At 43.5% G+C, this 120000-nt stretch overlaps 6 protein-coding genes across 7 annotated transcripts in view; 3 read left to right on the forward strand and 3 right to left on the reverse strand.

Moving 5' to 3' along the window:
• Nucleotides 1-8570, reverse strand: part of foxo3b (forkhead box O3b) — a 44018-nt gene extending 35448 nt beyond the window's left edge. Inside the window, exons 1-2 of the mRNA XM_012832062.3 lie at nt 7892-8570; nt 7001-7748 (exon numbers count right to left, since the gene is read on the reverse strand). Coding sequence (XP_012687516.2) covers nt 7001-7558 — 558 coding nt within the window. The 5' untranslated portion in view covers nt 7559-7748; nt 7892-8570. The remainder of the gene's footprint in view (nt 1-7000; nt 7749-7891) is intronic.
• A 3698-nt stretch (nt 8571-12268) lies between these two features.
• On the reverse strand, nt 12269-52693 carry afg1lb (AFG1 like ATPase b). 2 transcript variants are annotated; one of them, XM_031581114.1, is made up of 13 exons: nt 52551-52693; nt 51838-52136; nt 47661-47712; nt 47128-47229; nt 46909-47036; nt 42965-43064; nt 39225-39283; nt 19421-19503; nt 19020-19090; nt 18299-18399; nt 13494-13634; nt 13090-13203; nt 12269-12982 (listed from the first exon to the last, which is right to left on the reverse strand). In XM_031581114.1, the coding sequence occupies exons 1-13, from the start codon at nt 52660-52662 to the stop codon at nt 12851-12853; spliced, it is 1494 nt and encodes a 497-aa protein (XP_031436974.1). In that variant the 5' UTR covers nt 52663-52693; the 3' UTR covers nt 12269-12850. The 2 variants fall into 2 exon arrangements, with proteins under 2 accessions (XP_031436974.1, XP_031436975.1); XM_031581115.1 differs by lacking the exons at nt 47661-47712; nt 52551-52693 and having other exon boundaries at nt 51838-51926.
• A 457-nt stretch (nt 52694-53150) lies between these two features.
• On the forward strand, nt 53151-66452 carry snx3 (sorting nexin 3). The gene is made up of 4 exons (XM_012832071.3): nt 53151-53419; nt 63027-63122; nt 63259-63383; nt 65019-66452. The coding sequence occupies exons 1-4, from the start codon at nt 53258-53260 to the stop codon at nt 65122-65124; spliced, it is 489 nt and encodes a 162-aa protein (XP_012687525.1). The 5' UTR covers nt 53151-53257; the 3' UTR covers nt 65125-66452.
• Nucleotides 66453-68756: 2304 nt separating this feature from the next.
• nr2e1 (nuclear receptor subfamily 2, group E, member 1) lies at nt 68757-77628 on the reverse strand. The gene is made up of 9 exons (XM_031582041.2): nt 76801-77628; nt 73180-73325; nt 72515-72602; nt 72090-72325; nt 71777-71923; nt 71488-71584; nt 70860-71009; nt 70451-70556; nt 68757-69954 (listed from the first exon to the last, which is right to left on the reverse strand). Exons 1-9 carry the CDS (start codon nt 76856-76858, stop codon nt 69792-69794), a joined length of 1191 nt encoding a protein of 396 aa, XP_031437901.1. The 5' UTR covers nt 76859-77628; the 3' UTR covers nt 68757-69791.
• A 15621-nt stretch (nt 77629-93249) lies between these two features.
• Nucleotides 93250-102002, forward strand: ostm1 (osteoclastogenesis associated transmembrane protein 1). Its single transcript, XM_012832055.3, has 6 exons — nt 93250-93752; nt 94353-94467; nt 94847-94941; nt 96878-96988; nt 98507-98672; nt 100800-102002. The coding sequence occupies exons 1-6, from the start codon at nt 93345-93347 to the stop codon at nt 100853-100855; spliced, it is 951 nt and encodes a 316-aa protein (XP_012687509.2). The 5' UTR covers nt 93250-93344; the 3' UTR covers nt 100856-102002.
• A 17513-nt stretch (nt 102003-119515) lies between these two features.
• Nucleotides 119516-120000, forward strand: part of ppp1r14c (protein phosphatase 1, regulatory (inhibitor) subunit 14C) — a 20968-nt gene continuing 20483 nt past the window's right edge. The window contains exon 1 of the mRNA XM_012832043.3: nt 119516-119862. Within this exon, the coding sequence (XP_012687497.1) occupies nt 119632-119862 (231 nt within the window). The 5' untranslated portion in view covers nt 119516-119631. The remainder of the gene's footprint in view (nt 119863-120000) is intronic.

Here is a 120000-nt window from a genome sequence, read left to right on the forward strand (position 1 = left end):
ATTCCTAAAGACCCTATCTGTGTCTCTGTGTGTGTGTGTGTGCGTGTGCGTGTGCGTGTGCGTGTGCGTGTGTGTGTGTGCGTGTGAGCATGTATGTGTGTGTGCGCTCACGTATGTGTGTGTGTGTGTGTGTGTGTGTGTGTGTGTGTGCGTGCACATATGTTTGTGTGTGTGTGTGCGAACGTGTGTGTGTGTGTGAACGTGTGTGTGTGTGTGTGTGCATGTGTGTGCGTATGTGTGTGTGTGTATGCACGCATTGTGCATGTATTTGTGTTCCACCACAATCTGTGACATTACCATTGATTGTTGTGTATCCTGAAAAACAGAATGTTTAGTATTGCTCTTATGCACAGGTACAACTAGAATACTCAGTACTTGTACAAAAACATATTAGTTGTTACATATTACCTGTTAGTTTTAGAATAGATTTCAAGGTTCTCCTACTAGTCTATAAATCACTCCATAGTCATGCACCTGAATATATAACAGACATGCTCTCAAGGTACACACCCAGTAGATCCCTGAGGTCCTCCGGCACTGAACTTCTAACAGTTCCAAAAGCCAGGACAAAGAGACATGGGGAAGCAGCTTTTAGTTTCTATGCCCCCAACCTTTGGAACACTCTGCCAGAATACCTAAGAATGGCCGAAACGGTTGAAACCTTTAAACATGCACTTAAGACATACCTCTTTGATCTCGCTTATCACTCACTGTAAAATGTATTTAACATTTATGGAACATTTATTTATTTACTTATTTCTGTCTCTTTTCAAGTATTTGTACCCCCCCCCCCCCCCCAGCAGCTGTCTCTTAGTTTGACGATAACTGTGCTGAGCAGTCCTTTATGGTGCCAGTGCGGTTAGTACGTAATTTCCTGTTCATTTATCTCTGGCAAAATCTGTGTCTTTTTATAAGTGTTTTGTAACTTGTAAAATGTATTTATTTAACATTAATGTAACATTTATTTATTTATTTACTTATCTGTGTCTCTTTACAAGTGTTTGTAACCCCCCCCCCCCCCCCCCCCCCAGCAGCTTAGTTTGACGATGACCGTGCTGAGTAGTCCTTTACGGTGGCAGTGCGGTTAGTACGTTTATTTTATTTTATTCATTTATCTCTTGAAAATCTGTGTGTTTTATACAAGTGTAACCCCCCCCCTTTTCTTTCCTACTGTGAGGCGCATTGTGTTACTTCCTTGTATGAAATGCGCCGTACAAATAAAGTTTGATTTGATTTGATTTGATATTACTGCATATCTACTACAGCACTTCATTCATGAAATAAAAACACACTTAGACGCAAAGTCTTGGAGGAAAGAATGTTCAGTGACCAGCAAGGACAGATAGAGAAACAGGGAGAAACGATAGATAAAGAGACACAGAGACCGAGCAGAAAGAGAGAGAGAGAGAGAGAGAGAGAGAAAGGTTGTGGAAAGGATGTAGACAGGAAAAAAAGGATGGATGCAGAGAGAAAAAAAGAAAGGATGGAGAACAAAGAAAAGAGAGAGAGAGTGGTGAAAAGTGGGAGAGAGTGGGAAGGAGTATTCAATCTCTCATTGTCTCCTGATACTTTGTGTGTGTGCGTGAGAGTGTGTGTCTGTGTGGGTGTGTGTGTGTGTGTGTGTGTCTGTCTGGGTGTGTGTGTGCGTGAGTGTGTGTGTCTGTGTGGGAGTGGGAGTACCTCGTTTCTGCAAACTTTGGCACTTTTCAGAGACAGCTAAAGGGGCATAATGAAAGAACTGCGAGTGTGAGAGAGAGTGTGTGTGTGTGTGGTTGTGTGTGTGTTCCGCCAAGAGCAGGCTTTAAAAAATTGAACACAAATCTGCATTAATCCTGCATGTGGTTAATAATTGAGAGTGCTGAGTTATATGGTGGAAGCGGAATAACACAGACAGACAGTGGAACTGTCTGAAGAAATAGACACACACACACACACACACACACGCACGCACGCACGCACGCACGCACACGCACACGCACACGCACACACACACGCACACGCACACATTCTATCCTTCCCCATCACAGTATAAATTAAAAGGGTATTTGTGCAAACAACAATATACACATTTACACACACACTTACACACAGCCTTCACACAAACCCTCTGATGATGTAAAAACACACACATGGACATAGACACACACACACAGATGCAGATACAAAGATGTCAAATGCATCAAATGGTATGGACTGAAAATGTCACTTCACTCCTTAAAGGCTTTAAGCTGTAAATGGCATATTATCAATAACAGATGGATACACACACACACACACACACACATGCACACACGCACAAACACACCACAGAGTAAAGGACAAAGGGAATCATTGATGACATCACTGAGGCTGTTCATGACATCATATAAACACCCCTCTCAGCCTCGGGAACAGAGGTAGGGCTGGTCTCCGTGGCAACTGGAGCCACGGTTCCTTCCTCCCAATAAACCCCCAGTAGCCGGACGTGTCTGTTTTATCACGAGGGGAAATTTGTCCTCTCCCCCTCCATCTTTCTGTCGGTCAAACCCCTGTTTCTCTCCCTTGCTCCCCTCACACTGTCTCTTTCAGTCAAACACAGTCCATCTCTCTCTTCTTCTCACTCGTTTTCTGTCCTTGCCCCTCTCTTTCTCTTTCTTTCTCTTTCTTCTCCCTCTGTCTCACACACTTTTTCTTTGTGATCCTGTAGCTCAAGGTGCCACCACTACCATGAAGGCCATGAGTTTGCTACCCAAGGTGCACCTGGGTACTGGGCACGTCTCCTGTTCTGTATTCTGTACGGCAAGTCCCTATTGCCCCCCCCCCCCCCCCCCCCCCCCCCCCAAGGTGAAGTGGTAGCGCGGCGGTCTGTTATGCTGTGAGGTGTGGAGGTACTCAGTGTGCCTTTCTAAATGGGGTGTTCAGCCTCTGGGCTCAGATCACTATCTTACACACTCCTTTTAAGGGTTGAACTTGTTAACCCACACACTCCTTTTCTTTCTTTCTATTTACCGCCATGATGCTGTTATGGTGTCGCGTGGGAATGGAAGCACCTCATTAACTGGAATGGTAAAGTCAAACCGTTAATCTATCCCCTGTCGACCTAGTTACATTACCAGTTATCTTCTATCACGCCTCCATTGTGAATGCAAAACACAAGATTCCTATCATGGAGAAAGGGGGGGGGGGGGGGGGGGTTAAAGCTTTCCTTTACTACTATAAGAGTAAGCTCTTTCCCAATTAATGTCCTTTTATTTCTCTTAGGATTGTTAATGTCAATGTGAAGACCTTGCATGTTTTACAACTCTCATGGAGGTTCGTGCCCCATAGTATTCAGTTAACAGTCAAGTGGGAATACACAACACCCGTTACTTTATCCTGTGTTGTTTTTACCTGATACATTAACGTGTTTCGTATGTGAAAGGGGCTAGAAAGGTCAGCAGTATGTGTGTGTGTGATTGCCATGGGAGTGTTCAGTGTTGACCTTATTTTGCCTGAGGTCGCTGGGAATACCCCTCCCCCACACCACCACCACCACCACCTGTACTGCCCTAATTATACTATCTCCTATTATTGAGGTCATCAGTGTGTGTGTGTGTGTGTGTGTGTGTGTGTGTGCGTTTGTGTGCACATGCAGCTTGTGTTAGTTAAGTGTGTATGTGTGTGTGAGTATTCACACATATAGCATGTAAACAAACGTGTGTGTGTGCGTGTTTGAAGGGGGGGGGGGGGGGGGGTTGTGTAGCAGACCTATCTTGATTTTAGCCTTTGCTGTGTATGTCATACACGGATTAACTGAAATGCAGTGAACCTCCATCTGCTGGTGGGGAGGGACTGCAGTCCCATCCATCTGGGTTGTAAAAACACACCCTCTCTCTGATAAATGTGTCGGTGACAAAGCCAGGGTCTGTCCTTTATCTGGCCACTGCTTCTGTCCTTCACAATTACAGCCAATAAAAGAGTAATGGTCTGCCTGTAACGCTGCTGCCATTAACCCACGTGTACACAGAAATACATTCACTTTTCACATGAAAAAAGCAATTAAAAAGATAATCTTGCTCACTATCTTTCTCTCTCTACCTTTATCTGTGTGTATGTGTGTGTGTTTCTGTTGTCCTGCTTGTGTGTGTGAGAGCATGTGTGGGTATGTGCAACTGCATGCATTTGCATTTGAATATTTGTGTGTGCGTGTGTGTGTGTTTCGAAGAAGGGAAGGACAGCTGGATTAAGACAAATACATGAAAAACGTGCCTGAAGGTAAGAATGTCTCTGGAGAGACAGTTAAGTCTGTAGATTGATCACCCTGTCTGTGTGTGTGTGTGTGTGTGTGTGTGTGTGTGTGTGTGTGTGTGTGTGTGTGTGTGTGTGTGTGTGTGTGTGTGTGCGTGTGTGTCTGTGTGTGTGTGTGTGTGTGTGTGTGTGTGTGTGTGTGTCTGTGTGTGTGTGTGTGTGTGTGTGTGTGTGTGTGTGTGTGTGTGTGTGTGTGTGTGTGTGTGTGTGTGCGTGCGTTGAACCTCCCTGTCCTTTCCTGAACAGGAATACAAGTTGTGCTGCATGATATAGAGGGGGGCTGAAAGAGTAACAAAGAGAGACACAGAGTGAGTGTGTGAGAGACAGAAATAGAGAGAGTAGATAAAGAGAGAGTAATCCAGACGGAGAGAAAGCATAAGTGTGTGTGTGGGGGGGGGGGGGGGGCACAGACAGAGAGCACGGGAGGCCAAGTGAGGTAAGTTAAGTAACACGGAGGACAAAGTTCACTGGATCTTGGCCAGACCAGCTTTACCTACGTGTCAACTGCCAACCTCTCTATTCTCAGCCCGGCTTTCTCTCACTCTCTCACTCTCGCCTTAACTTCTCTCTCTCTTCCCTCTACTTCGCACTTTTTCCCCTCTACCACTCTCTCTTTCCACCCCTCTCTCTCCTACCCCTCTTCTTTTCCTTCTTTCTTACTTCTTTCCGTTCTTTCTCTCCCCTCTAGCTCTCAACTCCTCGGTCAGGGTGAGCAGAGAACTAGCTTAAGTCCTGCTCCAGTCACTTCACAACCACCAGCAGAAAGGCATCCATCCATGTCCACCCAAGTACAGCAATGTGGAAATCCTTCAGACTGGAGCTATGGAGTCAGGACTTCAGACAGGGGTGAACAGGACCAGGTTTGCGGGGGCAGATGACCCTGAAGGTTTGCAACAGCAGTGGGGCCCCCAGGGGCCACAGCAAGTGGGGCCCTAAGCAAGCAACTATTGGTCAAAATAAGTATTAATTAGGTAAGCCTGAAACGAATCTATTTGGTGATAGCCTACTTTTTACATTTATGATATGGGGTCTACCGTTTCGCCTTTATGTTCGAATGGATAGCTAGCCTAATTATTAATACATCAGACATGCGCCAGACATGAACCGATCATACATATCCAAGCACCAATTATTTGATCCAGCCAGATTTGATACTTTTTAAAACAAGCGCTAAACAAATAAAATAAAATAAATGTTTAACTGATCAAATATTTAGGTTTAACTGATTTATGAAATGCAATTGATTGATGCAAATGTTTAGCTATTCAAATGTAGAAACAAGGTTAAGAAAAAGATATGCAACCGCTGATGGACATCTGTCTGTTTGTTTGTTTGTTTGATTCAAAACCGTAATAGGCTATATGAGCATCTCAATCCTTGCACTGTGGTGTTGGGAGGGGTGGGGGTGCAATGTTTTTGTCATTGTCAAAGAAGGTCTGCCATGAATAGTGTGGGAACCACTGGTATATAGAGACTGCTGGACAGTGAAGCCATAACAGACGACTGCTTAGTATGACTGGCACAGGGACATTCATATCCAACATTGGCAGCTGACCAAAGCCAACCCACAGTCCCGTTTGCATGTGTTTCTTAGAGAAACCAAAACACACACATAGACAACACACACACACACCAGTGCAGCAATCAGGGCCAATGACACGCGGTTAGGGGGAGGAGCTTCAAACTCCCCCTACTGTGAGAGAACTTCACCGCCTCCACTGGGCCAACTATGCCTCATGATAAATTATGACCGTTTCATTCTGTCCCCCTCTCTCCCTTATTCGTTCTGTCACACTCACTCACACACACACACACACACACGCACACACACACAGGCAAACCTGCTGTGCTGGCGTAACCTATGCTGCAGCCTCTTTCACTCCTTAACCTTCGCCCTTTCCTCGTGCCCCACCCCGCACGCGTGTCCACGAGCACAGAGCCCATATGTCTTCCGCGACCGCAGCTTCGCAGCCGTGACATTCCCTTTGAAGGCAGTCTGCGCGCCTGCTGCAAGACTGTTAACGAGAACCTCGCAGCATTCCAGGCCGAATTCGTTATGCAATTCCACCCCCTCAGACCTCCGTTCAAACCCGAGGATCAAACGCTAAGCTTGGTCGGGGAGAGGGAGGCAACCCCGGCCAGCTTTTACGTAACAGAAGTTTGGAGTGTCCGTGTGTCCGGCCCAAGTATTTGGATGTGGGCCGCGGCCAACTGCAGATGCTGGCACGTTGACTGGATGCTTCTCGAGCGACCACGACATTGATGACCATCTGACCACTGCCGTGATCAAACGGCCAAAAGACAAGGCACAGGTGTTTCTTTAGTTCACTGGCGGCCTTTTTTTAAATGCCTATGAGAAAAGACTGTCTGAAATATCGTCTATCCTTCCTATCTCCCACAGGAGCGTCAATAACGTGGCGCATTGACTATTCAGTTTCAATTTGGTTATGTCATTCCGAACAGACCGTCGTAAAAATGAGCTATCTGTAAGCGGGTTTTACTCACGTGTAACTCATGTGTGTGTTATTGGCATGCTGCTGCGTCTCGTGAGCGCGTTCCTGAGCTTTACATTATTTCACCCCGAGAGCGCTCGCCTTACCTCGCCACATGGGCTCTGTTATTGTTATTGTTTTGTTGGGATGACGAGGTAGCGGGGTACACAAACAAGGCAGCGTGCGCCCATTCCCACTCTCTTTTCACACACACACACACACACACTCTTTGTCACTCTTACCTTCCACCCAGCGGAGCTGTTGCTGTCTCCCTTGTCTTTGAAGTAGGGTACACTTCGCACCATCCAGTCGTAGATTTGAGACAAGGTGAGTCTCTTGTCTGGGACGCTCTCTATGGCTTTAGTGATGAGGTCCGCATATGACAGATTGCCCCACGCATTTCGGCGAGAAGACGACTTCCTCGGCGTCTGCTGTTGGCTGCCCGGAGCGCTCACTAATCCGGTGGATTTGCCACTGCCCTCTCCGCCTGATGAAAGCGACGGGAGTGGAGAACCTTCACTTTCCTGAGAGGCCGTTGTGTGCAGTCCGTCGGTCACCAGACCCGGGCTGCCCTGGTCCTCTCCGACCATACTAGAGCCATTGGTGTTGATGGTCATCGCGATGTCCTCTTCGTCATCCTCTTCCTCCGGAATAATGTCTGTGTCCGTCGCCTCCGGTTTGGTCGCGATGGACTCCGGCAGGGGCCAGGTACATGATCTTGGCCGCTTCTGGGGCTCGAAATCCGGGTCGATAACGACGTCCAGCGTCGGAATCGAGTCCGGAGCTGTCGTGTCCGCCATCGCCTTGACCTGTGTTTGTCCCACTCGTTGCCTTGTCTGTTTTGTGATTGAGTCAGGAAATAGCTGGAGCTGGACTGTTACAGTCGCATTCCATCAATACGCGCGTCTTCCACTGTACAACACTGCAGTGTCGCGCTCCTCAACGTTTGTAGCCTTCAGTCAACGCAAAACGTTGATTCAACACTCTCCCCTGCATTCAAAACATGAAAACGCACAGGTAAAAATGTTAGTTTAAAAAACATTACTTCTCAACTTGTGGATAAGAAACACAACGGCCACTAGAAGGACAATGAACATAAGTGTTTACGTTGCTTCTGTTAAATGTCTACACACCATTCAATCTCGACCACCTTGGTTTCACGGCTGTCCTCCGCGATCAATTGTGCCGCACTGATTCTAATAACCTGCAACTATAACCGACAGCTCCTGTGCTGTCGCGAAGAAAGTGATCTGGCGTCAGGCAAGAAATGCATCCCCGTAGCGCAATCAATATCCAGCTGTCAAAATCGCAGTCCCACGGAAAGGGGGTGGGGGGGTAGACCTGAAAGCCGTGTCTGATTCCGTAAACTGGCAGAAATCTTCAGTTCTCGCTCAAAAGTCGCTTGTCACTTCAACCGTACCTTCCTCCTCGACCCTCTCAAGCTATTTTATTCGCGATAGCCCATTGCACCCTACTGTCACTGTGTCGCTTTTAAAAAGATAGTATGCTAACGTGCGAAACGGGAGAGTTAAAGGTCTTACCCCTAATTCAAGTAGCTGTAAAATAGCGCATCCCAATCGTCGGTTGGAAAAAAAAGAAAATATCACCCAAGAAAAGTCTATCCAGACGCGTCCTACTACCTCGAATAGGAGCTTAAACCACTACTACACATTCCGTTCTCCTGTCAGCGTTCAACAAGCACAAACTTACTGCACTGATACAGAGACAGAAACGAGAGACGCAGCCTAACCCCGCTCGATAGACCTGCCCCCTGGATTCCGTGACAGGGATCGCCTTTTAAAGGGACATTACAACATAAACCAGACTGAGCTGCCCAGGCATGTCTAGACAAGCCGCTGGGACACACTGGACTTGGACGGGCATGTACTGCTTCTCATCTGTTTGCAGTGCTCATCATTCAGCAAACTGTGTTATGAATTTTTCATAGGTTAACTTGTATGTATTGTCATGTATTTGTATTATCATTAACACACTATTTTGAGAAAAGTTGAAACCATATAAACCATACCTACCCAAGTAAAATCTGTTCCAGTAGAACATATTCTGTTCAAGGCTGTTGAGCAAATGGCTGGGTAATGACTATTATTGACAAACTTACTTTCAGACAAAATATGAAACATATCAGATTAGCTAACTATCTGCAAAATGAGTAGGCATGGACAAAATACAGAGAGTATCTCTGGATTAATAGACATGCTTTCTCTTTCAATGGGTCCAGTCATTTTATAGAGGTTTTAGGTAGCCTGTCTGTCTGACTGCGATTAAGAGGCTGTGAAGGCATTCTCTTCTATGCAGAAAATTGCCACGCGCTGGCCCCTTAAAAGCGGTTGGAGGCTGTCACTTAATGTACACTAGCCACGCCCCTTCATGCAAATGAGACTTCCCTCAAACACATGACGTCATTCCGCTCACTCTCAGAAATCTTGGAGAAATCCTACGTCTTCTCGTCGTCTCCCTCTCTCTCTCTCTATACCCATCTCCCCGCTCTCCCTCTATCCTTTGTGGGATGCTGCTCCACCCCCACCCTGCTTCTCGCACTGTACCAAAACATCTTTAGGTCTTTGTTCGCTGGAAGATGATTCTTCAAGGTGCGGACACGATACCTTGAATGTGCCCTGTAATGTATTGCCTAATGCGATGTAAAGGAATGTGTTTACTCATGTGTGCATCTCTAGCATTAGAGAATTATCTGGATTGTGACTAAAATATGTCACCTGGCCTCTTCATTGACTTCATTCAGTACAGACCTTGTCAGTCATTAAAGATGAAAGAGTTGTCATGGAATAAATGCAAACAGCCCACCAGACGAGATTATCCTCTCGTGTTTAGTGTCCACATTATGATTTGTCTGAACAGTACCTCGCTATTTAAATTAACAATAGATTGTACTAATTGCATTTCAGATGAATGATATGTTCACAGGCCTACATATGCCAGAACAGTCATTGTAGGATTTCGACATTTCTTACAGCGTCGGTGTATATTATTCACCCCCCCCCCCCACATTCTTTTCATTCCCGTGGAGTCTGGGGACGGACAGCAAGAAGACAAGGCTCTAGTTGTGGAGCTCCGGCCATCCCTCTGCACCTGCGACGCTGTGCAACGGTCCATCCCCCTCGTCACTACCTCTTTGTTCTGTCCGCGATGAAGAATGGCAGACTCAGCATGTACAGAGTTATGGTCACGGGCGTCTTTCTCTCTCTCTCCCTCTCTGTGTGTGTGTGTATTTCAGTGCGGGGAAACGCAGCCTTATCCACGGTGTTTGCGCAATGCTAGTGTGTGAGTGTAACGTTCACTCTGACACTGTTCAGTGTGCTGTGTGTGTGTGTCTGCGTGGGTAGGTGCATGTCAGTGCAGGGGAACGCAGCCTGCTGTTCAGTGTGCTGTGTGTGTGTGTGTATACTATGTCCTGTTCTCACTGATAACCCGCTGTTCTGCAGAGGCGTCTTCAGCGCAGCATGTGTAGAATTCCTGCTCCATGCAGTGCCAAAGCAGAGCTTTAGGCCTATCTAATAATTCGCAACACACACAGCGTACTGTCTATTCTCTCCCACGGTCACACAGTATCTTTCTGTGTGTGACTGGTGTTTACCAAGCAAGGGCGAAAATTAAACTGAGGACTTAAAGACGTGATTGCTTCTGTCCCTCGGACGTCAGTAGCGTACTCAATTGTGGTCGCATTGCCATCATAGGGGCTGACAAGTCAAGAACTTGAGGAGACGATGCAGAGGAAGGAGAAGAAGAAAACGATGACTTGAGAGGGAAATAAACCATAGACGACTCAATAATACACCCTCCCCCCGAATAAACCTCCATTCCGCTTCTCTGCCGCGGTCTTACTGCTCTTTTGAGCGTATTCGTCAGAGCTACAGCTGCTGAGTGACGTCAAGAGTCAAAACAAAAACATATTTTGCACGTGGCCACGGGCTGTGAACTGTGGCGCGGTCCTCTGCTGCCACCTAGTGTCATAAATGAGTATTGTACAGTTGAAACACTTTTTGCCTTGTTTGATAAAAAAATCGGCATCACCTTTCATTTTGAACATATATGCAAAATACATTTTCCGTCTCTTTTGACAGAGATTGAGCCAAGCTGCATTTTTTAATACAGCTTGCTGATGCCATCGCACGTTGTCTCTGAGTATTCTGCTTTCCGTTAGACACGAGCTCAGAAATGAATCAAGTTAAAACATAACTGTACCTCTCCCCTACATAAGCTACACCAAACGTTTCATGCCAGTGAGAACACTGAAAACAGACATAGTGTGAAAGAAATATGCTATATAATTATTATCATGATGTGTTTGTAGTTTGATATTAGTCTCAGAGGTTCCTTTGTTCTGATGAGAGGAATTCTATCTGTGAGAACGAGAGATGTTAAACTCAGACCTGTCATTTGATGTTTAGGGTAGGACTGAATTAGGAGACCATGTGTTTATGTGAACTCATTCTGGACTGTTGTGTTAAAGTCTGGGTTTGGGGGTCTTAGGTAAACATTCTTATCTCTGGGTAACCAGCACGAGAGGACACAAGATGGGAGTGTTTTCCTGTATGAACTGTGAACATCTTCTGTGAATATAAAATCTGTTACATTTTACCAGAGAAGGCAGTGATGGGTTGAACAGCGTTCTGAAACCACTGCGCTCCTCTCGTAGGAGTGTATGTGGGAACAGCGGTCTGGAACCATTCACTCCTCTTTGCCAGAGTAAAAGTAAATTATTTATTATATTCTTGGTTGTGTGAGTCTTAATTCTGAGGTTAATACAGTCCTGATAAGGGTGAAATAAATCCCTAACACATAGGCAAAGTAGGCCTTCCATGCATTTCAGAATATCAGAGAAGCACCCCTGAGCATGTGTACATGTATGCTTTGAGTGTGTGTTCGTGTGTACACACACTTTGTTTAGCCTGCTACTATTGCATTCCAGGGTGATATTATTATTATCCATTGCGGACTTCAAGCGCGCTAGGAGCCACGCCACGCCCCCATCAACGAAGCTTCAAATTACTTGGCGTCCACATCTCACCCGGTCCCTGAACTGATCAAAATGCGCAACAGCGCCTTTACTTCGTGCAGAGCTTAATGAAAGCTCACCTGTGTCCCAGGATACTGGTGGACTTTTACCGCTGTACCATCGAGAGCATACTCACCGACTGCATCTCAGTGTGGTATGGCGAATGCATCAGACCATAAAGCACCCCAGCGGGTGGTGAAAACGGCCCAATGGTTCACCGGCACCCAATTGCTCACCATTGAAAACCATAAACGTTTCGAGGATGCATCCCACCTTGGAATTTTTGTACTCCCCTCCTATCCGACAGGCGTTACAGGACCCTCCGCTCTCGCACCAGCAGGCTCTGGTGAATATTGTTGAACTCATTATTGCACTGTCTCTTCACTTTTATATTTGCATTTCTCATTCGGCCACAGGCTGAATCTCTCATGTTGGTCAGATTTCTATTAGCCTATTTATATAGTAATACACCAGGTGTAAATATTTAGTTTATACCGTACACACAACACGTATAATACATTCCCTTTTCAAAATATGTCTACCTCACCTCTATGTAGGCCTACAGAATATGTAATATAATATATTATACACGGGGCAGGCTCGGGTTATCCACCTGTCGGTCCAGGTGAAGGATATGGCAAACCCCTCAGGATTCAGTTAACCACACGGGGGCGCTGTTCATCTCCTTATGAAGGCTGCTTTCCTAACATAGAGTTCAGTGTACAAATAAGTGTCAGATGTCCATAATAAGATGTCCATAGTTACAGTAAGAGGGAGTAATCGTTCTTCTTATATTATTAATACATAGACTCTAACTTACTTGCAGGTATTCACACATCATTTCAAGTTCAATTTAATTTAATTTTATTTAATTTAAGAGGTCAGGCTAGAGTCCGAGGTATAATGGCTTCCGTGAATAAGTTGATAACAGAGCCTATAACATAATAGCTTATGTTAGCTCAGTTGGTCATCTTTGCGCAGTTTGGAACATTAGTCAGCAGTTTGGCAAGATGCAGTGTGTGTGTGTGTGTTTGTGTGGGTGTGTGTGTGTAAAGGGTCATGTTGTGCTGCTGCGATCTCCTTGAAGCCAGTACTGTTCCGTCTGCATTTCTGTCAGTCTTGAGATGGTCCTCTGAAATGCAAAGATCTCCTCTTCTCCCGTGAACAAAGAGAGATGTTCACCGGCATCCTGCACACACACATTTAAGACATTTTGTGTAAGTATATTTATGTGTGTGTGTATGTTTGTATGTGTGTGTGTGTGTGTGTGTGTGTTGGGGGGGGCTACTCTCTCACCTGTGTTAGGCCTAGATCATCCAGCAACATGCGGTCTCTCTCCTCATCACCGACCATAGGGCCCTGGTCAAAGAGAGACTCCAGAGGAGCATCGGCAAGGACAACCACCCTCACCTATCAGAGAGACAGACAGAGAGGGAGAGAGAGAGGGAGAGGGATGGAGGAAGAAGGAGAGAGCGAAAAAAAGAGAGAAAGAGAGAGACAAAACAATCGAGACGGCACAGGTTACATTTCTTAAAGTTGTCTATGTGTTGGGAATGTCAGTATGTGTGTGTGTAGCGTGTGTGTGTTTGTCTGATTGCCTTCTGGTTACAGAAGTTATCTATGAGTGTAATGTATGTGCGTCTACATGTGTTTGTGTGTGTGTGTGTGTGAGTGATGTATTTACGTGTGTGTCTGTGTACCTTCTGGTCATAGAAGTTGTCTATGAGTGTCGTGAGCCGACGTGCTTGATCCTTTATCCTCAGAGAGAGTCTTGGAATGTTCCGGATAAAGACAGTGTCAAACACTCGAGAAATCTCCAGGTAGTCGCTGGCACCTACAGGCTATAGTATGAGGGGCCGTGAGGGACATTATTCAGAATACCCTCTCACACACACAACTGAAAAGCTCTCACACACACATATGAAATGCTCTCACACACACTACTGAAAAACTATACTCTCACACACACAACTGAAATGCTCTCACACACACATATGAAATGCTCTCACACACACTACTGAAAAACTATACGCTCACACACACAACTGAAATGCTCTCACACACACATATGAAATGCTCTCACACACACATATGAAAAACTGTACGCTCACACACACACAACTGAAATGCTCTCACACACACATATGAAATGCTCTCACACACACTACTGAAAATCGATACGCTCACACACACAACTGAAATGCTCTCACACACACTACTGAAATGCTCTCACACACACTACTGAAAAGCTTTACGCTCACACACACTACTGAAATGCTCTCACACACACTACTGAAAAGCTCTCACACACACTACTGAAATGCTCTCACACACACTACTGAAAAGCTCTCACACACACATATGAAAAGCTCTCATACACACATATGAAAAGCTCTCATACACACATATGAAAAGCTCTCATACACACATATAAAAAGTTTTCATATGTGTGTATGAGAGCTTTTCATATGTGTGTGTGAGAGCTTTTCAGTAGTGTGTGTGAGAGCATTTCATATGTGTGTGTGAGAGCTTTTCATATGTGTGTGTGAGAGGGTATTCTGAATAATGTCCCTGAATTTCAGTGTAAACGGAAGGCATTTCACTTGAAACGGAAGGTATTTCACTTGAAACGGAAGGTATTTCACTTGAAACGGAAGGTGGAATGGGAAAACGGAATGAGAGCCAATCAGTTCGGCGTGTGTGTGATCTGGAAGCCTAGGGGCGGGAGTTATCAAAAAAATCGAACCAAGATGGCGGCGTCTCGGAGCCTGTTAATGGGAAATATTTGATGTGAATAAAGCTATCTACACGACTTTTTATATGTCTACATCGACTCCGTTAGTTATTCATGTGCTACACCAATGTTGCAAAGTATTGTAGGTCTTAACTGAAGTTTTCAACCATTATTGTTAGGTTGCTGCTAACGCTTAGACCAAAAATTCATTGGAACACATAGTAGCTAGCTAGCCTCGCTGCTAATAAGTATAACGTTATTATGTTCACATGTTCTCATACGACCCCCTCATTGAGGCAGAGGTACTGTTTGCCTCCTGTCTCTGGGCTTTTTCACTGCCGTTTTATGTAAGGTCAGCGATTCTAAATATGTTCTACACATACGTGAAATACATTCCCTATTCAATGGATAGAGAACAACGCTCCCAACATTACTCCATAGCAAATTACTTTGTCGCATGTTTGTTTGTCTGAGTTCGTTAGCAACAGTAACCATGGTTAGAAGCTGTCATCAGAAGGCCAGTAATAGTCAGGTGGCTTACAGTTTTTCTCGATTGATTACATTCAAAAACTGGAACTTATGGCACAATGACCACAACCTGTAACTCATGTGCCAACTCCCTAAACCAATTCTGCTAAACTATAAGCACAATTATCTGCTTTAGACACAGATTTCAATTGTTAACCGCACTTTCTTCAACTGACAACACACAATTATCTGCTTTAGACACAAATTTCAATTGTTAACCACACTTTCTTCAAAACACTAAACACCATCCTCTCTACTTTGCACACTTCATCAATGCCAAAACCTCCTTGTGTTCAGACAGAACACACTGCTATTCAATTGGCAAAACTTCCATTTCCAAGGCTGTTGTGCAATTTGAAATCAAAGCTTTAGCAATATGATGGCCACAGGTTAGCTCCTGGTTTGGAGAACAATTGATGGCAACATTGAAGTGAGAGGTGATCAGAAAGGCAGATGAGTGAGAGTAAGAGGAGGAGGAGGAGGAGGAAGAGGATGAAGAGAAAGAGCAAGAGCAAGAAGGAGAGCCATTATCTCTGATGAGATTCGGGCCACTGTGGTCAACCCTGTGGTCAACCATGGTTTGACCATGCAGGAGGCTGGCCAGAGGGTTCAACCAAATATAAGCCGCTTCTCAGTTGCATCCATTCTCTGGACATTCAGAAGAGGGAATAGGTAAGAAACACTACTATGACAGGAAAACACTAGTTTGAATGCCTTATCAGGAGCATAGTATTCTTGTATTTTCCATTGTACTGTATCTATAAAATTACGTAAACAAATACAAAGTGCAACCATTGATGACCAAGACTAATTCCTAAACATCAATACAGTGAGCCTAGCCACAGTGGACTGTGTTCTAAGGCGGAACACCTTGAGAATAAAGCAGGTGTACAGGGTGCCTTTTGTCAGAAACTCCGACAGTCAAACAGTTATGCTATGACTATATGCAAGTCATATACATTTCCACAACTGATTGCGTCCTATCAGCACTGACACATTACTGTACTGTATTGCAATCCAATCCAATGTTACAGTTTTTCTCGATTGCTTACACACATGAAGCATGCCTCGTTTTCTCAAAACTCTAAACACAAATCCCTAAACCACTCACACAAAAAGCAACAACATTCACAACACTGTGTAGGTCTATTTCTGATAGCACATTGTCAATATTGCCTTGAGCTACAACAGGATGCAGTAGTTTTTTGTCCTTTTTTATTTTACATTTTTCTTTCTTTTTTTTGTTGACTGTACTGGCCTATATCCTATAGTTTGTTCTGTGCAAATCATTTACACATTCATTTGTGTTTGCTGTGATGTATAGGCTACAGCACTTTTGGAAAAAATAAAGAAATATTTTAGTTGTTACTGTATATTTGTGTGTTGTTTTATATTTGCGTAAAAACATTATACAGTTATATTTTACTACAGGAGTAAGCGTATAGTAACATAATGTTCCTGATAAGGCCTTCATACTGGTGTTTTCCCATTTCATAGTAGTGTTTTCCATTGAGCACATCAGTGTTCAATCGATGCTTAGAATGTCTACTCATATAATGGGCTGTGTTTGTCATTAGAAAACAAAGTACCCTTTTGAGGTGACATAACACTGTTTTGAAAGCAAAGTTGCCTTTTGCAGGATGTATAAAGGGTTTTGCATTTTGTGTGAGTGGTTTTGGGATTTGTGTTTAGAGTTTTGAGGAAACGAGGCATGCTTTCAAAAAATGTGTGTTAGCAATTGAGAAAAACTGTAACAACTCGATCGTGACAAGAGTGATAAAAGCATGAAATTTGGCACACAATTAGCTTATATCCTACTAAAAGATATTAGAAGGGGTGCCCAAGTGAAACTGCTAATTTTTTAGTTTTACAGTTTTTCTCAATTGCTTAAACACATTTTTTGAAAGCATGCCTCGTTTTCTCAAAACTCTAAACACAAATCCCAAAACCACTCACACAAAATGCAACAACATTCACAACACTGTGTAGGTCTATTTCTAATACAACATTGTCAATATTGTCTTGAGTTAAGCAGTTATTTACGCATGTTTGTGTTTTCTTGTTTGTTTTAAAACCATATTTGCATTTGTATCTTTTATATGTAATATTTTATTAAAGATTTGCTTCAACATCATTACCATAGCACCAACAAAGGCGCATTACAGTACCAGTAGGCTACCGCAGAAAAACGGTAAAATTGGTGCAGATTGAGCGTGTCTTTTCATCTTTTCCTACATCAAACCTGATCATATGAGGAATGTGCTGTTATAAATTGACAAATGTGACGATGAAAAATGTCAAAAGTCAATAGCATTTGTCGAGCTTATCGAGTACATAGAAGAATGTAGCTATTAAAAAAGGAACTCATATGTTTAAACTTTCTGAGCTGTCCTTGTACATCAAGAGGCTTGAAGATATTGGAGTTAAAAAAACTATAAATAAAACCAAATAAAAACTTTTCATATGTGTGTGAGAGCTTTTCATATGTGTGTATGAGAGCTTTTCATATGTGTGTGTGAGAGCTTTTCATATGTGTGTGTGAGAGCTTTTCAGTAGTGTGTGTGAGAGCATTTCAGTAGTGTGTGTGAGAGCTTTTCATATGTGTGTGTGAGAGCTTTTCACTAGTGTGTGTGAAAGCATTTCAGTAGTGTGTGTGAGAGCTTTTCATATGTGTGTGTGAGAGCTTTTCAGTAGTGTGTGTGAGAGCATTTCATATGTGTGTGTGAGAGCTTTTCAGTTGTGTGTGTGAGAGGGTTTTCTGAATAATGTCCCTCACGGCCCCTCATACTATAGCGTGCACACACACACACACACACACACACACACACACACACACACACACACACACACACACACACACACACACACACACACACACACACACACACACACACACACACACAGAGACACAGAGACACCGAGACACAGACCATGATGTAGCAGCCAATCATGTAATAACTACAGATGTAATGTGATGACATTTCTGACTTAATTATGCAATAACATTTTGCACATAATGTAATATTATGTGATATACATAATGACATTATTGGCTGGTCATTACATTATTATGTGGGTTTAAAATTTTCATTTTTTTAATAACCAGAGATGATAATGTAATGTACACACACACACACACACACACACACACACACACACACACACACACACACACACACACACACACACACCTACAAACTGAAAGACAACATATCAATGGAGCAGCTTTCTTACTCCCCTCACCCTGTCGCACAGCTCCTGAAAAGTACAGTCGGCGATAGAGCCACACGTCCTGCTCAGGTGAAGCTTCCTGCCCAGAACGGTCAGGACCCGGGGCCGCGTAACTATGACAACAGGGCATACACAAACACACACACACACAAACACAAAGTCACTGTATTTGGGCTTTGTTGAATATGTACTTGACGAGAATGCCCAGAAATGTGCATTATTCATATTGAGAGATTGAGGGAAGAAAGAGACAGACAGACACAGATGGAGTTGTGAAGTGTGTGAATCTATGTCGGGTGAGTGTGTGTGTGTTTGTGTTCGTATACATGTGTGTGTAAGTATGTGTGTGTTTGTGTGTGGCCTACTGCAGAACTGAAACATAATTCACCAACAGAAATCACATTAAACACTGATACAATGAAAGCCACTTCAGAGCCTTTCCACGTCCCACACACGCACACACGTGCACACACACACACACACACACACACACACACACACACATACACATACACACACACACACACACACACACACACACACACACATACACACACACACACACACACACACACACACTCGAAACCAAGGACCTTGTGCTAAATAGCTGTGCTCTGCTGTTGTTCAATGAGTATTTGGTCTTTCAGGCAGACAACCCCCCCCCCCTCCCCCCTCTCCCTTTCCCCTTGCCAGATAAAAGAGTGTGCTGATAAAGATGAAGTAAGAAGCATACAGTCATTTTGTCTCTGGGCGAGTTCATGGAACAGATCATTCACAGCCCTCTCCGCTCCAGGTTCACTTGTGCTGTGGAGACAGACAGGAGGGGGACATGAGGGGAGACACAATGGACATGTTTGTTCATATGCAGCTACTGGATGTGTGCTGCACAAGCATCATTGTGGGATGGATTTTGTTGGTGCCTGACAATAGTGTAGGACCCTTGTTTGAGAACATGTACAAATAGTTTATATACATTTGTGTGTGTGTGTGTGTGTGTGTGTGTGTGTGTGTGTGTGTGTGTGTGTGTGTGTGGTGCCTGACAATAGTGTAGGACCCTTGTTTGAGAACATGTACAAATAGTTTATATACATTTGTGTGTGTGTGTGTGTGTGTGTGGGGGGGGGGTATCCTTACAGGTAGTACAGTATTCCTGCTGCAGGCATGTCTCTCTTCCTGTAGTCCACTCCAGAGTCTAAGCAGACTGTATGGCAGTGCTCCTACACACACACACACACACACACACACACACACACACACACACACACACACACACACACACACACACGTTATGAATTCTGTAACAGGATATACAGAGGAACAAAAATGGTTCATTTGCATTGTAATTACGCTTCTTAACTATGCCAGCTTTTCAGGCAATTTTTTAAAAAGCTGTTACGATCTAAAGAAATCATCCAAATGTCCTTTAGTCTAACACTTCTTTACACTTCCATGGTATTCACATATAACAGTACAGTCCAAAGGAAACCTTCAGCTATACATCAAAGGCGCAGTTCTGTAAACCTTTCGACATCTATAGTCGAAAGTATATGATTTGTGACGACGGGCTTATTATCTCTGATCATTTTTCCTGACGTGCAGGAACAACAAGAGTGCTGTCTGTGCGTGGAGGCTCGAGACATGCTCCAGTGAGTTATAAAATCAATTTCAGTTTCCTTTTCTTTTTTTTTTTTTTCTTTCTTTCTTTAGTCCTTCAGTCCGTTCCACCTCCCCTCCATCTTGAACTGGGCATAATTAGCAATCACTACATGGAAGGAGAAAGAGTGATATTCCCTCCATCACCCTGTCCCCCACGTCTTGCCCCCCACCCTCATAATCAACAACCCCCTCACCCCTCCCCTCCCTTCCCCTCCCCATCTCACCCCGATTCTTCGTGCTGTCAACTTTTCTCTTTGGAGCTTGGGGGGGGTTACGCGTCCGAGCCAATTAGCTGAATCACAGGTAATAACAGGCTGCCAAACAGCCAGTGGCGGTGGACAAAAAGAGATAGAGAGAGAGGGAGAGAGATATATAGATAGATAGGTAGAGAGAGTTAGAGAAAGAGATAGAGAGGAGGCCATAGAGAGAGTGAGTGATGGAGAGAAACAGAGAGAAGCATAGGGCAAGAGATAGAGAGGGAAGGAGAGAGAGAGAGGAGAGAGAGGAGAGAGAGGGAGAGAAACGGAGTGGAGGAGGTAAGGAGAGGCAGAAAGAGAGAAAGAAACCAGTTTCTTCATCATCAATCCCTGATAACCTCGTCAACGAGGTCGCCGTGTAAACAGACGCCACGGCAACAACTGTGGCAATCATGTTGCTGCTGCTGTTTGCTGAGCCAGTCCTTGTTTTGGCTTCTTTTCTTGTCTGTGTGCTACTCTGAAACCTCCGGGCCACTCATTAAAGGTGCAGTAGGTAGTTTTACGTTGACAAAAAAAAAGGAAATGCTTCCGAACTTGGAATGATGCTGTAACTGAAAGTGTGATGAATGAACACTGTTCCCCAATATTACTGTATTCTTTAAACACTTTGTTTCTCTGTTTCAGCTCCTCTTGACATGTGTGGGCGCTCTAAAATGTCAACAAATGCAACATAAACATCTCAGACAACATGTACAGAAGATAGAAGATCAATTACTATCTGCTATCATCCTTCAGATATATTATTGTAGGTACAAAATAATTTAATTCTAGGATCATTTTAGGAGGAAAAGGAGGAACAAATGAACACAGTAGATACAAACCATAGACACAGGAATACAGGGACTGGCCATGCCTGTGACGTTGCCACTCACTTACATTACATTAAACAGGACGTTGTGCCCCTAGGGGGGGACCAAGGTAGGACAAGGAAGTGTTTTGCCCCATGTAAGCGAATGGGAGTACATAACTTTAAATAACTACAGAATGGTTGAGTGCCATATGGTCATATAGTTAGTCTGGATTAGCTGTATAGTTCATAAATTGACAAAACACTACAAACATGCTGAGACCCTGACTTCACAGGCACTGATGGTCCAGGTCTTCCTATGTATATGATACAAACACAGAGAAAGAAGGAGAAGGACAGAAAAGAGCTGTGAGGAAGAGAAAGATTCATGGACAGCAGGCTTGGGCATCATCAGAGATCTTCAGTTTAAAATTGAATCGTTATGATTGGATCTCATCGTGATTCAATTCGATCACTATCCTTCAGTCACGACTCAATTCAATCAAGATTGTAGAGTAACGATTGATCATGATTCGTGAGCCACGATTCAATTTCATCATGAACCAATAAGGTAAGACTACCGTGTAAAAGAAACACACTTTGTCACCCTTGTACTTTATCCACACGCTGAATGTGTGTTCATTAAATTAAAAATAAATTGCATTTGATTTATTACTAAATTACAAATTCGATTTATGATGTCAATGTGATTCCACAATGAATCCCAGTACTGGGCATAGTATGACGACATGCAGCTGAATTGATTGCACCCAACCCCCAATAGGCATGATATGAGGTTAAAGGATTGCAGTGAGCACCATTCAGAGGGGGAAATCAGCAATCACACACCATCAGTTCAAAACAACTCCATCCGCAAACCCCCGAAAAAATGAGCATGTGTTATCAGCCTTAAAGCTCTCTGGCACTACGTGTGTGAGTGTGCGTGAGAGAGAAGAGGTGAAAGTGTTAAAGGAAGCACCATTACGGACACAACTGTGGAATCTATCATCTATCCTCATTGTCTACTAAAAAGAGAAGAGCGAAAAAACGAGATAGTATCAGAAGACAAAAAATTGCGAAAAGGGAGAGAAAGGTAGAAACACAGAGAGAGATAGAGGGAGAGAGAGGAAGAACACAGAGAGAGACGGAGGGAGAGAGCGATAGAGGGAGAGCACAATCAGTCCCTAGGCCGTGATGGGAGGATATTTCTAATCAGGGGGTGATATGGCCGCTCTCGTTGATCATTACGTGATTATGGCCTTTTGATAGATTCGTTAGGAACGCAAACCTCTCATCACTTCCTCCTGTTCTCCATCTCGTCTCTCATTTCCTTAAACTCTCCCTCTATCCATCTCTCTTGCACACATTTGCAATTTTCACAGATCATCCGTCCATCAGACCTGCCATCTACCGGACACACCCCCTCCTATTACTTCTGATAAAAGCATCTGTCAAATAACTTCACATAGGGACCCGTTATCAAGGTGTAAGATTGAAAGTTTTAATAGAAAATAGCTTGATTTAAATTACTGCAGCTTGGGTCAGTCTCATGCATATTGCATTTATATACACTACCATTCAAAAGTTTGGGATCACTTAGAAATGTCCTTATTTTTCAAAGAAAAGCACTGTTTTTTTCAATGAAGATAACATTAAATGAATCAGAAATACACTCTATAAATGTGGTAAATTACTATTCTAGGTGGAAACGTCTGGTTTTTAATGAAATATCTACATAGGAGGCCCATTTCCCGCAACTATCACTCCAGTGTTCTAATGGTACATTGCGTTTGCTAATCGCCTTAGAAGACTACCGGATGATTAGAAAACCCTTGAAAACCCTTGTGCAATTATGTTAGCACAGCTGAAAACTGTTTTGCTGGTGAGAGAAGCTTTAGCATCACATTTGTGGGTTCGATTATACTCTCAAAATGGCCAGAAAAAGAGAACTTTCATGTGAAACTCGCCAGTCTATTCTTGTTCTTAGAAATGAAGACGATTCCATGCGAAAAATGGCGAAGAAACTGAACATTTCCTACAACGGTGTGTACTTCAGAGAACAGCACAAACGGGCTCTAACAGAGTAGAAAGAGAAGTGGGAGGCCCTGGTGCACAACTCAGCAAGAAGACAAGTATATTACAGTCTCTAGTTTGAGAAATAGACGCCTCACAGGTCCTCAACTGGCAGCTTCTTTAAATATTACCCGCAAAACGCCAGTGTCAACGTCTACAGTGAAGAGGCGACTGGGATGCTGGCCTGATGAGTGACAAAGAAAAAGCCATATCTGATACTGGCCAATAAAAAGAAAAGATTATTATGGGCAAAAGAACACATTGGACAGAGGAAGATTGGAAAAAAGTGTTATGGACAGACGAATCAAAGTTTGAGGTGTTTGGATCACACAGAAGAACATTTGTGAGACGCAGAATAGGTGAAAAGATGCTGGAAGAGTGCCTGACGCCATCTGTCAAGCATAGGTAATTGAACAGGTAGCTTGAATTTCCTGCTGGGCATTGCTGCCTGACGCACCTCCTCCGGTGCCTGTGGATCAGCTGCAGGGTCGTCAGCCAGGAACCACCATTCACAGACGTTTCGCTCCTTTAATCCTGGAACGTCTCCTGGTGGCGGAGCAGTGACGGGGACGTCTCCCTGTCACCCCCTGCAGCTGGTATCTAGGTTAGGTGCTCTTTCCCCAGCCCTTTCCCCTCCTCCTTAGCCACAGCCAAAAGCTGCCCTTCTCTGCCTCTTCCGCCAGCTCTTTTGTTGCTTTCTTAAGCTTTCCTCCTGTCACGCCTGCGTCCCTTAGTAGGCGTGTGGTTGACTGCCCCACAAAGCCTCGGCATCCAACCTCCACTGGGTAGATGGTGGTCTTCCAGCCAGCCTCCCTGCACTCCGCAGCCAGGTCCGAGTACTTGGTCTTCTTTCGTTCGAAAGCGGCCTCGATTCCCTCCTCCCATGGTACTGTGAGCTCAATGAGGAGTGCAGTTTTTGCCTTGGTGGACCACACCACTATGTCAGGTCGGAGAGACGTGGTGGTGATTTCGCTGGGGAACTGGAGCTGCCTGCCAAGATCTACTCGCATGTTCCACTCCTGGTCGGAGGAAAAGAGCTTTGGTGTTGCTTTTGGCCTGGTGCTTCTTCTTTCTCCGCCCTCCCTGACAAAGTTGATGTGGTGTTCCGTTGGTGGGAGACATCCCCTGCTTTCCCGTCTGCGCCCTTCCAGTACCTCAGCTAGCTTTGTCAGGACCTGGTCATGGCGCCATCTGTAGCGTCCCTGCGAAAGCGCGATCTTACAGCCCGACAAGATGTGCCGGAGGCTTGCGTTGGGAGTGTTACAGAGTGGGCAGACTTCCTCGTTTCCGAACCACTGGTGGAGGTTCCGAGGACAGGGAAGCGTGTCATACGTTGACCTGATGAGGAAGCCAAGCCTCGCTTGAGGGATCTTCCACAAGTCTGACCAACTGATCTTCCGGTCGACAACCCCCTCCCAGGTTGTCCAGCTTCCTTGTCGGCTCTGGGACACAGCCTTGATCTTATAGCGCTCTTCCTCCGTCCTTATCACCTCTGACACCACCATCTCCTTTCTCTCTTTCCGGTTGGCCTTAGACCAAAAACGTGGTGCCTCTCCCCAGCCTAGTCCTGCCCTTCCTGCCTGGACCCTGCCCACGATTTCTTGGTGTTGCAGCCTGCCAACTGCTCGGTCGACTTCAGTTTGGGCGTCCCACTTCCTGCCAGTACGGACCTTGACGCCTGCGTTTCTAACTGACTGATCGGTGGACTCTCTTAATTCAAGAAGCAGCCTGGTCTTTTCCTGCTTGTAGCCCAAACTGATGGATTGTAGTGGCAGCTGCAAGGTGTTCTTCCCAAAGAGGCCAGTGTCAGAGAAGCACCTTGGTAGCCCCAGCCACTTTCGGATGAATGAGTTGGCTTTCCCATCCATCTTGGTTGTTGTAGATGAGGGAATCTCACTCATCTTCAGTGGCCACATTATCCTTCTGTAGAGTGTGAACTGGTAGATCCACACCTTGTACTTCCCCGGGAGCTGGCTTTGGTCGATCTTTGCCAGGCCATCTGAGAGTTGTTTCAACACAGCTCTACCCATTTGCTTGTCGGAGAGCTCTGATGTGTACTCTCTACCTAGGCTTCTGATGGGATGCTCAGACAGAAGTGGGATTCTCTCGCCCCCTGCGATAAAGATGGTGCTGTCATTTCTGACTCCCCTTCTGAGGGACAGGCTGCGGGACTTGGCAGGCTTGATTTTCATTCTTGCCCAGGACATCAGCTCGTCCATCCTTTTCAGCAGTCTAGATGTGCAGGGTGCTGTCTGAAGGAGGCTTGTGACATCGTCCATGTAGCTCCTCAGTGGAGGTAGCTTCTGTCCGGATGGTAGTTTAATCCCTCCCACAGTCTGTCTTGCTCCGATGAGGATGATCTCGAAGGCTGCCACAAACAGAATGGGAGAAATGGCACACCCCATGGCGATTCCCACCTCTAGTTGTTGCCACCCGGTGATGAAGTCCTGTAGGGCAAAGCACATCTGCAGATCCTTGAAATAGTTTGCCACCAAGTTCTTAATACAGGAGGGCACGTGGAAAAACTCCATGGCATAGCTGATCAGCTGATGTGGCACTGACCCATAGGCGTTGGCGAGGTCGAGCCAGATGACATGCAGGTCCGTCTTCTCGCGCTTGGCCTTTTGGATCTGTTCCCAGATCATCGAAGAGTGTTCTACACAGCCTGGGAAGCCTGGGACCCCTGCTTTCTGGCAGCTGGTGTCAATGTAGTTGTTCTCCATCAGGTAGTTGGTCATCCTTTTGGCCAGCACAGAGAAGAAGATCTTCCCTTCCACGTTGAGCAGGGCGATGCTCCTAAATTGGCCGATGTTTTTGGAGTTCTCTTCTTTGGGGATGAAGACTGCTACCGCTCTTTGCCACTCAGACGGAATGCTTCGCTTTTTCCAGACAGTTCTCATGAGGTACCATAGCAGCTCTAGCACCTTGGGGCAGTTATTATAGAGCTTGTAGGGTACTCCATTGGGACCCGGTGCTGATGAAGACCTTGCCTTCTCCACGACGTGCCTGACTTCGCTGAGCTTGGGGGGCATGATGTTGAACTTAGAGGTTGGTGGTGTAGGCCGTGGTACATACCCAGGTGTTCCTAGTGGGACGTTCCTTGCAGGATCGCTATACTGTTTCCTGACATGCTGCTCAAGCTGCTCGTTAGTGATTTCCAGCTTCCCACTCTTTTTCTCTTCCAGCAGCTGTCTGGCGTGCTTGAAGGGGTCTTTGAAGAAGTTGGCTCTTTCCTTTTCTTTCCGGTTCCGGCGCTTACGGATGCGCTCAGCTCTGCGAAGAAGGGCCAATCTCTGCCTGACCTCCCCCCACAGTGCCTTCAGGCCCTCTTTCTCTGCCTGAGTTGCTTTCCTCCAGTTCTTACGGAGTTGTCGTCGTCTTCCTTTTCTCTCCTTCCTTGGTAATGTGATGGTCTGGGCCTGCTTTGGTGCTGGTGAAGTGGGAGATTGGTACAAGGTAAAAGGGATTTTAAATAAGGAAGGCTATCACTCCATTTTGCAACACCATGCCATATCCTGTGTACAGCGCTTGATTGGAGCCAATTTCGTCCTACAACAGGACAATGACCCAAAGCACCTCCAAATTATGCAAGAAATATTTAGGGAAGAAGCAGGCAGCTGGTATGCTGTCTGTAATAGAGTGGCCAGCGCAGTCACCAGATCTCAACCCCATTGAGCTGTTGTGGGAGCAGCTTGACCGTATGGTACGCAAGAAGTGCCCATCAAGCAAATCCTTGTGGGAGGTGCTTCAGGAAGCGTGGGGTGAAATTTCTACAGATTACCTCAACAAATTAACAGCTAGAATGCCAAAGGTCTGCAATGCTGTAATTGCTGCAAATGGAGCATTCTTTGACGAAAGCAAAGTTTGAAAAACAAAATTAATATTTCAAATAGAAATCATTATTTCTAACCTTGTCAATGTCTTGACTATATTTTCTATTCATTTTGCAACTCATTTCATAAATAAAAGTGTGAGTTTTCATGGAAAACACGAAATTATCTGGGTGACCCCAAACTTTTGAACGGTAGTGTATCTTCATTATATAACAAGCAGATGTATAAAGACACAGACCAGCTGGTCTACTGTTGGGTCGCATGTTTTTATTTTTCCTGAAATGTACATGCTTTTGTGATTATCTTTAACTTGTGATTAAAACATATATTACTTTACTTTCTTCACACCTTAATGTAATGTCATTACGCATCTGATACATCTATGATAATGGCCTATTTGCCTAACACAGACCAGTTTGTACTAAACGTTTTACTGGAGTACAATTGACCAGTACCAGAGTACCAGAGTACCAGAGTACCAGACCAAAAGTCCAATGAATTTAGTCTCAAATGATTCTATGGTTTGGAATCCTTTCTCACTCCATCCATCTCACTTGAGCAGCACAGGCCAACAGGATATTCTACATCCTTGTTAGCATTTCGGCTTTGCGGCGTAAATAAAGTATGCAGACAGCGACTCTCCTGCTCTCTTCTTCCTCACCACCATCGCTCTGATGATGGTGATAATCATCATCATGATAATACCTGTGTTATATATTGAGATAATCGTGCTCACTGAGTGAACAGGCCTTGGGTCAGTTTTGGCCCGTCATTATCCCTCATCTGTGACTCGCTTTGGGATTAAAGCACTGACCCACCATCAGCAATCAGGGAACTAGCATCATCATGACTCTACCAAGCAGACAGATTGCAATAACAAAAGGGTCCTTCAGGAACACATTATTCTAACCCTGCTTCATAAGACTGACATAACCATCCAGAGACCTCATGCCTCTGTCATGCAGACGGACTGCATTAAAACAAGGGTCCTTCGGGAACACTTTATTCTAAGCCTGCTTCATAAGACGGACATAACCATGATTCATGACATGCAGGGACACTGCACTAAAACATGGCTCAGTCCTCCACAGACTTCAGTGCTGACCCCGGGCAAAGGGTCAAGCGTGAAATGCAAGTTCTTCTCTGGGGAAAAAAAATAACACTTAGCTAAGTTGTGCTTTATGACACGTGAGGGGAGACACGACAGCATACGTCCACATTGGAGACGTAGAAATCACTGCATCCTTCACGACATTTTCATCTGAAATAAGGTGTAAAACTGGCCCAGGCTAATAGCTAAGGGAATAACACCATAGTGGTGGTCACCTGATACCGAGTCAGACCCTAGTGAAGGATAGTTTGGAGAGGAGGAATGTAACTAGGCCCTTGTTATAATAGAGGTACTTGCCACAAACATGTCCCTTAATATGAGATTTCCTTTAATGGGAAACATCAATGATAAAAAAAAAAAAAAAAAATGTGAATGATCAACAAATGTTCTAAAATGCTATAAAGGTTTATTTTAGTTCAAACGATAAGGTGATGTAGATTTACTTGTAGCAGAAAGTACAAAATGTTAGTGAGCTTTGACAAACTTCGCCACAATTGCAGACGCTCAACTGCAGAGCGAGTCTGCTCTAAGACCAAGATCTTTAAAAGAGTTACGCTCTCTAGCTCTAGTTACGATTTGGTCTCGCTCAAATTACAATGTTGTGATAAAACACTCTCTCTCACACACACACACACACACACACACACACACACACACACACACACACACACACACACACACACAAACTCTCTCTATCTATCTGTCTCTCACTCCAACACTCTCCTGAGAACTTCCATTGCAGACAGGTTTTTTTTTTCCCCCTCTCTCTTTCTGTTCCAGAAGTCATTGAGTAGCTGTTGTATGTCAATGGTCCAGACCTTTCCTGGACAGCAATTTAGCCAGAAAGAGAGAGAGAAAAAAAGTGTGGCTTCTCTCTCTCTCTCTCTCTCTCTCTCCCCCTCCCTCTCTCTAAATTTTTCAAAGAGGGCCTTCCATTGAGTGTTCACAAAAGGCGACGTTAGCTGAGACCAAGCCTGATGAGTCCCTCTCCCTCATTAGGCTGGCGAAACCATCTCTACCTCGTCTTCTTTCCCTCCCTCTTTCTCTTTCTTTTCCACCCCTCTTTTTTTGTTGTCGGGGAGAGAAGTGACCAAAAAAAAACAGCCTCAAAAGAACACAGGGGTAGGAGGGGGGTGGTGGTAGAAAGGGGTAGTTAAGCTGAAAGAGGAGAGTGGTGTATGTGTGTGTGAGAGAAAGTATGTGTGTGTGTGTGTGTGTGAGAGAGAGAGAGAGAGACAAAGTGTGTGTGGAGGGGGGAGTCCGTTGTGTATTCATCTGTGTGTGTCTTATAGCTACTCTGGTGGTAGAGAAGAGAATGGAGAAAGAGAGCGAAGGGGGGGATGAATTGTAAGGAAAGTGGAGAGAGAGAAGGGGGGGATGAATTGTAAGAAAAGTAGAGAGAGAGGGAGAGAGGAAAAGACAGCTTAAAACAGTGCCTTTCTGGAGCGCAGTACTGGGTGACTCCTCTCACTTCAAAGTAGTTTTGTGAGTGAGTGTGTGTTTGGGGGGTGGTATTGGCTTTCTTCGGTCAATGCTTTCAGAGATTAGGGGACTAGTATGTGTGTGTGTGTGTAAGAGAGAGTGTGTGTGTAGGGAGGCGGGCAACAATGTGAACACACTAATTACACCTAATTATATATTCCCTCTCCTCGCCATCGCCTTCGGCCAGAAAAGGGGTTTGGTTCACGCAACATACCCACAACGTTCCTAAAACATTCCCATCACCCGCTCGTGACCTCAGCCTTTGTTTTTTGGGAGGAACATCTTTACAGGGTTTGTCCTTGTGTCTCTGGAGTACCAGGACCTCCCAGGTACCTCCTCCAGGGGACCCCCTATCGTGAACCCCTCTCTGCCCAACATGGTGACTCCTGTGGGGGCAAGCTGGCCTCTGCACCTGGGTCTCCACTCTGGAGCCACCCCCTTGTTTAACTACTGTTTGAAGAATAAGACATACTGGTACTCATACTTCAGAAGACTCCAGGCCAATGCCTTGATAGAACCCAGAAAAGTTATAACAGTGCATTTACAAGTAATAAATAGTAGCATTTCCTGTGCCAGTATGTCGGATTACCTGTTAACCCCTACTGTGAAGTCTCACTAGTAACAACATGGACTGAAGTACAAATACACTGGAGAAGCCTAAACACACCCAGAATGAAGAGCATCCCTAAATGCAAGCCAATGTGGCCACGCTGGCTGGCTAACTCCACATGAGAAACACTGGGAATGCTGGGAATGCCGGTGCACGCCTGGGGAGTTCTGGCTTAAACTCATACAATCTCCCTAAAACTGGAGCCCTAGCAGACGGATATGGTGCAAAACATGGCAAAGAGAAAACAACTTCATATGGAGCACATTTAGCTTTTTACTCATGTCACAGACATCCCCTTTCTTGGAAATGGACAGTGAGAGGGACAGATTCTCTCTCACTCTCTCTCCCTCTTCCTCTCTCCATCTTTCTTGTGGTCTACTTACACCTTTCTGTCTGTCTCTGTCCCCCTGCTTGTCTATGTCTTTGATAAGACTCTAAAATGGGACTGGACTATGTGAGGGTCCGACTAACTGGCTCTCTCTTCTTTTCACGCCTGCTTCCTGTCTTTCTACCTCCCTCCCTTTTTCTCTCAATCTCTCTTCCTCTCTTCTTCTCTCAATCTCTCTCCCTCTTAGTCAGGTAGAACCCCAGGATAGGTGTGACATAAGGTACGAATGCAATTTTTTTGCATAAATTGATAGTTTAGGGGTTGTAGACTCAGAATCTGACGGGTGCCGCTCCGGCACCCTTGAGCATTTTTTTTTTAAATGACATAATCTGCCACGCCACCTTTTTTGAAAAAAATAACTAGATGCACATTACTGTATAAACCCATCATGTGTGGTATCAAATGAAAGCTCTTCTCATACAGAAAACGACTATGCCAATACAAAATGCTAAAAATGATTTCAAGTCCCTCCAGAGAACAGAATATCTGTAAAGTCCGGTTAGGTCACACCGCTGAAATGGTAGGCTGAGCATCTTCGTTTTTAGACAATTCATGTTAACAAATTGTCTCAACCCTCAACAATTAATGAAATAGACAAAGTTATAGGGAGCAAAGTAGTACTTTCTCACAGATTCTGAAAGCAACTATATACAGAACATTTTGCCGGGCTGGCCTTGTACACATCACAAACATCAAATGTCTCTCTAAAAAACATTCATTCAATCAGACATTTACATCCTCTATTATCCAACCAAACAGGGATACATCATCAGTACACACGGGAGGTGTTTTTTTGTCAGCAGCTCTCCACAGAAGGACAAGCAGCCGTGCACGCTTGATGTGTTCCACTGCACATTCTCTTGTTGGAGGAAGACTCTTTATTTTAGGAGGATCTCTTCTCTTGGTGAATAGCATGTATCTCAAGTAGAGGCAAGAAAGGAAATCCATTCATCAGCTTCTACATCTGTAAAAATCTTCAAATCAAGATCCCTCTTGAGCATCAAATTGATTGCTGAGGTTTTCCCTTTGCTATATGGATGACACACTGTCACAACCAGGCAATGCATGAACAGCCAACAAATCACAAGATTTGTCTCCTAATTTTGCAGCCGTAGCATTGATGTCAATGACTTTGTTGTTATATTTACGCATGGAGATTTGCGCATTAGGCTTGTAAAGCCAAATAAAAAACATAAGGAGGACCAAATTATCAGTGTCATCAGCCAACATTTGAATGTGCTTCTTCTGAGGCAACATCTCCAAAAGATAACTGATTACTTTAACATCAGCCTCTTCATGATTGTATGCACTGTTGTCTCCAATTAACCACACATATGGATTGGTTTTGTCTGCATCACACAAATACTGGATCAGTGCCGCTTTGTTTTTCTCACTTTTCATAATGACATCTAGGGTGTCATGTTGGAACTCAAAAGATACTGTCTTGGTGTTGTGCCCTTAGCCCGTCTCTGACGTCCATGTGATTTAACGGAGTGTTCTTCATACCGATCAAATACAATGTAGGTGTCGTGGGATCTGTCAAATGACTTCAAGAAGTTATCGGCAAAGGTCTTCAGTGTTGTGTTTTTGGGCCACAGGGTGTGGTAAATGGCCTCGTTACCATCTACAATTTCAAGCTCTACTGGATGCAGTGGAGTTGTAGAGGTAGGCACTGCCAGCTTTTCTACAAGTACAGCTGAACGGTGAACTGAATTTGATATTATTCATCTCTTATTTGGATAAACGAGGAATGATAATTCCAGTAGATGGTTGACCTTGGTTTTTCTGAAATATTCATTGTTATGGGTAAATTCAACTGCCATTGAGTGAGTTTCTTTGCAGCCATTTGGTGTGTACACCTGTAGATCAAAATGATCACACCATGCACTGATCAATCCTCCATGCATTAGGCTATATGGTAATTCCATAATTTATTTAATTTAATACAAAACATGACTTAGAGGTGTAAGCTATTGTGCGGCAAAAAGGAACGTAATCCGACCTTGAAGGTCACTTTGGAAAAGGTATTTTGTTCTCTGGAGAGTCTACAACCTCTAAACTATCAATTTATGCAAAAAAAATGCATTCGTACCTTCCGTCACACTTATGCCCACATTCCACAAAGTTCTACCTGACTATCTCTTTTTCTCTCAATCTCTCCCTCTTTTTCTCTCAATCTCCCTCCTACTCTTTTGCTCTCAATCTCTCTCCTTCTCTTTTTCTCTCAATCTCTCTCCCTCTCTGTTTCTATCTCTGCTTGGACTGAAGTGGTTTCTTGTGTTAGTGTCCATGAAACTATCCAAAATCACACGACTGAAAAAAAAAGACACAGAGGGGGAAAAAAGACGCTCCAACCTGAACTTTTCAAAAATACATAATAAATAATGTTGAACCTCTTCAGCATGGATGGTCCTTCTGCAGGGGCCCGAGAGGCCGTTTCTAGTGCTCAGGAAGGTTGCTTTCACATCCCCTACCATGACAACTAAGCTGAAGATCACTGTGACTCGTCCCCACTGGCAGCAAAGCAGATGCATTTAAAAAAAGCAGGGTACATAAGGGTGACATGAGGCCCTACCACAGTGCCCCTAATCAGCCAGGAGAAACGGCTGGAAAAGGAAAACACCAAATGCACCGGAAATTTGTGTGTGTGTGTATATGTGTGTGTGTGTGTGTGTGTGAGAGTGTATGCATGAGCATATGTATCTGTGTAGGAGTGTGCGCATGTGTGTCTGTGTAAGAGTGTGTATATGTGTGTGTGTGAAAATTAGGGCTGTCAAAATTAACGCGTTAATCTATGAGATTATTGTGGCCGAGATTAATGCGATAAAATATTTTAACGCAGTTAATGCAACTTTGTTTACTTCCGGTGTGCGTTTACCCCTGACCCCTGACACGAAACCGCTGCATGCCTAGAGTCAGTTAGATAGGAGAGACCGAGACGGTAGTTGAAGATGGAGAGAGCTGAGGGATTGTTGGGCGGAAAGTTTCTGTTTAAGAGGCAAAATGACGTAAACAAACGACAAAACTAAAGTTGTATGCAGCATTTGTCAAGCTGAATTTAGCTATCACAGAAGCAGCTTGTCTTTAAGTCATCACCTTAATGCAAAACACCCGACAGAAAGCAGTCCCAGGTTAGATGGTCGCCAACCCACACTCCACGACTTCTCTAGGAAAATGACTAGACGAGTCCGTGAAAAGGTTACCAACACTTTAGCAGTTTGGGTTGCCGGTGACTGTCAGTGGGCTGACTGAGGTGATTCGAATTGCTTCAGGGGACAATTCTTACGATTTACCGCTGAGTGGCACCATTGTGTCTCGCATATATTCCTTGTATGATGGCGAGAGAGCACGGTAAATTCAACTCCTCGAGCAAGCTGCCAGCGTCGCCCTTACTGGTGACCACTGGACGTCAGTCAGCAATGACAATTACCGGGGTGTCACAGCTCATTTTATTGACAATGTATGGAAATTGAGATCTTTTGCATTGGAAGTAAAAAAAACTGAGGCGCGACATACAGCGGAGAACTGTAGAAGAAAAACAAACTTTTAATCGCGATTAATCTAGATTAATGAATTAAAAAATGTGAGATTAATTAGTTCATTTTTTTTTATCTATTGACAGCCCTAGTGAAAATCCTTCAACAGATGTAAACCACTGTGTAGATCTAAGGCCTATTTGTAAAGATGCCCCAGCGAGTCTGGTGGCTCTGGGCCTGTGTCTGCCCTTTAGAGAGGGTGTTATGTATGCATTGCACCTGTAGAGGGCAGTAATGAAACATCTTGCTGGGCTCCCAGTCTGAGAGTGCCACCTCAGTCTTATTACTAAATATTATCAAACAACAGGAGAAGAAGCCTGATAGATCGGTACGTGTGCACATATATGTATGTATAGCAGGAAAGAGGAAAAAGATCAAATAAAACCGGTGATTCATTTTCTAGGCAAGGTTGGATGTGTTTGGCAGAATGAGTGTGTGTGTGTGTGTGTGTTAGAGATGGAAATATTAGCATGGCTAAAGTTAAGTTAAGATATGTAAGCAGCCACATATGTACTGTATGTGTCTTTTTATAAGACAAAGAGAGAGAAAGAAGAAGTCAAGTCATGTCACATTTATTTACAGTGGGGAAAATAAGTATTTGAACCCCTGCCGATTTCGCAGGTTTGGCCACTTGCAAAGAAATGTGTGATCTATAATTGTAATAGTAGGTGTATTTTAACAGTGAGAAACAGAATATCAACAAAAAAATCTAGAAAACTGCATTTTATAACATTTATGACTTAATTTGCATTTGATGCAGAAAATAAGTATTTGAACCCCTAGCAAAACATGACTTAGTACTTGGTGGAATAACCCTGGTTGGCAAGCACAGACGTCAGACTTTTCTTGTAGTTGGTCACCAGGTTTACACACATCTCAGGAGGGATTTTGGTCCACTCTTCTTTGCAGATCCTCTCCAAATCCTTAAGCTTGCGTTTTCAATGGGAGGGAATGAGGGAATGAGGTTCAAGCCCAATATTCCACATTACATGGCCCCATCCATAGTCCCCTCGATGCAGTGGAGTCGTCCTGTACCCTTGGCAGAGAAACAGCCCCAAAGCATAATGTTTCCACCTCCATGCTTGACGGTGGGGATGGTGTCATATTCAGCATTCTTCCCCCTCCAAACGCGGCAAGTCAAGTTGATGCCAAAGAGCTTGATTTTGGTCTCATCTGACCACATCCTGTCTCCCAATCCTCCTTAGAATCATTCAAGTGTTCATTGGCAAACTTCAGACGGCCCTGTACATGTGCTTCCTTGAGCAGGGGGACCTTGCGAGTTCTGCAGTACTTCAAACCATTACGGCGTAGTGTGTTGCCAATGGTTTTCTTGGTGACTGTGGTCCCAGCTGCCTTGAGATCATTCACAAGCTCTCCCTGTGTAGTTCTGGGGTTATTCTGCACCTTTGGGATGATCACCGATACCGCACGAGGGGATATCTTGCATGGAGCCTCAGACCTAGAGCGATGGACAGTTGTTTGGTGTTGCTTCCATTTACGAATAATCGCACCAATAGTTGTCTGCTTCTCACCAAGCTGCTTGCCGATGGTTTTGTAACCCATTCCAGCCTTGTGCAGGTCTACAATCTTATCTCTGATGTCCTTGGTCAACTCTTTGGTCTTGCCCATGGTGGTGAGGTTGAAGGTGTGAAGTATGATTATTTGGACAGGTTTCTTTTATACACGTCACCAGTTGAGATCAGGTGTACCTTGTTAAGCCTAATGAGGACTAATCTGTGTGCTTCTTGGGCACATAACTGGTCATTGGGAGCCAGAATTCTTGCTGTTTGCTTGGGGGTTCAAATACTTATTTTCTGCATCTAATACAAATAAAGTCAAAAATGTTATAAAATGCAGTTTTCTGGATTTGTTTGTTGATATTCTATTTCTCACTGTTAAAATATACCTACCATTACAATTATAGATCACACATTTCTTTGCAAGTGGCCAAACTTGCGAAATCGGCAGGGGGTCAAATACTTATTTTCCCCACTGTATATATTCATATTTAAAAACACCAGGAGAGGAGAGGAGGAGGAGGAGGAGGAGGAGGAGGAGGAGAAGAAGAAAAAAAGAAAAAAGAAATGAAGCAAGGGGGTGGAGACAAGCAGGTGAATAAGGAGGAGTCCTTGCAAATCAAAAGTTAATTGAACAGTGAAGACGTCAATGTCTGGGGGATTAACCCCTAAAACAGAAGAGAGAAGGTCACAGAGGTCCCAACTCTTTGTCAGACACACACACTCCCACACACACTCTTTCTCTCTCTCGCACACACACATACACACACACACACACTCACACTCTCACTCAGTCACCCTTACACACACACAAACACAAAACATGCTGAGGTTGAGACACATAGGGCCATCCCAAACACCCTTATTTGGGTCAGGCATCATTGAGGACAGCCTAAAACCAGATGTCCAAACAAAAGGAGAGCTGGGGGCTGGGCAGGGGTCTTGAGAGAAGAGGACCTCAGAGCTCTGATCAGGCTAGACTGCATGGGGGCGCGGAGGACGACAGGGGGTTGGGAGGGGGCGCGGAGGACGGGGACGGGGGTGTGGGGGGGTGGTGGCTCAGAGAACCACAGGTTCTCGCAGACCACAATCGCTGACCCAGAAAGTTCCTGTACAGCCCACCTGTGTGAAAAAAAACATCTCCCCCTGAGGGAGGCCAGTGGTGATTACACACCGGTCATTATGCCCTTAAGTGCTCCTGGTGCTTTACTGGTAGCGCAAGGGGCTAACAACACCACGGTTTCATATCCCCAAAGCTTTTTTAAAAAAAAATGTTTTTTTTTAAATGTTAAATTGGTTTCAAACTTAAGGTTTTTATTCACTTCAAGACCCTCAAAATCCAGCAATCTGAAATGGGGTAGCGGGCTCGTTTCCTATTGTTTCCTGTATGTTTTTATTAGTTTGTGAAGTGGATCTACTTCCGTTCCGTTAATGAATCTGTTTCATCATCTGATAAAGCATATGTTTATTGGGGGGGGGGGGGGGGTTGAGGTCCACTGTATCCACAGCAGGCTCACTAACTAACTGCTATACTGAGCCGTACGCGTGTAACCTGCGTTGTGCAGACAAGCACAGTCTCGCAACAGACTCAAACTCGCACATGGGAGGCAGGCGTGCTAGCGAGGAGTCTAAAACCCACAGGTGCTAGCATCTGTCACTATAGTGACCAGATGCTAACAGACCAAATGTGGGACGACTATTAAGTCTGTGTGGGACAATTTGGGACACCACCTTCCATGTGACCATGTTATAACATCATTAAACATTTGTAACCCGCCTTTCGGCTCATAAACACCTTTACTTTGTCCTCTAGTCGATTCCACAGGACATCAGTTAAGACATAGAAGATATCACAGTGCTGTTTGTCAAGCCAAAGGCACATCTGCACAGCTCTGATGATGACTAGCGTTACACATGCGTCATTAGAGTAACGCTCTAATATTCAGCCTGTGTGTGTCTCTAAAACAGCAGAGGGATCAATGGACCTCATTCTTGAACGCAGTTAAGAAAAAGTTAAGAAGAAATGTCTTCTTAACTCCACTTACGAAGTTCCAGGGACCATTCTGGCATTCGTTCTTAGCTAAGAACAGGATTTAAGAACGCGGAAAAGCAGTCGTAGATAGGCCAGATTGGACTGTGCCCATGTGTTTAAGGGCTGAATTTGTGAGAAAGCATTGGTGATTGCGTTCACATCAATTCTACAGACATCATCGGATTTAAATAATTATAACAATAATAAATACGAGAATATTTGTATCATTAATAATTACTTTTCACATTTATGGTCATGATTCTACGAGGCATATTGAAGTCTTAAAATAAATAAAAGCACTACACGAACACTGCAAATGGCATTAAATAAATAAAGCACTTAACTCAAATCGTGTGGATATAGCCATAGTGGAATAGAATGGACACATATACATTCTGCAACAGTACCTCCATCTCTGCACCGGTGAAGTTAGGTCTGCGTTTACTGGCTGGTGCATCACCGGTGTTCGCGTTCCGCTTTGACATGATTTTGATCATCTCAAGTTTTTTTCGAGTTGCCTGTGGATTCTGTGTGCACACATGAATCTGGCTGGGATCTTTCTTAGGGTTGGTCTTACGAAGTTTCTTAAGAAGATATTTAAGAAGAATGAGGTCCAATGTTTCTCAGTTTACAATTACAGATTTTTACCATTGTATTTCCGGTGTCTGTGTCTGTATGCATATGTGTGTTTGTGTGAATGTGAAAGGGGTGTGTTTGCATGTGTGACTGATGTAAACCAAAACTCCATATCAATTTGTTTCTCGAATTCTGTTTTAAACAAGAAAAAAATCAACTAAAATGTGTAAGAATGTGTTTGTGTATGTGAACGCGCGCGTGTGTGTGTGTGTGTGTTTGCATGCAGTAAAATGTTTGGCACTGATTCAGTGATTATGATGCTGCCTCTTTCTCACAGACACAGACACAAACACACACACACACACACACACACACACACACAAACACACACACACACACACACACACACACACACACACACACACACACACACACACACAAACACACACACGTAAACACACACACACTGATAATTACCCCGACTGGCGGCCAGGCCTCACAGATACCTGCTTACAATAATGCCATTAAATTGCAAAGCAGTTGCGAGCGTCGCTGCCTTCCTTGCTTCTCGCTCACTTTGAAATGCAAGCAGGCCTGTCTCATTCCTCCCTGCCTACGCTCAGGGCTCTGAAAGCCTCCCTTTCTCTCTCTCTCCCCCTCCTTTCTTTCTCTCTCTCTCTCCCCTTCTCTCTTTCTCTCCCCTCTTTTCTCTTTCTCTCTCTCCCCTCTCTTCTCTCTTTCTCTTTCACGTACTCACTCTTTCACTTACCATCTCTCTATTTGTCTCTGCTTTCGCATCTCCAGGTACGATCAAAGGTGCCTTTTTCCCTCTCATGCTGGTCATGTGTATAAATGCGTGTAGGTGTGTGTGTGTGTGTATACATGTGTGTGTGTGAATGTGTGAGTGTATGTAACACCAAGGTAGACAAAAAAAAAACACATCAAAAAACAACGAGCCGGACACCGAAGCTAGAGAGGGAGGGGTGGATGGACAGAGTGAGAGAGGCCAGCGAAAGAGGGAAAGAGAGAGGGAGAGAGAGAACAGATGAATGAACAGGAGGCGAATGACTTTGTCTTTACCTTGAGAACGTGGATGAAAGGCACAAAGGTAGCCCTCTGAAGACCATTTTTGTAGAGCTCTGAAAAGACACAGAGAGAGTGAGAGAGAAAGAGAGAGAGAGAGAGAGAGATTAAGAGACAGGAGGGGGGGAGCGATAAAGAGAAATATGAGAGAGAGAGAGAGAGAGAGAGAGAGAGCGCGATGAAGAGAAATAGAGAGAGAGAGATTCAGTATCATCACTGCTCTTTAGCCCCTAATAACATCATTCTCCTCCTCTGATTGGCAGATAAAGTGGCTATTGATGAGGTCCAGAACGGGAGGGGATAAGAGACAAAAGGGACGAGGAGAGGCAGAAATTGAGTTTTTCTTTTGCCCCTCTCTCTCTCTCTCTCTCTCTCTCTCTCTCTCTCTGCTGGCTTCAGTGGCTGTGTGGACAGCCAGGCGGCCCCACATGAAATTCATTACATTCCCAAACAATGAGACACAGACACTATGCTCCCTCAGTCTACACACACACACACACACACACAATGACACTGTCACCAAGCTGAATACACCGCCTCAATTAGCTCAGCGAGAGCAAATTACATCTGGAGCATCCTGCTTACACACACACACACACCTGGTCAAGCTTCTGAGGGCCAAATATGTAAGAGAGTGGGTTGTGATCATGATGTGTGTGTGTGTGTGTGTGTGTGTGTGTGTGTGTATTCTTGCGACTGACTGAGACAGCATTTGTGTGTGAGTTTGAAATGTGAATATGTGATCTGTGACAGGAGCAGAGAAGGATGTGTTTTTTCATCCAGGATTTCAGGATTAATTTCAGGATGTGATTAAGGCATGACAAAATTGAGTTAAACACACAACCAAATGGAGTTAAACACACACACACACACACACACACACACACACACAACCACCAACAAACACACACACACACACACACACATAAAAATACAAATTATTTCTGATAGCCTAGGCCATTCACCCTGCCTAATGGCTGCTACAGGAGAACACACACTGGCCTGCAGGTTTGGTTTTTAAAACTCGGTGCTGTGCTTTCCTGGGAAAGTACAATAGTGGAGCAGGCTGCAGATTTAACTCCCAATCAATAGCCTCCAAGGACAGGCGGCTCACAAGTCTGCTCAGTGCTAAACTGCTTCCCTTTATGCCCTTTCATCAGGAGGATCGCTACGTTCCATTAGGAAATTGCTTAGACTCCACTTAACTACACAACTCTCTCTCTTTCTCTCTCTCTCTCTCGCTCTTCTCTCGCCATCCTTCTTTATTTCTGTTTCTCTCTTTTTCTTGACCTCTCCCTCTTTATCTCTTTCTCTATTTGAACCAGACAGTTCTTGATTTACTCCTTATAGACATAAGTCTCCCAGCTAGATAGCCAAATGCCCCCAAATTCCCTCTCTTCCTTGACCATATCATCCCCCCATTCCCATCTCTCCATCCCTCTTTCCTCCTTGACTATACATCCCCCTATTTCTATCCATTCCTCTTTCTTCCTCTCCATCTCTCTCTTCCTCCTCTTTCTCTTCTTCTCATCCGGCTCTCGGAGAGGCCAGAGAGGAGTGTGAGGACAAACACTCTGCAAAGAAACCAGAAAAAGAGCATCTCCCTCTATCCTTCTTTCTCTCCCTCTCCCTCTCCCCCTCACTGTCTCCACACATCAATGACCGAGAGCGTCTAGCAGTCTTTCATCTGTGCGCCGACCTTCCATTAGTTGTCTAATTAAAAAAAGAGAGAAAAAAAAAAAGAGTCTAAGTAAAGTGTTGTTAGCTCCCACCACCGCCGGCACTATTAAAGTTTCTCTCGCCGCTGCACGGGCGCTTTGTTCTACGCCGACCCCCATCGCCGACCCCCCCCCCCCCAACCCCCAGTCGGCCCTCATCAGGCCCCTAATGTCAGGACAGCACGTCTTTATGCAACACCCGCATCCACAACAAGGCCACTTGATGCGTGCAGTTGTTTGGCGGGGTAGATTGGTGGGGGGGCACAACAGTCTCGTCCCCCCCCCCCCCCCCCTCCCCCACCCCACCCCCACCCCCACCCACCCATGCTCCTGGCTGTCGTGAAAAGATGTCAGAAGGACGACACTTCACTTCCCCTCATCTCTTCATCTCTCTCCATTTCTCCGTCCTTTCCTGTCCTTTGTTTTGTTTTTCGTAAATGGATGAATTAGAGCATCTAAGCTGAGCTGAGCTGAGCTGTAGGTAAATTGAAAGCATTTGAATACGCAATGAGGCAGAGGAGAGCGGGAGAGAGGGAGCGAGGAAGGAGAGGTGGAGCGAGGGAGGGAGGGAGCGCAGAGGGAGAGATTAAAGAGTTACTCACTTCTATTCTTCATGCGCCGCTATAAAATGATCCGTGCCGTTTTGTAACCGGCTGCGTCACTCAAAACAACAACAAGCGCTTTAATGTCAGGTGTGTTAAGCCTCGAGGAGATGCAGCCCCAGCGGCTAAATGGCAAGAGTAAGGGAGGGACAGTGTGTGTGTGTAAGTGTATGTGTGTGTCTGTGTTTATGTGTGAGCCAGTCTGTGTGCGTGTGTGTTTATGACTCAGTGTGTGTGTTTGTGTGTTTATGTGCGAGCCAATCTGTGTATATGTGTGTTTATGACTGTGTGTGTGTGTGTGTGTGTGTGTGTGTGAGCATATGAATGTGAGTGCTTTTATATGAGAATGAAAAAGAAAGAGTACATTTGTTAGACCTATTTACCACTTTTCCTCCCTTCGTTGAAAAGGCTCCACAGGTGAACACCTGACACTGGCTTGAGTGTGTGTGTGTGTGTGTGTGTGTGTGTGTGCATGCGTTTGTCTGCGTGTGTGTGTGTGTGACTTTGAAGGTCAGTGTCAAAAAGAGCAAGAGAGAGAATATACGCAGAGGGCCGGTAGGGAATAAAAGCCTGGTAAGCCTCAAGGACATGTGATCTCATTTACTGACATCTCCCACTGGGCACAGAAACGTTATAGTTATCCAGTCGAATTCCTCCGATTAGTTTGTTTCCGTCTTACAAACAGATTTCAAATTCCTCAAATAACATGTTTATGATTTGGATGCAGATTTTTGAAAAATACGCTTTGGTGTTTTCTGTTTTGAATAGATTGTTTATCTGTGCAGATTAGGGAATAATATAGAACGACCCATAGGTTAGGTAAGAGAAAAGAGAGAAGTGCAATGGAGAGCGAGAGAGAGAAAAGAGAGAGAAAAGACAAAGAGAGAAAAAAGGGAGAGGGGGGGGGCATCTGAAATAGAGAGCAGTGTCACCCTGACCCCACTCCAGATTACAGAATGCACACCTTAAGCATGGAGAGAGAAGAAAGAGAGGCTCACACAAAAGAAGGGAGAGGTCAGAAGAATAGAGACTCTGACATTGGAGAACGTGCAGAACCGGAATAGAACTTGAGAGGAGAGCAGAGTTTCCAGCAAGTCCTGACTTTACGGCACACGTAGGGAAAGAGGGGAAAGTGCAACTCACTGTGTTTCACCAAAGGAGTGTGAAGAAGGACACACACACACACACACACACACACACACACACACACACACACACTCTAACAAATATCAAGATCTTAAGTTAAACCCTGCACAACGCAAACGAAACACAAAACACACACACACACACACACACACACACACACGCTCTAACAAATATCAAGATCTTAAGTTAAACCCTGCACAACGCAAACGAAAAACAAAACACACACACACACATATTCATACACAATCAACTCTAAGCGCATGATCCTCACCATCAGGTGGGCGGTTGGAGGTGGCCACCACCACAACACCAGACCGGAAGAGAGTCCCAAACAGCTGCTTCAGGATCATGGCATCTGCAATGTCTGTCACCTGAGAGAGAGGAAAATAAATATAAATATATATATAGAGAGAGAGAGAGAGAGCAAATGAGAGAACGATAGATAAGGTAGTTATAGATAAGTATAGACAGGCTGGCAGACAGACGGACAGACATCAGACATATAGACAGATAGATACATAAAGAAAGAGGGGGGGGGGGGGGGGGGTGGACAAAGATAAATCCAACACAGACCGATGACATAAACCCAACACAGACCGATGAGAGAATAATCTTAAATCTACTGCTTAGGTCTGATTAGAACATTTCGTCTGAAGTAGAATGCCTCTCTAACAAGGAGAGAATTATGGTGAGGGTTTCAAACACACACACACACACACAATATAGGATTAGACATCTGCTTACAACTAAACAATTATTCCTGACAACAGCATGGATGCACTCTCTCTTCTCGTGTGTGTGTGTGTGTGTGTGTGTGTGTGTGTTTCTGCATGAGTACCAGGTGATTCTATTTTTCTAGATTGGCCAAGGTCTCCTATCCAATCCATCACAAATGAATGGCACCCCAGCCAAATAGAAGACACACACACACACACACACACACACACACACACACACACACACACACATATATGTATGCAGCCACTTCACCTGACTGCAAAATGGCCATGCGGACGAGCGGCTTTCTGTCGCAAATGAGAACAAGTGGCGCCGCCGGTGAGACCGAGCTAATCAAGTCACAGCGGCGACAAAGACAAATAAATAAATAAATCAGAGACGCGGCAATGTGAAGGCCCCAATCGCTGCTACAATGGCAGCCAGATGGCCTCCAACACACACACACACACACACACACACACACACACACACACACACAGATGTATCCACTATTGTGCAGTGGAGGGGCTTGGCATGGCCGTCCCTGAATCCTACAAAGCCGGAGGACGAGTGGCTGTTTCATTATCATCACCATCATCATCGTCGTCGTAGTCATCATCGCCACTACAGTCACGGTCGATATCCTCCTCTTCCCACTCATCTTCATCGTCTTCATCTTCATCTTCATTACTGTCATCGTACGGTCGTTGTACCCTGCTGCACCCTCTCTTCGTGCTCGTTTTTAAACACACAGAAAAACACACACTCTCTCTTTCTTTCGGACACAAACACACACTTCTGCAGGGGATGAGAGCTGCAAGATTACACACCCAATAAAGAGCATCCTGGTCAGTCAGTGCAGGAGAGATCTCTCCATCTCATTACTCCTCTCTCTATCCATACATCTATCTATTTATTTATTTATCCATCCATCCATTTATCTATTGATTTATACATCTATTCATCCATCAATGTATACATTTATCTATCCATCCATTATCTATCTCTACCTCTCCACTCTATCTATCATTATCATCAGTCACTACGTCTTCACCCTCTATCCCTCTCTCCTTCCCAACATCTCCCTCTATCCCTCTCTCCTTCCCAACATCTCCCTCTATCCCTCTCTCCTTCCCAACGTCTCCCTCTCTCCTTCCCTACGCCTCCCTCTCTCCTTCCCAACGCCTCCCTATCTCCTTCTCTCTTTCCCAACATCTCCCTATCTCCTTCTCTCTTTCCCAACATCTCCCTATCTCCTTCTCTCTTTCCCAACATCTCCCTCTCTCAGGATGTTGTAGTTTTGTATAAGGCGCATAAGAAGTGCTTCTCTGTGCCACAAACTCTGTAGGAGTGATGAATGTGGAAGACATGCTCTGCGGCCAGCACACAGAACACCAGCCTTCACTCCACACAAACTGTACATGATCTGCTCTGTGGCAATGAGTAATATCAGAAGTTCATTAGGGCACTGTATGTGTGTGTGTGTGTGTGTGTGTGCCTGAGAGAGAGAGAGAAAGAGGAAGAGAGTGAGAGAGCGTGTGGTAGTGTCACCCCACTACTTCACGTGAATAAACACACACACACACACACACACACACACACACACACACACACACACACGAGTGCAAGGCTGAGGAGGCACGTACGTGTGCCATACCCTGAACATATGGTGTTTTTCTTCGACTGAAGTATCCTCTATTTTACCCCATCCAGCTCCATTAGCCCGGGATGGGGGGGGGGGGGGGTCTGCCCCCAACGAGGGTAAAAACAAAGGCCCAGGCGTGGGGGCCTGAAAGAAAAACGGCGCTTCTTCTAGCTGTACCCCCCCACCCCACCCACACATCCCAGTTTCAAAAGGAGTCGGTTAATTATGACCTTTTCATCCAACCTGTATTTGTTTTTCATGCAGGCACCAACGCACTTACGCACTCGCACACACACACACACACACTCATACACACCAAGTGTATTGATTGCAGGATTGGGAACAAGAGAGGGAGAGAGAGAGGGAGAGAAAGAGAGAGAGAGAGAGAGAGAAAGAGAGCGAGAGAGAGAGAGGGGGAACCGCTTAGTTGCAGCACTTGTGCGTCGTCGTTGTGAGCGGCAGAGAAAACAAATGGCTGCGGATATTTAAATGAGCATCCAATTACGCCGGCAGAAAAGCAGTCACTTTTGTGCGATGCTCGCCGGTGCCAAATTAAGATCTTTTGATCCCCCCATGACACCCCAACACACACACACACACACGAAAACACATACACACACACAAAGAGAGAAAAACCCTCCTTTTTACTTCCGCGACTCCGCCGACCGGCAATTTCAGCCAACAACTGGCTGAGGGTTCGAGACAATGGCCGCCAAGGCATTTGTTTTCTATCTCCTTTTCTCCCCCGCTCTTTTGCTCTCTCTTCTCGCTCTCCTCCCGCTCCCTCGATCCTTGTCTCAATGCCTGCCCACTCATTAGGAGAGCGCCAAGGACAAAAAGGGGGAAGGCTACAAATTACTGATAATGATGAAGTGCTAAGGCAGAGAATGGAGAAATGTCATTAGCATGAGAGAGACAGAGAGAGAAAGAGATAGAGAGAGAGAGAGAGAGAGAGAGAGAGAGATGAGGATGACCTGCTCAATCTCGTCGCCCCGCGCTACCACTCTCTTAAGCAAGTGTAGGTGTGTGTACATACACACACTCCTCCCTCAGCTCATCTGCATAGCGGAGTGGCCGATGACTCTGATTGGTGTCGAGTCTTACCTATGCATCACAAACACAATGTGTGTGTGTGTGTGTGTGTGTGAGAGATAGGTACAAACCCACAGGTACACACACTCATACACAAAGAGCACACGAAAGTATGTTGGTCCACATAGCAAAGATTTCACTTCCACACCGTAAATAAAATCAAATACAACAGAATAGGATAAATACTTAAAATGTACCCTTAATTTCCTTTATACTGAGATCAAGCAACAGGGTGAGCGGGGGGAAAAGACAGTACACAAGTGAACAAGTGAGTGACAGAAACAGAGAGAGAATCAGAAAGACAAGAGAGAACAAAGCAATATTTAGAAATGCATGCCGGCAATTAAAACAAATTACAACTCGGCAAGAACAGGCTGTAACTGTTAACTGCCAAGAAAGTTCTGAGGATGTGTGTGTGTGTGTCTGCGTGTTTGTCGGGACACTGTGGTCTCCTTCCTCTGCTCCTACTTTAAGATTACAGTGATGTTAAATATTGTGTCGTATGTATTTACATTATCCACTAGGTGGCTCCACACTGTTTCACTGGTCTCATCTCAACCCTCGTCCTTTAAATCAACTGGTAGAGCAAGCTGTACAAAATGTGCAACTTTGGCAAAAGCTGGCTGCAGGAAAATCTTAGTAACAAGTCTGAGTAACAAATATAATGAGATCAATGTTTAGACAATGACAAAAGCTAAGTGGTATGTGTGTGTGTGTGTGTGTTAGAGAGAGAGAGAGAGTCAAGACAACTGTAAACTCACCTGAAATTCATCGAAGCACAAGAGGCAGTTCTCCTGACTGATCTCCAAGGCAACCGGCGCAATGGGGTCGTAGACTGTCATTTTGCCGAGGCTCCGTTTTGGCAGGGATTGCTTCAGGCGATGGATCCCTGTAAGCCAAACACACACACACACACAGGTAAAGGTAAAGGTAAAGTTATCCGAAATCTGTTTATTTGTGAAGAACCAAAGCAGACTGACGTTTGTGTATGTCCAGCATGAAGGCGTTGAAGTGGACCCTCTTTTTGCGACTGTTCTCAACGTGAGAGAAGAACATATCCATCAGCATGGTTTTCCCAGTGCCTGGTTTAGAAACAAAATAACGCTCAATGCAACAACACTCTAGACAGTCAGGCAAACAGTCAGAGTGACTGATAGAGTCAAATATTGACTCTAATAGTGACTATTCATGGAACTTTTAACTATTAAAGACATTTTATTTCGTATTTCTATCTATAAATTTGAATTACTCTCAGTTGACAAATATCTGAGCTGGAGAGATAATGCAATAAATAATTGCCATTTGTTTGTTTGTTTTAATAGGTCAGAAGGAGAGGCTTTTTTTGGGAGGGGGTTTGTCTCAGACACTCAGACACACACACACACACACACACACACACACACACACGACAATTTCTACAAAATCTACCCTGTCAATACCAGAACTCTGAAGTTAAACCGGAACATCACAACTTTGGAAAAAGTAGTTGTCATGGAGACTAATTGCAACATACCTACATTGCCATGGATGTAAAAGCCCTTGGGTGGTTTAGGCTTCGGGGGCAGCTAGGATCACACACACACACACACACACACACGGGAGAGAGAGAGAAGAAACCATAATTTCATTCAGTTCCTATAATGGAGTCATAAACACCTGGAAGACATCCAGCTTGAAGACATCAATTACAACAGGACTGAAGTTGGCAAAGTGCCCATAACTCCTGAAACTCAACATGACTTTCCCAATGACGATGAATCTTAGCGTTTACGAGTGTTCTCTACGAGCAATTCTAGAAAAAAAATTCACACGCGTTGCCCAAACAAGCACGTCATGCGAACACTTATGACCTGGGCCCCGTTTGTCGTAGCTCATTTAGCGAGTTACCGAGATAATTTTCAGGTTCGTGGAAGCAACTTTGGATAAATCACCATAGCATCACATCAATTAGCTCCAACCTGCTCCAACCTGCTCCAACACAAGCTAATTTAAGTGAAGCTGGATAAGCTTGCCACACCCCCGGAAAAAGGAGAGATCCTATTGACCAAGGAGCGATATTAGTTAGATTAGCCTTCGTCACACTTGTCGAGAGAGTTCTTTGCGATCGCCAAGATCCATTATTCCATCATGATGAGTTCTTGTATGAGCGCCACCGATTCAGCCGACAAGGAATAATTTATTATGGACCTTCTCCAGCCATTTATTGCAAACACCACACGCAACAGCCGAGCATTGACTGTCTTGCAGTTTTGTAGTGTCGGCAATGCGGAGAACAAAGCACTCATAATTATATGACAGTGTTATTAGTACACCATAGCATATCATTATTGTAGACAATGATTAAGGTGGACTCATGATAAGAATAGAGAGAAATACACACAATTTCTTTCCACTGCTTCAATTTATTGAATTTCTTATTAATACATTTAGTCATTTAGCAGATTCAAAGCGACTTATAAGGAAATGTAAAACTACACTTGGTAAGGAGGTGAGGGGAATCGAACTAGCAACTTTGTAATTTCAAACCGACTTTTCTACCCACTGGACTATAGTCACACTTCATACTTTATACATACATAGATAGATATCGCCCCATACACAGCTTCTTATCTTGCTCTCGCAGCGCTGGCGGTGTTGGATTTTGCCATGATTATGGTCTTGTATTCTTCATAAGCGTTCATGATCATCTCCTGCTCGCCAGCGGAGAAAAAAAAGAGGCTCTTTCTTTGAGTTTAGTAGCCATTGTACCGTTAAAAAAATCATGGTTTTGGTGATCGACCCTTCCACCTTTAGAAGTAGGACGTGCACGCGCAATTGCCCTGATAAGTTTAGTCTGGTTCAAATTAACAACATGATTTGACCGCGGATCAGCCTTGGACGAAGCAATATATCCTGTCCTCAATCATCTCGGTAATTCAAACTGGCTAATGGGACAATTGATCGACTTAACTTAAGCACTTACGACGAACGAGGCCCTGGTCTTAAGTAGTATTTAACAGACGCTGTCCATCTAAACAGTGCTGAAATATCACCTAATTTGGTGATACAGCTGCCCTTTGAACTTCATAGGACTTACATGGCAATTGGCTTAAAGGGGAATAAACTTTAACATCTACATATATAACATAAGAATAAACCATTTCCGAGTGGGCCTGTGACACACACACACAAATAATGCTAATAATTTAAAACTCATAATATTACATCATATTCATATTTGTTTGTTGCATGACTTGTCAACATATTAGGTCTACTCAAGACATCCAACATAAGCCTGCTCTTTGCCACTTGCATCTGTCCTATAGTAAGTGGCATGCTTCCCAGGCAAGAGCGCTTCTGGGTATCCTTGAAGAAGGAATATGAGGATGAGGAAGAGGTGGAGGAAGATAAGTAAACAAATATAGGTCTATGGCTGATTTTGATGCAGCTCGTGTTTTGTAGGCTACATATTACTCCGCTCTCACCGTTTATCTTTTTCAAACTATTATTAATTATTAATTTATTATTATTATTAATTTATTTTTCTCTCTCTGATGGAACTTCACTCCCCTACCTCTTCCACTTTCCGCACCAATCGGTAAGCTAGAGCTAGGCCCTACTGAATATAGGCTACAATCTGAAATACTGTTTAAGTCACCCTACAGGTCAAATAACAGAATTGCAACACAACCCTCATAGATGCTCACAGAGTGTCACAATACTGTTCCTCTGCTGCGTCTCTCCGGTAACTGTGTGTCACATTCCGTTCCGAGTCAGTTAAGAGAACCCTTGTCTCTGCTCTTCATGGGTCTGTGGTGGGCTCATCAAGCACAAACAGCCATGGACAAAGGCATATTCAGAGCCAAAAACAAGAGGAGCGGAGAGAGAGATGGAGGAAGAGAGTGGCAAGAGAGAACGAGAGTGTGGTGAGTTAGTGAGATGGAGAAAGAGCAGCGCAGCGAGAAAGAAAGAGAGAGTGGGAGAAAGAGAGAGATGGAGAGAAAAATGAGAGCGAGAGAGATAAACAGAGAGGTGGAGAAAGCAAGCACTGGATGAGTCTGAATGAGAGAGAGAGAGAGAGCAAGAAAGAGACAGCGAAAAATAAAAGGGGCGAGAAACCAGAGCGCAGCCAGCCGTGTCTCTCTGGCATGACAGCGTGTGACTTCTCACTGACTTCCAGAACTCTCCGTGGCCAGCGACTGCGCGGTGGCAGCGGGCCCGTTACGGCAGACTGGCCAAACACAGGGGCTAGACTCAGAGCGGCCGGCGCGCTCAACTTTAGCCCAGGGGACCGCACGGCCAGGGGGCACAGCCATGAGGGCCGCTGGGGCAAAAAGTTCATTTGCTGACACTCTGCCAAGCAAGACCTCGGTGGCTCTGTTTGAAGAGTTGAAAAACAACTTTTATCAGTCCATCACCTTTACTTCTTTATCATATGATGATATCATAATCATCAGTCATGGAACGGCAAAAAGAAACAGATAAGCTCTGAGTAAATGTAGGCTGTGTAGTCTGAATTGAATTGCCTTACAGTTTTTGTGGGTGCAACTTTACCAACGCTCTACTTGACCAAGTTGCTGCCTGTCGCTATTATCACCAAGCAGTTGAAGTGAGCAAGAAAAGATGCATATGCCACGTCTGAACTAGTGGATGGTGACTTCAACTGAGAGACAGATAGGAGCTCAAATAGGGTTGATAAAAGCCAGAGAGAGTCTCTTCTCCCACAGAGACAAAGGCGATGGAGCACAGAGCCAAAGCTCTCTCCCAACGTCGCAGTGTGACCCAATTCAAGCTCACATAACTGCATAAGAGCTGTTGTGTGTGTGCGTGCATGTGAGTGTGAGCGAGCGAGTGTGTGTGAGTGTGTCTCCCAGAATTAAAAAGTGAAACAAAAACACTGTCCCAGACAATGGTGACCCCCTCATTAACGTGGAGAGAGCAGTCGCGGAAGGGTGGGAGTTCGGGATGGGGTGGAGAGGGGGTCCCCATTTCTCCGCACAGCAGGGGGGCCAGGGACCGCCCCTCGATCCAAAGGTCCCGTTAGGTGGTGTGTGTGTGTGTGTGTGTGTGTGTCTGAGACAAATCCTCTCCCTCCCTCATACCCTCCCCAAAAAGCCTCTCTATGACCTATTAAAACAAACAAACAAACGGCAGCCCCAGGAGGTGAGGGCACACTACAGACAAAGCTTTGTGACAGTGGAGCAGACCCCCTTTCGCTCGCATCATCAGATCCGTGCTGGGGTTGTTTATGGGCGGCTCCCTGTGAAAGTAATGACACTGGGTGCTTTTCTGTCTAATCAACTGTGTGCGGGTGCTGCACAAATGTTCAGCTCATGTTTTTGTAGTCTCTAATAAAATATCCAGTTGGGGTGTTTTAATTAGTCAAGACAGTGGTCAACAAGCAACAGTGGTTTGTTAATGTTATCTTTTAGTATGATCAGTTGGCAAGGCCTTTTTTGAACATTTTCAATCTCATGTCACACAGTTTTGTCTTGGCTGGAAGGGGCTTATACAACTTTTTGGGCACAAATAAAACAAACTAAAGGTTGGTGTCAACTTATCTAATCATGGCATGTGTAAATGGAATTGCCTACAAATGACAATCGTTTCATCGCAGAATTGTTTTCTCAGCGTAACATTATGGTCACACCTAGCTCTACAAGTCAAGCCAATCAATTGGTGCAACTGCATCAGAGTTTCAATTATCCTACCTGTTCGGCTTCGGTCACTTGAGTTTTGTGCTTTGCGTCACTTGCTTTCGAATCTTCAACATGCCGTTGTCGATTTACCTTAATGTCCCTGTCGCTCACCTTAAATCGTGGAGTATTGTCGTATGCCCTTATAACTCCCTGCAACTGCTCTAACTGAAGAAGGACGGATCTCTGGTGTATGTCCTCTCGGAGTGAACCGGACCTAACCATACTTTCGTAGTAGTCCAGAAGGACACTGGACTTCTGTGCAGCATGGTTGGCGTTTGCAGTAAACTCAGACCCTCTCCTTGTTGTGCAACCTGCAGAAGACACGCCAGACACATCATTGTGGAAGCAAATTACTTCTGTTCTAGCTTAGACAATCATGTCATTGGTATTGACATGGTCTGTTAACCGGCTACGTTAAAAAAAGACTGTTAATTACACATTAATTAAAATATAACAGCTGACACAGAGTGCCCCATAAATGCAAAAAATCTAGAACGGAGTACTTATTGTGGACATTTTTGTAACGTTCAATGCACAGTGCGCTAAGGCATGCGGTTTATTTGCTTCGTAACGTTTAAGTTTGCTTCACTGAACAAGCTTGCTTTACACTTCTGTTACCTAACTGGGCTAATGCCCGATGTTAACGTGACAGCATGCTAACACTACTACCAAGGTCGGCTGGGCTATGTTGAAAACGAGTTATTCCTCTTAACTCAAGCACTTACCTCTAACAACAATGACCTTACAACACCAACTTCTATTTTTCATTAAACTTGACCCTTTCAATAGATACTGTGACAAACACTTTGTTGTCAGAGGCGACGCGTAGGCCGCCATCTTGGTTCAAATCAGACCAACTTTATTGATAATCGATCAAGTGATTCCTTTGCGATTTAATCCAGGCATTCGAATTTTGGTAGGATAGCGGTGCGCTGTTTGTCTTTAAATCTTCTCCAACATACCTGGTTGAATGTTTGAATTAAAGGACCGTTATATGTTCACAATTTGATTATTGTTGTTGCCGTATAATGTTTTAAAAAAAATGAAAATACAATACATACAAAAGAAATTCGTGGTGTCGGTGTTAAATAAATGACTGACACACACAACCATCTGTGTTTTCATAGAGACAATAGCAAAAATCTGAGTGAGTCCCCCACTCACATTTCATACAGAATTGTTGAGTGAAAGCAGCAAAAGTGGTAACAGCAAGGAAGCCTCTCATTACATAGGGAAACTCAAATTACTCTTTGGTTTAAACAAGATTTAGTCAGCGCATTCAACTGGTGTCGGCATCAGTTGGGTATGTTTCAAATGAGAGCGTTTGAATGAGAGAGCCTACTCCCCAGCTGTGCCAAGTGTCAGCTGCACCTCAGCTGATCGGAAGTGAAATAGCCTCACTGGATTGTCAGGCTGCTTCAGTGAGGTAGGAATGGCTGATGCCATAGCAGATACGAGGAGGCTTTATTCCAAGCCCCAGAGCATAAACGATGCATATGGACCTCCAAGTAACTTTCTAGAGATTGATGTTGCCAACCCCGAAACGGTCGGCGTCGGTCGAAATCGGTACACAACATACGAACTCAGACTGAAGGTGAGAGTCAAGTGACGTTAGCTAGCCTTTTAGCGAATGCTAGTCTGTCACTGGTACACACGTAGGAACATTGGACCTTGGCAAAGGCTATTGCTAGCTAGCTAAGGAGATGACCTATTATAAGGGAAGGATTAGCCAGCTGTCATACAAACTTACCGCCACAATTATCCCACAATGTTTGACCTGGATGATACTGAACAGAGCTGTAACTTTAAGTAATTAACTTGACAAACATGGATAACTCTGAACTGGCTGTCAATTTGCCATTCATGATCAACGTCTTCGTTAACATTAGACTAGGGACATTAGCCTTCATGCTAACATTCTTTCGAGACAACTTGTGTTCGTAAATGTTGGACCGGTAACACAGTTTTAAGGAGCAAACAAGCCACTTCGACGGAGCCTTTATTGTTATATTTTAAACGTATAAAAACATTTAACTTGATATGACGTTTACCTATTCAACCCAATGTTAGCTATCCATAGACGTTTTCAGTGTTACTCATTTAGAGGCAGTTAGCTAGTTAGGTTGAAACATAAGCTAATATTTGTAGCTAGCCTGCTAGTCAAGACTGTTTACATGTTGGGCTAGCTAAGGATAGCAAGTGGCTGTTAGCTCTTCTATGTTGTTATTTTGACAGGTGGAATATATGAACGATTAAGAGATTTGATTGCTGTCCATGATGACTGAAAGTCAATCGGAGTTTGCGGTGTTGTTGTGAAATGAATGAAACAAGGCTAAATTACTATCTGTTAGGATAGTTGGCCTAGTTGGATGAGTAGCCAGAAGTTTCTATAGTAAAGGCTACCTTAGCCACACCCCAGCGACCCACAAGTGTTCAAGCCACTCGGCCGGTGTCGAGGCCCAGTTTGATGTTTGGGATGACAGTAGTTGTGTTGACATTTGCTATGACGTATTTTAAACAAAAGTTGTTTGGGTTGTCATGCCACATGCCGTGTCTGATCCAAAGATATGTCAATTATGTTATCATATATTGGTTGATGATTATAACGTTAATTGTATTTCAAAGGAGAGGGCTTGACTCCGTGGCATTACCCCTCCAGATATCATAGGCCAATGCCTTTTCCCCTATATCTGTCAAAAAACAGAGAGAGAGAGATCAAACAGCTACATCTGATGTCCTTGAAACCAACCCCATTAGCTCAAACTTGCTGGGAGTTGAGTCATTAAAGGGGTACGCTAAACCAGACATTTCTGTAACTTCTTCAAACTAAACAAATTGGTCAAGTGCTGGGCAGAAAGTTGGATTGTTCTAGGGAACTCATACACATACAACGTAAGTCTCAACAAGCTGTAGAAGCCTTGTGTTTGTAAGTCTGTAAATGTAAAGTTACATCGGGTAGTGAAAACAACATGGTGACGTTTTGGCCTAAACTGTCTTATATTTCTTGTTTTTTGGATAGAGGAACATGTCCTAAGTCTACATTCAGAAAGCAACCTTCTGCAAGCGGTTTTAGCTGATTGCTCTAGTTTTCAGGATCTAGCCGGTCATGTGACATGGGTTTCTAAGGCTCCGTAGGTGTCACACAGAACATACTGCTTGGCTTGTGACCCGGACAAAGCAGTTAGTAAACTTGAAGCTGTGTAGTGTTAGTAGAGTTCACACAAGGCCTAACCTTTTTTTTTAAAAAACAAGGTAAATTACTTACATACTTAAAGAATATGAAAGTACTTTTTATTTGTTTGTTTGAAATATGTGTCGGTCCCCAAAGACTCATGTTTGTCAGTCTCATGATGCAGCCAGTTCCTCATTATGGAGATTCTGGCTTCTTTTTTTTTTTTTTTCAGTTAACCTCAGTTATTAAAGGTCGAGTCCACAATTCTAATCCATTCCACTTTTTGTCAAATTGATAGTTATCTGGCTAATTTAAAAGACTGGTAAGATAACTGCTTGATATCATGTGTAAACCTGTGACTTTCTTGGTTCAGTTGGGCTAAATGTGTTAAAAGGATGTGAAGTGTCACCTGATTCTGAACTGAGCTCGGTCCGTAGATGAGACTTGAATGGGTCTGGCCCTGGTCCAGCACGGACACTGTTGAAGAACCAAGACTAAGGAACGTAGCCCACTGACAGAACTGGCATACTTGACCTTCACTGCCGACCCACTCACAACATGAAATAGCCCATCAAATGGGCACTTGTGTTGCATTACAATCACAATGTGTTTCATTTCAATAATGAATATGTCACGCAGCCCTACACATCAATTCACTAGACTTACTATCGGTCTGTCCTCATTTTTATGTGGAAGAATATCTTAGTAGTGCACAAAATGAAGAAAAAACTTCAGAAAACTATACAACATTTTGCACTTAGAGTGATGTGAAAGTTTGCTACACAGATGAATGTGGAAATGCTGTTTGAATCCATAACTTGATATACAGCAAACAAAAAAACAACACATGCAGCCAACATTCGAATACATGCCAACATTCGATTTTTGCAGAAATTAGTCTTTTTGTTTTGTTTTGTTTTGTTTTGTTTGCTAGTCTTACCATCTGTCTTAATTGTAATAAGATCAGATGATATCAAGGACTATCTTTGTAGTGTAGTGTGAATGTAATGAAAAAGTTAATGAGAGGTGTACGCTGTTTTGAAGTAACTGTAGATAACATGAGGGGTTGCTCTACAGATGATTGTGAAATTGCTGGCTGAAACCATAGCTGACATACAGCAAATAAATCAACAAACAGGCAACATTCGTTAAGTGTTTTTGCAGAGATTAGTTCACCCTCGATTGATTATGTTTAACAGTTATATTATTACACAGAAGCATTGATAAATCAAATTCAGTAATTTAATTCAATAATTTTCCCTTTGGAAGGGATACAGTGTTGGCACTTCTGAGCATGACACTGCTCTGTATGTAAGTGAGACGGGGGGCATGTTCAAAACTTTGCCCTGAAGTCGTACACCCTGTATCTTGTGATGTTTGGACAACTACCTTTTGCCTATAAAAAGAGAATGGAAATGAATTTAATGCACCGATTGATTCTGCCCGATCCGTCTTTTCCGCCCTTTGCGGTACAATCAAATGCAGCCACGCAGAGAGTATTCACCGCCACGTTGACGTATTTATAGCATTATGCACCAATTAGCCCCTTTCTCAATTTTACCATTTATCAATCCTGCATAGCTTTGTGATGAGGTCTGACAAGATACGCGGTGCAGCAATGGTCCCCTCCCTCCCTATCTCATTCTCCCTTCATATCTCTCTTTCCCTTCATATCTCCCCCTCTCCTCACTCCATTCCATAACCTAGTATTTATAGCCTCTCCATCCTCTGTGAGAGCCGTCTGTAGCCACTAGCCCCCATTGGAAAGCTAGCGCGGCTGATTAGCGTGTAATAATTAGCATATGCGTGTAATCAGTTCTCATTGTGCGCGCCTGAGACTGCGCTGACCCTACTTAGCATAAGAGCAGTGAAGAGGGAGCACCCTACTTGTCTTCTCTCCCCGCTATCACTCTCCCTCGCCCGTCTCTCTCTTTCTCCTTGGAAGGATGGCAGCGGAGGGAGAGAAAGAGGGAGGTGATGTCAACTTTTGATTTTCTGCGTTCTCCACTTATTTATCTCACTCTGTGTCCATCTCTCTTTCTCTCTCACACACACACACACACACACACACACACAGACACACACTCACACACACACTATTTGAGAGCTCTTAACTTTGTGGAAAGATTAAGAGAGAGTGGGTGAATTTATTTGTGTTTTTGTGTCAGTCACGAAAACCCTGTTGATTAGGGAGGTTTGGTTCACAGCTAAACTGAATTTCTCTCTTTCTCTCTCTCTCTCTCTGCATGTGTCTGCATTTACTGTCTGCCTACATCCTATCTCTTAGTGTGGTTATTTCACTATTTCTAACTTTTCTCTCTCTCTCTCATTTATTTCCTCTTTGCTTATTTGTGTCTCTTGCCTTTACTTTCTGCCTACATCCTCTCTCTGGTTATTTTTCCAGTTATTTCCCAATTTCCTTAACTTTCTCTCTGTCGTTCTGTCTTTCTCTCCCTCGTCTCCTGCGTTCCTTCTTCCCACCCCCCACTGCTGTGTGTACTGATGCTGCTGGAGAGGAGAGGGAGCTTAATCCCCTCATTGAAGGAGAGAAAGAATGAGAAGGGGTTTGTTTCTTGTCCTCGTCTTCACCCCCTCCTCTCTTCTCCCCTCCTCTTTTCTTCGCTCTTCCTTCCTTCCTTTCTTGCTTTCTCTCTCTCCCTCCCTCCTTCAGTCTGTATTTCTCTCTTTTCTAAAATCACCATATATCTCTTTCTCTTTCAACCCTTCTATCTCTCGCTCTCTGTTGTCTCTCTCTCATATGACTTGTCAGCCCCCTCTCGTCCTGTCCTCTTGACTCTCCTGCTGTTGACACAATCACAGTTGACACACTCTCTCTTTCTCTCTCTTTTTCTCTCTCCCGCTCTCTCTCTCTCTCTCTCTCTCTGGTGTCGTCTCACGCCTGCTATGATGCCCTAGTCCTGGTCCGTCTTGCAGATGGAGTGTAACTCATAGAGAGACAGATGCCATGCCCATGGTTGGACCTTAAACACACTCCCTGTGTGAGACTGAGAGTGAGACAGTGCCTTACGGGATGTGCACACGTAGACAGAGAAATATATACACAAACTGAGAGTGAGACAGTGCCTTACGGGATGTGCACACGTAGACAGAGAAATATATACACAAACTGAGAGTGAGACAGTGCCTTACGGGATGTGCACACGTAGACAGAGAAATATATACACAAACTGAGAGTGAGACAGTGCCTTACGGGATGTGCACACGTAGACAGAGAAATATATACACAAACTGAGAGTGAGACAGTGCCTTACGGGATGTGCACACGTAGACAGAGAAAGATCTACTGGACAACAAATCTGCCGTCAACATGTGGAGTGTGAAGAGTGGCCATGTACATTTGTCAAGAGAAGTGAAGGTGATGTGTAGTTTGGTATGGTATAGTATAGTACAGTATGGTGATGTAAAGTTAGAGTTCTGCTCTTAACTGGAATCTCTCTCTTAAACCCCCCTCCCTCCACAAAACACACAAACATACACACATACACACACTTCACGTGGTCATGGTCACACACTGAAGTTTGCCTTCACACTATTATATATTTACCCAGCAGAATAGAAAGAAGCCTTCTCTTACAGCTCTCTCTCACATGCTCCCTCCTTCTGTTTCCCTTTCTCAGTCCCTCCATCTCTCTCTCTCTCTCTCTCTCTCTCTCTCTCTCTCTTTCTCTCTGTCATTAATGAAATGGCTTGCTTGCCTGCCTGTCGGCCCCAGTCAAGTGTAATCCTCAGTGTACAGCATCCTTGGCGACAGCCATTCTGATGGTAATGCCCAGCATATTGTGTCAAGGCTACCATACCCTACTCGAGATGACAGTATCAAAAGTAGGAGTTGATGCAGGGCAGACAAAGCCGGGGGTTGGGGGGGGGGGGGGGGGGGGGGGTAGCTTTCTGTCAGCCCAGTAAAGGTTGGGGGGGGGGGGTAGAAGGGAGGGATGAGAGTGCTCTTCTCTCTCTTTGTCTCTCTCTCTCTCTTTCATTGTCCGAGGTCTCACTTCTCTCTTGCTACTCTCTCTATGGTGGAGATGTGGTGATGGCTGAAGCATGGCATTGTGGGATAGGTCTTCTCTCGCACACTAACCCTCCTCCCCCCACCCTCACACACACACACACACACACAACATCACGGTCAGTAATACTTTGTATCACAGGAGAGATGCAAGGATATTGAGATGGACTAGTGCGTGTGTGTGATGCAGGAAGCACGCAGGCAAGAGCAATGAGCTGCCCCTGGCTCTTATGCCTGACTTGAACCAGGTTCCTAAAAGCTAATGCATAGCCTTGTTCCTGAACTCTTGCGTTTGGAGGGGTGCTGTGTGTGTGCGTGTGTGTGGAGGAGCAGGGGATAGCTAGTATTAGTCCCTTACCCAGCCCTTAATGAGAGCACTTTGTTTTCAACACCTATGCACCTCAAATGGGGGCCTTTTTTCAGGTTGTGGTGGTGGGGGGGTCGTCGCATAGAAGTAGCACCCCCCTTCTCTTCTCTTCTCTCTCCCTCTCCCTCTCTCTCTCTCTTTGGCTCTTTCGTCAGTAGAAGCCACGTAGAAGCTTTTAACAGAGCCGAAAGAGGCACTTTTAAAAGCCGCTAGCGAAGCTCCCCAGAACCCTATTTTTAGGGGGAGCAGCATATGAAATGGAGCTGATGTTTGTCCCGTTTTATTTTTTTCTCCCCCATTCTTCATGGCCCCCTTCTCCACACACACACACACACCGTGTTCATTATCTCTCTCTTTTCATTCTTTGTCCGGTTCTGTCTCTTCTTGGTTTTATTTGTCTTGGCTATGAGAGGCATTTTGCCCCCTTTAGTGTACATTAGGCAACCTGCCCTCTGTGAACTCTCTTTCACACCCTTTCCCTCTCTCTCTCCCTCTCTCTTTTTCTCTCTCTCTCTCTCTCTCTCTCTCCCCCTCTCTTTCTCCCTCCTCTCATCCTTTTCTACTTTCCTTTCTGTGTCTGTCTGTCTGTCTGTCTGGTGGTCTACCTGGTTGGTTGGCTGGTTGGCTGGCCCAAGGCAAACTTCATGCCCTAACTTTTAAGCCCCTTTAACGTACATAATCCATTAATGTATCAGGTAAAAACAGCACGGGATGGATAACACATTTACATTTACATTCAGTCTTCCATAACGGTAAAGTAACGGCTGTGGTGCGTTCCCACCTGACTGTATACTGCACTACAGAGGTTGCGCCAGTGTGCGAGGTCTCATGCCAGTTAACCTAGCTATCCAAGCTATCTAATTTAACAGTTGGCAGTTGCTAGGATGTGTTAATATGAAATTATTAGCCTTGAAGTGAAATATTATTTTGGACCAAGCAATGAAGCCACACAGGCACCCTGATTGTTTCTACCTTTTCCTGTTACAATTGTTTGAATTAAATTGAGGAGACCATTACCTCAGGTAGATAACTAGCTGCAATTTCATACAAATAGAACTCCGTTTTAAACCGTTTAAGCTTATTTGAATGTCTTCTTAGCTTGCTAGCTAGTTAGCTGGCTTAGCAGCTAGGCATCCAGGCAACACCATCGCTGCATAGCCTCAAAATCAGCTCACCAATTATAGACCGTCTTGGGTTAAAAGTGATCAGAACCACTTGCGGGTGATGTTTAATGGTTTCACATAGACATTAACCATTCCTGAGAGAAATAATGGGACATCAATGGGGCAAGGGCTCGACTCTGATATCAGAAGAAGTCCCCCCCCCCCCCCCCCCCTTTCCCTTCTCTTGTGTTTTGCACTCACACTGGAGCCCTGGCAGAAGATAATCGGTTACGTTACTAGTTTGCCAGGGGATAGATTAAGGGTTTGACTTTACCTTTTTGCTCCTATTCCCACACATAACTATAATGGTAAAATAGCGATAAATAAATGTCTTTTAGTGTAAGTAGGAATGGGGTGTTACACTTCCTTCTGCCATCCACATGCACCTAGCACTGGCTTTATTGCTAATGTGAAGGCTCAAGAGGTGTGTGTGTGTGTGTGTTGTGTTGTGTTGTGTTGTGGTGTGGTTTGTGTGTGTATGTGTGTGTCATTAGGGGTGACAGCAGTTTATCAGGTGACTTTGAGGCATTCCAGTATCCGCCCAGATCCTGTAACCCAATCTAAGATTGTTCTGTTTCAGTGTGCGTGTCTGTATGCCCGTGTGTGAGACAGAAAGAGTGGAGCGATGACTGTTGAGACATTTGAGCTCTGACTTATTGAAGCCTTAAATGCTAAGAAGTTAATGAGCATGTGTTGGTTTCTGCTTTTGGCTTAGGGAGCAGTGAGTCGTGAAACTGTTGTGTTGTGTTGTGTTGTGTTGCGTCAAGGCAAGAGGAACCGAGGGAGGTAAGGGAGTGCAGGAAGGTAAAAGAACGAAAGATGAGCCAGAGAGGAAAGAACAGGATTAAAGAAGAGAACTAGAGAGGAGATGATTGGAGCAAAGTGGAATTAGTGCTTTTAGTTTTTACAGGTAGGCTGTGTGATGCAGGTATATGTAAATAGTTAGCTTGTTTCTGTAACATCCTTTGACTCATTTTGGTGACACATGGTTGTGACGGAAACGGAAACACACCCGGTGATCCTCGCTGGTTTTCAGGACAGCGCAACATCGAAAATATCCTCAAGATCATTTAACATGCTAGGCTAGCTAACCATCAGTGCCAAATGTGCTGTTTATGTTTGCACAAAAGTATTTAACAAAAACCCCATAATGCCTATCTAGCGTCTTTCAAGTTCCTGCTGGAGGTCACTCAAGGACGCTATACTTACTCATCAGGACAGGTCAGAAAGAAACAAGAGATACAAAAAACCTACCTCTGCCAAGGCCGATAGTCTAACTCACTCTTGTCCGAAAATATCCTACCTTGCAGTGTGGGGGAAAAAACCACAAAATGTTAGGAGCTCTTCCTTGGCCCATGCTACACCCCTCCGCCAAGTTTCATGAAAATCGGGCTGGTAGTTTTGGCGTAATCCTGCTGACAAACAAACCAACAACAAACAGTAATGAAAACATAACCTCCTTGGTGAAGGTAATGAAAAGGGAAAGGCTTCTTGCTTTGCTCCAATTAATACAAACTTGCCCACACACACACACACACACACAGAGAGAGAGGGAGAGGGAGATACCGTACATTTATTTTACTTCCTGCCTTTATTCCATCTATCCATTTACTCAGGCCTCCGTCTCCACTCTCCTGTCTGTCATGTATGCCTGTGTATTGATCCCACACTCTCCAGACATCTGCTTGCACCCCTCAACCTCTCTCTGTATCTCTCCCTCCCTCGCTCCCTCCCTCCCTCCATTCTCCTTCTCTCCACCTCTTTCTCTCAGGCCCTTTACTCTCTCCGCCTCTGGCTTTTGCCTTTTCAAGTTTACCTTGAATGTCAGTCCCCTCAATGCTGTCCCATCTTCCGCTTTTTGTTCATTTGCCTGTGCATGTGTGTGTGCGCGTGCTGTTATACGTGTTTGTGTATTTGTGTGTGCACATGCTTGTGATGCTTTTGTGTGTATATGCTTGTGTGGCTTACGTGTGTGTGTGTGTGTGTGTGTGTGTGTGTGTTTTCTTTTGTGTGTGTGTGTATGGGCTGTTGTCATCCTGACCATACACACATGCGTGTGCGCAAACACACACACACACACACACACACACACACACTTTTGTATTTGTGTTTTAGCATTAGAGTGTGATTCCCTGGTCTTTCAGCCTGGATTTTCAAACCATCTATTGATGAATGAAAAAAAAGAGTTTCCTCTGTATTCTCTGCATTCTATTCTCTGCATTCTGTTCTCTGAAACAGGGATGTCAGTGAGGGCCACGTGGCTTTATCTTCTCTCTCTCAAAAAAAATGCATTAAAAAAAGCACATCAACAGTTCTGCTCTTTTTTTGTCACGGAAACATGAATTATGACCCTTTGACAACATATCCTTCACTCTCCTCTATTGGTTTTGTTCATTCTTTCTGTCTGTCTGTCTTTCCTCCTTTTCTATCTCTCCTCCACTCTCCGTCCTCCCTCCCTCCCTCTCTCTGCAGACCAATCTGCCCATCTTCCGGGTAAAGGAGTCGCGGGTGAGGAGGAGATACAGCGACTTTGAGTGGTTGAGAGGAGAGCTAGAGAGAGAGAGCAAGGTGAGTCTTAACGTCCCTCACTTTTTCTCTTTTTCTGTCTGTCTGTCGATGTGTCTATTCATCTCTTTGTTTGCCTGTATACCTGCATGTCTGGCTGTCTATCTATCTATCTGGCTGTCTGTCTGCCTTTTCACAGGTGGTGGTCCCACCCCTGCCCGGAAAAGCCCTGTTTCGCCAGCTCCCGTTCCGTGGAGATGACGGGATTTTCGACGACTCCTTCATCGAGGAGCGGCGACAGGGCCTGGAGCAGTTTCTCAACAAGTGAGTCCCAACACGTATCCCACAATCCCTACTGTTACAGTCCACTGGGTAGAACACAGAAATGGCAGTATCATGGAGGCAAAGCTTTGAAATGTTTTATTGTTTGTTTGTTTGTTTGTTTGTTTGTTTGTTTGTTTGGAGGGGGTATTCATATGCTAGATAGATGTGTAGCAGAAGGGTGAGTGAGCGCTAAATGAACCTAATATCTTAAATTACCATCTGACCTCACTAGAGCCATGAGCCATGTCAGAACACAGAGTGCCTTACTTACTACTAATTCAGTCTTTCCGTCTTTCTATCCGTCTCTTTTTCTTGCCCTCCCATTTCATTCTGTTGCCTCACTTTCTTTTCTTGAGAAGTTCTTCTTCTTGTTGAATTATATTTCTTTAAAAAAAAAAAAAGGAAACTGAATTCAAAAACACTCTCTCCTTGACACCATTCAGGTGTAATCTTTGAGGCTTACTGAATCACTTGTCAAAATAAAGAGGCCCCAGAATCAAGATTATTCTCCAGCACAAGTGGTGGTTCCTTAGGTCATGCTGTGCGTCAAGTCAACGAGGGACACTCTGGTGTCCTGATGTGCATATATATATATGTGTGTGTGTGTGTGTGTGTGCGTGTGTATGTGTGTGTTTGCTCTCTCTCTGGCTGTAATTACCTGTGCAAGCTTCCTCCGTGCTGGAGCAGCAGCTGTCTTCACTTCTACATTTGTTTTATTTTTCGACATGTAATTTATGATAATTGCGTGCAAAATTACGGGCGTGTGTCTGTCATTCTCTCACACTCTCTCTGTCTCCGTTGCTTCTTGTTCGGACTGCTGGGAGCACCCCTTGCTTATTTTTTGATCCAGAGTGCAGTTCTGACACATCGGCGAACAATAAAAGTTACCATACGATAGTAATTATTTAGCGTTGATTGCAGACTTTGCTATTATCTCTATTTCATGTGCAAATGTGCGACGGCTACCTGTTTGAATTCTGAATAGGAGGCGTTGGGGTGCGCACGCTGTTTGCAGCGAGAAGGAATTCGTCAGTAATTAAGATTTTAGGCAGCAGGGAAAAAAGGATCCTGAATTAAATTTCATTGTTCGGTGTTAATAGCTCTGAGATCTCGTGTGGTGTGGTGTGTGTGTGTGTGTGTGTGTGTGTGTGTGTGTGTGTGTGGTTTGTTAATGAGTGATGGAAAAATAAGTTTATTGTAAGTTTAGTCCATTACGGACTGTTAAAAGAGTGATTTAGAAGCTGTAGTAGTTTACTGGTTCACTTTCAGTATATTGTTTTTTTGGGGGGGAGTGGTGGGTGGGGGGGGGGGGGGGGGGGGGGGTCCAGTATTGAGAGTGGTGATTTTAATGTTTTTTCAACTTTGGTCACAAACAAATAGTATAGGCCTTTTGTCAATATCAATGGCAGTTTCACAGTAGGGCAGTATGGAAGAAGATTTACATAAAACACACGGTACTTAAATTGGAGATTTGCGCAAATGTTTTGAACTAAGGACTTTTGATGCCTGTCAAGAGATGGAAGTCGCGTTAGTACCAGAGCTCAAGTGGTAAATGAGAACAAATGACATCACTCCTTCTGCACTTGTCTTCGCGACTTTTAATACTAAAATTCTTGTTCTTGTCTTCTTTTCCAGAGTTGCGGGTCATCCTCTTGCCCAGAACGAGCGCTGCCTGCACATGTTTCTGCAGGATGAGTCCGTAGACAAGACCTATACGCCATCCAAGATTCGTTCCGCTTGAACATGCCCCCCAAGTCCCGACAGATAAGATTAACGCTCCCCCTTATTACGGCAGATCAGGTAAACTTGCCTTCTTCCCAAACTACCCACAAGAGATCAGACCATCCAGAAAACGCACTAAGAAAATCCTAAAAAGTAAGACAAGCCTGAACACACCACACAGAACAGCTCAGTCTGCACCGAAAGACTCCCTGAACCTACAGTGCATCAGGTATGCTTGAACATGCCCAAACTCTCTTGACAAAAAAGATTCAATCCAAAACTCACCCCAGATGAACAAAGAATGAACGATTCCAAATGCACCCTGAAAACTAAAGCAATCAGGCAGAGATTTTAAAATAAAACGTATTCAATGTAATGGATAACTTTGAGAGTGTACATTTTCTTGAAGCTTTGCAGGGCCATGATTGCAGTAAGATGTACGTCTTATTGAGAATGTGTTCTCATTTGTAGAAGAGATATTGTTGCTTCTAAACTCAAGGGGAGGTTAAACCCATACATGTCTTACTGTATCTACTTAACTACAGACTCGAAACCCTCCGTCATGCCTGAACAAGCCCTCCCCAATGATAACCAGTACCACTCACTTCTCAATGAAGAGTCACCTACTCAGCGACAAATCTGAACTGAAACTGAGAACCACAGCTCCTCTCGTCTGTCATTGAGTTTTATCTTCTTGATCATCTATTTCCCTCCTGTGTAATTCAAGCGCCGTCTTTTCTGACCATGACGCTTAAATTAGTATGACCTGAAACCAGGTTTGGGTTCCTATAGTGATTCATGTCATTACATTTTTTTTTTTTTGTTTTGTTTTGTCTGTAAACACACTAATATTTTATGTTGTCCGTCTTGTATTACTGTGAGAATTATGCTCTTTGAGAATTATGAACTTCCTTGGGAAAAGAGACCATGTTAACCAAATAAGAAGAAAACTGAAAAAATACAGACATGTTATTGTATGCAATCACCATGACTGAGTACAACAACCGCACAAACGCACTCACACTGTCCACCAAGCTTCTCCCTTTCAACAGCACACTTTGTAGTACCTTACAAAATAAAACTTTGACACACTTTGTGGACGGTCCCTTCTCCAAAGTGTGTGTGTGTATATGTGTGCACGAGTGTATGTACGTGTATAAAAAAAAAAAAAGTCTTTTGAAGCCTGTGTATGATTTTGTAATAGAAGCACACACACGCACGCGCACACACCTTATGGGAGAGTTGGCATTTGTATGGTGCATTTGTGGAGATTTGTATACAGCTCTTACCATTTTCTTTATTTTGAAATTTTTTACAATAAAACAGGTCAAACACATGACACATGTATATCTGTCGTAATGTGGTCTGTCCTCTGACTCTTCGGTGCATTTTTATTCCCTCTTCCGTTGACTTGTGTGGAAATGAGCGAACACACACACACACAGGTGATCTGCCCTCCTATGATTGCCCTATGTTTTAAACCACGTTTGTAGGTTGGGTAGGTCCATGTAGTGTGTTTTAAAGAGGACCTATTATTCTAATTTTCATGCTCATTTTCAATGTTCATCATTTTATTTTTGGGGTCTACTACAATAGATTAACATGCTTAATTGTTCCAAAAACACATTCTTTTTCTCATGCTGTACATAACTATTCACCCTCTGTCTGAAACTCTCTGTTAGAGCTTCTGTGTCTTTAAACTCCCCCTCCCGATAAGCCCGTGTGCTTTGATTGGTCAGCTTGGCGGGCAATAAGGATTGTGTTACGAGTTTGCGTCATCTTGTACCAAAGGAAAAGGGCTTGTAATTCCAGCAAGGCGTTTCAGGCAGCTGAGAAAAGTTCTTTCTGTGGGAGAGACTTACTCCCTCTGGTGTGTGCCTCGGGCTGTTGTAACTTTGCAGACCGTTAACATGCACAAAAAGCTTTATAATACACTAAAGGAAAGGGCAAAAAACGGAAAAGCATAATAGGTCCTCTTTAAGAACTTAAATGCCACATTTCCAGTCAATGTTGCAGCCAGGCAGTTCTCCCAGAACTTATACAAATATACAATTGTTTGACTGATACGTTACCTGAGCAGATTAGCCTTGACACTCGCTAAGTGCTAGCACAAGTGACCCCAGGCACGAAGTCATTGGCTAGTGCCCTATGGGTGGAATCCATCATCCATTGTGAGGAGTATCAACAACTCCCATAGCTGTTTTGGCCACTATAACATGCCAGACATGGGCTTTCTGGAAGTTGTACAATACGCTGTCAAACTGACAATGCAGAGTTCGGCTACCATAGAAATTATATGACGAAGCTGACATAACCAGAAAAAGTGGTTGATTTTGCTTCATTAGTAGGCTCATGCTTTCAAACGAATGCCATATACACAAATCTGATCTCCAATGTTGTACGTTTTTGTATAGTTAAGGTTCTTCAAACATATTGAGTAAAGTTTTCTATAGGGCATCCAAATTTAATGTCAGGAGTTCTTTGTGTAACACATGACTACAAATATTAAGGCTTTGACAAGCATTGCACAGAGCAGCTGGACTCAACCCAGCAATATGATGAAAATTAGTTTTTGAAGGTGGCAAAAATATCATTGAATGCCCTTTCAAATGTAATGAAGGCCTATCATATGGAGCTTTGCATTTCTGAAAACATTTCCGAATGCCTTTGACTTACTTGTTTATGTTCTGTATATATCACAATAATGGATCCGATTTACACAATGGTGTCGAGAGAGAATTATACTACCCCTCCAGCAAAAGTGCTGTGAAAAAATGCAACACCTGCTAATCATGCTAGTGTTAACCAAAGACTTGAAAACCAGCATTCCTGTCCCGCAGCCAGTTACAGGTGTTTTCATTTTTGAGACATGAAATAGGCCCAGATCCCTGACACTGATCTTTTCCTAGCTTCAGATTGGTTGATGGCTGAGGCTTGTAAATGCTATATGCTACTTCAGAAACAAATTAAGATATTTTAAAAAGTATTTATAGTTCTGATTTCAGTGGAGCTAAAGCTCTCACCGAAAACATTCTGTCAGGACCATGTTTCCCTCTCTCCCTCCCTCCCTCCCACCCTCTCTGTCTCTCTGTGAGTGTGTGTGTGTGTGTGCGTGTGTGTGTGTGTGTGTGTGTGTTATTCGAAGTTGAATAGTAAAGCTCACAGATTTTGTTCAGTAGGGAACAATAAAATACATTTGCTTAAAAATTCAGTGGTGTATGAATTCTGATTTGTACAGGTAATATCGGGTAGACGTGATCAAAGGTCGAAGAAGGAAGAGTCGGTGCGCCACTGATAACCTTGGAGTTACCTCTGTTTGAGAGCACACTCCTAAAATAAAATCCAGCTAAATTGGACTTCATGCTGCCATTTTCTCTAATGATGGCCTCCATTGTAGCATTTTCTATCAAAAATGAAAAGAAAATGCAATTTTGGCGAAGCCCTTGATTCGTCAAAGCGCACTTGAAATCCCAGCCTACCGAAGCACTGGAACTTCTTCCAAGGTCCAGGGGCATTGTATTAGCGATGGCTCAATATGCACTCTACGGCAAGTACAAACCTCACGGCATGTCTGTTTCAAGAGACAAAGTTGAAACTGTGGACAGTGTGATTTTGTACATGTTATGTTCACGTTGTAAAGAAAACAGTCCATCATTTTTCAATATGATTTATTCTAATATTTCAGAACAACTTTCACAAATTTAAATCTCCACATTTTTTACAACAGAGAAAATGTATATACAGACTACCAGAAAAAATACAAGTGCTGAGAATGTTCATTTTGTAATGTTAGTGACTACATGACGAAAGAAATTTCAGTGCAACGTCAGCGTGACAGTCGAGAACACCAACATACGAACGTTGCGTAATAGAGCGTCTCTTATTTCTTAAAACATAGTACCAGTCTGTCTGTTTTATCTAAGGACGGCTAGGAGAACGGCAAAAATAAATGAGCACATGTCCTCACAACGGAAACGGTTGAAGTATTTCACCAGAAAGCTCGAACTGTGCGGTGCGGGTGAAGTTGTCCATCTGTGCGAGTGATCCTCCGATCACCCTTGGACGCGCGTCTTTGACACCGCGCGCTCGAGAGCCCTGCCGCTGTGGACTTTGGTTTCAGCACCGTGTCAGGGGACAGCGACCCGTACCCCTGTAACCATTGCTCTCACTCTCTTTCTCACTGTTTTGTCCCTCTCTTTTTTTTTTTTTTTTTTTTGGTTTTTCCACTCTCGCTGACACAAAATTGCAATGTTAAATATTAAACGGAAATAGGTTGTAAAGCTCCTCTTTCTTACAAACACAACAAACTGTCGTTAAATACCCTAAATTGATTGTACATTAAAAGAAAATTCAGTCACTTCTCCAAACAGTTCTGTTTACCAGCAATATTTGTCTTCAGATGAAAAAACTGGGAACAGAAAAAATAAGCATTTCCCATATACTTATATAGTATATAGGCAATTAATTTAGCACATTACAGTGAACACACTTAAAGTAACAGTTAACTCTACTTAACGAAAACGATATTTTAATTCCCTGTAATGGTAACTCAAAACTTAAAACATTTAGCCTGAATCATGTCTTCCCAAAGGCAATTCTCGCTGTTTCAAATCGAGACATGACGCAGACTGAAAGACAGTTGGACTGTTCGTGCGTAATTAGAGTTGGACGTCGTTGACCGTGAGCTCAGATGTCGCTGGATTTGTACATGTCTGACAGTAGCCGCGTAATGGGGACGTTCCCGATGGTCTTTTTGAAGAACACCTCCTCAATGGTGGATGGGCTCACGGAGCGCAGCGCGGGAAGGAGCAACAGCAGCTTCCCAAATCGGCATGGTTGCGTGGGATACCTGAGGGGTCAAAAGTAACAAGCTATTTAACTAAACAGTAACAACCTAAGGCTATACTTGGTACAGTTAATACATCCTTTTCCGTAAAAAAACGTGAACATAAGACCCTATTATCCTTATTCTCCCTGTAAAATGCAGTTGGCATCTGACCAGGAATCCAAAGGCGAAAGCATTGTTTCAAAATATAGTGCATGTGCGAGTTAGTGTCACAGAGCAGGTGATGTGGAGAATACTAGCCTATTACAGTCCCTGCACAGTGTACAGTGGAAATGCAATACATATAGGCCTACATCTGACAAAAGTGAAGAAGCAGAAAAGTATTCGAGTATAATAGTGTGTAATATATGATATGTGATGATATAAACTGCATTTCATTGGATTTGAACCTGTGTAACGTAACGTAACGTAACGTAAACGACGTAACGTAAACGACACAGCTGAATAGAATAGAATCTTCAAAGCAGAGAAAGATGTAGCAGACATGCGCAAGACTTACCTGGTGTGAATGTAACTATTGAGCGTCAGCTGGGCCTCGTCCTGAAGTGCCGCTATGGCACTAGCGTTGCGGAATGTCCTTAACTCCGTGCTGCCTTGAGTGGGAACTACGCGAAAGAGAAAAAACAGTCTTAACACTTATGTAAACTGTAAAACTTCACCAGTTCTTTGTTGTTCTTTGTTTCTTTTTATCCGACATATTCAGATAAAAACTGACTCGGGATATGCCAACAAAATAGTAATTAGCCTTCTGTTCTAAAGCTGCACCACAACCCAGCCATACACAAACTTTCTAGACATATACATAACTTTAGGAGTTAGATGGATGTTTTATTTACTCTTTTGCCATACATCAGGTTTTGGAAAACGAGATGGAGGGATAGTGTGTGCGCGCGTGCGTGTGAGCTTACCAGCTTTAAATGTGACAATGCACTTGAGGCAGGCAAACTCGGTTGCGTCTAGCCGCAGTTGTCTGAAGCGTGTGACCACTTCCTGAAGAGCCTGAATCTCGGTGATGATCTTATTGAGTCGCTGGGAATCGGTGTTCTCCGTGTTCATACCTGCGTGCAGAACACAAACACACAGCGTCACCGACAATGTAAGAGGGACGTGAAGAAAATTGCATGACAACAGGAGCGTTTGAAATAACGGTTAGGAACAGGCTACATCCTTCTCTCAGTCAATTACAGATGCTACAGTAAAAAAAGTAATGACATTTGGTTAATTGATGGTTATCAAAATTATAATTTTAAAATAATCAAATTATATAAACGCAGGACACAATTCTTAATACGATTAAAACTAAAAGTTTAACAATGGAAGTGTGTACAACAGGTATTTGGAGCGCATATGTCAACAATCAGGCTTTTGTTGTCACAGACGTGTGGTTGTTTGTGGCGAGCCCAGTCAATGCACAGCAGCAGAACGAGGCCTCTGCGTATCATACTACATACTATGCCGTTGGAGTGGCCAACAGTTAATTAGGTGTAATCCAGATCACCAATCAACGATGCGCATTTTGTGATCAGGCCTACTCACCAGATACTGCCAATAGGGTGCTGGAATCCACCGGGATCGCCCACTGCGCAATGCCCAGGACGAATAGTTCCCTCCAAGCATCCTCTAATAGGATCAACTGTAAAACATATGAGAAACAGCCCATCAGTAATAACTGAGATTATTTTGTTATCCTATAAATTCTGGCTTAATTTATTATTGTCCCTTGACACATTTTATGACATTTTCAGACAAGCTTAGCCTACTGTGTGATATAAGACACTTTTTATTTGAAGATCAAAGAAGATGCCGTCCATAGCCTTGTTCTCACCTGGTCCGGTAATGGCAAGGTTGAAAAAGCTGGAACACTCTTGGCCCACTTGATGCTCATAAATAGGAGACGCGCTGCCGACTCGCACACGGACTCGGTTGCGACCTCATACAGGTACATGGGCGTGCCGCTGACTTCGTGAGGATACTGAAATAGTAGTTTAAGTAAGTAACAGTCGTTTTAAATAAGTAACAATGCGCCACTGATGTCTAACTGATCAAAAGTTATACATGTATTATCATTATTACCATTAGCATACCTTGTAGCTGTTCCTATTACAAATTATAATCTTCGTATGGTGCTGTTAACTTGCCTTTGGTGTAGGCTGCGCTAGCCCCACTATGGCTTGTCGTTCTTGTGTGCTGGAGACTGCGCTCAGCTCCAGATTGTGTGGCTCAAGTTGCGAGACGGTGGTGAAGAACGGCGGGCCCGGCATGCTGGAAGGCGGGAAGTGAGTTGAGGATCCGTTGACCTCTTTGTGGCCTCTGAAGTAGAGTGCAACCTGCTTCCGGATGGTTGATGTCCTGGGCCCTCTTTCATGTTGCACGGCTGAACATGTCAAAGACACGGAATACAATGGAAGTGCAAATTAAAAACATGCATCTCGTAAAACAAACAATACAAATCAGAAAGCTTTTGTTAATGTTTAAACATACACAGAGACTGTTTCTTGGTTTTAAATTGTCTTATATTGTCAATTCTAAGCTATAAATAGCCTAGGCAGAAATGGAGATTTACCGTCTTTATTCATGTTTACTTCAAGACACTTTTTCAAACGGCACGCTCTGCACTGGTTTCTGTGCGTTTTGTCCACAGGGCAGCCCCCCCTACAGAGGACAAGAGAAAAAGAAGAGGGCAAAACATATATCAGTTTATCTTAAAGGGTATCTCTCTCTCTCTCCCTCGCTCTCTCTCTCTCTCTCTCTCTATTGCGTGCTCTCTCTCTCTCTCTAATACACTCACACTGTGTGTGAGATAGATGTCCTCCGTCATTATCCCGGAGGGACGCCACTCCTCCGGTGAAGGGATCAGGTTATAATCATGGTCATTGACTGGATCCCCTGCCGCTTAGCCAATCGTCTCATACCCACCCACCTCTATCCAAATCCACGCGTTCATGCCGGCGAGTTAGATTGGATTACATCCAACGAACGGGGCGAAGAGCCCTCAGTTGGCCACAGGGGAGGCGCTCCTCCACATTTTTTAGGGATTATCTCTCGATTACAAATTTCAGGGGAATTTAACCCTTATTCGACCTTAAATCGAGTGGATGTGTTATGAGAGCAAGTGAAAGAGGCTGAGTTCAGCTCAGTTTCAGAGCTGAGTTTGCGTAAAAGATGAGGTGTGTTCAAATGAGAGATCAGAGGCACAGCACCAAAACAAGTAGTTTTTGTCTCGCTCACCTGTGTACCGGACTTGCAAACGTATGTTCTGTTCCTGCGAATACTCCTTTTGAAAAATCCTGAACAGCCGTCGCAGGCGTAAACACCATAGTGCTTGCCAGAACTCCTGTCACCGCACACTTTACAAGGGATGTCCAAGATCCGACCTGTCAAATACAAAGCAGAAATTGGCCACTGCATATTCTCATTACAAACGACATGATGCTATAATTGCCATGCCTTGTTCCATTGGCCATAAAACCAAAACCAGCAACTCAACTGTTCAAATTAAGTTGCTTGTAATAGTTTCAGGCTGACACGAATTTAAATGCCAAGAAACCAAACTCTGGACACTGGATTTAGTTAATTACGTCATCCTCTGGCAGAGTCCATTAAAAAAGTTTTGAAAATCCGTTTAGAACACCCTCTCTCTGCCCCTCCCCTTTTTCTGTAATGAACTGAACACACACACACAAACTCAGACACGCACACACACACAGATCTGCAACAAAAGACAAATTTTCTCCTAATAAGACTGCCCATGGGAATGCGTGCATGGACGGCGCGGTAGGGTGGGAAGCGTCATATTCGAAGGTCCCTCTAAGACAATGTTCGGTGGACGCGCACAATGGCGACATTAGGGAAAGTGTTAACTTAATGATTTCGCCCATTGAATCTCGTCTGACTGGCTCTGGTCTCGACAAGCTGCCAACTCCGCTTCATAATGGACCTCGACAGCTGCTTTCTTCACGCGGTCTATAGGCTCGCGGATTAGGGAGTGACACGGCAGTGCGAATAAAGCGCACCAGCGCGTCTCACAGAATCAGATGAAGAGTATGCAAATGAGGCCTAGAGTAAATGAAAATTGTGATTTTTCTCCTCCTTCTTTCCCTTTGCCTGAGTATGAAAAGTTTCCCCCCTTTTTTCCTGTATTTAAATCCGTTCATAGACCTATATTTGCATGTATATAAGGAAAGTCGTTTAGAGGAACGGCTATGTAATTACGCTGACACTCTGACACCTGCCTATTCATTTACCAGTGACCCGTCAAAAAAGGTAGCATGGGAATTCGGATATGCTCCGGTAACTGCAGCATGACAAAAGAAAAAAAGAGAGAAAATAACGATTTTAGACTGGCGGTGCTGACTTCAAGTCCGTTGGCTCTTGGGTGGAAGGCTTTATTATTCGAAGCATCTCTCACTGAGAAAGTTAACGGTTCAGGCCATTAGATTATAATTATCTGGAGTTGCTTGTTATTCTCCGTGCCTCGTAGAACCGACCTGTGAGATTGTATAGCACCACTAACGCGAGATATTAGGCTTATACACACATACATACTTAGGTTAATATTTGTGTTTTTTTTATTGTCTTTTTTTTTTACAAAGAGTGCAATTGTTTTGAGGCCATTGTTTTTTATTTTGAAATTAAGTAGCCCAAGCCTATATTTGAAAGTGAAATCATATATGTTTTTAAATCTGATGCCCCTAAGGCAATTCTTTTGTTCAAATGTCCCATTTGTAATATGCCAATTACTTTAAAATCCACAAATTCGTTACAAATGAGTTTCAGAAAACCGTGGTGGCATTGGCATATTAGCGAAAGTCGTTCATCGGAATTATGCCAATGTCTCTACAAATATTCGATGTTAATATATGACGACACACCCCAGTTTAAAAAAGTTGATCTTGCTTTTAAAACTAGGTCCCTTTTCATCATAAATTGTTAAATCTCACTGTAGCTCTATGAATTATTTGAATTATATCAAATGAGTGTCAAAAAATCTCTCAGATTATTTACATTTAAAAATCAACAGTATTTAAAATCAACAGTTGTGGATGACCTTTATCCTCCAAGTCATCAGTTATGGACTAATCAGAACAAGTTCCAGTAATGATGCGGACCACTACATCTAACCTATAACGGTGTCATTATCGGAAGAATTGTGATCTATGATAATTGAGTGACGTGGTAGGCTAGGCTATACTGTAAGGGATTAAAAATCGTGGGACCAAATCTACTGCGCGTTAGTTTGAACGCAGCGAACACGTCTTTAACTTATCTCAGTGGGGGATCCAGCACCACTCATTGTACGCCATAATTGCTTAAAAATATATGGCATATACCATTACTGTAATTACCGTCAGCCATGCTGGTTGACGGGAGGTCAGCTGAGGTTGGAGACAGCGGCCCGGCCGGCTTCGGGGGCCACCCAGACCGTAGTGTACCCGCCCTCTATGGGCCGTTTCAGTAAAAAATAAACATGAGTTTGTGATAAAAAAAAAAAAAACTTTTATATTAGTATCACTATGTTAAAAATGATCTACTGATCACATTTAAATAGTTTTAGTGGAGTATTGTGGCGTGCACGACCGTGGTTATATGCTTGGCCTACAAAGATAGAATTTATGCAGGCAAGAAGTTTGTTTTGAATATCAGCATTAAAACTAAATTTTAAATGTATATTTAGTAACCATGTTTTTTCATATATATTTACATATGTAACCTAGGTAAATGTATTCATACATCATTCCATACATATACTTGTTTAGCCTTTTTGGTCGTGAAGTTTCACTCTGTGCCCTGTGGGTCATATGTTACTGTGTAACAATTTGACATCCTCACAGTTAAAATGTATTGAAAACCCTGCACAGGAAGAGCATTTTTTACTGTACAGAATCTTTACATCTTTACACAGATTTACACAATCAAAATACATTCTTTATCTAATTGTAAACATCTAAGCCTCAGGCCAGGCATCCACCCAGGCCTAAGCCAACAGACTCTGTCCCAGACAACTTGTCAAAAGAGACTTTACTTTCGGAAATGTACACAATTTAGTTCTGCAACAATCTCAAGCAATACAACAATAACGTGCAATAGTAACTCTTAGGCAGTTGACACTGTACATTTTCCAAGTGAAAATGAAATCATTTCAATAGGACACAGGCCTATTTTCAGACATAAACAACGTACTTCAGCTTCTGACACTCTGTCACTTAGCTCTCCTGTCTGCTATTTCTTTCCCAAATGCACTTGTTGAAAACACCTGAATGATGATGAAGCGACAGATGTGCTGGTAGTGTCAAAAACCATGGGTACCAGTGGTCGTCTGATTTATGCTGTTCAAACGTATTCGACTTTCAACCGAATCCTTTCACTAATCATTTCCTGTCATGAATATAAGTGCGTGATAATTCTTCTCAGTTTGAAAATACAGTTAGCTTATTATCGGTTAACAGCAACTCAAGGATATCGAGCACGCCAATTACATGTGAATGGAGTGTGTATACGTGCGCATGAGTTTGTGTGTGTTTTAGTTTTGTTTGTGTGTATTTTTCTCCATGTGTGTGTTTGTATGTCCTATAATGTTATAGTGCATGTCCAGAATTTACAAATATGCTTGACATAACAGAGTGTGAATAGGCTGGCTCGAGGCTTTTTTTCTCTCGGGCAATGCGTGCGAAAAATATGTACCCTGGGTTGAAAATTATGATAACAATAAGCAACCTCACCCTGCACACATGCTGTTCTGACCATAATTACGAAATGCCATATGCAGTTATGTAAACTGAAAAAAATATATACATTCTATGGAGTCTAACGATAAAGTTTTGAGAGAACTTGTGGGGAAAAGGCACTTACTTGATTTGACATTCAGAATGTCCAAGCAGCCACTTGTTGAAGCGGCGGGTTTGCTCATAGCGAAAGCTTGTGCGAGGGAACAGCCGATGCCGATGAGTAAAAAAAAATAAATAGAAAAACAAAATCTCGTTTCACGGTTGACCGAGGGAAATTCTGTTCGAGTCTTTTTTTTTCCCCCTGGAGAAATTGAAATCCGTTCTTTGACGTAGATTCGCAGTCACGCAGCTCTACAAACTGTCACCTAGTCCCAGTGTGTGTTATCTGTACCTTTCTTGCCTAACTTGGCCCTGATGGATTAAACGCGTACCATAAAAATCCAGTTCGAAGTGTGTTTTGTCGCCTTGGCAAATGTATGACGGGAGACAAAACTGATGCGGCGGTCAGCACTACACTACCCGGTAGTGGAAATCACGGCGCCCGGGGCGAGCGCTTGGTATCCACAGGCGCAACAGTGCGAGGAGTGAAGTTGGAGAAACTACCGCAGCTGCGCGAGCACTGGAGCCCGAGCGCACAGCGACACAGGTCTTTAGCTGGAGGATACAGTCCCAGTGAGAAAATTACACAGAGGCGAGTCAATAATTTCTTCAGCTCGACTCGTCGGTGACTTTGTGATGTGTGCCGTCAGATTTAGATTTTTTGTATACTGTGTATGGGAAGCGCAAGGAGGAGGAAGGAGGGGGAGGGAGAGAGGGAGGAGAAACCGACTTCTTTTGCCCACTTAGCTTTTTCCCTGCCTTCTACTCCAATGCCTGCTCGGGAATGACGTCACCCCGCTCAGAGGTCCAGAGGCAAGTGATTTCTCCAAAGGCTCGCAGATAATTGAAAAGGAGAAAGAAAAAAGAGAAACTCAGTGAAATGAATACACACATTAGGCAGACATAAAATCTCTCTAATTTCACTGAATAGGCTGTATTCTTATTCCTTCTTTGTATGAGTTTGTGTTCCATGCCACTCTACGCACCTTGAAAAAAAGGTGGACGGAGGAATTAACAATTGATTCTGTGCTTGTTATTTATGTGGTAGGCCTCATCATTAAGCGAGAACTAATCGGAAGCGCGGTGGTGTTTTCTGTCTCCACAGAATCCTCTGACTGCTGGCGTTTGAACGCACGCCCGTTTGCACCTGTTGAGCGCTGGCTGGATTTACAGTCAGAGTGTCTTTTAGGAAGAGTTTTACTCTTTCGAGCTGCATTTTTAGGTACTAAAGCAGCTTTTAAAGAGGGTATTCAGATTGGCCCAAGTTGTGTTTGTCCACCAAGAGAATTCGGGTCAAAATTACCCCCGCAGTGACACGAGGGATGGTGTCACAGCGCTCACGGGACTCGGGACTCACGGGTCGCTGCAGTTCGGTCTGTGATTTCTCGAGAGACTGTGCGCGAGTTGCTTGAACGCTGCCGGGAATATAGCTGTGTTTGGTAGGAATTCTGTTAACCTGGAGTGTGCGTCGGTGACTGTTCTGCAACGTAAATTTAAGAAAAGTCCAATTTATCAATTTCAGTCACTCTCACAGTGACATTAGTCACGTTGTCTTTTTCTGTATAACAAACGTCAAAGTTGGATAAGAAACGCTTTTAATACATAAGCGCCGCGCAACCTCTGCTTCCGTGCATCACCTCGGTGTGTTGCTCAGTAGATGTCATGGTCCTGCACTGCGCTAATTATCCCTCAGCACACACACATTGTCTTGACACCTCCGGTCAACGTGTGCGCGCTGACGCGAAAACTAGCGCACGCTGTCGCAGAAGGGCACCGGACTCTCTGGGCCAGAATGCTGCGCATGCCCCCGTTGCGAGCTCCCGCTGACATCCTGACCTTAACAGCTTGGCGTGTTTTCGCCCGCGGTTGAAAAAAATCCATATTTTGCCTTTAATTATCCACATTCCCACGCTCGCGAACGGCCGTATGGACGTTCAAAGTGTCGATTTAAACGGCTCGGCCTGGCTACGAGGGCGTAGCTAATTGCAATTAGTCATTGTCATGTCCTCCTTTTAGACGGATTCACTTCGTGCTCTTTAGTCAAATTAGGCTTTTTGACAGGTGAGTATTGAAATGTCTCTAGCTCTCTCTCTCTCTCTCTCTGTGTTTTGTGTGCTACTTTTTTCACTTAATGTTAGACACAAGTTAAGCGCACATTAGGTCAACCACGCCCCTTATTAGCACGACGTTATTATATATTCAAATATTAACTCACTAAAATGGCTCTTTCAAGTGGAATTATTTATAAAGAGAAATTATGAAATTCCTAACAGGTGTGCGTGTGTCCGTCTGTCTGTCTGTGTATCAGTGTGAGGCGTGAAAGATAGAGAGCGTGAGGGAAAACCCATGTGAATTGGGCAGAAAGGGAGAGAGGGAGAGAGAGAGGGGCGGGGTGGTCCGTGTGTGTTAATCTGCTTAACTCTTTCTAATCCCGTCATTCATCGATAGTCTTTGCGCAAACATAACCAACATCATGGCTGGCTCGGCCGCTTGCTTTCACTTTTTGTGCGAGTGACTCTCCGCTCAATAACAGTCAATGAAAAACTACTAACAAAGACCCGTCGGATTGTGTATCTGCTTGTTGGCTTGACGAAATCAGTATGCAACTACTTACACAGTCCTTAAAGTTGAGTGGCAAACTGTTCCAACTCTTACCACGCAGTCACCAGTGGCTACCGACTGGCATTACTAAGCGCGGGGATGCAGCTCGGAGAAAAACATAGACTTTAAGACCATTGTGAATTTTGCTGAGTGCATTTTTGCTTTATAGTTGAAATAGATGTTTTAATGCATTTTTGGTAGAAAAATCTTTCGTTAATAAAATTACTAAGATTTGACACCCACCCTTGAAACCCCCTCCCCAACAAATTATAAACTGTGTGGTGACGTCTAAAAAAGTGTTGACAAACGAAATATCCCGTGTTACAATGGCGTCAGATTATAAACGTTAGCTTCCAGGTAAACATTTCAGTACCGTGGACAGTTCTTTTAGGATCAACTTCTCTTCCTTCTTTGAAAGGCAGACAGTGGAAGTTACAATCTTATTTCAGCGCTTAGAAACGTCATGTGCCTGGTCTCTGAATGGTGTTCTGCCGGAGAGCCTCATGATAGCTATCCAACTCGCCCTCTTCTCTTTGAGTCTGCTGTGTTAGTGTGTGAAATCAGTAATCTCAGCATTAGTGTGAGTCCATACCCATGCCTGGTTAGTTCACACTGTGAATGCTTTTTTTTGTTGCTTTCATTGCTTAAGCACTTAGAGTATATTTGAAAACCAAGCTAAACTAACGTTTTGGGTTGTTTTAAAAAAAGAATCTTAGTAGCTTTGGTGCACTTCTGCTATTGTGTGACTGTTTTCGTGTGTTCAAACACTTGTTGGCATGCTGTTTATCCATGGAGCACTGGCAGGGAGGCGTCCACCATTAATTATTAGAATTGAAAAGTGGGATATAATGACAATGACTAATCATATGACTTGTCCCATCAAGAAGCGCTTATTTGTGGGATTCACTCCAGCATCCAGCCCTGTCTATTGCTAAAGAATGCTGAAGGGAATGACAGCTGTACTGCAGCAATGAATTATGATTCTACAAGTGGTCTGAAGTGCACACACGTGGTTAAACACAGACACACGCATACTCACATCCACACACATACAAACACATGTGGATGCATTTACTCACTCACAGACTCTGTTTCACACACTCACACACACACACACACTCACATACACACACACACACACACTCACAGACACACACACACACACACCTGTGACATTGTCCCCCACCCCTCTATAGCCCCCTCATACCCCCCTCACCCCCTAACATCACACAGGGCCCACCCAGGATTGAGAGACAAGACGAGAGAGAGAGAGAGAAAGAGCGAGTGAGCACGAAAAAGAGAGGGCAAGAGAAAAGGAAAAAAAAGAGCCCCTAAAGAAACCAACCTAACCTAGCCCAACCCTGCCCAACCCAACCCTACCCTTACCCCAACGAGGTCTACTCACGGACGCTCCTCTGACAAATCTATTTGGGGCAAATTGTCAGTGAGAACCTTCCGCCTGAGCTGGCCTGGACAAAACTGGTTGTTGGAGGGGGATAAATCCCGAGGCATGAGGGCCCGGACAATGGGGCGCGAATGTGTTGATGTGCTGGCAGAGTCTTGGTCCTGACAATGGGCGGATTAATTGGTGCCTTGGCTGACTGATTTGAGATGGCTCCGTTCGGCTCCTCTCGGCAGGGAGGCCCATTGTCCTCAGCCTGATTCCCACTTTCCACTAAGTCCAAACAAAAGTCAATTTCTTTCTCAAGGGGAAGGGAGAGAGAGAGAGTGGTTGGTGAGAGGGGATGGAGAGAGGGACATAGGAGGGAAAAAAATCATAGGGACGACCCATTTGCGATTTGGCGTACGGTCTTTTGGGAAATCTCTGCAAGTGTTTTGTTGCTGTTGTTGTTGCTGCAGATGTGAGGAAGATGTTGCAGATGTGTCCTGATGAGGCTGAGCGGAGGGTTATTTTTGGAGCGCGCTCAGTGGAGCTGCGTCCAACAGGCACACAGACACTTGTGGAGCTCTCTCTCTCTCTCTCTCTCTCTCTCTCTCTCTCTCTCTCTGCCCCCCCCTCTATCTGTTATCTTTTTTTCTCTCTGACGTTTTTTCCTTCTACCCATCTCAACTATATCTCCATCTTTCTCTCACTTTCTTTGTCTTTCTCTGCAACACCAGTTTTTTTCTCTGACTGTATTTCTTTCTCCCTTCCTCTCTCTCATCTCTTTTTTCTCTCTCTCCTTTACTCTCAATGTCTGTCTTCATCTCTCTCTTCATCTCTATCTCTCTTCCTCCCTCTCTCTCTCATTTCTCTTTTCTCCCTCTCCCTTACTCTCAATGTCTGTCTTCATCTCTCTCTTTTTTTCTCTCTCTCTCTCTCTCTCTTTCGTCCACTCTCTCAAGTTCACTGTCTGGTTCTCAGTCTGTGCTTCTCTCACGCATTCTCATTTGTGTTAAAATATGGTAGATGCCATCATGTCGTTGCTCTGAAATTGGTCTGATGTGGATTTCCCCCCTCCTTACCGGCTCCCTGGAGACAGTTCCCCTCATCTCTGTCTCTCTCTCTCTCTCTCTCTCTCCTATTCTTTTTTTCTCCTCTCTCTTTCTCTCTCCCTCACTCTTCTTGTCTTCTCTTTCTCGTTCTCTGTTTTGAAAAGCCTTGTTAACAAATTATGACAGCTGGCTAAAGAAGCTTTGCCCGTTCACACCGATAGGACAAACAATTTAGGGGGTGGGGGTGGGGGAAGCAAATGATGGCTTTTATCTCAAGCAGAGGAAAAGAAAGTTGATTCTTTTTTAGTGGATTAGCTGATTTTCTGGTATTAAAAGCGTTTACGTTCCATGTGACAAAAAGACTTTCTACGCACGTCATTTTTTTTCTTTCCCAGAAAATGAGTGCATAGGCCCTTCTTGAATATGTTGTTTTCCCTTTTGTTTAAGATTATCTTTGAATATTTTACTTTTGCCATTGCATTTTCAAGCAGTAAAAATAACTTCATGTTGATCTGTGCAGAAACAAACTGTATATCACAGAACGGAAATAAAATGTTAATAAACATGTGTTAATAAATGGGCAGTTTAGTCCAGGCCTGCAACTAATGAATTGTAAATGTACATTTCCATTTGAAACATAGGGCATTTAGTCATCATTTATTTCAGACCAAAAAATCCCAGAGACAGTACACATTTGCATGAAATTGGTAGCAAAGTATTTCCATTAGAATATAATGTAGAAAAAGGTTTTCCATATAAGTGAGCCACCTCTGTGAGTGTTTTTCACCGATCTTTAGTTTGCAATCAACACCACTGATAACCTTGACATCACAAGACTAACTGACCAAAATATAAATTTTGTATATCATTTCAGATGCAGAGTGTATTAGAAAACTGTGGGCCAGTGACCCATGTTAAATCCTCATCTCCCTTGTGTGAAAAGCCTCTTCTTTTATTAACAATGCATGATTTAAATTATTTGTGAGTGTGTGTGTGTGTGTGTGTGTGTGTGTGTGTGTGTGTGTGTGTGTGTGTGTGTGTGTGTGTGTGTTGGAATTTCATTCTGTGCCTCATGGGCTTGCAAACTTGTAAGCAATACAACCTGGGAGTAGAATATAAATGAACAGCGCTACTAAGGACTTCCTTTTTACAATATGAAATCGACCTTTTCAATGTTTTCACTGCTTCCACTTGCTAGTAGGCTTTCTATAAACTATGTCCTAAGACTGTAGACATGCAGTTTTTGAAATACTGGCTGATATTCTATTGACACTCAGTCCCACGCACAACTTTTTAACTGGATAGGAATCTAAATTCCTAAATGAGTTACTCTGACAGAACCTTCTTACAGTTATTCAACTGACTTGAATTGAATTGCTGAAAGAAAATAATTCCTAAACACTAACTTGTCCTTGGATAAGAGCACAACATATCTGAGATTTAACCTTCTGTCCTCATATAAAGACGTATGAAAATAAATGACAATCAGACGTAAACCCAGCGTGCTCAGGCAATGTAGACCTACCGTCTGCTGGAACTGTCAGTTGGGTAAACTTCAGCTTCACAGGACCATGGGAATTTCAGCCTTGCCCAAGGCGTTCACTGTATAGTGATAGTTCAGTGACTTAAAGTATCTCAACTGAACACTTTTTGGGTTTATTGCTGTGCTAGACAAAAACAAAATAAAAAGAAGACTAATTATTCAGGAGATTTGTACTTATATAGATATTTTATTTCAGATTAAATGTCTTGGACAGATGTTCTTATTTATTAAAATGAGAACTTGTATGTTTTTATTATTCATTCATTATTTTCAGTGAATCATGTCTTGGAAGATGAACGTGAATGTGACACAGAGAGATTTAGGAGAGATTTTATTATTTGTATTATTTCTTATTATGTTTAAGAGAGTTTATGTTAAACATGCCAGGCAACAACCTGTTGAAGCTTGTCAGGGTGAGAGGGATATAAACCTAATAATAATTATAATAATAATAATAATTTTTTTTTTATAAATTTTTATACATTTTGTTAATTTTATACATTTTTATCTGTCAGACGGAATATTTTCATCTGATTTACTGATGTAGTCCAATGACTATGTCACTCACTATAAACTGATTTTGTAGTAAGTAATTGCTAATGTCAATATATACTATTTTCATGTGATTAATCCGAGTGTCGTTTTATAATTATTCTATATTCATTTTATCAATGTTTTTTAAAGGCAAACATGACACAGTAGGCATTCCGTGTGTGCCATATTTACATAATATGTCCTGACAGACAATATTACCACAAAAAAAGCTCATAATAAGCTCTTATGTTTCTGTCACTTTTGACTAACCCAAATAACCCTAATAGTATGCTGTTAATATGACCTGTCTGCGGCTGGATTCGCATGGAAATGAAATGATACTGAGATTAGACACAGTTAAGAGATGACAGATGCAAAATGAATAGCGAATAGTGTCTTTATGATTGTATGACGTTGACCTTTTCAGTCTGTGGGAAGATCACTCCCTGCTCATTAGATGAAGGGCTTAATTTTTGGTTTCGGGGTGGGGTGGTGTGTGTGTGTGTGTGCATGTCTGTGTGTGTGTGTGTGTGTGTGTTGGGGGGCCGGGGGGTGGGTAGGTTTGGGGTACCAGTGGGAGGCGGGAAGTGGTAGGAGGGAGATGTGTGTGTGTGTGTATTGGGGGGCCGGGGCGGGGGGTCCCCTCAGACCCTCCCCGAAAAATCAAAACAGCATATGATGTCATGGCCCTTGTCTGTGAGGGGCAAATTCAGGCCTTATAAAATTTGTTCCAATTTTTATTATATTAACATGGAGGGCTTTGATAAATTCAATAGGAGTGTTGCATGTTCAGTGTTTTGTCTGTTTACCTCTCAATCTTTCGTTGACATAACAAAATGGCCTACATTATGCAAGTATTACAATACCTTCTTTGCATGCACCTGAAAATAGTTAATTTGCACTGCTGTTGAATTTCTGCAAATCCTTCAAACACCGTCTCAAACATTCCCTCAGATTGCTCATTGACAAAATAATACAAAGGGACAAGAACCTCAAACATCTGTTCCCACCTCTCATTTATTTCAACCAGTCTGAGAGAGAGAGGGGGGAAAGAGAGGGAGCAAAAGAGAGAGAGAGAGTCACTAGAGAGGGGTAACCCAGGCAAAAGAAGGACACAAACGCTTATTTAAAAGACTTTCTTTTATTGGAACATGTGCAGGCTGTTCTAGCACAAAGGCCTTAAATAGGATATTTTCTGTTCCCCATAGTAGCTTTCCCTTTTAAGTGCCGAGGCCCAGAAAAAAAAAGTAAGTTTACAACTCCTGGCACAATAGGGCTCTTCACTTTCAGGTTCCAGGGACCCAGGCTGACCTGGGAAAGTTAATTAGGAGCCCAACAAAGGCTGAGTCCGCGCAGAATGCTTCGCCTCTGCTCCAGCCAAAGATGTCATCCATTAATTAGGGAAATCTTTAAGGTGGACGTATTGAATTTACAGAAAGGCGGCAGTTTGGGCGGGCCAGGAGGGGCTTTTGATCAGGCCCTCGCCCCAGACAATGGACTCTACGGGTTAAGGGAAGGCAAAAAAAAATGAAAAAGAGGAGGGGATTGGTTGATTGGATGAAGAGGATGAAGACGAAGAAGCAGGAGGAGAGGAAGAAGAGAGTAGGAGGAAGAAGAGAATGAGTAGGAGGAGAAGAAAAGAGGGAGAGAGAGAAAGAGACGTGTGTGTTTCAGTGAGTGAGTTTGCGTGAGGCTGCGAGAGAGAGAGAGAGAGAGAGAGAGAGGGAGAATGAGAGAGAGAGGCAGTGTTTTTTTCTGAGGGGGGGGCATACTTTTGCAATGATGTCATACTATGGCAACCTGGGTCTTGGGAAGAGAAGTGGATGGGGGGGGGGGGGGGGGGGGGGGGGGGGGGGCGTCATGAAGGGGGCCACTCAAAGTTAACATCACTGCATCTGGGCTACTGACTAAAAACGGTCTCGCTCTTTCACTCTCACTCTCCCTCTCCCTCTCCCTCTCCCTCTCTCTCTTTTTCCCTCCCTTTAACTCACACACACACAAACACAGTCACTGTCTCACATTTAATATTTACGTGTATATAAGCTTGTAAAAAACTGTTTTAAAAAACTATTCACTGTGTGTGTGCTTGTATGTGCACATGTGCATGCATTTATGTAGTGTTGTATGCATGTGTGTGTGTGTGTGTGTGTGTGCGTGTGTGTGTGTGTGTGTGTATGTGCGTGTGTATGTGTGTGTGTGTGTGTGTGTGTGTGTGTGTGTGTGTGTGTGTGTGTGTGTGTGTGTGTGTGTGTACGTGTGTACGTGTGTATGTGTGTGTGTATGTGTGGGTGTGTTTGGGTACAGAAGCAGGGCGTTACCGGGTGGATTAATTACCTCCTTTGATTGCAACAATGCAACATTCTCTCTTGTAATTGGATTTTGAAGTTGTTTGTCTTGCATTGATATTCAAATGGTTGTCAGACCTGGGTGCTGGAACACAAAGCTGCAAAAGATAGTCAGCCATCAAGATGGTGCAGGAATAACTCTAATTGTGTCCTGGTCAGTGGTCCTGTCCTCACCGTGTGCTTCATCCTGATTTCAGACTGGAGAATGACAAGCTGTGCACTGGAATAAGGGGAAGGGTTAAAGGGTGGACAAAGAATATCAATGCATTTCATTTATGGCATTTAAAATATCCCCAGGAGTCCTAAACTGTGTGTGTGTGTGCGTGTGTGTGTGTGTGTGTGTGTGTGTGTGTGTGTGTGCGTGTGTGTGTGTGTGTGTGTGTGTGAAGTACACTTGTGATAAATTACAATAAAACTCTGATTATGAAATGTCTGACTTAAGGTAAAGGCGCCCTCAAGGAACAGAAATGAGGCTATGTCTGTTTGTAATCCACGAGTGATCAGACTCTGGTCTGGTGGAACCTTTAATTACTGTCATGTTTATCTTTATTTTTTATGTAAACTTTTTAATGTACTCTGTATTTTACATTGTGGAGGCATTTAGACTAAAACTGATTTTCAGAAGTGGAATGGAAGCTTATTTAACCCTCACAAAGTGTTTTTCCTTTAGAGTTGTTTATGTCCATTAATGCCCCTGTTTAACTATTCACTGAATGAAAAGTGGGCCTGTTTAACAACCCTTCAACTTGTTATCAAAACCAACTTCTGTCTGAAGATCCCAAAGCTGTTGAAATCCTGTGAAATCCCTCTTGATGTGGTCCTTGTGACGAAAAGTAAAGTTTGTACTGGGAAACATTTCTTTATATGATACAATGACTGTCAATAAATATTGTATTAATATTGTATTAGTTTATTAAATATTTGGTTCTCTGAGGCATGAATAATAGATTACCCAACGCAACAAGTCACTGACTTGTGGCTTGCATGTAGAGCACTGAGCCCAGTAGATGAACTATGAACCTTCTCTGTCCCCCTGACACGACTGGCTCTGTTCAACTCAGTAGAGGCTGCTCTACCTCCCTCGGGGTCCCCCACGGCCTCTCTCTATTTCTCTCTTTCTGTCTGTCGCTCTCTGTCCTGCGAATCACAGCCCATGCGGCTTTCAGGGGAGTGACCGGCGCGGGCCCCCCTTCGGTCGCCTAATCTGAGGGGTGGATCTATGTGTTTTGTTGCCTGTCAAAAACAATCACTCCTCGGCCCATTACATTTACAGCACGTCTGCCTTTAATTGGTGTAACGCACGGACAAATGAAAGAGAGAACGGCCCACAAAGGGCGCGGAGTGAATGAGAACCGACTCGCACAAAACTGCCCTTCAGGAGGGGGGGTGGGGGGTGGGGGAGTTCAGAGTTGGCCACTAACAAGGAGGTGCAGGGGGGTCTCCTTACAGGACCATCACGATAGAGGGCCGTCCTTGGCTGAGCCCAACAAAAAACCCCGAACTCAATGTTTGGCCCTAAATGTTTTATGAAGGTATAAGCCGCATGTAAACAAGATTGAAAAGAAAATACTATCGGAGGCAAGTTGTCCATCGGCACTTTGGATTAACTTTTAAGTAAACTTGAGTAACTAGAATAAACACACATTTTAAATGGTAGGTCTACATCTTTTAGCCTAAGTAGAAACCAAAAGATGTCTTGTTTCCATTGCCTTCTGTTGTTCATGTTCATCGGACAGAGAAGCTGTAACACCGAAGTTATCTAAATATCAACGCGCAACAACAACTTCAGTTTCCCAGCAAAGCCTCCCGCACAGCCAGCCAGGCCCTCTCCCGCTGCCCACCCCGGCGTTCTGTTTGGGCACTGGAGGTTGTCAGCCGGGGTTTGTGTCCAGTTCACTGGAGCTGAAAGAAGTCAGCTTCGTGTCTTGTTATGAAACAAGACGTCTCTGCCTCTCGTTTCGAGGGAGTGATTCGGGGTGACCGCGGCGGACTGGGGGAGCGTTGGCTGCGCCGTGTCGCTCCGCAGAGGCGACCAACAGTGAGGAAGTCAAAGCGGCCTTTGTGTCGCTTCTGCTGGCTGCATGTTTGTTAATTATCCCGTCTGTGTGTGTAGACGTGGACCCGACCAGAGCCAAGCAGGCCGGCAGAACAGCGCACAACACACCGTCAACAAAGATTAACTTCTCTGAGAATCACTCACATGTCTGATTGCAAGAGACAGCAACGCCCCCCCCCCCCCCCCACACACACACACACCACCACACTCACACTTTGTCGGCATGGTTCCTCCGGTCCTATGTCATCAACGGACTTTACGTGGCCTCTGAATGTTTATGTAACTTGGTAAACCCAGAAAAGTGGGAAGGTTCGATTAAAATAAATTATGACACGATTAACGCCTACTCCAGATGTGCACTTGGCTGAGTTCATTTGAATGAAAATTAGGATCAAGTCGCTCCTGCATGCAACGTTATGGAAAGAGCTAGAGGTCACAGATTAGTCCGCTGCTTGTTGCGAGCGAGGCTCTTCTGAGTGTGCTCCAGATGTGTGAAGCTATTGGGTCTTTAGTTAAACTAAATATATTTCCAATATGCATGGGCTAAAAACACACCTTAATAGGGTTGGATACTGTTCGCAACTTCTACTTTTGTATAAAGCCATCGGTGAAGCGTTCCTTATTTCTTTCAGGAGTGGAACACCAGTTAGAATCTATTAATTTGGTGGGCCCAGTCCCAGCGACTCGTTTTCTAAACCCATTCGGGAGCATCCGTTCTTTGAGTGCATTCTCTCGTCTCTCTCTGTCCTCAGTCCTTACGCCGCTATCCCTCTCGGCTCACCCCACTCTTTAAGGCAATAGCTGTGCCTTGATCCTCGTCAATTGTCATCGGCGGTCCATGCCACTCTGGCCGCCAGTAGTGCGGGGAAGTCAGGGCTAATCCCTGAAAAGAAATCACGGGAAAAGAAAAGCAACAATAACCAAGTCAAGCGTAAAAAATGAAAGCGAAATCTCTATTATCAGGGGCCTACATTTCCCAGCGATGTGCTGAAAATCAGGCCGGGTTGTCATTCGAGTCAGACTCGAGGAAGAATATGAGGTCGCTCTAGGTTGGTAGACTCACACGACGTAGAGTGCAATATTTTCGGCGAAAAGGGGGCCCTGGCGTTTGGAAAAATCCGCCCGTCCCACATCCCGCCGTAACCATTAAATGCAGACTGACTTTATGTTGTATAGAGAGTGCAAAACAAGAATAGAGCCACAGCTTTGGCCTGAAAGCATGCGGTTTTCGCGGATTAGGGTCGGCCCAAGCGATGAAGAATAACTCCTGCATAACTTACTTTCATTCTCCCTTAGTCAACATTGCCAAGTATAGCCCACAGCTAAAACCAAATGCTTTGGTTAACCCTTCACACACCTGGTAGCACATGAAAACATGTTTTAAACAGATAAATAAAATGGAAAGAATTGTGAGAATCCTTCTTGTTAACATGTGTCGATGGCCATATTATTATCTTATTCTCGTGGACATTGGTGGAATTAGTTAAACCAGATGCTGCTTTACACCTAGTTAAAGGCCAATGACAACAATTGGAAACCAAGCTGAACCAAGTAGTTTCACTGACTTTTTCTCTTTTCTCTTTTTCTCTTTCTGGCTTTCTTTCTTTCCTTGTTTCTTCCCAGACTTCAGATCTTTAGATGTAGTGGAAAATAGGGGTGAAGTACAGTTTTAATCGACAAGCTCAGTTTGTGGAAATTGGTGTGTGGGAGAAATAGTTACCATTAACAACCTAGGTAGGCTTGTCATTAGCTGGTGATGTAGTGTGATTTGATTTGATTGTTTTTTTTTATGGTTTTTAGATAAAGGTTTTTAAAAGTTACAGTGTTCTTTATTTTTTCTTTCTTTCTTTCTTCCTTTCGTTCGTTTGTTCTGTCTGTCTTTCTGCAAAATAATATGCAGTCTGCTTGAACAGTAAACCTTGAGCTATTTTTTCTGTTGAAACTATATGATAACCAAGACCTTGTCAGATGATTACTTGATAAGGATGCTCCCAGAAAAGTTTAAGGCCATTGAAGTACGCCTGAATGAGCAACCCTGATGAGTACATCTCACAACAGTTGACAAGGCTACCTGTGTGAGTTGAACTGTGTGTGTGTGTGTGTGTGTGTGTGAGAGAGAGAGAGAGCGATCTTGAGGCTTCTGCTGGCTATCACACCTCACTCTGAAGGTGCAATCAATTACAAAATCAATGCCCAGTACCGACGGGAGAGAGATAGGCCCACTCTATGCCGCGCGCCATTTTTTATTAGAGTAATCACTCCCCGTGGTCTGCGCGTGAAATTACGACGCCGCCCTGCCTCATCACGTTTTTCAAGTGCACTCGAGCCGATGGGGACACTCCGCGAGCCTAATTAGTGATTTTTGTCCTCGTATAACGGGGCTCGATATCAAATGCTAATGAAGCCCTTCAAGCCTCTTTTCCCGCCAGTTCCGTTCCTCACGGAATTAACGGACAGTTATCTTTGATGATATGCTGATATTAACCTTGCTCTGCTCGGATCTTGATTACTCCAATCAATATCGGCCAAAAGTATGGCAGAGAATTGCATCCCATTTTTTATTGGATGGATAGGGCCCTGCTACAGCATTTCAAAATAAATGTAAACCGAGCCTATAGCATGTATAAGGTCATGAACTGAAAGCAGCGCGTTTCGTTCATTTTATCTTACACTACTTGAATTTTGACCATGCCGTGTCTTATTAACGCAGCCTTAATTGCACGCCATGGGTGCGGCGTCAACATTTTATGCTCAATTCTCTGGTTTTTGATAGTGATGCCCATGCGTTCTGTCTGTGGAGGTAAAACAGTCTCAACTGACTGAAAGACACACGAAGCTGGCGCTGAATAGCCGGTGCTGACGCTCAACAACAGCTTGTTAAATGCTCGCTTTACTGTGGGTGTGCGAGGGAGAGAAGAGGCCAAGATTCAGAGAAAAAAAAAGCGTCGATTTCCCCCTAGACTTGTGAAAAGCACGAGAATAGGCCCTAATGCGAAGCTATCCGAGACCCTCTATTTTCATTAAGGCCCTGATGACTGCGGAATTGCTGCGGACTGCAAGTTATCAAGAGGCACTAATTTCGCATTAAAGACCATTGACTGCAGTGGCATGATTCGAGGGTTTTCGACAATTAACACAATCAGAGTCTGGGCCCCGATCATTTACCTTGACTCCGTAATTATTCTGTGCCCACTGCACACGCGCGCTCTCTCGAAAATTGCACGGTGTCAAAAAAAATTATCTCAAGCGGCTTGGTGCAATGAAGCGCGTGGAGGAGGAGGAGGAGGCAGATGACAGCGAGAGGTGCAAGGTCCAGTTTATCTTTAGCCATTGCACTTGAATTACCTCTTTGCCTTGCATAACATTAGGCTTCACTGGCTCACTCACACCACACACTCATACACTCCAAGACATTGTGAACCACAGGGGACTGAAAACACACAGTTCTCTAACTCTCCAAGAACAGGAATGAGGAAACTCGAATAGCCAAACTGAACTCTATTCAAGAAGCTACGTATAGGCTACTGTACTGTGTAAAGGAAACAGAAAAGGGTGATGAAGAAAGGGGCCTTTATTTTCACGCGCTGTCACCGGCGAAGGCCTTCTGATTTGATGACTTTTCGGTCCCCCGGTCCATCAGGTCTCAACTGCGGGTGCCGAGTGAGAGCGAGCCATGCGTGGAAAACCGCGAACAAGTCACCTCGAATGTTCCAGCTGTGAGCTGAGGAGGCGACTGGCCTTTTCAGAGCGCTAAAATCCCTGCTCCGTGTCGACCTCCAAGGCCTGGGAAGCGCCTACACAAAGCGGCCTGAGACGATGCGATCGAGCCTGCCCGGTTGACAATAAGGGGCCGTGTAGACAGATCCAACTGTCCAAGGGGTGAATCTCCAGGCGTGTGAATGAAAACTCGCTCCCCTCTGACACCTTACAACGTCAAGCCTAAGATAAGACCTACTTGTGATGCCATTGAGGTCACAGGTTAGGCTATGATGCAGTTTTTCTATAAATCCCCAAAAATGTTTAATATTTGGTTTTCTGTTTTGTTTAGACTAGGCTACGTTATTCTAAGAAGTTTCTTAGCTAATTAATTCGTTTTGGATGGTACCTATCACATTTGAATGAATCACTTTAATTTTGACAGATGTCAGTCGATTTCGGGAATTTCATAGTCTAGGTCACAGCATATCTATCATGTGAAAGCCTGAAGTTGAAGTATCTTAATAAATAAGCTGCATTAAATGAAACTATGCACTTGTAAACTATTTCTACATTTTGCACTACCCTCCAGTAGGCCTAAAATGCTGGACTATAGTTCAATTATTTAGTGCACAGACAATTTGCTATTCCCACTGACAAGGCCAAAAGTAGCACAGACTTTAAAGTAAGTATAGCCCAATATATATCCTATATTTTCATTTTGATTACTCTAAGCTTACAGGAAATCTGTGATGTATGGTCACACGTTCTCATTTTGTCCAAAAGTTTGAATATTCAAAGCCTATTTGTTCAGTGCAATAGCTGGTTCTACAGAAAGTAGACATTTCTTGTTGCTTTTAAGCACAGGTGTCATGTACCTTAAACATAGAACAGAAGGGTTTAAACTCAGGTGCTGTTTGACGTAAAGTGGAATAGCCAAATGTTTATAAATTAGATTTTCTTCCTGTTTTGACCGGAGTGTGATGTCATCTGTCAGAAGCTTATTTGCCATAAACTGCCCATCAAAATTGCTCATCAACATTTTCGGGTCATTGGTCATTTTCAGAAGATATGGAATATGGGCTTTTGACTCATGTTCATTCACTAATAACAACATGATGATCTGACCGCTAGATTTCTAGGGACATTATAATGATGAATGTAGCTGGTGCTGCGCCTACAACTTAACTATAATATTTAATTGAACTGACAGGTGCACGATAAATTCAGAAGTGGGCTAGTTCTCGCGATAACTGCTGAATCACATGATAAGCGCAACATAGAGAAACAGGAAGTGGTGTTTTCGTGTTTGGAGGCGCTTTACCAGCACCGTTTAGAGGTAGACTACAGGACTTTACATGTGTTTGAGAATGGGTTTGTTTTTGACAGATGCGTTTGTCTTGACATTTTTTGTTTTAGGAATCGTTCAGATATCTGCCACGAAAAGAGACTTCTCTGTAGCAGGATCTGAAGTGAGCGGACATGGTGCTCTGATGCCAATGTCAGGCGCGCGTTTTTTGCCCGAGTCATCACCTTTCAAAGCTCACAAGATCGCTTATGACTTCTCTCTCAGCTTGTCGTCTAGCTTTCCCGAAGATCTGGAGGTCAGCGACTATTGCCTGGCTCTGCTAGGTATATTTGGCGAACGCTATGTAACGTACGTCAAATGCCTTGTGTCCCATGCACGTCCTGTCAAAATATGCGAGAAGTGTTACGCGAATTACAACAACCTAAGGGAAATTTACAACAACATCTCGTCTGACTCGGTAAGTTTGAATATGCATAGAGGTGAACTTAAAACTGTTAGTTAAACTCTTAACATGTTAGTTTAGATTTGGTCCAACCCAGTCAAATGCTGTGGAGCGGCTCAGTTCGCTCAGCTGTCACATGTCTCTCGTCTCGTGACAATCAGAGCGAATGTACGGCCATTTCGGCTCAAAAATATCTTCTTCGGAAACTAGAATAGTTGATGTCACATGACTTTTTTCGTATTTGTGATAACATACCCGTTGGAATCCAAAGCCTACCACTGCGTAGGCTTCAAAGTGCGCAGCAGCCTATAGTATTATCATGTTGGGCATAGTTTTACATGGGTAGGTTTCATTACATTCAGCTAGGTCCAACTCCAAAGCCAATAGGCCTAGTTGAGAATCTTTAACATGACATATTTTCCCGAGATCAAGGAAAAAAGTGACTTATAGGCCTGACAAACCTACTTTGTGTTATGTTGATACTCTTCAGTGTTTAGTATTTAGGCCTGTAGCCTAAGTAGACAGTTATTATGTTGGCCTGCTGTCACATACATTATTTTTAATGTTTCACTGTTGAATTCTTGTTCAGTGCTATTGATGATATATTATTTTCAGATGGGTCCAGGCAATATGAGTTGCCATGACAGTCTGGTCCGCTCAGACCGGTTGATGCTGGTCTACATGCTCTACAGCAGTATGGAGGAAATCTGGAGCACGGCCTCATGCACACGTAAGTCTTACTGTCTCTCTCACTCACTCACACACACACTCACACACACACTCACGATCACTCATTCATTGAGAGAGAGAGCGATCATTTAAAGATGTTGTCATTTTATCGATTCCTTCACTTTTACTTACCTGACATGTTTGATGAGGGCCTGTTTGCCAAAACGCATTGGCTTCAGGGACTCTGCCATCCGGCCAATGAGGGTTCCTTAGGTTCATTGAGGGTTCCTTAGGTTCCCAACACAGCATAATCTCTCAACTGCTGTCTGACTGAAGACCTTATATATAGTGTTTTTCCTGTAGAACGTCTCACACAAGACCAGCAGCCTGAGTAGTTATCTTTCTACATTGTCTAATGTTGTTGTATATTTGTCCTGTAGATTGCTTCACACCAGACGAGAAGAGTCTGAGTAACAACACCCTGCACATCCTCACCGCTCTCAACACATCGCTCAGCTGCTTTGAGACGCACCAGGTAGGAATGTCTAAATGGCTGCCTGACTGTGCAAACCATATTTTTACTTTTTAGTTGATATGTAGAGCGTATAATTTTGTGTTGTTTACATGTTTGTGTGTGTCATTTGGCATATGCTTTTGTGCCAAGCGACCTTCAATTATCCATAGTAATAGAGAACATACTGACAACAATGATAATAGTGATCATATAGTTATTTAATAAATAGCCTAATTAATTCACTTAACGTGGGAAGGTGTATATTTTGGAGGCAATGATAGGATAGCTACTGGCCATCAACACCTTGACTTTTTGGAATATTCTCGTCCATAGTGCATGGGTAGCTTGGTAGCGCAGTCTCACGTAGTCTCAACTTTAGGAATACTAGCTTTGGCTGTTGAATGCTAAATCTTACATTAAGGCCAGGAATGCATCATTTTCTGTTGTAGTATTTGCCCATAACAGAGAGTTTTTTTTTTAATGTTATGTAACATTTGAAAAGTTTCTTACAATGTTAAAAGTTGTTGAGATGCTTGCTATATGGAGTTGTAGAAGGAAGTCATCTCTAAACCATGACTGAATTGTTGCAGTGATGGAGAAGCTTTTGATATATGACAGAGACCGAAGTGAAGGAGAAGCCTTCAGTGACAATTACTTTAATAACAACAACAATAACAATAATAGTGATGATGATAATACTAGCAATATAACAACAACAACAACAACAATAATAATAATAATAAAACCTGATGCTTTCTACTAGTCGTCTTTCTCTAGGTCAGGCTGAAAGAATCACTGTGTCACTTACCAGACCCTGCATTTAAAGATACAAAAAATGAACATAAACAAATAGCCATAAATAGTATCAAAGCACCATGTTAAGAAAGGTTAGTTACCATGGTTCCTGGTTTAGACCTCTTCTGTTCAGGCTCTATGCAGCTGTGCATTAGAAGAACAGAGCTGATCTTCAGTGGAGAATAATGTACAGTCTGTTACAAAAGTGCTCCCACATGGTTGCACAAAGCTGTACCTGCCACTGGGAGTTTAGTAGCTGAACAGGATGGGAATCTCTAAGCACCACTGCTACAGTCCGTACTGGAAGTGCTGCGAGTGCAGTTAAACATTAAAACATTCCTTTTTTAAAACAATACATTGTTGGACTTTTGTTATAAAGGAGAATACACGAGGACTGTTAATAATAATAATAATAATAATAATAATAATAATAATAATGATGTGTAATGTGTAAGATAAAATTGTATCCAAATTATGAATAATCTCACTTATTTAAAATAACCAGGAACACAAAACGTGTGTAAAAAAAGGACTCGAGTTTCTTTCAATCCCATTTTGACAGAACACACCAGTGTTATTTATGTGATATCATGTGAAATATATATTGAAAGTAGCCTTTAGCAGTATTAGATTCATAGCACTGATATGATTTACAGAAACTTGATCTGATGAACAGGAACCTTTCTCATGAACCAGCCTGCACTGAACATGCAGGATATCTTTCCCTCACACTCACACTGTGAGTGTCAGGGCCGGGCTCGGGAAACGAACCCTGGCCGCTGGTTCTCTGGTCCAGAGAGAAGCTCACTGAGCTAATGAAGGAAGTAGGACCCAAGTGCAAGATGCTTGCAGGAATTGTTGTCTTTTAATCACTTCAAACAGCAGGGAAAATCCAAAAACCCCAAAAGGAATAATCCAAACGCTCAGAAGATAGTCAAAAACAGAGAACCAAAACAGATAAGTTGATTTTACACGAGACTAGGAAAAACAAGAGATTTACAAAGACTGTGACTAGACTATGAAACTGGAACTAGCAGACGTGATAGACCTAAGAGCCTTGAGAGACTTGAGAGCCTTGAGAGACTTGAAACATGAAAGCTAGATGTTTCTGTTTCTTTTTCATTCACTGTGTGTGTGTGTGTGTCTGTGTGTGTAATTACAGGGAAATCACACAGAACTTTGTAAAGAATGCAAAGCACTGTACCGATCCCTAAGTGAACTTTACAGCACAATGGAGTATAACAACATACTCTGTATTGACCTTGAGGATGCGGTGAGTTGGCACCACCATGCACACACACACTATTTGTGCATGTTACATTCCTTTAAATTGACAACAGTTTACTATGTTTTAGAAAGTCTGTATTTACTGTATGTGTCCTATGTGTCCTTATAAGTCTGTATTTACTGTATGTGTCCTATGTGTCCTAATAAGTCTGTATTTACTGTATGTGTCCTGTGTGTCCTCACAAGTCCGTATTTATTGTATTTCTCCTATTAAGTATGAAGTAGTAAGAAAACCCCAAACTAAAAACATACCTGGTCCTCGATGGATTCTTTAATACTAGTTTTTATTCTGAATCGAAGTGTAAAAAAAAACATGATTTATTATGACACGATTTGCATGGTCAGAAACAGCATCCCCCAGAGGGTTACCCACATAAAGTTAATTTTGTGTGTGTGTGTGTGTGTGTGTGTGTGCATAGGCGGAGATCCCGGAGGGGACGGGGGGGACGTGTCAGTTAATCAGCCCAGTAGCCTACACGGTCAGATTGTCAGACTGTTTCCTACTCTGTCCCCTGTCGCTGCCGCTATGATACACGATATGTAAAGAGATTTACCTCATTCTCGAATGCAGTAAGAACATGTAAAGAAGAAGTTTTTTTCTAAACTCCGATTACGAAGTTCCAATCGATATGCACAAGTATACATACGTTTATTAATGGATTGGCATGACAACGTGAACGTTTGCCGATAACACACGCATGCCGGTAATTAACACAGTTAAGATAGCTAGCTAGACAGTCTAGGACACTGTCCTGTCAGGGGCAGGTTCATGTTAGTTAATAAACGTAGGTCTACATCTCAGTGCCTCTCCAGATTTGTTAAATTATCTGAAGTTAAATGAATGTCATCTTTTTCTGCGGTCCATGAACTATGCTGGTATTGTAATATGGAGTGACAGTGGCGCAGGAGGTAGAGAGGTCGTATTGTAATCAAAAGGTTGCTAGTTCGATTCCCTGCTGAGCTGTTTTATAACTTATTTTGAGCATCAAGTTCTCTTGAACTTTGGACATTATTTGTCTGTGAATAGATATTTTGTGTTAGTACATTTAATGCTGTTTAGATAATTCTAAAATGACTTCGAATTTCTGTTTGTAAATGTGATAAGAGAATTCGGTATTTAGCAGTTTATGCTAGCTCTCGTGAAAGCAATTTTTTCATGTCCCCCCCCCTGGAATTACACTCTGAAATTTGACCATGTATTGTCCCCCCCTACAATGAAATGGGATCTCCGCCCCTGTGTGTGTGTGAAATGTTTTGAAAGGAAGGGGCAGAGAGGATAAGGGAGGTCTGACTCTGTGGCCTACATGCCATTCACCAAGAAACACACACTTTTCTAAGATTTCATAGATGGCCAGAATGTGCTCGGAAGTAGGGGATGTTACAGAGAAACAAATGACTCTTCTCGACACTATTACTAAACCTCTCTCACTCTCTTTATCTGTCCCTCTCTCCCCATTCTTCCTTCTCTCTCTCTCTTTCTCTTGTTCTCAACCTCTCTCTCCAGATGAACGTGACGCGGCGTTTGTGGAGTAAGACCTACGGCTGCTCGTTCCCCCGTGAAGAGACGGTGCCGGTGATCGCCGTGTCTGGCTTCATGCTCTTCCTGCCTGTCATCTTCTACTTGAGCAGCTTCCTGCACTCTGAACAAAAGAAACGCAAACTCATACACCGTGAGTAACGAGCTTAGCCCCCGCGCTATTGTTACACTGGCCACTGGGAGACACAGGGGGGTGGGGTGGGGGTGCAGTTAGCAGTTAGGACGGAGAGAAATGTATGTTTTTTTTTTGGGTGATGTGTGTGAGTGTGGGAGGAAAGTAGGGCGTTGCATGACAGTGGGTGCTTTTGCGTGATATTACACACTGCCCCCTGTAACTTTGGGGACACTTTTGGGGTAATGGGGACCACATCTACTAGGGCCCTCCATAATGATGTTTTTGTTTTCCCTGTTCCTTTTTCCCATGTAATTAGCTACATGTTCCTCCGTAGTCCCAAGTCTGTTGTTTTCTCTCAAGTCCAGATGCAAAACACACTGCACTATTCATAGTTTTCAGTCACGTGACTACAATAGGTAGCTGACGGGCAAAAAGAACAGCGAAACAGCGTTAAACAGTGGACAACTTCGAGCAGTGCCGCCTACTCAACTACGATCGCCATCAACCACAGACCATACCACTATAGCCAGACAGAGATATTTAGAAAAAAATAAAATGTTTGATCCATGTACTGCACCCGCTGACATTTTTATTTCTTTAACCTCGACGAAGTCCCTGCCAGAGCTCCAGTTTGGAGATATTTACATCTATCTAATAGAAAATCCATCCCCCTACACATCTCAAAAACTGAAAGCCTACAAAAGCACAGATAGTTATTTAATTTTCAGAAGTGGATGGGTTCACAACGCTGTCGTCTGGAAGGTGAAAACAAAAAACATCTTCATAATCAGAGCAAAGATGAGTGCCATTTAATAGCTAGCTACCAGCTAGCGAGATACCTGCTGTTAGCTACGAGCTACCTGCTGTTAGCTACGAGCTACCTGCTGTTAGCTACGAACTACCTGCTGTTAGCTACGAACTACCTGCTGTTAGCTACGAGCTACCTGCTGTTAGCTAGCAGCCTTTAGCCTACCCAACGCTGTTCTTTATCATTTGACACAATTTTCTGGTTTAAACAAGTACGAACACCTGGTCTGGCGAATGACAACTTAAATTATCTTCCCATATATTTTCTACTGGCATTGTAGTATTACCAGTTGGATGACAAAATACACTAGCCTAGCCTACTTGCTTAGGTACTTGTCGCAATCTCAGAGAAGAAACCGGGTAATCCAATTTGAATTGTGTTGATGCTTTGTTTCTTGACTTTATTACTTGATCTATTCCCGTTTTAGGTAGTTATTCTGATAAATGAGGCGACCAGAACAGGGTGACTGCTTTTATTGCCAGCCCCAAAAGTATGGCTGCTTTACTGTGTGTCCGAGAAAAATTGACCCAGAAGACGTCTACAATCAACTGGTAGCAACGTGGGCGGGTTTTAAATGCGATTAAAAACAAAATCCGGGCTTGTCTCCTCGCCGATTTGAACAGCCAACCGAGCAACAACTGTCTAGCATTTTACTACCTAAGTCAGACAATGTTAAAGCGGAGATATTAAATGATATTGAATGAAAGGTGGTCGGTTCCTGTATAAACGCCAGTGTTAGACAGGTGTGGAATGTGTTTTTTGCCCTTCAGCTGGTCATTCTGATGTCACGTGAAAACTATGAATTACATCACAATGCAGGGGGAATCTTCTGAAGTCACTAGAAAATATAAGCCCTCTAAATTTCTCAGGATATTCTTGAAATTAATTTTAATTATCCATGAAACCATGCAACATCTGTTAATGTTTATTAAAGACCCTTAATTTGAAATCCGGCTCTGTGGATTTCTCCTTAATCTGTTGGTATGAGTTGGTTAGTTGCTTAATATGATCCCTGAATCCATGCAGAAGTCTGAAATTCCCTGAAGAATAAAAAAGTTGATGTGAATGTTGATGTTGATTAGAGGAGTCACTCAGTAGGAAACTTTTTTTTATCATTTATTATTATTTTATTATTATGCAGTTATTGATTTGGCATACACCTTTATCCAAAGGGCCTTACGTGTGAGGTGCAACAGTACCTAGGGGGTTGGTTTTTTGTTTGTTTGTTTTTGACAACAAAACTTCAGCAAGGTGTGGGTGGGTGGTTGTGGGTTAGGGTGTGATTACAGCAGAATCTCTCAGAGTTGTGTCATTGACTTCTGTCTCTCTCCATGTAGCCAAGAGGGCGAAGTCCAGCCACAGTCTCATGAACATCCAGGACAAGTTCAGCTGAGCAGGAGACTCACAGACACTGCAGGAAGAGGGGGGTCGGAGGAGAGGAGAGCCTGGAGATGGATGAAGCCTGTGCCACTGTGGTGTTACTGATGGGGTCTGTGATATTTGTGTTTTCTTTAAGGTGTGGGGTTTTGGTGATTGGTGGATGTTGGTGCTCATGCTCAGACGTGAGTAAGGATATTGGACTGCAAAGCAGTCTGGCACCGTTTTCTTTTTGGAAGATTTAGGAAATGGGTTTAAGAACGATTGAAGTGAGTCAAAGAACGTGGATAGCTGTGCTTGACTGTTGCAAAATACTCCTTGTAATATTGCTCTTCAGTCTCCAGTTTAAGGGCCTGTTACCAAACTCAAGCAGACCTCTATGACCCCCTCTTGTGTATAAGTGCACAGGCTTTCTACCTTTGAAAATGATCGGATGGAGGTTTGATTTGGTCCAAGATTTATGAAATATAAACAAACTATGACATTGTTTCCTGTACCATTATGAAGGATGGAATCATTCAAACAGAAAGATATTTCTTTGTGACCATCTTAAAATGTGTTACTCCTGTGTTTTGGCCTTCAGAGAGTAACTATAGGCTATACCCCGGGCTGTTTGTAAGTGTGAACCATTTTGTGCTACAAATTGGCAAATTCTTATAACATGGTGGAGTCATCATTTTTGCATTTTGACTATTCTTGTTTTTGTTTTTATTGTTGTTGGTGAGACACCAGAGTTAAAGTAAAGTCTTCACAGCCATATTACCTCAGTCAGGTACGAAGCATATATTTTATAATGTATTGTGTTTCATTTTTGTGTTGTGTTATTATTGTTTCTTTTAGTTTTTTTGTGCTGATGTTTTTTGCCGGTGTGTGTTCATGTGGCATATAATAGAATAGAGTTGAGCTCACCTCTTTCCCTCTCTCTCACATGGGAAGAAGCAGATATCCATTAGTGAGAGACCCATTAACAGCTACCCCTTCTGAGGTCAAAGATGGCTTATAGTGGAAGAGAGGGAGAAAGATTGAGAGCTCAGGTCAGAGATGGTTTAGAGACAGAGCGAGAGAGCACTCATTCGCAATTCACCGCACTTCTTTTCTTTTTCTCAGTTGCTCTTAACCCCGTTGTGTGTGTGTGTGTGTGTGTGTGTGTGTGTGTGTGTGTGTGTGTGTGTGTGTGTGTGTGTGTGTGTGTGTGTGTGTGTGTGTGTGTGTGTGTGTGTGTGTGTGTGTGTGTGTGTGTGTGTGGGGGGGGGGGGGGTTGTTGGTTCAGACTGTGTGCTGATGTTTCATTCAGTTTTACATTTCAGAGTGTCCTGTGTCCATGTTCATGATTTACTGCCAACAAACAAATAACAAACACAAATCTGCATAATCCACTATATATCTCCTGTGAGCTTTTTGCAGTTGAGCTTAAACTTCTTCATTTTCATCATAATTTTTTTGCTTCTTTCTTCAGTGCACTTTTCTCAAAAAGAGAGGTTCCTATAACTGTTCTACCAGCTAGATTTCAACTGCATGGTGAAAAAAGTAGCCAAAAAAAGACAGTAGCTTTTGGTAAGATGTGTGAAAGCACTTTACAACAAGATGACTAATGTTTGCCGGTGTAAATCATTTCTTTTTCTTTTTTGTAATTGATAAATGAAAAATAAAGTGTGGCAAAGTGTTTTTTGTCCATCATGTAAATAAATGTACCATGCAAAAGGTCTGTTAAACGAGTAAATGTAAAAATGAAGTTAAATAAAAATAATGTCGTTGCCAAATGAAAACAAGAAGAGCTTAATAATGAACCGGAGGCATTTTTTGACCCCACTGTGTCGTGCTGGCAGCCTCTGTGATGAGTTTAAAAAGCTAACAGGAGTTTACTTGTTTTCCGGTTACGTGGCACTCTCTCACCAAGGGAGCAGTTTGCTCCATCATTAGCAGCTAATCTAAATGTAGGATAAAGTTACTTGGCTGAATAATCGTAACAACACATCCGTTTAAGCCTCCTTGGCTTTTTGGTCTTGTGGAGTGTGGGCGCTGCCGATCGCCCTGCGCCTGCTAACAGCATTTGCCCCGATTTGCTGAATCATATGATCCACTTGTGTCCGCAGGAGGAGTCTGAGAAAGAGAGGAATAAAAGAGAAAGATGGGATGGGGGGGACGACGAAGAAGAAGGACCGCAACAGTAACACAAGGAAACAGAGAGAGAGAGGGAGGAAGAAAAAGGAGAGAGAGTTAAAGAAAGAGAAAACTGCCCTTTCAGTGTCAGCTTATGAACGTCACACCAAAGCTGCAACAAGAATGACAGCTTTCATTCCCTTAAGCTGGATGGAGCATAGCAACACACACACACACACACACACACATCTGCAGAGCTGAACCAGTTAGTAATCAGGGCTGAAAGTCATTATTTCTGACCTGCAGTGAACAAGAAGCCTACCCAAAGCAGCTAGTCACCACGCCATGTGACAGAGGAACTGATGCAAAAGCTGAAATACCTCAGGAGCCTACGACTAGGGTCTGCCCTGGAGGATGGAGGAGGAGGTGGTGGCAGTGAGGGGGGGGGCAAGAGGAGCGAGATTTGGAGGGGGGGGGGATTAAGTTGAGCCGGTATCACGCTTTGCCTTAGCGAGAAAAAGAGAAGTGACTTTGGACCTTACGCCACTGTTATGAAACGCTCTGAAACTTAAAACCCCACCCCACCCCCAAACGACCCCTGCCAATCTCTGTAAAAAGCAATGCACAAAAACACCTCATGTCATGTATTATAGTTGATGGGCAGATTTTACCGTCACGCCAAACTAATCCAGACACGTTCACAGTGTGAGTAGTCTGGCTAAGGAACATGAGATCAAGGATATGCCTAATGGTCTGATTCCTTAACGGTTAAATAATCAGAGAACAGTAACCTCTACTTAGTTTTCACTTCATGAAGTGTAGAAGAAGCCATACTGCGCTACACAGAAGCCTGAAATATGCAATTGCCACATGTTCAGATTCAACTATGTACATCCAGTAATTTAGGTCTACAGTTTTTACCTTCTGCGAGTCCCTATGGTATTGAAGGTTGACCAGAGTGACATGGCCTCGCTAGACCAACGTCAGGAGGAGTAGGGCGGCTGTTGAGGCAATGCCAAAAGGCCAGATCGGCCAGCTCATGTAATGCCACTCTGGGCAGGAGGCCCGTCCACATAATCGCCCCCCAAAAGAGCTTTCATAAGAATTGACTGTGACTGTAATTCTGCTGTAAGTGACAGTTTACTTGAAAAACGTAATGAGATTCTGTAACCTGACTCCATATCTCTTTCTCCTGGCCTTTCTCCCCCTCCACCTTTCCCTCTCTCCCTTTCCGCATACATTTCTATTCTGTCTAAACTTGAAGGACCATGATCCACAGACGTGAAATCATTGAGGACGCTGCAAATGAAGTTAGCTAACTTCTGTCAGACTCTGCCTTCTTAAAGGTGTGGGTGTGGGTGTGGGTGTGTGTGTGTGGGTGGATATGCCATTTCCCTTATATTTACCTTTTTCTTTTACCTGCTTTGGCATGTTTCTAAATAATGGATCCACCTCTACAATTACATTTAAACAGGCTAAAAGTGAACTATTTGATCCCCTTACTTCATTTTCCCATTTAATGTGTTGTTTGATTATAATTCTTGCAGTGAAACTTAAGGAAGTCAAACTAATGATATTAAAGTACATTGCAACTGTTGTATAAGAAGAAACACCCAGAAACTAAATAACCATTATAAAATATGGAATGATATATAGATTATATGATATATATTTGATAACATATTGATAACATATTAAATGTGATGTATGATGTTGATAACTAGGCATGTGTGCTGGACTAAGTCTCTCTGTTTCGTGGTGAAAATGGAGGTGGCTGTTTGGTCTCGTTGAAAACCCTCCAGTGTTCTCTGGGTCACGTGTAACCATGGAGTTTGACTGTAAACAAAAGAGTGAAGCTGATTTCAGCCCTGAAATCAGAGCTTTTCTCTTTCACAACAGTTCACTGGTTACCTTCAACCCCAGTGACCTTTCAGGGAGGGAAGGGTGGTGGGGCACAGGAGCAGTTCTGGCAGTTTCTACACCTCAGGTGCATTGTGGGTTATTGTTCAGATTAAACCCTTGAGAGCAGTTGGTTATTACATCTGTCCCTTCATCTCTATCTCTCTCTCTCACACACACATTCATTGTCGCACATCGACACACATACAGGCCCACATAAAACACACACATACACACAGTCCAGCTTTGACACGGAAATAGGCTCAAACTTATACAGACCCGATTCTGTATTCAGTATTCTCTCACACATACTGTCTGACATTTACACATGCAAAGACTCACACACTGTTCCACATACACACATCTATACGCTTCCATAGACTGCACATGGTAGTGTTTTAGCAGTGGGGTGTGTTGGAGTTGGTTGTCATATCTTGAGGGGTGAACTGTAATTGGGTTTATTGTGATAGCCCATGAGCCTTACTGTAAAAGCATCTCCTGCTTCGACTGAGGACCTTTCGCGTGTTAGGCGAACATGATAACCACTACACTACAGGAACCTGATGGACACTTGTCCCTGTCACTCCACCTCAAACCGTCTCTGTTATCTCCTTCTGTGACTGTCCCCACCCATACTGCTCTTTACCCTCCCCTTCCTCTCTCACTCTCTCCTCTCTCACTCTCTCACTCTCACCTCTATCTCTCACTCTCTCATTCTCCTTGGGCCATGTGGTCTCTAAGCCGTGATTAAACTGAAACCACTTCCTGTCTCCCCCCGTCCCCTGTCCCCTGTCCCCCAGCTTTCTGCTATTTCTGTCCCCTTCCTTCACCAGCCACAGGCAGCTGGGTCCCCCATTTGTGATCTGGGTTTGGCTCCAGGTTTCTGACATATAAAACACATAAAAAAGAACTGAATTCAAGTTCAATCACTGAAATGACGGCTCAATGTCAGATTCAGTACAAATTGAGTAGGTCCAATAGCCACCGGAGCTGGACTGGGACAAATCACCTCTGGCATTATGTCTCAGATGGGCCCATCACAGTTGGTCAGAGCACACAGCTTTATGCTTCTTAAATATGTTAGTGTAAGCAACCCCCTTTACCATATACCCAAACCACACACCTTTGCAGTACTTAAGAGCACAATACAAGTGTAAGATCTAAGATCTTATTAGAGTATTAACATATCAGGTCCAGAATTATTGGATTCCCGAAAAGCATCTTTATTAAAGACCTACATTATTAATATAATACTACAGTGATAATGGAGAATGGAGAGGTATCAGTTCTAAATATTCTCCAATGTCTCTTTCCATGACCAAAATAATCAAAGCTTAGAATGGGACAAAAGCTTAGCATGGAAACATTTTGTCTGTTTGTTTGGTATGCTGAACTTTTGAGGTTAAATAATGTTTAATGACGGTCATGGCTGAATTCTCCCAAACACAAATGTAGGTCCCAATAGAAGAGGAAAAGAGAGCACAGGCCCCCAATAGCCTAATCGATGAAAGACCAAAACATCCACAACTTTAACAAGGGACGCTTTATGGGATGCTAAACTCGAAAGTAGCCTAATCTAAAAGCACTGCGACTCCATGGTTCTCATGACACACTCCTGACACCTGCTAACCCATCACCTTACTTGTGACACACTCATGACACCTGCTAACCCATCACCTTACTCATGACGCACTCCTGACACCTGCAAGGCTATCTGAGTTTCTGCTTACCCATTATACATCATCTTCTTCCTTTGTGCTTTCTTGACCTCATCTCCTTGTCCTCACCCTTGACCCCCACTTCTTCTACCTGTTCACCGTGCCCAGCAGTATCAGAGATGGTGCCGCTGCTTCAGAAGGTCCGGCAACAAACCTGACATTTAGCAGCAGACACTGTCTTGTTTTATCTGCAATTTCTTAGCACCTCACTCGCCCTACTCTTATCCATTTTGTCACTCTATTTCTTTTTCTACTTTGAGCCAAAGATGTTTAATGGTTGAAACTAAGACAACAAGGGGGGTGACTTGTAAGATGTGATTGGGCACAGCCAGTGTCAGTTAAGAAACAACCAAAGGGGCGCTCTATCTACTTAATGAGCCAGTCAAAAATGAAATGAAATGAAAGTGATTCTGTCGGCCCAAAAGGGAAAGTGCCCACTATGCCATATGGCCAGTCCACCCCTTCCCTTATTGCCATATGTGCAAGTGAGTTTGTAGTACTGATCAAAGTGGTGTAAGACTTCACATGGCAGATACGTGATATCCAGTTTCAATTGGTCCTTAGTCCAGTGAACCGCATTGCCTTTTTCAAGCAAATTGTGTTCTCCCACACAGACATGACAGCTGTTAAGCGCCAGTGTCGCGCTTATCACTCAGTGGGTGTACCCAACGCAACGACCAAGTTTTTGTGGAGAAGAAAAAAATCCCTCATTACCTCCTCATCCTGCCTGGCATTGCCTCTCTCCCCTCTCCTGCCAGTCATCAGAAACCATGAGCTACTGCCTAGGCAGTTACGCAAAAGCACCCCACCACCCCACCACCGCTCTAAAGCTGTCAATTAGTTAACTGGCTAAAGCTAGCTAAGCTTACCTCCACACCTCGTCCCTGCATGAATGCACTGCTTTGTCGCTGGGGGTAGAAAGCATACGTTCCAAGATGTATAATTAGAAGGAGAGGGAAAAACCCAAAAGCCACCCAGCCTAAGGCAGGAGTGAGCATGTGCAGTGGGATCGGGGGGTGGGGGGGTCAAAGTCTTCTGGATCCCCAGCTTTGGGTGTTACGATCAGATTAGATTATAGAATCACTTCATTAGTAGAGGTAGGTAGTCACTCGCAGGGGCAAGGTGGTTCCGCACTCACTCTCTCTCTCTCTCTCTCTCTCTTACACACACACACACACACACACACACACACACTGTTTGGCTGGGGCTAAGCTGGAGGTGGAGGGTCAAAGCTCAAGGCTTACTCTTGTTTAACCCCTCCTACCCAAACACACACGCACACACACACACACACACACACACACACACATACATACATGCAGAAACACACACACACACACACACACAAAAAGGTTTCCTGATGGGTCATCTGTTGCCGACATCACAGCTGGCTGATGATTGTGTGGACAGGTGACTCCTGTCCTTGGTGGCAGACCCAGATACCATACGAGGAAGGTGGGGTCGGTGTGTGTGTGTGTGTGTACGTGTGTACATGTGTCGGTGTGTGTTTGTGTGTGTGTGTGTGGGGGGGGGGGGGGGACAAAGACATACCCCCCAGAGGGAAGGTATGAAAGGCCTAGAGGATCTACGAGGGCAGGAACATCTGACCCCGATGGGCACCCCTGCCTGCCTGCCTCAAGTGCTGGCAACAGCTGGAGTGGACATCTCTAAACCCTCTTCAGAGAGAGAGAGAGAGAGAGAGAGAGAGAGAGAGAGAGAGAGAGAGAGAAAAAGAAAGGGTTGACCATAGGGTTAGAGAAATGAGGAGAGGGAAATAAAGAGAGATTGATAAATAGATATAGAAAAATATATGTTGAAGATATATGAAAGATATATGTCACACGCACACACACACGCACACATTTACATTTACATTTACATTTAGTCATTTAGCAGACGCTTTTGTCCAAAGCGACATACCAGGGAGAGAAACACAGTGCTCTTTTCCCCTTCTCTTTCTGTGACCCTCCCCCATCAGCACCTCCACTCTCTCTTTAGGAATAGAGACAATTTGAACTGTCTGAACATGGCACTATATAAATAAAATTGAATTGAATTGAATTGAATTGAATTGAATTGAATTTAACTGAATTAATGTGAACTCTTCACTGTCTCTGAGCGAGGCCTCTCCAACTGTATGAATACACCAGCACAAGCACTAACCCTGAAGTGTCAGCGCTCCTGCCTGTCGCTCGGCCCATCTCTCCGTCGGTTCTGACCCGGTTGAAATCGGCTCTATAGAGAGAATTGTCAGTGTTCTGTGATTGTGCGGCGTGCCTGGTGCTGAGGGCTGGAAGGTCACGCGTCATAAGATGAGAAAACGATTCACACTGGGGCCACGTGGCTGCCAGCGTGTGCTCGTGTGCAGGGGAAGACAGAAATTACAACAAAAAAAAAATCACTGATGAAATCAGTGATCAATTAGTGATCAATCAATTAGACTAAATAAGATATAAGAAAGCACTGATGATCAGTGAGAATCTGGTAAAAATCACTGATTTCTGGTTCAGGCTGTCTGAATCAAATTCAGAATCATATCAGTTAGCCTGAACCATAACGAGAAAATCGTACTCTCATCAATGAGACTAAATCTGAAATCACTGAGAATCCAGTGATTTTGAATAAATCAGAAATAAAATAATAGAATCTCTTCTGAATAGACAATGACAAAGTCAGTAATGATTGTAAGAATGTCTTATGTCAGACTGGGTCGAAGGTTCACCTTCCAACAAGACAACACAGGAGTGGTTTAGGAGCGTTGACTTGAACCAAATCGAACAGGTCTGCAGAGACCTGAACACGTCTGTCCACCAAATGGAACCATCTCCCTCAGAACATTAGAGAATCAACCTCATTCAACTGTTTTAAAAGTAATCTCAAAACATGGTTGATAAATAACCAAAAATGTGATCACTAGTGGGTAAGCAGTAGAACTTGTATATTGGGACTGTATTTTATTTTATTGTGTCTTATTTTATTTTATTTTTTTGATTTATTGTCAATGTTATGTTTGATATACGTTAATGCCTTTTTTAGGTTGTATAGCCTTTTTCACTCTGGCAGGGGGACTGCCAATGGAAACTAGCCTTTTGGCTATAATTGGGTGCATTAACATTTTAATGTTCATGAATGTACACTGTCCCTCTTGATCAAATAAACAAATTGATTGATTGATTGATTGAACTGTCCCCGTTCAACCTGACTTTCTCAAGGGCAGAACATCCCCCAATCCAGGTGAGCAAAGCGCCATACCCACCCGTACTCGAGGCTGTGTTCGCTACCAAAGGTCTGAATACTTATGTCAATGCGATATTTCAGTTCTTCCTTTTCAATCAACTTGCAAAAATGTCTAAAATCCTGTTTTCGCGTTGTTATCATGGAATATTGAGTGTAGATTGATGAGGTGAAAATTAATTAAAAAATGTTAGCTAAAAAAGTAAAGGGGTCTGCATGCACTCTTTATTACACACAAAATTTATATTTATACTTTGTATTATTTATGTTTGGTTTCTCTCTCTTCCTAAATTATAAATGTCAGCATATAAACAATTTAGCCACTCCAGGCCTGGCCATTTACACAGAACTAAGCTAATCAAAGACTTCTTAATGCATGAGTGCTGTTTTAGAGAGGCCATTTTAGCTTCAACTTAAATTCCAATCAGTACAAGACCCTGTTGGAGTAATTTTCTTATTACCCTTTATGTGTTTATGGAGCTTCTCATGGTCCTGCTCCTAGCTAAGTGCATGAAAAGCTCTCAAAGGGTTTGACGCAGGCAGGCCCTTCAGGTCCTCTATGAATAATCTTTGAGGTGCTCCACAAACATTAAATGTGAATACCTGAGTGGTTCAGCATGTTGCTATTATGTGCTGAAGGGTTGGAAGAAGCAGTGTAGGCAGCAGACATTTTTGTAAACTCAAAACCTGCCTCCATATTTTGATATAAGATCGTGGTCATTATTTATGCTTAATTTTAATGGTGGATTTGATTCTTTCATCTCCACATTTCTTGTATTTATTTGTTGTGTATTTTTGCATACACTTTACTTTTTACATTTTTTTATTTCTCCATGTTGCTTTCATGTTTGTATTCCTTCCCACTCTTTTTTTGTTAAGTGTATTGGTCTCTGTGGTCTGCATGGTATGTTGTGTTTTCTTAAGTATTATTTTATATCACCCTTGTCATTGCTATTTGTGTATGGAAAATATGACATGCCTTGATACTGCTCCCATAGGATTAGAAGCACAATAGCCTATCAATCACATCGACTGATTGGAGGTCAGGAAAGAAGGGGCTCTGAATAGATGGAGTGAGATTTGTATTGGTGTAGGCCACTGTGTCTTAATAAATCGTTGATAAAGAGGAAAGATGTGTCAATCCACATCCACATTCTCTGGAGTTCCATCAGAAAACAACTCGCTGTGTAACTCTGGCGCCCTCTATTGTCCAAACAGTGAAACTATGTTTCCGTACAACCGCTCACCCTCTTGAAGCAGGTAGAATGTACAAACCTTTACCATGTTATATTATTCTCCTCAGATGGTCTGCTAAAGCCCCTTCATATCTGTGGTGCAGGGTGCATTGTAAATGTAAGGGGAATGACATTTTAAAACCCTCTTTTGGGCTAGAATCTGTTGTTGTTTTTCTTGAGCATTTGAGGACAGTTTTTCACATTTGAACAGTGACAGTGCTAAGCTTCTTTGACGCACAACAAACAAGCTGGTTGCTTTGAGTCTTTCTTTGAACTGTTTGAAACGGTTTCAGTCATTGTTGTAATCGGTGCCTCATTTAGCCCACAAAGGTCAGTTTATTGTTGTTCAGTTTTTCTACTGGTAAGTGGTCCACAGGCCCTTTGAATCAGTCAAAGAGTCTTCCAGTAGATCTCTGCAACAGACTATTTAACACAAGAGGAGCCAGGAAAGATCAGTAGAGATTAGTTCACCTGAGCAATACTGTGGCAGGTTACTCTCTATATCCCTCATTCAGAGTGATGAACTTCCTCCATAATGCCTCCAGATGATGTTTGTTTGTTTATGCATCACCTGTGCTGTTCATCTTTAGATTCCCCACATCAGTCTCACTGACTGACAGTCTTGCCTCCATGGCTGACATGATATAATAAACAAAATGGTAGTCATTAATGCCATTATGTGTTTATGAGAGTACCTCTAAGCGTTTCACTTCATCATATATATTATCTGTAGAGTCACCTGTAGTGTTGAGCTTCAGATTCTCCACGTCATCCTTCCTGGCTGAAAGTCTGGTGTCCACAGCTGATAAAACATTGATGAACTAAACGTCTTTATTGATCAACATTACACTTACCACAGTAATGCCAGAATAGAACACAAGATCAATGCTTCTTAACCAACAGTTTTATTAAGAGACTATTACTTTAGTCTTACCCTTATGTCTATTAGCTGTGGCCTGATATATTTACATTCTCTAACATATTTAATGAAAGAAGAAAATCATCACTGCACATGTGTACAGTTTAATAATGGCATACCTGTTTTCTCTGTCCTCAGATTTTCCATTTCAATCTCACTGGTTGCCAGCCTGTCGTTAAGAGCTGTCATCAAGTGGTTCACAAAGACCATTCTGATAATTATACTGTCAATGATATGGTTTGTGGATGGTTCATCATGTGGAACATAAGGGAACATAAGGGTACTGGCTTTAGGCTGTCAAAACAATCATGAAATTGTCACCTGTGCTGTTCATCTTTAGATTCTCCATTTTAGTCTCACTGCTTGTCAGTCTGTCATCCAGTGCTGTGATCTCTGTCTGCTGGGCTGGGATCACTGAGGAAAATGTTCCAGACTTCATTAGCATCATACATGTTGTCTTATAATATAAAATATGTGATATGATAGCAATCATAGGCAAATCCTAGCACACAGATCTAAATTATATATTCATCTGAAAGTACAACACATGTTTTAGTGAGGACAAATTGTGAAATTTCTTTGAGGATGTAGAGATAAGTTACCTGCATTCCTCATCTCCAGATTCTCTGCTTCAGCCTCACTGGTTGACAGTAAATGCTGCAATGGAATGTTTTTGTACGACTATCATTGCCATTGAACTGTTAATGACATGATTTAAACTTATCACATTCTGTTAATGACATGATTTAAACTTATCACACTCTGTTAATGACATGATTTAAACTCATCACACTATGTTAATGACATGATTTAAACTTATCACATTCTGTTAACGACATGATTTAAACTGATCACATTCTGTTTAAACAATCAGGCACTATGTATATGAGGATAACTCAATTTTAAATGTGATGTTATTGATTTATATAGAAGCATTTACAATGGAGATTGTCCTAAAGTAGCTTACAGGGCCCAAGACCTGAACAGATGAGTGTCTTTTTCGCATTCTGTCTGTCTTGTTAAGGAGACAAAGAATGCATGACCCTGTGGCCCCAGCTCTTCAGCAATGTACTCTAATCACTTCTCTTTATTTATGACATGAATCATGCTAGTAGTAAATGCTCATGAGAGCTTATTGACTTTCAATTTTATTGCCCTTGTCAATTTAGTGTCATGTTTGCCAGTATATTTCTCATGGCCTGAGATCCTGACATCTACAAATTGCCACTTGCCATTGACACGCTTATAGAATAGAATAGAATAGAATAGACTTTATTTGTCATTGTGCATTAGATACACAACAAAATTTGCTTGTGCAACCACTAAAAAAAACAATGCTTACATCCACATACACCCTTCAACCACACTAAAGCACATTAAAGCATGCTTGCAACCCCACGCACTCACACATAAATATATTAAAAACATGAATAGGGAGATCATCAAGACATCATATATGGCACAAAGTGAAAGTGTAGTTGTGCTGGGTGGAGGGTAGGAGGGTTGTGTGGTTATTTAGTTCTGTGATGGCCCTGGGGATGAAACTGTTCTGCTGTCTGGAGGTGCGGGCTGTAGTGGCCCAGTAGCGCCTGCCAGAGGGTAGCAGGGTGAAGAGATGGTTTGCGGGGTGAGTCTCATCCTTCAAAATGCCACATGCCCGGCGGAGGCAGCGTGTCCTAAAGATGTCGTCCAGGGGAGGCAGTGGAAGTCCAATTATTTTCTCAGCAGACCTTATGACCTTATAATCTTATGACCCGACTGAGGGATTTCCTGTCCTTGTCTGTGCAGTTGACGTACCATGCAGTGATACGGTATGTGATGACACTTTCAAGGGTGAAATTAAATGAGACAGAAGAAGTTTGCCTGTCAACGATGCTGCGTATGGCAACTGTTATGTTTGTGCATGAACAGGAATAAAAGAACTAAGCAATCGCAGTGTTCGTCAGTCCCTTGTTTGACCACCGTCACTTATAGTTGAAGCCAAAGATACCTGTATTCTCCTTCTTCACATTCTCCACTTCAGTCTCATGGTTGTCAGTCTGTCGTTTAGTTTGTTCGAGTGGTTTGTTTCTGCTTCTTGTGCTTGAACCATTACAGAGGGTTTGATTAAGACCACCATTTCATTTATGCTGCTACTTATGCTGTAATCTCTGCCTCAGAAGATTGAGGCTTTAAACACATAAAACTGGTGTTTGTCTTGTGCATATTACATGTTCCAAAAGGGTAGAATCTGGATGAATCGCATGCAAATAAATGTTGTATTTTTGTTTGTATGGAAGACAGTATGTCATAAAGAAATATCCATGAAGATATCAAGCACTTGGCCTCACCTGCTCTTGCTTTTCACCCCCCTTCTTCATTGGAGAGAATATTTACCGTAATAACCTACCTGACGCTTCTTCCTCCATCTTGTGTCCTCCATCAGCTGGGTCTTGCTGTTCTCTAGTTTGTTCTGAGTCACATTCCGCTCCAGGGTCACCTCCCCTACTGTGGCCCCCTGCTCTGTCAAACACATCACTCCTTATCACTGATCTCTCACACAACCTGCAAATGCTTGAGAAAACCATCCCCCACCTTCACCTTTCACCATCAGCAATTTGAACCACTGTCATTATCATCATCATCATCACCATTGTCATCATCACTATCTTCTTCTTCATCCTCCTCCTCCTCCTCAGAGTATACACCACACCATGTAACCTACCTGATGTCTCTAGCACGACCTCCTCTGGAATTGTCTAGTTGTTGCAGAGGTCGTCCTGCATGACCCGCAGCTCCACCCTCACCTGCGTCATCGGGACCTCCATCTGCTCCAGGTTCTCCAGCTTCATGTGGTGGAAAATATATGAATGCCACCTCAATAATCTGATTTTAACAGTCAGTATAACCACTAAGATAGTCATGATACCAAACTATTAAAACTACTATCCTACAAAAAAATGATTTACACTGTTGAAATGAATTACATTATGTGCACTTAAATGTGTATCAAGTATAGCAAGCACATTGATGGGTGGAGGGTATCTCCATGGGGGGAGCTGTCTGCATGACTGGCTGAACGCTCCCCACTGTTTCTCAGAGGCTATTCATTCTTAACCTGACATCAACCCATATTCTCCAATCCTAGTATACCAGGAGCTATCTGTTGGGCCTCGTCTATGTGGGCAGGTGTAGATGACTGAACAAATATGACATAAATACTTCCGGGCCCCCAGTTCTCCAAATAAAACAACATATATTCCATGGGGAAAGGCTGTGGATGATTTAGGGTATAAGAGGGGGCCATCCTCCATATAAGAAGAGAATGCAAAACTCTGAAAAATCTGTATTGACTCGCGACTTGCTCAGGTTTATGCTGTTGGTATTGCACTGGCAAAATAAACCTTTTTTGATCCACATTGACTTTTGAAGTTTTTGGAGGATTGTTCCTGAACGACCAAGAACAAAGAGTTCAGATCTGAAAAGAACAGTGTTTACTTTACCACTAACCTACAAATCAGAGACAACATTCACCCTCATCTCTGCACCATCTACTTCAGTGCGGCCAGCTCCAACGACATGTCCAGGGCATCACCAAATACACAGGAGATGCCTCTGAGCCCTGGATCTCCTTTGGTGGACACAGGAACAGTCTCAGAACCACGGTTCTCCATTGGAACCTTGGGTGGGGTGCTCCGTGCCTGAGCTCCAGGACTGGAGAACAGCAACATAAAACAGGAGCAGCTGCAGCAGCAGCAGTGTCATCAGCGACGAGGAGATTACAGCCCTCATCTTCACCTGGGGTGGTGTGTCTTTTCTGTCTGTGTGCCAAAAGTAGGCCGTTGGCAATTGTCAATGGGGAATTGATCTCTACACCTTCCTACTGTGCTTAATGCGACCCGGATCTGTGTGAAGGTGTGGGTGCGAGGAGCTGAGGTTCTTGCCAGAGACAGCGGCTGCGCAGTGGGGGCGCAGACGTCACTCGCCAGCAGCGCCGACGTTTGAAATGGTGTCAATCTTGCTGATTTAGTTCATCCACAATTTGTTTTGTTTTCTCTTTGTGTATTATAGTTAGCAATACATTTTTAAAGAGCATTTTTGTTGTCAGCTATTGAAATTCCACCACATGGGGGCACTCTCAGGCTCACACACACTCTTTCTCACACACACACCTGGGAGTATCGGTCAGGCTTTAAAAAAGGGAATGTTTGGATTGACAAGCAGGTAAGCAGGCGTCAGGAATGTGGGACAGGTGGAGGAGGTCAGGAGGTGGGCTGGGAGATTTTTTCTACTTCCTGTTTATGTGCCCAGCTGTTGCCAGGGTGGGAAGAGTGAGCCTGTCGCTGTGTCGTAAGACGTAATCAGCACTGAGGGCTATATGATTATGTATCTGGGTTACATTATCACATTACAAAATTCAACTACGTGTTAATCAAAGCTGGAGACATTTGAAAAATACCCCATATCCCACATCAGATCAAAGCAACACTATTACTGGTTACATTTATAGTCAATGGAATTTGATGAGAATTCATTTGTTTGTTAGTAAGCGACAGGGGTAATATTCGAATCCCAAACTCACAAGTTCTTTCCTCTTTTACCATGCAAAATAAAATATGAAACATAGCTATTGGCTACAGATTCCCCATACACATCTCGCTTTGTGTTGCCAAATGCACTGAACATTAAACATTTTCAAAGAATGAATTGAATGCCTTTGGACCTACAATGATGCTATAACGTTGAAGGTGTGATTGTTTTCCCCAATATCATTACACACTTTAAACACTTTAAACACTCTATACACTTTACATGCTTTACATGCTTTACACACTTTACATGCTTTACACACTTTACACACTTTACACACTTTACACACTCTATACACTTTACACACTCTACACACTCTATACACTTTACACACTTTACACACTTTACACACTCTATACACTTTACACATTTTACACACTTTACACACTCTATACACTTTACACATTTTACACACTTTACACACTTTACACACTCTATACACTTTACACATTGTACACACTTTACACACTTTACACACTTTAAACACTTTACACACTTTACACACTTTACACACTTTACACACTCTATACACTTTACACATTTTACACACTTTACACACTCTATACACTTTACACACTTTACACACTCTATACACTTTACACATTTTACACACTCTATACACTTTACACACTTTACACACTCTATACACTTTACACATTGTACACACTTTACACAGTTTACACACTTTACACACTCTATACACTTTACACACTTTACACACTCTATACACTTTACACACTTTACACACTCTACACACTTTGCACACTTTACACACTTTACACACTCTACACCGCCATGTTACTTTCTTTCTGTTATCACTGGGACCCCACCCCTGAGTGAGTCTGCTCCCTGACTAGGGCCACCCCAGTGAAATTAAGAAGATCTGTTATGTTGTCTTAGTAAGTGGGAAAAACTGCACTTGTACCGATGACAGCCAAACACTGACACAGTTAGTTATCTCCTGTGACCACCACCTGCACTGTGCCAGAGTGTCCGGCAGAGGGAGTCCTTTACTCACTTACATTCTTGGGCTTCACTCTTGAGTCTAGACGTAGTCTCTCAAAGGGATATGAGTGGAGCTAGTCTCAGATCTCACATCTACCTTACATTTGCTGTCGAACATATATGTTCTGTGAATAAATCTGTACATCTTTGGCATTCTTTTTTAATACAAAAAAAAAAATCAGGAAACGTGAAGACTTGGAAATGGAGGGAAGAAGTATATTGGCATACAGTTCACTGGACAGAACTGGTCTTTTGGAATAAAAAGGTTTGTCTGATAAAAAATTGTTTTGTATTCATTTTGGAACTACCAGAGAGCTTGAATGTTAAATGGTGACTGGCAGCTTGCATGATTTCTATCCGGCACAAGCTTAAAGGGGTGTGTTTATCAAGTGTGTGTGTGTGTGAGTGTGTGGCAGAGGGTTTGGTGATAAACACCTCATTGGTTATTTGAATCCTCTGTATCATGTTGGCTGGAGCACCTGCTGAGAGACAGACAGACAGACACACAGACAGAGAGACAGAGAGAAACTGCTCCGAGTTTTACTCTATTACACATTATTCATTGCACACTGGCAAAACAGATATAGTTGTTTGCTGCAGTAATAAAAACAGTTCAAACTGTATTGAATTGAAACAGAGAAAGAAAGAGAGAGAGAGGGGGGGGGGTGGTGGAAGGGAGGAAGACAACAGACATAACACAAACTCCATGATAGAATGTTTTCATCAGAGTCCTGCAGTCATCAGTGGTATTATCACTGTGTTACGTAAGGACCATGAAATCTCTGATTGAGGCGGGGACAGAGAGAGAGACAGTGTCCCTTAGTCACCTAAAGACTGACATCTGTGTGTGTGTGTGTGTGTGTGTGTGTGTGTGTGTGTGTGTGTGTGTCTCACAAACAGAGAGCAGTCTCCTTTAATCACCTCACATTGTTACCAACACACACTTTAACAGAGCTCTCTCTCCCTCTGTTTTTCTTCTTCTCCTGTTGTCTCTTTGTCGGCTGCACATCACCGCAGCATGTAGATTTAAGTTCTTTCATTTTTACACGTGATTGTATCATGTGACACTTTAATGGACATTTTATCAGCTTACCTGATCTTATGAGCAAAAGAGGGTGGTGAGTTGCACAAGCACACACACACACACACAGATCCAGACACACACGCGCACGCACACACACACACACACACACACACACACACACACACACACACACACACACACACACACACACACACTGACAGTGGAGTGGGGCACTAACAGTAGAGGATGCAATTCCTCACCCAGGGGTCAACTCTGTATACTCCAAGGACCAGTGTGTGTGTGTGTTGGTGTGTGTATGGGTTCTGTTGAGGGTAACCAAAGCAAGACCATACTGACAATGTCATACTGACAATTTTTAGGCTCTGCCTCTAGTCAGGCTGAGATTAATATAACCTTTTTTCGAAGCTGACTTGCAGCTTGGTAAATAGACCGTGATTATCAAAAATCTGCCCCCCGGTGGGTAATTGCGCATAAGGGTTTATGAGATTACTTTTCCACCAGTATCTCTAATAGGCTAGACTGATTGTCTTTAGAAAAAGCAGGTGTTGTTCTCCAGAGTCGAACAGTGAATCTCTACAATTTTCTGCTGACTGACATTTCATGAAGGACATTGCGCTATCAAATCAGGATATTTTGTCTCTTTCTGTGGGCTGCGCCAAGATTGCTTTTTGTGCGCTTTGAGAAAATAAATCTGAATGGAGATCAGCTTACGCTGTGTCAGTCCAAGAGCGCACAGCTGTGAGCAAAACCGCAGGACGGGCCTTGGGTCAGCTTCGAGTGCACCGTGCCAAAACAAGTTATCTGCACCAGCTGTGGCCGCATGACGGAGCCGTGCGAAGTGTCGGGGGTTGGGGAGGGGATATCTGAGTCTGTCCAATCCACATCGCGCCTGGAGAGTCTGTTGCAAAAAAAACATGGTCAAGGCCCCTCCCACCGCGACCACCACGCTTTAAGAGCGTGCTATGAGCCCCAAATAGCAGGTGTTTGAAATTGCAGCGACTCTATCAGTCTGTCACAGCGGTTCTATCCCCACAAAAACGCACACCCCATACAACAGAACCGCCCGCAATGTCCGTCGGTGCCGAGACCACCACTGAGCTTCCGCCTTCTGCGGGACGGGTGTTCTTCCAGCCAGCGCCCGGCGTTGGGTGCGCTGTCTCCGGACCCATGGCTCGGGAAGACCCGGTCCATAAGAAGCAGGGGAAAGTGACAGTCAAGTACGACAGGAAGGAACTGCGGAAGAGATTGATCCTGGAGGAATGGATCATCGAACAGCTGAGCGAGCTCTACGACTGCGAGGTGCGTGGAGAGCCGTTGTCACTGAAATGTAACCTTTACCTTTCTTCATGCCCAACTGTTCTGTACATAGAACACCCTTATTGGTGTTACAGAATTAGCCAATGTCATTGCAGTGGTCTTTGCAAACAGATTGGTTTC

The sequence above is a fragment of the Clupea harengus genome, chromosome 15, assembly GCF_900700415.2.
Source record: "Clupea harengus chromosome 15, Ch_v2.0.2, whole genome shotgun sequence".
Lineage (NCBI taxonomy): Eukaryota > Metazoa > Chordata > Actinopteri > Clupeiformes > Clupeidae > Clupea > Clupea harengus.

Coding starts and splice junctions, on each gene's coding strand:
- snx3 (XM_012832071.3), top strand. CDS start 53,258: ATGGCTGATGCCATAGCAGATACGAGGAGGCTTTATTCCAAGCCCCAG. Junction 53,420..63,026: donor CATACGAACTCAGACTGAAG/GTGAGAGTCAAG, acceptor CTCTCTCTGCAG/ACCAATCTGCCCATCTTCCG. Junction 63,384..65,018: donor CTGGAGCAGTTTCTCAACAA/GTGAGTCCCAAC, acceptor CTTCTTTTCCAG/AGTTGCGGGTCATCCTCTTG.
- ostm1 (XM_012832055.3), top strand. CDS start 93,345: ATGTGTTTGAGAATGGGTTTGTTTTTGACAGATGCGTTTGTCTTGACA. Junction 96,989..98,506: donor GTATTGACCTTGAGGATGCG/GTGAGTTGGCAC, acceptor CTCTCTCTCCAG/ATGAACGTGACGCGGCGTTT. Junction 98,673..100,799: donor GAAACGCAAACTCATACACC/GTGAGTAACGAG, acceptor CTCTCCATGTAG/CCAAGAGGGCGAAGTCCAGC.
- nr2e1 (XM_031582041.2), bottom strand. CDS start 76,858: ATGAGCAAACCCGCCGCTTCAACAAGTGGCTGCTTGGACATTCTGAAT. Junction 72,326..72,514: donor AGTAAACATGAATAAAGACG/GTAAATCTCCAT, acceptor TGACATGTTCAG/CCGTGCAACATGAAAGAGGG. Junction 69,955..70,450: donor AATAGTTACATTCACACCAG/GTAAGTCTTGCG, acceptor TTGACCCCTCAG/GTATCCCACGCAACCATGCC.
- afg1lb (XM_031581114.1), bottom strand. CDS start 52,662: ATGGCGGCCTACGCGTCGCCTCTGACAACAAAGTGTTTGTCACAGTAT. Junction 43,065..46,908: donor TGTGCTTCGATGAATTTCAG/GTGAGTTTACAG, acceptor CCTCTCTCTCAG/GTGACAGACATTGCAGATGC. Junction 19,504..39,224: donor CTTTCATCCACGTTCTCAAG/GTAAAGACAAAG, acceptor GTGTGTGTGTAG/GAGCACTGCCATACAGTCTG.